Here is a 121,990-nt window from a genome sequence, read left to right on the forward strand (position 1 = left end):
GCAGCTGCAGGTAAGGTTTCACTTCTGCCCCCAGACCCCGAGCCCAGACTCCAGCACCGGCTCCCTTTACAGTTCCACCAGTGAATCGGTCTCCAAGGAGTCGGACATCCTGGCTCCATGTGGGGAATTCCCCCAGGAAGTTGCCTGGAAACTACTTCCAGGACCACGGGAGGGGGTGGGGGAGGTATCTTCATGTCCTTGTCCTCATTGCCAGCCTGTCCCACGTCCCTTGGCTGCCTCCCCACCAGGAGTGGTGCCACAGCCTCGGTGGGGAGTCAGGAGATCTGGGCCCCCAACTCACTGTGACACCTCAGGCAAGTCCTTCCCTGCTGTGGGCCTCAGTGTTTCTATCTGCAAAATGGGAGTGGATGGAAGTGGATCCAACTTTTTAGGTGCCCATGAAACTCCATAGGGCCCCCGAGCTCAGGCCCAGGCTGGCCTTCTGGGATGCCCATGGACTGTCTCCTGGGGCAGGCAAGGGCTAGGGGGCAAGTGGAGTCCCATCCAATCCAGCCATCACTGCACCCGGCAGCTCTCAGCCTGGCAGAGGGGAGGGAGGGGCTGAGGGAGCCCCAGGTGGAGAAGTGGGCAATGACTCCTACACAGAGGGTAGAGGCTTCCCAGGGAGGGATTACTGGAGCTGGGTTTTGAAAGATGAGTGGGAGTTCACTGGACTGAGGTGTCATTCTCCCAAAGTAGAAATGATTCTGGTTCACATGGCATGTCTGTGAGAATTAGGAAAGGCACCTTTACTTCCACTTTATTCCCATCTTTCAGAAAATTGTCCTAACTTCAGAAAATCTGCCATGTCTATGATATGTGCCCCTGGGGTCGTGAGTGCCCATAGGGTCATTCTGCGTACAACCCTGATAACTGTACTGCAGCTCTAGGAGAATCAAGCCAAAAGGGGCAAGGAGCTGCCCATCCCACCAGCCTTGAGAGAGGCTTAAGCAAGACAAGGGGGCCTCCTGCCAGCAGAGGGGTGCAAGGGGACTGCCCCCAGGAGTGACATCAGATGTGCCCCATCCCCAAATGTTTCAGATTCAGAACTTTCAAAGGTACCAAAGTCTCCCCCATTGGACCACAACCCTCAAGGAGTGACTGATGTCACCATGAATCTTCACCTAACCCTGCAACGGGGTCCAGTGGAAGAAACTGACACAGCTGGAGACTGTATCACAGAGGACTCTGTGTCCACACTTGGAGTCAGCCCAGCCTGGGTTCGAATCCCTGCTTGTCCACTCACAACGTGTAAGCTTTGATGTGAGGCAATCCACTCTCCCCATAAGTTCCTGGTAACAGTGGGACAGTCAGTCAACATCCAGCACTTAGCAGTACACCTTGCCCACGGTGAGAGCTCAATAAATGTGGCCATTCTTACTGTTACTATAGCAACTCTCCCCTCTAGACTGCCAGGTCCCTCTGCTCCGGGCTGCATCCCCATCATTTCACCAACACCCACCTTGGCCCAGCCAATAGTAAGGACTTGTTACGTGGCTGAGCCCGGGAGGTGGGTATCATCATCACTGCCATGTCACCTGAGGAGACAGAGCCTCAGAGAAGTTAAGCAACATGCTCAGAGTCACACAGCTCCTGCATGGCAGGACAGGACTTGCAACCAGGTCCCTCTGATGCCAAAATGCAGGCTCAAGCTAATTCCCTAGGTGCCCAAAGGGGGAATCTGTGTTGGATGCACAAAAGGGGTCAGACCTGAAAGAAGGAGCTGCCAGGTGCCGGAGCTAGAAGGTCACCAGGGAGTCAGGAGCAGCCTCCCAACTGCCCCAGACTGGAGGCCATTCAGTAAGGGCTGCAGAGTCCCTGTGCCAGCACCCAGCAGCACTTCCCTCTGCAGCTCCGTGGCAGGGAGGCTGCCCACCCCTCACCCCAGCACCTGGCCTGGGGCATCTGGGAGGCCCTGGACTCTGGGCCTATACTTCCCTAGGCCACAAGGGACCAACTCAGGCCACAGATTGCTGGCAATAATAACAAAACAGTAACAAAATAATAACCATAGATGGTGCCCATCCCCCAGGCCTCTGAATTAACTGAAGGGTCCCTGGCAATACCCCTGAGGTAGGGACCAAGGTTATCCCACTTTACAGGTAAAAAACCTGAGGCCGGAGAGGAGAAGTCACTTGTCCAGGATGATTCCACTAACAGGGGGGGCACAGTTTGCCTGGCCCCTACATCAGTGCCTGCCTGGGAGGGGCTGTTTCCCATGATCTCTCAAGAGCATTTTTCCTTTGGTAGTTACACATTTCATTTCATATGTGTCAGGAAAAAATAGAACCAGCCCTTCAAGCTGAAACCATTCACAGATATTAAAAATGAACATATTTTTTGAAGCAAGAAAAATCCTAAGTCAGTGAGAACAGGTGGAACTGGTCCTGGAACTGGAGGGACAGGGGTGGGTCAGTGCTGAGACCCAGCGTCCATGTCCCTCTTCTGCATCTGCACTCCTGGCTGAGGCCCCAGAGCGATGAGACACAGGCACGAGACCTGAACAGGCTTATCGAGGGTGACTCCATGCCAGGCTACAGGCAGGAACTATGACCACCATGCAGTCACAAAGCCATCGCTGCCTGAGGTGTGTTCATGCCAGCTCTGCAGGGAACTGACCTTTGAACTTGACTTCTCTGTCATGATGGAGGAGAGAACTGGGCTCAGAGGCTCATGCCCAGGGGCTCTGGCTACTAAGTTGAGGCCTGGGATTCCAGGTCCCGCCCGTGTGCTCTCCCAGGGCTGAGAGAGGCTGGACTTGCCTGAGAGAGTTTCCCAGACCTGCAGGCCACCCCAGACACTCTGTATCAGTACTGCACTTACCCAGGATTTGTTTCTTGTTGTTTGTCTTTAATAACTTTTCTTTCTAACTACGAGGTGACTATACAAAGCATTCTGGTACGATATAGTAATGAGTTCAAAGAGCTTCTGAGTGTCGTGGCAAAGCTGTGTGACTTTGGGGCGCGTTACTTAGCGTCTCTGAGCAGCAGCTTCCTCATTTGCAAAGTGGGGATCCTAATATCTCCCTCAGAGGGGCATTTCGAGAGTAAAATTAGATAATATATGTGATTCAGTCAGCATTAGACCGGGAAAACAGTATTTCAACAGGGGGAATTTGATCCAGGGAATTAACTACACAGGTGACATAAGAGCTGAGAAGCCAAACGGGATGAGGCAGAGACCCAGAGATTACTGAAGTAGGTAGCCACTTGCCCCCCTGTGTGGGGAGCACAATAGGAGGAGATGGGATTCACAGGGGCCACGGGGTGGAAGCTGGAACCAAGGAGGGCCCATGGTGGGGAAGAGGGGAGCTGCAGAGGAAGCATGGTCCCTACCAGAGGCTGCCCAGGGCACAGCAACAGGGGGAAAAGATACCCTGGCTTCTCCCTTCTCCTGCTCTCCTGTCTCCCCCAGTGCCTCCCACTGGCCATTTGAGGGACCTGGGCAGAGCGGGAGTAACCAGGCATGGATCTGAGGGCGTTTGCACAGGCCCAGGGACGCACAGCACCAGGTGCCCAGCCCAGTCAGTAAATGGCTGTGATTTCTATTCCTTTCCTTCATATTATTAAAATAATACATGCTTACTATCTGAGGACTATTTTGGTTGTAACAGAAACCCATTCAAGCCAGACTGACAAAAAAGGAGTTTAACAGAACACTACAGTGGAGTCTCCTGAAATCCAAGGACAGGACCAATGGCCTGGAAAGGTTGCTGGGTCTCCCTCAGGGCTCTCCCTCAGGGCTCTCCGGCTCTCTCCGTGAGGGCTGCTCCATACTCTTCACACAGGCTCCTCAGCCCACCCGGCAGAAGACTGCAGCTGACAGCTCCCAGATTCAGACTGAATCGGGATTCCTTCATCCCTTTTCCAAATTCCTGGGGAAGGCATTTTGATTGGCCTAGCTTGAGTACCAGGGTCTGTCCTGATCCAATCAGCTATGGCCAAGGGGGTGGAGTCATACGGCTGCCAGCCGCCCCGCCCCACGTGGGTGGGGAACGCAGAGCCTCCCCCAAACGTGTGTAGAAATTACAGAAAGTCTTAAAATGCACTTTATTGTTTTCTCTTCAGATTCTTCTATTTCCGTTGTCCCTACTGTTAAGTTTAACATGAATAATGCTGGAGCCCTACCCCGATATTTCCTGTGGATGAATTCCTGTGGGTGGCTCAGCTAATACTAAGAGGGCCGTTTGCTGCCCGCCCTAGCATAAATGCTCAGGAGCTGGTGGGATGTTCTTAAATGATTGTTCTTTACGAGGGAAGCCTGAATTGAGGGTTTCAGAAGCCCCACTGCGGGCCATCCCCTCTGTGGTTTTATTTTGCTTTTTTGCATATTTGTTTAATTAATTATTATTCGATTACCTGATTAATTATTATTCCAGACTCCAGTAATCCATAACGCAAAATCATACGGACAAATGCTGGGCTTAATTAAATGGACCTTTTACCTCAATTGGGAGAAAAAGAGGAAAGCTGAAAGAATTGCACAATGAACACTTGTATACCCTCCATCTAGATTCAACACCGATTCGTATTTTGCCCTTTATCTCTTTGTCTCTCTCTCTGCGTCTCTATCTCTGTCTCTTTGTCTCTCACTCTCTCTCTCTTTTTCTCTCGCTCTCTTTCTCTCTATACATGTATCAAATATATATACATATTAAAATATATAACATTTATATATAAATATATATACATATATAATACTTTTTCCTGGGCCATTTGGAAGTGAGTGGCAGGTATCGTGACCCTTCACCCACAAACTTCTTTTCGTCTCTAAGAGTAAGGACATTCTTCGACATAGCTACAATGCCATTATTATCCTAAGAAAATTAACAATGATTCCATAGTTCCATTAAACATTTCAGAGGAATGAATTCAAATTTCAGGGAGACTAATTGCCATTGATGAGCAATTGCAAGGAATAAATAATATATATAAAAGTACCCAGAACAGTGCCTGGCACACAGTAGGAACCTAGTAAATGTCAGCTTTTCGCCCATCACCACCACCAATTTCCATCACCACCACTTTTAAAACCACTAAGTAACTGCAACCGTCATGGCTCGATGTGATGCCACAGAGCTGCACGGTCAGACCACCAGTGCCCCAGATGGGGGTCCCCCAACTCTTCCCCGCAGCCACAAGAAGGCAAGAGGAAAATTGCTGGAAACAAAAGACAGAGTCACAGGGCGCTGAACTTGGCCTCACCAGCCTCCGAATAACGGCGCCAGGGAGGGGATCGGTGCCAGCCAATGCCGCTCAGCCACTACGTGGCAGGCAGAGCTGGGCTCCTGGCCGGGGTCCCTCCATTTACCAGGGCAAGAGCGGGTTTTTTTTTTTTTTTTAATTGTTTTCAAAACAGATTTCATGTGGTCCCAAAATGAGACCATGATTGTAAATTAAAGTGTAATTAGCCTTTACGCTTTTATATTCATTAACTTCTCTGTTAATGATGCTAGGCTGGAGCAGAAACCCTGCATTATGAAACCACATCCAGGAAATAAAATAGTGATTTAGATAATGGCCACAATGTATTGCTACTTACACATAATTAAACAAATGCTCCATTTAAACTTGGAAACATGACTGAATGTTGATTAACCCTCGCCCAGCAATTCTGCTCGGAACTGGGAAAGGGGAGGCACCGTGAGCCCGTCTGCAGCAAAGAGTCTGGACCAGTCCGTCTGCCTTCCCGAAGAGGCATCCAATAATTTTCCATTTGTCATTTTTCTACATGTATCTTCTCCAAATAATGTGTTGCCTTGCTGGGTCTCCCAGAAGCAGACCCTGAGACAGGTGGGTGAAGGTGGGTGATGTGGGAGGTGGTCCCAGGAGAAACAAGAAGGGGAGTGGGGAATAAGACAAGGAAAGGGAAGACTAAAAAGTGCATCACTCTATCAGTTATTTATTGCTGAATAACGAGCTACTCCAAAATCTCGTCTCTTCAAACAACAATCATTATTTGATTATTGATTCCCGTGGGTCAGGAATGCAGACAGCAGGGATGAATTATCTCTGCTCCACAATGTCTGGGGCCTCGGCTGGAAAACTCAAAGCCTGGGGCTGGAGTCACCCGAAAGTTCCCTGCTCACACATCTGACAGTGGATGCTGGCTGTCCTTTGGGGGCCTAGCTGGGGTTGTCAGCTGAAATCCCCACACACAGCCTCTTCAGGTGGTCTAGGTTCCAGAAACATGGTGGCTAGGTTCCAAGAGTAACCGTCTCATGCATGAGACAGAGAAAGAGAGAGAGAGAGAGAGAGAGAGAGAACGCCAAGCAAAAACCATGTTGCCCATTAGGACCAGCCTCAGGAGTCAGGCAGTATCACCTCCACCACCTGTTATGAAGGTCTGCCCAGGTTCAAGGATAGGGGAATGTCAGTGACCCACCGTAACAAGAGCATGTGGGGAAATGCTGTCTGCCACAGTCAGGCAAGTTACGCCTGTGGGCAATTGGAACTCGATTCCAGAAGGGACCTCTGGGAGGTAGCCTGCCACCTGAATATTTACGGAACACTCACTGTGGGTCAAGGGCTCTGCTGAATGCACACATATTATGCCATTTACTGTGCAGTAGCTACTATTATTACCCGCATAATAAAGATAAGGAAACTGAGGCTTAGAGAGTAATGGGGCAGAGGCACCCATCCATCCACAAAAACCTACCTTTCTTGCTTCCCATACACACAGCTAGAGCACATCTCCCAGCCTTCTTGTGGGTAGGTGTGGCCATATGACTAATTTGTCTGCAATGGAGTGCCAGCCAAAGTAAGGGGTGCCCGTCCAGGCCAGGGTCATAAAGCCTCCCTCATGCGCCTGGGCGCTCCTTCTCCCTTCTGGCCGGAGTTAACACATAGCCTGGGAAAAATACCCGTTGAAGATACCAGACGCTTCCTCAGTCTGGGTCCCTGAATCACCTCATGGAAAAGACGTCCCCCCCCATCATTTATTTCATCCCCCCAACCTGGGACTGTTACTTTAGCGGCAAACAAACTTCTGTTCTGTTTGTCCATAACACTTCTGGGTCTGTTTGTCACCACAGCTCAAACTACTCTAATACAAGTGCACAGTATTAGATTGAATCCTCTGAAATTGCCATCACTACTTTGCAAATCAATAATGGCCAAATGTCAGCAATTTCAGATGATTCAGCCTCATACACACGACTCACTCTTTTCATCCCTGCATGGTGTTCCATCTGGGGATGTCCAGAATTTATTTAACCACTCCCCTGCTGATGAACATCTGTGTTGTTTCCAATTTTTTGTCCTTACAAATAATGCTCCAAGAAACATTCTTTTTTTTTTTTTTTTTGCAGAGCACAGCCTCCGGACGCACAGGCTCAGCGGTCATGGCTCACGGGCCCAGCCGCTCCGCGGCATGTGGGATCTTCCCTGACCGGGGCACGAACCCGTGTCCCCTGCATCGGCAGGCGGACTCTCAACCACTGCGCCACCAGGGAAGCCCAAGAAGCATTCTTAAATATCTGTCACTATGGATACCCTGAAGGCGTCCATCAGAGAGGTTCCACAAAGGGGTTGCGGAGTGGCTGCCGCACATTTAAAAACCTTCTATGTGCATGTTTGCTTTGGCAGCACATATATGAAAATTGGAACAAGTTAGAGAAGATCAGCACAAGGATGACATCACATTCGAGAAGAGTTCCATATTTTTATCCTGTAATAAACCGTGATGGAAAAGAATATGAAAAAAATATATATATGTATGTGTGTATGTATATATATGTATACATAGAAAGCTGAATCACTTTGCTGTATACCAGAAACTAATACAACATTGTAAATCAACTATATTTCAATAAAAAATAAATCTTAAAAAAAATTGATATGTGCTGCTCAAATTACTCTCAAACATTTTCTAATAATTGTATATATATGGGGGGTGGGGGTAAACAAATGCTAATACAGGACTTATTACGTGCCAGGCCCTGTTCTATGTTCTTGACAAATATTAATTTATTTAATCCTCACCACAACCCTGTGAGGTAGCTACTATTATTATCCCAATTTTACAGATGGGGAAACTGAGGCCAAGAGAGGTAGCTTGCTCAAGGTCATGAGGCTGGTACGTGGTGGAGCTGGAATTTGAGCCCAGACACCCTGGCTCTGGAGTCCCTCTTCAGAAGCGCCAGGTCCTGCAGCGCATGGGCTTCTCTCCAGTTGTGGCGTGCGGGTTTTCTTCCCTAGTTGTGGCATGTGGGCTCTGTAGTTGTGGTGTGTGGGTTCTGTAGTTTGTGACACTCGGGCTCACTAGTTGTGGCACGTGGGCTTAGTTGCCCTGCGACATGTGAGATCTTAGTTCCCCGACCAGGGATCGAACCCGTGTCCCCTGCATTGGAAGGCGGATTCTTTACCACTAGACCACCAGGGAAGTCCCATCAGGTGGTGATTCTAATCGCAGCTATTGTTCTGATGTCATTTCTTGGCTGGAGCTCATCAGTACATCTGGTACCTCTTCTCTTAGCAGCAGCAGTTTACATCCAGTAGGCAGGGCCAGTAATATACCCTCACCAGCTCTCCGGCCCTCCTGCATAGTCTAGACCACAGGGACCTGGACTCCCTTTCTCTTCCACAGGCCATCACAATAGTCCCCTGAGCCTGCTATATGGCACCACTCTCCAGGGAGACCAGAGCGTCCCCGGTAGCAGACGGATTACAGAGCACACTTCCATCATAGAAGAAGCAGCACTTTGCTCTCCTTGGCATAGATACTTCTTCTGAGTATGGATTTGCTTTCCCAGCCCAAATGCTCTGCCAATACCACCATCCCTGGACTTACAGAATGCCTTATCCACCAACATGGTATTCCACAAAACATTGCTTCAACCAGGGCACACATTGTGCAGCAAATTAAGTCTGGCAATTGGTCCGTGGAATTCGCTGATTCACTGTGGAATTCCCTATCAGTCTAAAGCAGCTGGCTTTTTTGGGGGGGGTGTATGTATAAAATATTTATTTGGAAGGGAAAAAATGGCAGCATTTAGTGTATATTTAGTGTATTAGCATTAAAAAAACTGCAAAGATGAACATTGATACATGTGACTTTTTCTAAAGACACTTTTAATAGTGTATGATTTTTAATTTTTAAAATAAAATTACCAGCAATTTTTCCAAAGTATCATTTTATAGTTACTGAATTTCAAATTGGCTCTTCTTTGTAGATGATGTTTGATTTTGTTTTTTTAAACAAAGTTTTCATTTATTGAGGGGTTTGACTGCTTGGTATCATAGCATACTGTAGTATTTTTACAGATTCAGGATTGCTTCTGGGGAAAAATCCTGCCTGAAATTCAGTGGAAACACATCTATGATCTTGAAATAAATATACAAAATATTGGGACCTTCCATTCAAATGAGGCGGGGATAGAGCCAGTGATAGCTGAGCCATATTGGAGCCCAAAGTGGAAGGTAAAGTTTGTGCCCTTGTATTCATGCTTTTATTACTTTTAAAATAAATTTTATTTTTAAAAATAGTTTTAGAATTACAGGAAAATTTAAAAGATAGTCCAGAGAGTTCCCATGTACCTCCTTACCCAGCTATGCATATATTAGTATGGTACATTTGTTACAATTAATAAACCTATCTTGGTACATTATTACTAACTAAAGTTCATAGCTTATTCAGATCACCCTAGTGCGTTTGTTTTTCTTTGAGAAGAGAGAGGTTTATTGCAGGGCCATGCAAGGAGATGGGTGGCTCATGCTCTAAAAGTCTCCGAGCTTGCCAAAGAGTTTCTTTGGCAAAGCATTTTTAATTTTTTTTTTTTTGAATCTTTGAATTTTATTTTGTTTATTTTTTATACACCAGGTTCTTATTAGTTACCCATTTTATACATATTAGTGTATATATGTCAATCCCAATCTCCCAATTCATCCCACCCTCACTTTCCCTCCTTGGTGTCCATAGGTTTGTTCTCTACATCTGTGCCTCTATTTCTGCCCTGCAAACCGGTTCATCTGTACCATTTTTCTACGTTCCACATATATGCGTTAATGTATGATATTTGTTTTTCTCTTTCTGACTTACTTCACTCTGTATGACAGTCTCCAAATCCATCCACATCTCTACAAATGACCCAAATTTGTTCCTTTTTATGGCTGAGTAATATTCCATTGTATATATGTACCACATCTTCTTTATCCATTCATTTGTCAATGGGCATTTAGGTTGCTTCCATGACCTGGCTATTGTAAATAGTGCTGCAATGAACGTTGTGGTACATGACTCTTTTTGAATTACGGTTTTCTTAGGGTATATGCCCAGTAATGGGATTGCTCAGTCATATGGTAATTCTATTTTTAGTTTTCTAAGGAACCTCCAAACTGTTCTCCATAGTGGCTGTATCAATTTACATTCCCACCAACAATGCAAGAGGGTTCCCTTTTCTCCACACCCTCTCCAGCATTTGTTGTTTGTAGATTTTCTGATGATGCCCATTCTAACTGGTGCGAGGTGATACCTCATTGTAGTTTTGATTTGCATTTCTCTAATAATTAGTGATGAGCAGCTTTTCATGTGCTTCCTGGCCATCTGTATGTCTTCTTTGGAGAAATGTCTATTTAGGTCTTCAGCCCATTTTTGGATTGGGTTGTTTGTTTTTTTACTATTGAGCTGCATGAGCTGTTTACATATTATGGAGATTAATCCTTTGTCCGTTGCAAATATTTTCTCCCATTCTGAGGGTTGTCTTCTCATCTTGTTTGTAGTTTCCTTTGCTTTGCAGAAACTTTTAAGTTTCATTAGGTCCCATTTGTTTATTTTTGTTTTTATTTCCATTTCTCTAGGAGGTGGATCAAAAAGATCTTGCTGTGATTTATGTCAAAGACTGTTCTTCCTATGTTTTCCTCTAAGAGTTTTATAGTGTCCGGTCTTACATTTAGGTCTTGAATCCATTTTGAGTTTATTCTTGTGTATAGTGTTAGGGACTGTTCTAATTTCATTCTTTTACATGTAGCTGTCCAGTTTTCCCAGCACCACTTATTGACGAGACTGTCTTTTATCCACTGTATATCCTTACCTCCTTTGTCATAGATTAATTGACCATAGGTGCGTGGGTTTATCTCTGGGCTTTCTATCCTCTTCCATTGATCTATATTTCTGGTTTTGTGCCAGTACCATATTGTCTTGATTACTGTATGATTTGTAGTATAGTCTGAAGTCAGGGAGTCTGATTCCTCCAGCTCTTTTTTTTCCCCTCAAGACTGCTTTGGCTATTCAGGTCTGTCTCCATAGAAATTTTAAGATTTTTTGTTCTAGTTCCGTAAAAAATGTCACTGGTAATTTGATAGGGATTGCATTGAATCTGTAGATTGCTTTGGGTAGTATAGTCATTTTCACAATGTTGATTCTTCCAGTCAAAGAACATGGTATATCTCGCCATCTGTTTGTGTCACCTTTGATTTATCTCATCAGTATCTTACAGTTTTCTGAGTACAGGTCTTTTACCTCCTTAGGTAGGTTTATTCCTAGGTATTTTATTCTTTTTGTTGCAATGGTGAATGGTATTGTTTCCTTAATTTCTCTTTCTGATCTTTCGTTGTTAGTGTATGGGAATGCAAGAGATTTCTGTGCATTAATTTTGTATCCTGCTACTTTACCAGATTCAATGATTAGCTCTAGTAGTTTTCTGGTGGCATCTTTAGGATTCTCTATGTATAGTATCATGTCATCCGCAGACAGTGACAGTTTTACTTCTTCTTTTCCACTTTGTATTCCTTTTATTTCTTTTTCTCCTCTGATTGCTGTGGCTAGGACTTCCAAAACTATGTTGAATAATAGTGGTGAGAGTGGACATCCTTGTCTTATTCCTGATCTTAGAGGAAATTCTTTCAGTTTTTCACCATTGAGAATGATGCTGGCTGTGGGTTTCTCATATACGGCCTTTATTATGTTGCGGTAGGTTCCCTCTATGCCCACTTTCTGGAGAGTTTTTATCATAAATGGGTGTTGAATTTTGCCAAAAGCTTTTTCTGCATCTATTGAGGTAATCATATTGTTTTTATTCTTCAATTTGTTAATATGGTGTATCACATTGATTGATTTGCCTACATTGAAGAATCCTTGCATCCCTGGAATAAATCCCACTTTGATCATGGTGTATGATCTTTTTAATGTGTTGTTGTATTCCGTTTGCTAGTATTTTGTTGAGGATTTTTGCATCTTTATTCGTCAGTGATATTGGTCTGTAATTTTCTTTTTTTGTAGTATCTTTGTCTGGTTTTGGTATCAAGGTGATGGTGGCCTCATAGAATGCGTTTGGGAGTGTTCCTTCCTCTGCAATTTTTTGGAAGAGTTTGAGAAGGATGGGTGTAAGCTCTTCTCTAAATGTTTGATAGGATTCACCTGTGAAGCCATCTGGTCCTGGACTTTTGTTTGTTGGAAGATTTTTAATCACAGTTACAATTTCATTACTTGTGATTGGTCTGTTCCTATTTTCTATTTCTATTTTCTATTTCTTCCTGGTTCAGTCTTGGCAGGTTGTGCATTTCTAAGAATTTGTCCATTTCTTCCAGGTTGTCCATGTTATTGGCATAGAGTTGCTTGTAGTAGTCTCTTAGGATGCTTTGTATTTCTGTGGTGTCTGTTGTAACTTCTCCTTTTTCATTTCTAATTTTATTGATTTGAGTCCTCTGCCTCTTTTTCTTGATGAGTCTGGCTAAATGTTTGTCAATTTTGTTTATCTTCTCAAAGAACCAGCTTTCAGTTTTATTGATCTTTGCTATTGTTTTCTGTTTCTATTTCATTTATTTCTGCTCTGATCTTTATGATTTCTTTCCTTCTACCAACTTTGGGTTTTGTTTGTTCTTCTTTCTCTAGTTCCTTTAGGTATAAGGTTAGATTGTTTATTTGAGATTTTTCTTGTTTCTTGAGGTAGGCTTGTATAGCTATAAACTTCCCTTTTAGAACGGCTTTTGCTGCATCCCATAGCTTTTGGATTGTCGTGTTTTCATTGTCATTTGTCTCTAGGTATTTTTTGATTTCCTTTTTGATTTCTTCTGTGACCTTTTTGTTATTTAGTAACATATTGTTTAGCCTCTATGTGTTTGTGTTTTTTACATTTTTTTCCATGTAATTGATTTCTAATCTCATAGCATTGTGATCAGAAAATATGCTTGATATGATTTACTGAAGCTTGATTTGTGACCCAAGATATGATCTACCCTGGAGAATGTTCCTTGGGCACTTGAGAAGAAAGTGTAATCTGCTGTTTTTGGATGGAATGTCCTATAAATATCAATTAAATCTATCTGGTCTATTGTGTCATTTAAAGCTTGTGTTTCCTTATTAATTTTCTGTCTGGATGATCTGTCCATTGGTGTAAGTGAGGTGTTAAAGTCCCCCACTATTACTGTGTTACTGTCAATTGCCTCTTTTATAGCTGTTAGCAGTTGCCTTATGTATTGAGGTGCTCCTATGTTGAGTGCATACATATTTATAATTGTTTTATCTTCTTCTTGGATTGATCCCTTGATCATTAAGTAGTGTCCTTCCTTGTCTCTTGTAACATTCTTTATTTTAAAATCTATTTTATGTGATATGAGTATTGCTACTCCAGCTTTGTTTTGATTTCCATTTGTATGGAATATCTTTTTCCATTCCCTCACTTTCAGTCTGTATGTTTCCCTAGGTCTGAAGTGGGTCTCTTGTAGACAGCATATAGATGGGTCTTGTTTTTGTATCCATTCAGCAAGCCTGTGTCTTGTGGTTGGAGCATTTAATCCATTCACGTTTAAGGTAATTATCGATATGTATGTTCCTATGACCATTTTCTTAATTGTTTTGGGTTTGTTTTTGTAGATCCTTTTCTTCTCTTGTGTTTCCCACTTAGAGAAGTTCCTTTAGCATTTGTTGTAAAGCTGGTTTGGTGGTGCTGAATTCTCTTAGCCTTCACTTGTCTGTAAAGCCTTTTATTTCTCCATCGAATCTGAATGAGATCCTTGCCAGGCAGAGTAATCTTGGTTGTAGGTTCTTCCTTTTCATCACTTTAAATATGTTGTGCTGCTCCTTTCTGGCTCGTAGAGTTTCTGCTAAGAAATCAGCTGTTAACCTTATGGCAATTGCCTTGTATGTTATTTGTTGTTTTTCCCTTGTTGCTTTCAATAATTTTTCTTTGTCTTTAATTTTTGTCAGTTTGACTATTATGTGTCTTGGTGTTTTTCTCCTTGGGTTTATCCTTCCTGGGACTCACTGCGCTTCCTGGACTTGAGTAGCTATTTCCTTTCCCATGTTAGGGAAATTTTTGACTATAATCTCTTCAAATATTTTCTCGAGTCCTTTCTCTCTCTCTTCTCCTTCTGGGACCGCTATAATGCGAATGTTGTTGCGTTTAATGTTGTCCCAGAGGTCTCTTAGGCTGTCTTCATTTCTTTTCATTCTTTTTTTCTTTATTCTGTTCCACGGCAGTGAATTCCACCATTCTGTCTTCCAGGTCACTTATCTGTTCTTCCGCCTCAGTTATTCTGCTATTGATTCCTTCTAGTGTATTCTTCAATTCAGTTATTGTATTGTTCATCTCGGTTTGCTTGTTCTTTAATTCTTCTAGGTGTTTGTTCTTTAATTCTTCTAGGTCTTTGTTAAACATTTCTTGCAACTTCTCGATCTTTGCCTCCATTCTTTTTCCGAGGTCCTGGATCATCTTCACTATCATTCTGAATTCTTTTTCTGGAAGGTTGCCTATCTCCACTTCATTGAGTTGTTTTTCTGGGGTTTTATCTTGTTCCTTCATCTGGTACATAGCCCTCTGACTTTTCATCTTGTCTCTCTTTCTGTGAATGTGGATTTTGTTCCACAGGCTGCAGGATTGTAGTTCTTCTTGTTTCTGCTGTCTGCCTTCTGGTGGATGAAGCTCTATCTAAGAGGCTTGTGCAAGTTTCCTGATGGAAGGGACTGGTGGGTAGAGCTGGGTGTTGCTCTGGTGGGCAGAGCTCAGTAAAACTTTAATCCACTTGTCTGCTGATGGGTGGGGCTGGGTTCCCTCCCTGTTGGTTGTTTGGCTTGAGGTGACCTAGCACTGGAGCCTACCCGGCTCTTTGGTGGTGTTAATGGTAGATTCTGGGAGGGCTCACGCCAAGGAGTACTTCCCAGAACTTCTGCTGCCAGCGTCCTTGTCCTCACGGTGAGACACAGCCACCACTCACCTCTGCAGGAGACCCACCAACACTAGCAGGTAGGTCTGGTTCAGTCTCCTATGGGGTCACTGCTCCTTCCCCTGGGTCCCGATGCACACACTACTTTGTACCCTCCAAGAGTGGAGTCTCTGTTTCCCCCAGTCCTGTTGAAGTCCTGCAGTCAAATCCCGCTAGCTTTCAAAGTCTGATTCTCTAGGAATTCCTCCTCCTGTTGCCAGACCCCCATGTTGGGAAGACTGACATGGTGCTCAGAACCTCCACTCCAGTGGGTGGTCTTCTGTGGTATAAATGTTCTCCAGTTTGTGAGTCACCCACCAGCAGTTATGGGATTTGATTTTATTGTGATTGCACCCCTCATACTGTTTCACTGTGGCTTTTCCTTTGTCTTTGGATGTGGGGTATCTTTTTTGGTGAGTTCCAGTGTCTCCCTGTTGATGATTGTTCACAAGAGAGAGTGAGTGCATGTCCTTCTACTCTGCCATCTTGAACCAATCTCGCAGCTGGCTTTATAGAAGGGTGGGATGGCCTTTTGGAGACCCCCTTATGGCACCAGAGAGGGGCAACACCTCGCAAGACTGGGGCAGCATCCTCCAAGGTGCAGACTGTGATCTGCATCAACATTCAGCTTGTGGGGTTGTTTCTCCCACAGCCAGGACTCACGAGTCCAGGAGTCAAAGTTGGATAGAAATGGGAGTAGCTCTTCTCACTGTTATCCCTAGTGGCCCACTAGCAAAATATTTGTTTCCCATCCTTGCAATGCTGAATTCCCAAGGGAGAGACATTCCCACCAGGGGACACAATAATATTTCCACTAAATCAATTGTTCCTCTGGGGAACTAAGATCCCACAGGCCATGCAGTGTGCCCCCAAAATGTATATGTGTGTGTGTGTATATATATATATATATATATACACACATATATATATATATATATCTGGAATGGAAATTACGATAACTTAACATAGGCAGGAACATTGACAGAGACCTTCAGGAGGGAAGGTCTGGCTCCCCCCAGCAGGCATGGAACAACAACCAGCTGGGTGCCTAATGCAGAATGGTGATGGAAGAGGAATTAATTCCAGCTCTAGCCATGTGGCCTGTTGTAGAAACAAGGACTGCAGTAGCCACTAATATTATTTCCTTGTTTACCTATGAGTATACCTATGTATATGATCAATTCTTTTCCTTTTCCTTTTTCTCCCTCTCGCATCCCTCTATTATGTAACACAGAATGCACTAATAGCAGTTAAACTTGCATCACTGCTCTAGTTCTAGTGTATCAAAGGGCAAGTGTGACACAGCTGGGAGAGGAGTAAACATCCCCTGAGATGGATGGAGGGACCCTTGTGTGCCCTGTGTATCCCGTGGCTGCAGAGCCACAGAGGCGGGAGCTACATACTGGCAACACCTCGTAGACCCCGCCCCCGCCCCACCAAGCACCCCCTTCACAGTCAGCAGCTGGATGGCTAGGTGGGCCTTGAGCCCCAGGTTGGCTGGTTGGTGATTCTTCCCCTGATCCCCCAATTTCTCCTCTGGATTGTCACTATCCCAGGTCCTTCCACGACCACATCAGGCCTAACCCTAAACAAACCCCTTATCCCACAGGACCCAGTGGCCCTGGATGGACTGACTGATGCAAGGGACACCTGTGCAAAGGCTTGGAGGCAATAGTGTGTGTGGAGGGGGCGTTCTGTCTGTGTCCTGGAGTGGGGGGGGCAGGAGGGAGCAGCTCTAGGAGAGGCTGTGGAGAGCAGGGTCTTGGTCCCCCCAGGCCTCCAGGCCCACGCCAGCCAGCACTTGCTGCAGGAGGGAACAAGTGAGACACGGCCCAACACCTGTGAGGTCCGCCTGGCACCCACAGTGGGTACAGAGGCCGCCCCCTGCCCGGGTCCCAGGCTGGCCGTTGCCTCTCTGTGCGGCCCTGGGCCAGGCCCTGCCAATCTTTGCGTCTGTTTTCCCACTGTACACAAGCAGGGAAGACTCATCTACAGGAGCTTTTCCAGCTTCCAAACTTGCTGAGTCTCTTATGAAAAGTAGCGGGTTTGGGAGATGAGAGACCCTTACAGGAAAACAACAACAGAACAGGTGTTCCCAGCCAACCACACCTCACTCAAGTCTTGGGGGCAGGCACCTGGCCCTGGGCAGCCCCACAGTGGGCCCCAGGCCCTGGGCCATGTCTGAGGCCTGGAAGGTGGCTGGTGGGCAGCAGACCCAGGCTGAGCAGAAGGGGGGACCCTTCCCCTCCAAACTTCCAGGCACATGGCCCAGTGACTTTGGGGCCCGGCTCCCCAGCCCTTCCCAGTGAAGGCAGTGTGGCTTAGCGGCTCTGTTTCCTAGGGCTTCCGTATCAGCCGTGATCCTTGTAACCAGGTATCACACAGTGGGTGGCTTAAAACCGAAATGTACTGTCTCACAGTTCTGAGGGTCAAAAGCCTGAGATCAAGGTGTCAGGAGGGTTGGCTCCCTTTGAGGGTTTGAGGGAGAATCCGTTCCCAGCTTATGGTGGTTTGGGGACAATCTTTGTGTCCCTTGGCTTGTAGGAGCATCGCCCCAATCTCTGTCTCCTTCTTCACATGCCTTTCTCCTGGTATGCTCTCTGCATCCAAATTTCTCCTTTTTATCGGACACCAGTCCCCACCACTCAGACTGGAATAGGGCCCACACTAATGACTTCCTTATTTGAAGACAAGCTCTTTATAGAGGGAATCAGGTTTTTTAACTTTACAGAGGCAATCAAGTATTTTAACTTGGGATGAGGTACCATCACATTGTGCCTCTGAGGGGAGGCGTCCATGAGCGTTGGGGTTTGCGTGATGGGTGGTGTGAGCCGGACTCCTTATTGATGAGTCAGGGATGAGGGGGTCTCCGGCACCGGGGCACCCAGGTGTTTCCCATCCCTGGACTCCCCTGCTCTGGCCCCTTAGATCATTCGAGATCCCACAAGACCAGGCTTCCTCTGGGAAGAGTGGTCACATTTGCAGAGCCTCAGGCCTGCTTCTGCCCTTCTCTGAGCCACCCCTCGTGCTCAACTCATCCCAGCCCAGCCTCTCCCCACCCCTCCACCAGGACCCCCACTTACTTCTCCCCCCCACACACACACAGAATAAGTGTTTTAACTTGACTACCACTGTAAAGACCTTGTCTCCAAAAAGGTCACATTCTGAGGTCCTGGGAGTCAGGATTTCAACATTTGAATTTCGTACGGGATAGAATTCAACCTATAACAGTGACTGAGGGACCGATTTGCTAACCTGGCCCTGCTCTGCTCCAAATCTTCCCTGGATGGTTCCCCTGTTAAATTCACAGCAGGCTGCTTTCAGTTCCTTCAGGAGGCAGAGGACCAGGCTGCCCTGTCTAGATGAAGTCTGGTGGACAGCCATTGGCACCCCCAGGGGAGGCTGACAGACCAGCACAGCAGCTTCTGGGCAAAGCGGACTCCTCTCCACCCAGCTCTGCCCTTGCTAGGGGCCTGGCCCTGGGGGTACCTCACATATCCCCTCATTTGACCCTCACAACCACCCGCAAGGTAAGTATAAACTATTCCCATTTTACAGGTGAGAAAACTGAGACTCAGAGGAGGGAATTCACCTGCCCACGGTGTCCCAGCTAATAAGTGTCAGGGCCAGGATTCAAAGCCTGGCAACCTCGCCCCTGAGCCTGAACTTTCACACTCAGCTGCACAAAGGGACTACAGGGCCCAGTCTACCTCCTGTGGGGCTGAGAGCACACAGTGGCGGGTAAGGCGGAGGGAAGAGGAGGTCCAGTGACTGCAGCCCCAGTCACCAGCCCCAGGCAGGGCTCAGCTCCCAGCTGCACCTGGCAAGGAGTTGGGCCAAGGCTGGAAGTGCCTCCCCAGCTCTGATGGGCTGGTCCTCTCCTCCAAGCCTCAGGTTTTTTTGGTTTTCTTAAATAAATAAATTTATTTGTTTGTTTATTTATTTAGGCTGCATTGGGTCCTCATTGCTGCGCGTGGGCTTTCTCTAGTTGCGTTGAACATGGGCTACTCTTCGTTGCGGTGCGTGGGCTTCTCATTGTGGTGGCTTCTCTTGTTGTGGAGCACGGGCTCTCGGCGCGCAGACTTCAGTAACTGTGGCACACAGGCTCAGTAGTTGTGGCGCACGGGCTTAGTTGCTGTGTGGCCTGTGGGATCTTCCTGGACCAGGGCTCGAACCCGTGTCCCCTGCATTGGCAGGCGGATTCTTAACCACTGTGCCACCAGGGAAGTCCCAAGCCTCAGGTTTGCTACTGTACAGTAGAGATAGCAATTCCTAATGGCTCAGGCTGCTGGGAGCCTCCAGTGAGATCCACCAGGACAGCTTTGTGTCCCATGAGGGCACCTGCTCTGTGTCGTCTCCTTCTGGGCCCAGGGGAGAGTGGCATGCTGACGTCACTGAAAAAGCACAATACCAGACTTGTGGTTTCCGTAAACCTGAATAATTAGCAAAAATCACAGCCTCCAAGGAGAGATGGGATCCCATGGTACAGACACCATACAAGTTGATAGGATGAATTTAGCTAGAAATTTGGGCAACTTGCTAAAGGCGAAGTGTGAGTTAGTGTGAGGTATAGAATTGCCAGGAGCTGCAGACACGGGAATTCCCACCCACTCGCAGGCTCTTCCCCAAGGATCTCACCCAGTGCACATAAGAAAGACTGAGGGCAGGGCAAGAGGCCCTAGAAGGTCCTAGAAGGCAGTCACTGTAGGAAAGTCATGAAGCCCCGCGCACTATCTCCTTTTTCACTCTCTCCCCTAGAGAGCAGAGCCTTAAGCATCAGAGAGCAGGGCAGGAAAAGCCCTCAGGGTACAGGTGAAGACCCATCGCAGTTGGGGTATTCAAACAAAAACCCTCAAACTCTGGGTGAGGGGTGGAAATACATCCTGGGCTGACACCCTTAGACCGCACCTGCCACTGTGGGAGGGGCAGGATCGCTGAGACCCAGCTCCTGCCTAACACTGAGGCAGAACCAAAGAACGGAGAGAGAATGCCCCTCCCCCAGCCAGGCTGAGGAGCTGCCGCTGGAGGAGGGGCAAGACCACGCAGGGCTGCAGAGCCAAGAGCAGAGGGAAGACCGAAAGCTGAGGGTGGAACAGACACTGAGAAAAATCCTCTGGCAAATCAAACCCAACCCTAAAAACACAAAAACGCTGGAGGAATATAAAGTGACTCAATGAAAAAAATGGACAGGGACTTCCCTTGTGGCACAGTGGTTAAGACTCTGCGCTCCCAATGCAGGGGGCCGGGGTTCTATCCCTGGTCAGGGAACTAGATCCCACATGCATGCCGCAACTAAGAGTTCGCATGCTGCAACTAAGAGTTCGTGTGCCACAACTAAGGAGCCCATGTGCTGCAACTAAGGAGCCCACCTGTCACAGCTAAGACTGGTGCAGCCAAATAAATAAATAAATGTTTTTTAAATGGGCAAAAGATTTGAATAGACATTTCATCAAAGAAGATACGAGTATGGCAAATAAGCACATGCAATGATGCTTAGTGGAGCCAGGTAATGCTCAGGACTGTGAAGCACTGAGGGTAACCATAACAACACGATCCAAACTCAGCTCAGCTCCTGGATAGACTGACTCAAATCCCCAGAGGAAAGGCCTAGCAAAAGAAGTGTGTTCATTTCCAGGTTTAAATACCATTTACCAGATCAACAGTGATAGTGGAAAGTAGGAGACAATGGAATAAACCTCAAAATTATCTGGTGACATGACTTCCCACCTAGAATACCATACCCAGCCAAACTGTCCATCACACATGAGCATGGAATAAAGCCATTTTCAGACTTGCAAGATTTCTATTAGATCACATGGAAAACAGACTTCAGAGGAGTTGGAAAGTTGGGGAAGAATTAACAATTGGGACATTAAAAAAAACGAATCAAATGAAAACATGAGGATCCAAAGAGCTACCCATGGAAGGAAACGTGATCAGAATTTCCTACATGGCTCAGATGTGCACAACACTTACATAGATGCTGAGTACTGGTGTAACAAATATTGTTATATACCTACATTGTGAGCATGGAGAAAAGAAAGTTGAAGGCAGGCTAATAAGAGAACTAAATATTCATGTTCCATTACAGGAAGTGAGTAGATAATGTCTAAAGTTGATGAGCTGTGAAATAGTGGTATAAACATGTTATTGACAAATATGAATTATGTGCCTATAAATTGTTTTAAAGTAATTGGCTTTGGGGAAAGGGACTCAGGAAGGAGGTAGGGACGGGTCAAGGGACAGCTGGCTTTTGTTAGGAGCTGTTAGTACTATTTGACTTTTGTAAACTATGTACTTATGTAATTTGGGAGGGGGTTGAAATAATTAAAGTACAATGAAGAAGATGATAAGGCTGAACTGGTTGGTCTCAGGAAGCCTTTCCAGTTCCACCAATCTGGTTCTACAACTGCCATGGAAAATGGGATAGCGAGGGTCATCAGATCTGGGCCAGACCTTGACCTCGACATCTGAGAACCCGTTCATAAATTCTGCCAATTGTACTAGTATTTACCTAATATTAACATTTTAATTACATGGATATATTTCAGAAGGTGTTATGGGTTGAATTGTGTCCCCTAAAAAGATACAATGAAGTCCTAACCCTCAGTACCTGTGAATGTGGCCTTATCTGGAAATAGAGTCTTTGCAGATGTAATCAAGTTAAGATGAGGTCGTTAGTGTGGAACTTAATCCAGTATGACTTGTGTCGTTATAAGAAAAGGAGAGAGACACACGGAGAGAAGAAGGCCATGTGACAACAGAGGCACAGACGGGAGAGATATAGCTACAAGCCCAGGATTGCCAGCCACCACCAGAAGCTTAGAGGCCGGGAAGGATTCAACCCAGAGTCTCAGAGGGAGCACAGCCTTGCTGACACCTTGATTTCAGACTTGTATCTTCCAGAACTGTGAGAGAATACATTTCTGTTGTTTTAAGCCGCGCAGTTTGTGGTACTTAGTTATGGCAGCCCTAGGAAACTAATGTAGAAGGAAACCGGAATACTAGCACCAGTTTGCCATTAAACCTAAGATCACTGTAGAAAGACTGCATTTTTATTGCGATGTTTATAATGTCTGGCACCACCGAGCTCGTCCCTGTCCAGCAGTCACACCGCTGCTCCCATCTGTGGAAGTGGCTCAGCTTCCTGCCTTCCAGGCCAGGCCTGGCCTCAGGACACCTGAGGAACTGGGCTCTCAGACACGCTGTTTCTCCAGTCTCAGACACTGTGCCACTGGCATCCATCATCCTTCTGGAGGGGCTTGGATGCGCTCTTTCTGCCTCAAGGTAGGGCTCCCACAGGGCTGAGAGCCTGCTCTCCAAGCAGAAAGGCAGGATAAAGTCCAAGAGAGAGGCTCTTCTGTGGCCCAAGTACCCCCGCTCTGGGGATTTCCTGGTGACTGTGCAAAGCTCAATGCTGCTGAGCAGAACAGCCATGGAGGAATGGTTCCAGGACCATTCTCAGGGGACCTCCCTCCCCAAGAGACAGAGGGAGCTGATGTGAAGCAGACGAGCACACTTGAGGGCCAGGAGATGCCCTGGGGTGAGCAGCCCTCACATGGGGTCCTAGGTAGGCTCTCCCTTGAAGAGGCCTCTTCTCCCCCTGTCTCTGTCCCTCCCTCCTCCTCCCCCAGTGTCTTCTGGCCTCGTGCTTCTGACTCTCAAATTAGCTCATCTGTCTGGAAGGCAGGCTCACGGAAAGCTCCAGAGTAAGGGATGGACTGGAAGGGGGTCCAGGCCAGTAGGAAAATGGAACGTGAGGTCAAGAGGCTGGGCTCTTTTGAACTCGGAGTATGGGCCCGTGTGTGTGTGTGTGTGTGTGTGTGTGTGTGTGTGTGTGTGTCCTACGTGCACACGTGTGAGTGGTTATGTGTGTGTGAGTGCATGCACGTATGTCTAAGCACATGTCTGTATGTGCACATGTGTCCGTGTGCATCCATGTGCATGTGTGTGAGTGTGTATTGGACCTGGAGCAGAGGAGCTCTGTCAATCCAACTAGGTCCACCCCAGATGGCTTTTCCACCGCCAAACTTCTGGCCCAGGAACTTCATTTAAACACTATTCTACCTCCTTTCTTTCTCTCAATCACTATAGATCACGATGATCCCAGCCTCCGGTCCTCCATTTGGGAAGTCTTTTTCTGCCTGGTGCTCACCAGCTCGTGACCAACTTCCAGGTAGAGTAAAGGATTAAATGGAAGGCACAATAAGATGTGAAACAATTAGAATTTCTGCCTCATTATCATGGTAATCTTATCAGTCGGATAATGAGGTATTAATGGAGATTTAATGTGCATCTCATAACAGAATCCCTTGGAGAAAACACACAGGGAAATTGCTGTAAATCCACTTAATGATGGAGAAGTCCCAAAACACCATATTCCAAAGGATGAAAAATGCAGGATGCAAATGAGAAAGAATCAAGGTCAATAACACTGCGGGGACAGGCCTAATGGCAGATTTGGAGATATATGTAATAAAAATTTCATGTTGCTTTTAAACCTCACCCTCTGTTGTTTTCAAATGTGCATTCCTTGTAATGAAACACAGAAGTGCAGCCAGAATGATTTGTATGTTTTAGAAACCATAGGGGGGATGGAAACATGTCTTGCAACCCATCAGTACCCCCCGCAGGGAGCCATGGGGTGGGGGGGGGAAACAGGGTGCTTTACAGAGAGGCCACAAGAGAAGGGGGAGGGCAGAGGAAGAGCCCCTTGCTTGGCGGAGGGGGAAGCAGCCTATCTGAGTTCAAGGTCATTTGGGAAACACCAGCGGAGGGAGCCGCATTTACTTCCACTCCTTCATTCAATCAACATTTGTCAGGCGCCTGCTGCGTGGTTGACCACAGGCAACTCAGAAAGATGAACGACGTGACAGATACAGTCTGAAAATAAAAGCTCTAATTCAGAGGGCACCTACTATGTGCCAGGCATTACTGAAGTGCCATACATGGATGATCTTGTGTAATTCCAACAGCAACACTGGGATGTAGGAACTTAGTAAGAGCCCCACTTTTCAGATGAGAAACTGAAGCTCAGAAAAATTAAGTAAGTTGTCTCAAGTTGCATCATGGCCTGAACTTCACCACTACTCTCTTAGGCTGAACCATATGAAAATGCTAATATTTGACTTTTGGGGCTCCACTAAAAGGGTACTTTCATAGGGTTCAGGCTAATATTCTACTTCCTGGCTAGGGATACTTTCTAGATGTGGAAGCCTCTAACGGAGGCAGGAGGGAGGGACAGAAACGTGACCTGAGCTGAGGGTCACAGAATCCAAGAAGCTGCTGGCTCCGCAGCCTCACAGAGGACCAGCGTGCTTCTGCCTCAGCTCCTGAAGTCCTATCTCCCATATCAGCCCTGGGGGCTCAGTCCACAGACACTGAGTAAATGGAAAGGAAGCCCTGAAACTCTCATCCTGTAAATTAAAAGCAGTCTGTGGATTAGAAAACGCTAAGCAAATGTTGGCTGTTTGGTTCTTATAATTTATTGATGATAGTAAATAACTCTTGGGCCTCCCAGACGTTTGCAAGGCTCAAAGGTAAAGTTAGCTCAAGTTTTTGTTTATTTTAGGGAACTTGGAAAAGGAGAGTTTCATGGGGGCTCTGAGAGCAGAGTGACTGACTGTCCCTGTTTTAGTTCAAAAACCCCACATCTCAGGAAAGCCCACAGCCCTGGGCAAACTGAGACGGTCCAGAGGGACACCTGGATGCCCAGGGTCATGGACGGGAGACATCAGGCCAGTCCCATCCAGCGCTGAACAAGCAGTCCCTGGGTGCTGGGCTCTGTGCTGGGTCCCCAGGGTAGCAGCAGACAGATTTTCCTTGTCAAGGGCTGTCTGGGTGACCCTGGGGCCTGCTTCTTAATGACAGCCCAGGAACATAGGGGGCAGAGGAGGAGGGCAGGGAAGGAACCCTCACCATCCAGCTACTGGCTGAGGCCTGGAAGAGCCACTGAACACCCATCCCGACAGCCAGAAGATCACGAACCCACTTTACAGATGAGGAAACTGAGTCATGGGCTCGTGCTGGGACTTGCCCGGAGTCACAAGCAGCCGGTGAGCGTCTGAAGAGCTGAGCAATGATGACAAGGCCCCACCTCAGGGTGGAAATGGCCCCCAGAGAAGGGGTCCGTCTGAACCAGGAAAAAGGTGGATATTAGGCAGCATTTCTGGAGTCTTGCAGCTGTGTTCTGTTTAATCACAGACTGCAAATTGAATGAAGTGAAGACAGTGTTGCCTCTTTGAATTTCCCCCAGGCCCTGTTTAATGAATAAATAGGCATGATTTGTAATTAGCTGATCCATTGTGCGAATGCTTCTAGAGCACCTGAAGTGAGTTAAACATGCCCCCTGCAATCTGGTCGACAATATTAATACACCAGGCAAACCTTTCTTCCTGGTCCAAGGTGCATGAGACCGAATGATCACACATTGCTCTGCAGTGGACAAATTGAGAAAAATTGGGATTTTTCAGCACGGAAAGATGAAGACACAGTGTCCTCATCAGCCCTGCCTCCCAGTGTGGAATTTGGAAGCTACAAGTTCGGTTTGTTTTCATCAGCAAATGCTAGATAACCCACAAAATCATCTCCCCGCTTCACCCTCATCCAGACTTTAAAACCCCAAAGCTGCTCTCAGGAAAGGCTTCTGGTCGTGACGACCGCCTCGTTGAGGGGTCCACGCGGGGGCCATGGTCCTCACCCATGCGGGCTGCCTTTCTTTGTGTAAGGTGTCGTCTGTTTGCAGGGGCTGCCTGACACCCACCTGCAGCCACTGTTTGAGTCCACACACTCCTGCCAAGCTAACGGGCATCCTGTATCATCTAGCCTGTAATTGGGGCTGCTTATCATGAGTTCTGCCGGCTTTCTGTGCTAACCACGTGGCTGGAGCTGAAATTCCAAATCCTAACATTTCCCTGCGCGGAGCTGGTGGGAGGGCCCTTCGGCACAGGTAGCCGTCTTGATTGCCTCCACATTTTCCAGCAAAGGGGTTTCCATTCATCTTCATCATGGGCTCAATCTGTGCGCAGAGAGGAGGCGGCTGCCCCGGTGGGTCCTCTCCACCCAGTCACCTGGAGGCTCTCTCTCATCTGTTCCTCTGCGTTCACAGGCACATTCATATTCCGCCTGCCCTGCTGCTTTCTCCGGGGCCGCGAGGGATCTCCGGCAACAAAGCCCTCTCCCTCTGGGCCCTGCGTGGGAGTCCAGGTGCCAGCCTATTACAACAAAGGAGGAAGACAAGGTCACCCCTTCCTCTGGATGAAGTGAATCAGGAGGTAGAGACTGACTATCCTTGCCTTGGCCTTGAACACTAGGAAGTGGACCTGGGCCATGTAGGGGTGGGTGGGGAAGTGGGCCTTCCCTGCTCCCGAGATTCAAATTCTGTCCAACTGCTGGTGCCCACTGGGTGCCAGGCTCCATGCTGGGTACCGGGATGCCACAGGCGTCCAGCCCTGCCCTCAAGGGGCTCACACACACAAGGGGAAGTGCACACCAGGATCAGGATAGTAATGCACCATCAGGGGCGCCGTTTGCAAAGCTCCGTCCACTCCCGCTTTATATGATTCTCCCATAGTCCTATGAGGATGCTATGTTGCAAAGAAGCACAGTAGCTAACAATAAGGACTCAGGAATCCTCTAGACCTGAATCAGACCCTGACTCTGCCATTTATTTTCTGTGTGGCTTTGGAAGAGCCACTTCACCTCTCTGAGCCTCAGATTCCTCATCGGTAACATGGGGCTCACAGGTGAGGGTTCTGTGAGGAGACGTGTAAATCACACAGCTCTGTGCCTGGCACCTGAAAACGGTCCCCAAACTCAAGGCATTCCTGTGACCAATAATACGTTCCCCCTCAGCAGCACCCACCTGGAGAGTGGGGTGCAAGGACCCCCGCAGTTCTCAGCCCTGTGTCCGGCGAGGCGCTGGAGCCTGACAGAGCTGGGCTCAAGTCCTGCCTTGGTGACTCATTGACTATGTGACTCGGGGCTGGTGTCTCATCTGTAAAATGGGAATGATGACCTTGTCGTTAGGTTGTTATAATAATGGTTATTATTTGCCCCAACAAGGGGTGGGCCAAGACAAACCTGGTATATTTGTGTATCTAGAGCAGGGGACACAGGTGAGTCTTGGGGTCCACCTAGAGCTGTCCTAGTAAAGAGTTCAGTGAAAGGCCCGATTAAGGGGGGCTGGTTGGGGCTTCTGGGTCCAGGAGTCTGACGCCTCGTCCAGAGAGGCCTGAGAGGGGCCTTCACGCCACAGCCTTTGCCACCAATGGTTTGTACCCGTCCTTGTCCACAAGATGTCACCCAAGCAACAGCAAAGCGGGGGCCTCGAAACCGGCCAGTCCAGACGTCAACTCAGGGAACAGCAAGGTCCGGCCACAGCCCTCTCTCACCACCACTGGAACCTCTGGGATGCCCCTGGGGAAGAACCCATGCTGCCCTGGGTTCAAATCCCAGGATTTCCTACTGAACATGGTACTGTTGCCCCCAGAGGACACCAGTTTGTAGACTCCACCTAAAGTAATAAATAAATAGGGATAATAATTAATCCTACTTCTCCACAGAGTAGGATTAACCCCCGCCTGCGGAACAAAGAGGATGGGGAGGCAGTTAAAACAGACAACCGCACGTGGCCTGATTCAGGGCTGCTGCAGCCGGGCTCCACAGGGCACCTGGGATCCTCCATCCCAGCCCCGTGCTTCATAAGGGGCGGGGAGCAGACACCGGACAGGCGACAGTGTGGCATATCCTCGGTCCCCACCTGGCGCCGGGATCTGGACTGCTAAGAGGGGTAGGAAGGGCATGACCCCAGCCCCGGCTCCCCGGGGGCAGCCTGCGGCCCCGAGCGCAACACAGGACGCAGAAGGAGCCGCCGAGGCCCCGCCAAGGGTCCTGCAGTCTCCAGACCTGCGGGCCGGCTGGAGCTGGACAACCCGGGCATCCTGGGCGGCCAGCCTGACCCCACCCCCACCCCCACCCCAAGCTCCCCGCCGCCAGGGACTTGGCGCCGCTGTGCCCGCACTTCGCTGGGTGCCGCGCTCCTTATCCAGCTCGGGTCTGGGCAGGGACCACCTCGGTGACCCGTCCTCTCCCACGGGGGGGTGCGTGGTCCCAGCCGGGCGGCGGCCCGCGGGAGGGAGCCCGGGCTGGACACACGCGCGAGCGGCGGGGAGGGGCTGCCGCGAGGCTGCACCCACCTCCAACTCCCCGGTGGTGATGGAGGCCTTGGGGTGCAGTGTCTTCTTTCCTGAGGACATGAAGAGCTCCCGGCCCCGGACCACATGAAGGTAGGGGAGGGAGAGCCCCTGTCCCAGCAGGGGCCGAATTGGGGAGGAAAAGAGAGCGGAATCCTTGATCCAAGGGCTACTGTCTGGCTTCTCACCCACCCCCGTCTGCAGACATTTGGGGACACCTGCCATTTGGAGTAGGACGTCCCCAAAGAGAGCACAGGCTCCAGAGAGAGCACTACGTTGTAGAGAAGTGTAGAGGGGATGAGCCTACTTGGAGAGAACGGGAAGGATGGCGGAATCTGGGGAGTCTTCCTCCCCAGGGAGCCATTGGAGGCTGGAGGAGAAGGTAGTTAGGGAGAGTGTTGGAACCAGAGGTGTCAGCAAAGCCGGAGGCTCAGAGGCAGGTGTCAACCGGAAAAAAAAAAAAAGCACAACGTGAGAGTTGTGAGTTAAGTTTTATTTGGGGCAAAATGAGGACCATGGCCCGGGAGACAGCATTTCAGATAGCTCTGAGAAACTGCTCCAAAGATGTAGGGAGGAAGGTCAGTATATATGTGATTTTGGTGAAGGGGGAGTGAATGCAGTCAGGCACGTATTTTTTGCAGGTTTCTGCTAGTCTCTAGTGAAGGTTACTACTAGTCACGAGCAGACGTCACCAGGAAGGATTTTAGTGCTTTTCTAGATACGAGGAGATACAAGAATTGGGCTCATAAAATCATCTCCTGAAAATATCTAACTATCTGAAGACCTGTTCTGCCAGTTTTTTCCCAGAGCGCAGAGTGCCTCATTTCTGACCTCCACCCTGAACTCCTTTCAGGTGGTGTTGAAGGTCAGCAGCGGCAGCGGCTCGTAATCTGATCCTTGTAGAGGCAGACAGCAAGTGCCAATTTGTAGCTGATGCAGGCAAAGCATGATTTACTTTGGGGTAAAGATGAGAGGTTTGAGGGGTAAGAGTGGAGCTGGAGGGGAAGAAGGGACAGAGGCATAAGGATGAAAATCCAGATTGGAAACAAAATAGGAAAGAAAAGCTTTTGGGCAGAAGAGGAATCTGATCAGACTTGACTAACTCTAGGAGGAAGGGGTAAGGGGTGGGGGAAGGGAGGCATGGAAACCAGTCAGGGGGGTCATTGTGATAATGGAGGTGAGAAAAAGCTGTGGTAGTGAGCACACTGGAGATGCTTCCTCAGTAGGCTCTCCAGGGGGCGTGAGCGATCCAGGGATTGGGGGCAGTGAGGAACAGGAGAAGCGGGATGGGGTAGGGCACTTAAGGATTGAAATATCCAAATCCAGAAGGGTACTGACAACTAAAAAGTCACTCGCCATCTGTTTCTATAATTAGGTCACTAGCCACTGCAGTCGCTGACCTTCAACACAGCCCTGAAAGGATTTCAGGGTGGAGATCAGGAATGAGGCACTCTGTGCTCTAGGAAAACTGGCAGAACAGGCCTTCAGGTAGTTTCAGGAGAAAAGTTTATGAACCCAATTTCTTGCACCTTCTCATACCTAGAAAAGCACTAAAATCATTGATGGACACATTCGCTTTTCCTGACTAGCGGCAACCTTCTACCGAGATGTGTGCTTGGTCCACCAAAATCATACATATACTGACCTTGCCCTTACTCTTCAGAGCAGTTCCTCAGAGCTATTTGAGAGCTGTCTCCTTAGTAAGTCCCCAAACAAAACTGGACTCACAGCTCTCATGCTGTGGTTTTTGTTTTTCAGTCAATATAAAGGGAAGTTTCAGAAACTGTGTCACTGTTTTTATTATTCATGATCACAGCAGCACAGACTTAAGCGCACAAGGGAACCTTTTAGTTAAAAACAGGTGGAGTGGTTTCTGTGCTCACAGGTGTTTCGTGTGTTCCTGGGATATCTTGAGGCAGAGCCAGTGCTGCCCCTGTGCTCCACTGGCTGCTGTCGGGGAGGAGTGCTACTCCAGGGTTACCCAGCCTGTGTCTTGTCACCAGTAATACATCAGTCCTTTTTCTTTTTCTTAAATTCTATATGTATGTGTTAGCATATGGTATTTGTCTTTCTCTTTCTGACTTACTTCACTCTGTATGACAGACTCTAGGTCTATCCACCTCACTACAAATAGCTCAATTTCGTTTCTTTTTATGGTTGAGTAATATTCCATTGTATATATGTGCCGCATCTTCTTTATCCATTCATCCGATGATGGACACTTAGGTTGTTTCCATCTCCGGGCCATTGTAAATAGAGCTGCAATGAACATTTTGGTACATGACTCTTTTTGAATTATGGCTTTCTCAGGGTATAATGTCATGAAGAACCTAGGAGTAAGACAGGAATAAAGACACAGACCTACTAGAGAATGGACTTGAGGATATGGGGAGGGGGAAGGGTAAGCTGTGACAAAGCAAGAGAGAGGTATGGACATATATACACTACCAAATGTAAGGTAGATAGCTAGTGGGAAGCAGCCGCATAGCACAGGGAGATCAGTTCGGTGCTTTGTGACCGCCTGGAGGGGTGGGATAGGGAGGGTGGGAGGGAGGGAGACGGAAGAGGGAAGAAATATGGGAACATATGTATATGTATAACTGATTCACTTTGTTATGAAGTAGAAACTAACACACCATTGTAAAGCAATTATACTCTAATAAAGATGTAAAAAAAAAATACATCAGTCCTGATTCAAGTTCATTAAACCAGATTAGAAAGAAGCTTGGTGCCTAAATTTGTGTTCACTGGCTGGAGTCTCAAGTCCCTCCCTGAGTCAGCTCACTGGGCAGCCTCTCCCATCAGGGCTTCCAAACACCCATGGTCCTTCTGGCAACTTGTGCAGTGTCACTGCAGTTTACTACATCCCTCAGTTAAATGCTCAGTTAAATGATAGCATGGGAGAAATATTTCAAAACCATATATGTGTGTGTGTGTATATATATACACACACACATATACACGTGTGTGTATATACACACAGGTATACACGTACATATATGCATATATATACATATTCATACATCCATATGTATATGTACATATATACATATATATTCACCAAGACTGGATGTCCAGGATCACTAAGGTAATAAAGCCCAACTCAGAAAAAGCCCTTCAAAGAGGTTTTCACTTGCCTTAGACCTGGTTAGTGGCAGATCTAAGATTAGAACCGTCTTCAGGCCCCTGGACCTGGTATTACAACCACACACCACTTGAAACCTGTGGCTTTCCAGTAAGTGGCAAGAGTGATCCAGAAAGGGAAAACATTTCTCTAGTCTCATTGGTGTGGCCCAGTTTTGCTGTGGAGGAGGTGTTTCTGGGCATCACTGTGACACTGTGCTAGGAGGATGGCCTTAGCACCTCCCCTTCCTATCGCCTGTTATTTTCTTATGCACGCACCTCCTTCCAGTTTTCCTCCTCACTCCCAGCTTGCTACCCCTAAGCTGCAGCAGACTCAGCCTCAACTGTCACCATCACAGCCACAACACGGAAAACAGGGATTGTTACTGATCAAAAAGTGAGCAGGCAAGAGGGAGGAGTTGGAACCCACATAGCGACTGAGGGGACCAGAAATAGGAGGGGAAGCTCGCTGCTTACAGGTTCTCTCACTTTCAGCAGGGGGCAGGCCAGGCTGCCCTTTGGGGGCAAAAGTCCACTTGGAGGCCAGAGGCTGCTGGAACCAATGCTGTTATTTTACATGGGACACCACTTATGAATGGAAACTAAACACAACAGAAATGAAACAGCCACGTTAAAAGCTAAAACAATGAGGAAGATTAGACAAATAAGTTTTCATACAGAAATTTGAACACCAAGATCATCAGATGTTTAGCAGTTTGAGGTTTGGGAAAGAAAGTTTTTACATAACCAGACAGATTATCAATACAGATAATACTTAGATTTAAGCAAATTAAAAAAAAAACTGTCATTAAAGGATATGGACTGGATGCCAGGTCCTTTATCCTTTAAAAGGGACTTCCTCCCTCAGACCCCTTAGGGACGTGGAGCTAACTAAGTCTTTAGCAATTGAACACCTTTTTCACAGATCACAAATTTTAGTGAGCATCAGAGTCGGAAGGGGAGTTTGCTAGGCCTGCAGATTTTTTTCCCAGGCTTTTCTCCCAAAATTGATTCAATGGGCCTGGGGTGGGATAATGAGTTGGCAGTTTATCATCCCCAGGTGGACGGTGCAGGTGGCCCACTGGTCCATACTTCGTGAAATGCTGACTCACGGTGCTCCTTAAACTTCCGTGAGAATAAGTCACCTGGAGTACTTGTTGAAAGATTCCTGTCCCATCCCCTATGGGTTCTGATTTACCAAGAGTACCAGATGATTCTCAACAGTGAAGTCTGGAAAACACTGGTTTCTAGAACTCCCTAGGGCACTTAATAATGGACCTGTTTCGGGTGCCACCCCCAAAGGTTATAATCCATTTGGTCAGAGTGAGTCAGATCAGATAGATCCCTTGACTGAATTCACCAGGAATTATTGATATGAAACATCAGCAGTTATGTATATTAACCAACAGCCTTGGTAACAAAAGTTTTGTCAAAACTACAAACTAGGAGGGCTAAGGAGAGCTGAAATGAAATGTTCTATTTTAAAAAATCACACTGGATACTTTTTTTCACAGGAGCATAAAATTTAATGTTTTTGGCCAGCAATATGCTGAATTCCTAGTTAACAGAGATAAGATTACCATGGTTTTCATGTGCACTGTCTACAGCAGGTTCGGTGACTGGGAACTGAGAGCTTTTTCCATTTTAGCACAAAATGTGAAAGATGTTTGCTGGATCCCCACAACCAGAGATTTTCCAGCCTCTTCGATCAATTTTTTTAAAAGTCTATGTACTGCATTTTGATACCCTAAGAAGATGGAGTAGGATTCTTCTGGAATGAAACGACTGAAGCAAAAGCTTTTCAATGAATACTTAAATCTCTAGGTAGAGGACACATTACAGCCAGGAGGAGCTTCCGTCCTGATTTCACGTATTCCAGGCAGCACTGCAGGGAGGCCTAGCTAAACACCATCACTAGCTCTGCATCCTCTGGGAAAAGCTGCAGAGACAGTTACTTAGAGTGTTGAGTGGGCACAAATATAACAAGAGTCCAGGTGACATAGGTAATTCCAAGTTGGCAAGAAACGTTGAATTCTATTTTCAGTTCTAGGCAAGTCACAGTATTAATTTTAATACTGAACAGACTGAATGAAAACTGAGCCCTAATCCAATTTTTAAGTGTTCCCTTCCAAATGAAGTGCAATCAATATGGGGAAAGCGCCTTTCCACCAGCGAGTGGAGTGAGCTTGCCTCCGATACAAGGGCTCCTTGGCTAACAGAAACTTCCCTCAGCTGAGATTAATATGGGCTTCGGTGACCACCGTGATTTAAACTTCTGCGCTCAGAACTAGGGCTGATGAACAGCTACCAGATACAGGGGTCAGACGGGAACCGGGTTAAAAGAGTAAACGTTCACCATCTCTTTAGGAACTGCTGGATGATTCTAATTCCTTCCTGTACTGCACTTCACAAATACCCTTAGATGTTCAGATGAAAAAGACAGGTGTGAATTCATGGAGAACATCAGTAATATCTGAGAAGTCAAAGAAATTTTCAGAAACGCTTCTGAATACAAAATAGATGATGGAAACATAAAAACCCAATGAATTCAACTGCTCTCCCTTTTTTAATCAATTTTACACAATGATATCATACATGAGTAATCACATTAGGAGACATGATGGGTTTCCTGTACATATACAAGATGGTGCAAGCTCGTTAACTGAGGCTCATATAAGGTTTTATCAGTTTCGAGAGGAGGCAGTACAGAGCTATTGAATACAGGTGAAGCACAAGAATACAGTAGACAAGACAGGATATCAACTCAGCAGAGGTGAATTCTTAAGGCGTGTGGCCCCTGCCCACACTGTCTGCCATTAACCAAGTGTAGGGGACTTCCTCTCTCGTGAAGTTAACCTGCGCTGAGCACAGGCCTGTAGGACACGCGGCTCCGTGGTGACCCCACAGCTCAACTGCACCCACCTTGATGCTGAAGCAAACTGCATCTTCCTTTCTCCAAGTATTCTCAAGAGTAGTAAAGCTATTCCCGGTCACCCTTACCCCTTGGGTAACCTACACTATAAAATATATTAAATGACTATTAATCTGGCAACACTCTCAAGCATTCTGGCACTCAAAGGATCTCACATAGCTCATCACTATTCTACTCACAGAAAATTCTTTGAGCTTCAAGACTGTTTCTGATTCCCACCCTCCCGCCCCCCAAAGTATGGCCATTACACATGGGATAAACTTACTAGAGTCAAAAGAACTAAAAAGAGGGCAGACTTTTCCTTAAGAAATAAAGCAGGAATGGGGAGGGAAGAGAAAGTCTAGGACACACATAAATGGAGGAAGCTGAGTCCACTAACGTTTCTATCACTGCTATGCAATCCATTAACAATTTTGAGCAAGTGTTTCCTACTTTCCTTTTTCACACTCAATCTCATCAGAGAGAGGAAGTGTTACAACTTCACAACATCGACCTTCACTTGGCCCATGGAATTCCCATGGTAGGCAATGGGGAAACGGTGCCGACTGGCACGCAGTCAGCTACAGCTTCTCGTGGCCAGAACGTGGCCTCCTCACGGTCTGGCGCGGGTTTTTGTTCTCTCACTTATGCATCTCAGGAACATGTATGTTGAAAGTCTACATTAAAGGCTTCCAGGACACAACAGGGAAAGAAAAACCATGCATCACATCCACATCTATTTTCGACCCTTCACAAAGCCTAATCCTCTTACAGCAATTTCATATCTGTATAAAAAAGGCTTTCCTAAGCAGGTTTTTAAAAAGAAAAAGCAGGAGAAATCAGTAACTGTGGCTGAGATTTGACCTAAAGTAGAGAAAGAAAACAAAATGTTTACTAGATTTAAAAAATAATAATTTTACAAGGACAATCTTCAATCTGTATTTCTATTACTTGTCTCCAGAAGCAGAGTATTAATACAAAATATAAACTGATTTTTCATTACATAATTCCACAAGATTTCAGTGAACATTTAACATTTATTACCTTTGTAAATTCCATGTAATAATCGGTGGCTACCGAATGTTTCCTATATGTGATTTTATACTTTTGCACAATCCTTCATATAAACTATGTACCGGGAGGAAGTGTGATAAGAAACATCTAAAGAACAACTATTCCTCTTTCCTGAAAGAGCAAAATCAAATTACTCCCTATCTCACACCCCACCACTGCCATGCAGAAAGTTACCAATTCCTAAACTCAGAAATCAACACTATAATAAACGCTGTCATGAAATTAAACCAGTGATGGTCTATGCTGAAGTGGTCCTCACTCCTGACAGGTTTCCAGAGGAAAACAGCTTAGACAGCTGGGCTGTGCTTCTCTGCCGCCACATGCCTCAGGTGTAACTCTGATGCCAAAGCCCTGGGGTCCTACCCTCAACACTGTCTCAAGCCCAATCTCCAGCCCACTGCAGAGTCCAATCTCCTGCCTCCACAAAATACAAACCCACCACCCCAAACTCACCACCTTCTCTGCCACAGGAAAGAGCCCTGTGCAATGTCTACATCTTCATATTTATTTCCACAGTGACAACATGGACTAGATTTAGTAACCATCATGGGGGAGAGAAATCTCTCATTGACCTATGAGTTAAATCCCAAAACAGTGAATTTCAACTATTCCAAGTCTTCTGTTGACTTAACATTTATTGAGTCAAATGCTAAACTCCCCCTAGGCCTTAGAAATAGTGGTAGACAGTTTGTCTTGTCAAGTATTTATGATGGGATTTGACTTCTAAGACCTAGACAAGCTTGACAGTTACAGCCCATGAAGTACATGACTCAACACAGGTTTTTTGATCCAACATTCACAGGACATTTTTTTAGTACTACTTTAATTTTGATCTCCCCCTAAAAGGCAGAAACCACATCCCACACTCCTATGCAACTTGTTATCTCGGCATTTTAGAATAAAGGAACAAGAAGAGGTCGAGGCATAAAGAAAACCCAGCTTCTCTAGGAACAATGGAGCACATGGTTCCTGGAGAGAGGGAGGAGACAGCCTCTGTACCCATCTGCTCAAGGCTGTTGGCCACAGTTCCCTTAAAAATGCCTGGAAATGCTGCCAGCAACAAGAGACTCAAAGTAGGGGACCAAGTTTTATAAAAGAAGCTAAACATGTTTAGGAAACATAAAAAGTGTAACCAGTCAGTGATGACCTATGTATAAGACTTGTGCTTGAAGCTTTGGTGGGCTTCCTTGGCCAGTTTCTCAGACACCAAAACCCATTCCTGATTAATTATCAACATAACATCAAACCAAAATACAGAAACACATACTTTTGTTCAGAAGAGGGAAACAAAGGCACAGAAACCTGCCAAAATAGATTTTTTTCCCCATAAGAATAGTATGGTTGATTAAAATAGTTTATCACTAGTAAAACTTGTATCACTAGAGCGGACAATACAAATTAGTTTTTAATAAAATGACATTCACTGAATTCCTGGTATGTGCATTCAATGTGAATCATCATCAAAAATATATTACAGTTAAAGGTTTGTAAGGAGTTCTGTTTGGGGTTTCTACACTATATTTAGCATTTCAGATGAGAAGTACCACAAGAACGTATTAGATATCTACTGTTCCTTTGTATGTAATGTATGGCAATTAAAGAGTCTATCTCCTACTGCGGGCTCAAAGACATCCATGGTGAGAAATGTCTAAGCGATGTACTCAGTGATTTCTACACCCTTCATCAAAGGCAGCCCTGTGCATCAAATTCCACACCTAGAAAGTTCAATAAACTGTATTACACTTTAATAAATACTTCTGTGTATTTGTTCGCCTTTTGCTTTTAAGCTCAGCTTAAATTTTGTCAAGGAAACCATTTCACAAGAGGGTACATGACAACCTACTATCAGCAATATTCCTTGTTTATTAGAATCTGAAGATGTCCATATTACATCAAATATAAATATATATTATATTTACATTTACTTCTTAGCTTTTCAATTTAGGTGAGTATATTTATAGATAATGCCACTAATGTCACCACTATTATAATCCTCAGTGCAACTGGTATTTTCCTTCCATTAGATGCATATAAGATTAGACAGCACCTTAAAAGAGGTGTACTATTCTCTCTCTCTCTTTTTTTTTTAAATGAAAAGAAACAATGGGTATCCATAAACGGAAATCTAGGAATTTTCTAGGAGATTCTGTTTTGTTTTTCAGTATTTCAAAATACCTGAAAAATGTGGTCCCTTTTTGCAGTACTAGTCTCTACTTGGGGACAAGAAATTAATGAAATATGCAACTCAGAAAGGAAAAGAGCCCAAAGAAAAGAGAACCTGCTTGTTAGCTCATTAATCTGTTTAGTAAAGATCTGTTTTAAAAGGTCTCAACACTGTACAATATTATACAAAAACAATCTTCAGCCTTCAAAGCAGCTGGTACATTTTCTAAGAGATCCGTGTGCCCCCCTAACAGTCTGCTGCCTTGGTGGGCCTTGGTCTTGGTTACTTTCGGTCATCGATAGTCTTAATGAATTCAACTGCTGCTGTGAACTGCATCCACCAATAAGACTCCTCTCCAGACAGACAGCTGGCATAAAAGCTACTGATGTACTGAACAGTGGACAGCAAACAGGGTGGATTTGCCTAGAGAAGTGAAAAATAAAAGAGTCAGTTACTCAGCTGTATAGCTCTGCAAATATAGTTTACAGTAACATCTTCAAATGTTTTTCTGTGGAGAGAGATACTAGTCTTTTTTCCATGTTTCCACTGCAGAGGGCACATGTTCGATCCCTGGGTAGGGAACTAAGATCCCACATCCCACATGCTGCACAGCGCAGCCAAAAAAAAAAGAAAAAGAGAGGGAGATACCAGTCTTTTTGAAAATAATCCCCCCAATCCTTTCTGGAACTAATCTGTAAACCTAGCTACTATGAGTAGCAACAGTACTGGAAAGGCTACTCAGGTTCTAATCCTAGCTGAACTATCTAGAGCTTTCTATCCTAACAAAGCACTTGACCTCCTTGGTCCTTAAAGAGGCTGAACTAATCCCAGTGGATTTACTCAACATCCCAGGATTTCAGAATGTTAGATAAGGAAAGAAATGCTGTAGGCAAATTGAGTTATATCTGGTTCGTTAAGTCCAGCTAGAATCAGCTGCGGGGGGGGGGGGGACTAAAAAAGAGAGTATGTCCTCTGCTGCAAGAGGTAACACAGAACATTTCCTGCTTTTTCACCTTCATGTGGAGAGAAAGGACACAGGTGTATTAAGTTAGGAGGACAGGCTAAGCCCTGCTCCTTCAAAGGAGCTTAAACTGGCTCTGCCTAGAGACTAAACACATCACCTGTGGAAGACAGAGGAGCAATGGGCAACAGGAAAAGTTATGAAGGCTGATCACACATTGATCCTACAGGTTCTGGCTCTGAGATAAGAGTTCAGGTTGCAGAAATACTGCAAACATTAAGAATTAGTAAGCTATATGTCAAATATACTTTAGACATCAACAGAGGGCTGAGCTGACTGGAGCACATGGGTGATGCAGTTATTTGGTGGTTGTGTGCACCCAAACCGTATGGTTCCCCACCCCCCGACCAAAATGTTCAAAATAAACCGTTTAAATGATGCAACTTTAAAGTCAAAAAAAGAAAAGAAATGTCAGTACTTTTAAAAATAATATGGTAGGGCTTCCCTGGTGGCACAGTGGTTGAGAGTCCGCCTGCCGATGCAGGGGACACGGGTTCGTGCCCCGGTCCGGGAAGATCCCACATGCCGCAGAGTGGCTGGGCCCGTGAGCCATGGCCGCTGAGCCTGTGCGTCTGGAGCCTGTGCTCCGCAACAGGAGAGGCCACAACAGTGAGAGGCCCGCGTACCGCAAAAAAAAAAAAAAAAAAAAAAAAAAAAGGTACAATTACAAAATATGAGGCTAAAAGAGGAGAAAGATGATTGGTAAATGTAGTAGTTTATGTGATAAGTACTATGAAGAATTCAATGAGAAAGAAGATGGTAAAAACATGATAAGGGCTTCCCTGGTGGCGCAGTGGTTAAGAATCTGCTTGCCAGCAGGGGACACGGGCTCAAGCCCTGGTCCGGGAAGATCCCATATGCCTTGGAGCAACTAAGCCTGCACGCCTATAGCCCGTGCTCCGCAACAAGAGAAGCCACCGCAATGAGAAGCCCACGCACCGCAACGAAGAGTAGTCCCCACTCGACACAACTAGAGAAAGCCCACGTGCAGCAACGAAAACCCAACGCAGCCAAAAACAAATAAATAAATTTACTTAAAAAAACAAACATGATAAAAAGAACTTGCCCTCATTCATCCTTTCATTCAGTAATTATCTGAGTTCCAACCAAGGCCTTCAGGTACTGCTTTAAAAGCTGAAAATGTTCTAGCAATCTAGTCCTCCCATCCTTTCTTCTGAAAATCCTAACTTCTGGACAGAACAAAACTTGACATTAGATACTTCCTTTCTGGGTAACACAGAGCTTGAAACTTGTAAAAGAGCCAAAGTCTCTAACATCTGGTGACATCTGCACCACCCGACTCAGGACACCCAATAAACTATTCTCACTAACGGTAGTGAGGGACCCACCTTTATCAACACAAAAACCAAAACAGGGACGAAGTCATCTGCTCCTGGGACGGAGTCCTCGTTGGCCAGGCTCAGGAGGTTCATGATCGTGGAGCACATTCTCAGGATGCACTGCACTTTGTCCCGGGGCGTCTTGTAAGCACTTATTGTCCTGATTTCTGACTGTGCAGATGGCCACGGTGCCTCCCGAAGATAAACCTAAGTGAGACAACACAGAGACAGTTAGACATATCTTGGATCAAGCGGCAACTACGTGCAGCGAACAGAGCGACCTCCACATCAGGAGGCCGAAGGGTAAGGCTGTTGCCTTTCCCTTTTTCCAGTAAAACCAAATCGCGATTCCTCCCCGTCCTCCCGCTTAGGATCGAAGCTTAACTTTTAAACTTTTAAATTATTTGCTTTGCATTTTAAGATAAAACCACCCAAGGGAATTCCCTGGCAGTCCATTGGTTAGGACTCTGTGCTCTCACTGCCACGGGCCTGGGCTTGATCCCTGGTTGGGGAACTAAGATCCCGCAAGCCCCGGGCATGGCCCCCCACAAAAAAACCACCCAGATATATATTAATAGAGGCATATGATAACACAGAACCTAGAACTCATAAAATTTCAAACGTTTATCTTTCTTAAAGAGCTAGAATGGAACTTATCTCTGTATTGTAGCTGATTCCAAAAGCACAAACAAGCTACTTTTAAGATACTTTAAAAATTAATATGTACCTTTGTTGCAGTAGTTCTAGAAATCGAAGACAATTAAAAATTTTATGCCAATTTATGTTTGGATTTTATTATTATTATTTTTTGGCCACGCCATGCGGCATGCAGGATTTTAGTTTCCTGATCAGGGATGAACCCGTGCCCCCTGCACTGGGAGCACAGAGTCTTAACCACTGGACTGCCAGGGAAGTCCCCTTCATGTTTGGATTTTAATAAAACCACCAGAAAACTCGTATACCTAAAACATTCCTATTTTCAGAGTTTGTAAGAGTTGTATGACAGATAAAAATGCTAATATAAATAACTAAAAGGTAATTTTGAGGTCACATTCAGATTCAATTCCCTCTCCTGGACAGTAGTTTTCACACTCTTTGAAGTACCACTGGATCCCTTCTTCATATGGGACTTTCCTGCAGAAACGTGACTATAAAAGCATCAGTGCAGAGCACTGCTGCCCCAGGAGGAGCAGAGCTATGGACAGGAAGACCCGTCTGCAGGGGCTGGCGTCAGGGCAGGGCCTCCTCCATGCTGGCCCTCCCTCCTCTCCACTACTAAGGTCCCTTCCCATGCCAGGGAATTTTAATCCGTGGAAGGACCTTTGAGAACTTTACAGTTAGACCAAATTGCATCTAGTGCAAGTGGTGTTGTACAACTTATTACATTCTGCTTCCTTGAAAAACTGGTAACATGCACATGGTATACCAAGCAATTTTTAATTAAATAATACCACCCACACTATATAAACCTGTATTACCTCTGGTATCTGAAGAGCTCTGTGATTTGCAGTCACTACTTTAGACAATCTCTGAATATGTTCATGAAGAACTCTGAAAACCCCAAAAAATACATAAGTAAATATATATTTCAGAAAATAAGGTACACCGATAGTCATAATTGATGTTTTTCAAAACATTTAAAACGTTTTAAACTTACTTCTAGATACAGATTACAAATACAGTTGAGACTATCTCTTAGCTGTAAGTACTCTGTCTTGTCAAAAAAAAAATCTCCTATTTAGGATCTGCTTAGAAATGCTGAGTAAGCCAGGGGGATGCAGGGAGAAGAGTAAAGAAGCCCTCCTTTCCTGGACTAGGACAGCATTCCAAGGGAGCAAGCAGAGGAGCCCTTAGTCTAGAAGCTAATTGGACAACTAATTGGTAAATAGGCCAAGAGGAAGTAGAGGGATCAGGGGCCAGAAACCAAAGATCAGAGATGCTTAGACAAGGGACTCTGAGGACACTCCACCTCTCATTTCAGAGATGACAATAACTAGGCTTAAAAAGGAGAAGGGGGCTTCCCTGGTGGCGCAGTGGTTGGGAGTCCGCCTGCTGATGCGGCGGATGCGGGTTCGTGCCCCGGTCCGGGAGGATCCCACGTGCCGCGGGGTGGCTGGGCCCGTGAGCCATGGCCGCTGAGCCTGTGTGACCAGAGCCTGTGCTCCGCGGTGGGAGAGGCCCGCGTACCGCAAAAAAAAAAAAAAGGAGAAGGATTTGCCTAAGGCCACACAGTGGTTAGGAGCAGAGACTAAACCCAGCTTTCCTGACTTCGAGTGTTCTTTCCAGAACAGGATTAACTCTCCACTCTACAAACCCACAGAAACACCACGCAAGAGAGGGTAGGAAGAACCTGCTTCAAAGGTGCTGTTTGCAGTAAGTACAGTTTGAATGTCCCCATTCCTCATCCCACTGTGGAAGCCAAAAACTGGTGCTCTGGAAAGAAAACAGGGCCCATTTGGCAAATTCCACACAGAAACTTGGGGAGGGGTAAAAAGCCTCTGAGACTATGAACAAGCGAGAGAGGCAGGTTGGAATAAGCCTAACCCACCCACAGGAAAGTGAACTTTCTCAAATGTACATACAATATTGTAAAATTTCCATGAAAAAAAAAATCTTATGGAAACAACCAATGCCCCACCCTATTACATGGGCCCTTGAGAGTCGCCCACAGAGAGAGCCCATGTCACTGCTGGGGGGCACGGTGGCCATCTCAACATGCTTGGGGCAGAAACAGCATCGTAAAGCGGTGGTCAAGAAAATGCAGAAGAGGAAAAAAAAAAAGCTAAGTCATCCATAGCCTCATTACCCCAAAATAACCACTGTTATCATTCCAGATTTTTTTTTCAAGATTAATTTTTTTAGCTTTACTTTTAAGAATAGGCTTTATTGAGATATAATTCATATACCATACAATTCCAGATATTCTGATTTTCAAATATATAACTTTTCATTCCAAACAAATAATAAGCATATAGTATAATAGAAGTCACGCACTGTGCTGGATGCCCTGATGGAGTGATGAATAAAAGCACTATGCTGCTGCTCTCACAAAGGGAACAATCCAGTGGGGGATACAGGCATTCATCAATCGATCACACAAACCAGTGGCCAGGAACAGGGGCGATTCTGCCCCCAAGGGACATCTGGCAATGTCTGGAGACACCCTTGGTTCTCACACCTGGCAGGGTACTACTGGCCTGTAGCATGTAGAGGCCAGAGATGCTGATAAATGTCCTACAATGCACAGGACAGCCTCCCACTCCAAAGAATTATCTGGCCCCAAATGTCAGTAGTGCCAGCTTGAGAAACCATGCCTCCAACAGATGTAAAACCGCAACTGTGGCAGGTGCTAAAGGAAGGTATCCAGGCCTGAGGGAGGGCTGACAGGGCGTTTAACCTAGTCAGAAAGGCCAGGAAACGTTTCCCCGAGGAAGTGATGTCTGAGTGAAGATCTGAAGGATAAGAGTAGGGAGAAGAAAGAAGGGAAGAACAGCTGAGACAGAGTAAACAGCAGTGCCTTCCACAAAGGCCGTACCAATTTATACACCCTCCAGCCTGATTCCCCACATCTCTGAAAACAGAGTATTTTCATTCTTTCTGGTAACTCTGATAGGTGAAAAAAGGTAACATGTATTTTTTCCTTCACTACTCAGACACTAAGTCTCATGTATAGCTTGTCTAAAATAATGGGGTTGGCTGGTATATTGCTACTTAGTCCAACACAGGCCGTTACACTTAGAAGCACTCACTGGTCACGGAGTATGTCCCCGTCCTGATTAGGGTAGAAGGCAAGTTTGAAGATCCGATTCATCACACTTCGCTCAATGGCGAGCTGGGCATCCTGAAGCTGCTCCTCACTCGCATTCTGCCATATGACATCCTGGGCCATGGCGCCATACAGGAACTGCAGAAAATCTTCCACCTGAGCAGTTTTATCATCAGCTGCTGTGAGTTTCTGAAAGTCTCCAATGCAAAATAATAATTTTTAAAATACAGTATTTGAATAATTTCAAATACGAAATTATTAGAATTCTTTTTTTTTTTTGCGGTACGCGGGCCTCTCACTGTTGTGGCCTCTCCCGTTGTGGAGCACAGCCTCTGGACGCGCAGGCTCAGTGGCCGTGGCTCACGGGCCCAGCCGCTCTGCGGCATGTGGGATCTTCCCGGACCGGGGCACGAGCCCGTGTCCCCTGCATCGGCAGGCAGACTCTCAACCACTGCGCCACCAGGGAAGCCCTCTCCCAACTTTTTAATAAACTATAGATATTCAATCCAGGATAAACATGGAATTTATTGGTTTGACATCAAGGTTTAATAACTAAGAAATAATTGCAAATTTAAGGAACTTCTCTTAGACAGGTAGGTACTCAAAAAAAGCAGCAAAAGAAAAATTCCCAAATCTTCCCAATAACATACAGCTTAACCTAAAGGTCTCTAGTTACCTTGAATGAATTCCCTGATCTTCTTTTCTTTGCTCTCAAGCAGCAACCTCACACAGACAGTGGTGAAGTATCGATTGGCCACCTCTTTGTCCCGCAAAACCCTTTGCAGTAGCCTTTCCAAGTGAGCCTGCGTGGTCTGCAGTCCTTGTCGACAACGAGTGAGGTAAGCAATATAGGGGGCCCTTTTCCTAAAAGGAAATATGCTCTGCAGGACATCAGACATACACGGTGCACACTTTCTTCGGAGACTAAGAGTCCTGATTTTTCCTTAAATGAAAAAACTACTCCAAAGACTTTGGTTTTACAAATTAGCATGTCAGGCTGCAGACAACCATCCTGAGGACTAATTATGCTCCAGATCAAGAAACAGAACCAGATGCAAGGATGTAATGTACAGCACAGGGAATAGAACCAATGTTTTATAACAACTTTAAATGGAGTATAATCTGTAAAAAAAAGCGAATCACTATGTTGTACACCTGAAACTAATATAACATTGTAAATCAACTACAATTAAAAAAAGAAAGAAACAGAACTCTTCTGCATGTGTGTCAAGAACATCATCTACTGGGCTGAACACTTAGCCCCTTAATTCCCTAAACATCGCTAAGTCCCTCTGCATCGTTGGTCTGCTATTTTGGAGCAGTCTCCATGCTGGTAGAACCTCATACTTAACAGGAAGTTGACTGCTACAATGACTAAAATGACAACAAAATACAGGTTAATATACTGCTAGATCATTAAACATACCACTAATTATTTGCTTATAGTCTAAACGTAGCAATCATTAGAGCACCCATTCCCTAAGTCTCTTTACTTCCTAAGCTTCTCAACTACATTTTAATGTCAGCAAGGGACTGGCAACAGACAAAGGGCAGTGATTCCAAGACCTACACCTGCTTCCCTGGTCCAAGGAAGCAGTCTTTTCTATCCCTCTAAAACAGGGAAATGATATCCTAGTTATCCTGGTGTCCCCTCCGCTAAAGGCGGGGCAAAGCTGAAGTAAACTGCACTCTGTGTTAGGAAGAGCTGCTCATTTGTAACTACATTTCCAGACTAAATATCCAAATGTAGTCCTTGGAGATCTACATCCAGGTAAACATAGCCAAGCACTTTGTGCTGAGCCTAGATTCATTTCCGAAATAAGGACCGAGAAGAAAATACCTGCAGCTGAAAAGAGGTGTATAAGTGAAACATGTGGGGTATAATTACCTATAGTCCTCGGCGATAGAAGCCAGTAGTTTCCTACAAGTCCTGTTATCAAAGCGGCACACACAACGCATTGTTTCTTGAAGTTGAGCCATTAAGTTTTTATCTTGTAAATTAATTGCTTCTGCTATTTGAACTTTTAGGAAGCAGACAATTTCATTGTCTAAATAAAAAAATAAAAATTCTGTTATTGTTGAGAATTTCCACAGGCTTTTCATAAGCTGAAGGTCATCCCTCAGCCTTTGGGATGTCAATTACGCTTGTATCAGTAGAACTAAGCAGTATCAATCAGAGAACATTTTAATGAGCCATCAATAATCAAAGTGCCCTTAACTGATAGCTAATATAAATGTATTACATTGAACTGTACAGAACTGCTGTAGAGTTTATTTTTTTATTTTTATTTTTTTAATAAATTTATTATTTTATTTATTTATTTTTGACTGTTGGGTCTTCGTTGCTGCGTGCGGGCTCTATCTAGTTGTGGTGAGCGGGGGTTACTCTTCATTGCGGTGCTAGGGCTTCTCATTGTGGTGGCTTCTCTTGTTGCGGAGCATGGGCTCTAGGTGTGTGGGCTTCAGTAGTTGTGGTTCACGGACTCAGTAGTTGTGGCTCGGGGGCTCTAGAGCGCAGGCTCAGTAGTTGTGGCACACGGGCTTAGTTGCTCCGCGGCATGAGGGATCTTCCCGGACCAGGGCTTGAACCCGTGTCCCCTGCATTGGCAGGCAGATTCCTAACCACTGCGCCACCAGGGAAGCCCTGCTGTATAGTTTAAATACAGTTGAATACTGGCAATTCATATGGTTCAACGTATAAATATAGGAAAAAATAAGCTATCAGGCAGCAACTTACCTTCTGGGTCTGTATGGTCTGGTAAACCATTCCTTGTTGAATGGGTTAGCACTGGGAAAGCAACAGAATCCGCAGAACAAAGAGCGAGCCTCAGTTTCTTTTTTGCATCTCTGAAGAATGAGTTGAAGATACATTAATTTCTTTGTTCACATATGGTCATATTTTATGAACTATTATCATATTTAATATACAAATCAATAGGCTACCACGTCAGGACTCAAATGTTTCAAGTGGTCATAAATAAAAGATAATTTTCAACTTACTGACACCTCACTTAAGGAGTGGGCTTTCTAGTTACCTGAGAAGCAAGGCTGCAAAAGTGCTCTGGGCAAGGACCATTCGGTAAAGTCACCAGAATCAAACAAATCCTTTTTGACCTTCTAACATACGCTGAGTTCTATGCTAAGCACTACAAGGAGAGTCAAGGCTGGATTACGCCCAGGCTGGGAGGGAGTCAGCAGACGTCATCAGATCCATCTCACCACCCACATTTAGGAAGCCTTCTACCACATCTCTTGAGGAATCTTGATCCTGCCACAAGACAAGCTGACCCCCGACAAGAAGCCCTATCTGTTGCCTTGCTGCTTGAAACTTTGTGTTGAGCCAAAACCTGCTTCTTTTCAGCTTCCGCCACTGAACCACCTGCCACCACCAGGCAGAGCACCCTTCAGTAAGGCGTCACCCTCCACAGCAGGGCAGCCCTTCATACTGGGAGGGGAATGTAGGGCGTGGACCAGAGCTTCTTCAAAGCGTCCAAGGCTGCCATCCAAAAAAAGGAGTCGAAACACCTCCGAGAACAAGCCAGAGTTTGCTCCTCCTGCGGGATTATCACTTGTCCACCTCATCTGACTAGTTCTGAGTCCTTCCTTATTGGTTTGCTTCCTCTAAAACGAGTAACTTACAAATCAACCCAAACAAATGTAATATTTGCCTACTTTTCAGAGACTCCGAATCTATATAACAGTAAAGTCATGGCTGGAAAATAAAAATTTAAATCTTTAAAAATTGTGAATCACTGTGTTGTACCCCTGAAACTTATATAATATTATATATCAACTATATCTCAATAAAAGTAAATAAATAAAATAAAATGATATGCTGCTTAGAGTCTGCTTTAAATTAATTGGGGGAGGAGGTAAACATGAAACAATATGGGCCACGTATTAGTAACTGTTATATCTGGGTAACAGGCACATCACTGTACTCTTCCATTTTTGTACATACTTGAATATTTCTAAAATAAAAAGTTTAAAAACAGAGAAAGAAAGACAGAGGCAAAGTCATAGATAAAAACAAAGAGATGGACGGATGATTAGTGCTTTAAAAGTGATAATCCGTGTCTGGAAAAACACAGGTTCCCTGTGAAACGAAAGCAAATTTTTCAGGTTCCTAAAGTTATTTTCTTTCTCAAGCCCTGTTAGAAATGGAGAGACCTGCACAGGTAATGAGGAGAATGACAAACTGGGAGGCTTACTGGGGACAGTGGGTCATTCAACAACTCTGCAGCGGACCCTCCTTCTACTTCAGTCCTGCCCTAGCACCTCTCACACACAGAGCTGGGAATTCTGCACAGGCACAGGCACTGCCACTGTTCCATTTAAATTACTCATGTGGGGCTTCCCTGGTGGCACAGCGGTTAAGAATCCACCTGCCAATGCAGGAGACACGGGTTCAAGCCCTGGTCCGGGAAGATCCCACATGCTGTGGAGCAACTAAGCCCACGTGCCACAACTACTGAGCCTGCACTCTAGAGCCCTCGAGCCACAACTACTGAAGCCCACATGCCACAACTACTTGAAGCCCGTGTGCCTAGAGCCCGTGCTCCGCAACAAGAGAAGCCACCGCAATGAGAAGCCCATGCATCGCAACGAAGAGTAGCCCCCGCTCGCCGTAACTAGAGAAAGCACACGCGCAGCAACAAAGACCCAACGCAGCCATAAATAAATAAATAAATAAATAAAATTACTTATGTGGCCCCTGTGAGCATATGAGGTTTTCTTGTTTTTGTTTTCAATCCCTGAATTAAAGCCTTTGATGTATGACATCCACAAGGGAAGCAAAGTCTTCTCAGTGAATAGTATTTCATTCTTATCTCTCTGCTTTACACACTTATTAAGTGACTCAATGAAACACCTGACTTGAAGTGACTGCAATGGTGATGAAAAGTTCAAACCCAAAGGTCCTAAATCCTATAAAAGAAATACCTGTAAGAGAAAGCTGAATCCTGAGGGTGGGCGGCTTGGCTCGCGGAATCTGGGAGATCGTCAGCTGAGATGTTTTGCAGGGTTTCGTCACGAGGCGAATCGTGCGCACTTTCACCGTCACCCATAACTTCTAAACAAAACCCAGCCCCCCAAAAGGATAAGCAGGTTAATCTGGAACATTCTGGCACTGGTAGATATTCAGAACAACTCAACAATAAATTAACTTGTGCCTTCCAACAAGAGTTCTTTGAAAGAAAAAAGAAAAAAGGAACTTCAAACACTTAACTAAATTATTGATAGCAATGGTAATATATCAAGAGAGCAGTTGTTGAAAATAGTTTTACTTCTTATCTGAATCCTAATCTAAAACAATGAAAGTCTTTATTAACTTAATACGGATAATACTCTGTAATCACGATCACTGAACCACAGAACTAAAAGGGGCCTCAAAAATCATTTCAGGGCTTCCCTGGTGGCGCAGTGGTTGAGAGTCTGCCTGCCGATGCGGGGGACACAGGTTCATGCCCCGGTCCGGGAGGATCCCACATGTTGCGGAGCGGCTGGGCCCATGAGCCGTGGCCGCTAAGCCTGCACGTCCGGAGGCTGTGCTCCGCAACAGGAGAGGCCACAACAGTGAGAGGCCCGCGTACCACAAAAAAAAAAAAAAAAAAATCATTTCACATAACACCCTCATTTTACAGACATGGAATCCTGCCCAGTCAGAAAACAGCTGGCTGTGAACCCCTTGGCCAGGCTGCACTGAGGTCTCCGGTCCTCATTACCAGGGCTGCTCCCACTGCCTGAGAATGAGCTGGGTACGAACTCACAAATGCAGCCAGGACAGACCTGTGGTTCCCACAGTTGTTTTTATGTTTTTAATGAATCAATTTAGTTAATACATGCATGTATAAAATCAAAAGAAATAAAAGTTCCTTAGTGTAATAAAGATACTGTGTCTACATAGAAAAAATATCTTTATTCTTAGGAGATAGTTTCAAATGCCTCAGGAAAAAATATATATAGAAAATGTGGCAAAATGTCAACAATTGATAAGTCTAGGTAGATGGAATATAGACCTTCACTGTACTATTCCTTCAACTTCTTTGTTATTTTAAAACTTTTCAAAAACAAACAAAAAAAGGTGTAGGATGGGACTTCCCTGGTCGTCCGGTGGGTAAGACTCCGGGAGGCCAGATTCGATCCCTGGTTGGGGAACTAGATCCCGCATGCTGCAACTAAGAGGCCGTATGCCGCATCTAAGAAGTCCACCTGCTGCAACAAAGATCCCTTGTGCCGTGACTAAGATCCGGCACAAACAAAATAAATATAAATTAAAAAAAAAATGTAGGAAGTTCTCCTCTCAGGCTCCCTATGAGTCCCCCCCCCCAGTCAACTCACGTTATCAGTTTATCAGAGATTCTTCCAGAGATACTCTAATTTATCTTGGGAATTGTACCATATTTTTCTGATAACTGTTCAAAAGTAGTTATTACAAGGTTACTTTTAATTCGGACCACCTTTATCACTGTGATACGAAGGTTACTATTCCATTCTTTATCATGATTATCACCTGCACTTTCGTAGTTTGCCAGTGCTCCTTCACTGGGACTGGTTCGTTTAATGGCATTCCTGTATTTGTCCAGAATATCCTCAGCAACCTGAGTTTGTGCACTGAGTCTAGGGCTCGGGTCATCTGAAGGGGAAAGGAGAGGGAGAGAATTAGCTCCCCTTGGTTTTCACCCACTCTGATGTTAGTACGACACCAGTAGCATAATCCCAAAGGCGGATTAGGAGGTAAGACTTAAAAAGAGCACATATCTCAATGTTATAAGAGGCACCATGCAGCTGCCTACTCATCCCATTTCTAGGTCTGAGAGCCTTGCCAAAGCACGAAATTGGGAGGATTACTCCACTTTCTCATCATTGTCAGAATTCTGCATGACAGTGTCAAAAAGTTCAGTGCAGACTGAATGGATGATGGGTTTCTAAAGTGTTTACACTCAAATCACTGTTATTATCAATTCATGCTACCAGAACTTCCAACACTGCACTTTTATATGTAGACTTCATTTATTCAGACATCTCTATGCTGAAGGAGGAAAAAAAGTACTCCAAATTCAAATTAAAGCCTTTTAAATAATACTTTTAAAATGTCTTCCTCCACTCTTCCTTCTCTCACTACACCACATTTGGAAACTTCAGATATTCACATTCTATCTTACTAAATCTCACTATGACAGTACAGCTGCTGGATTTAGAGCACTTCTGTGCGTGCAATGGTGTCAGAGGCACTCCTAGAGAATCTAGACACTGTTGGGGAGTGCTGGAATTGTACCTGGGGTGCACAGAGAAAAAGCTTATCACAATCACAGGTGCAGCACTGGTTACCGACTGGCCCACTATCCGGTCAGCAAAATCAGCACATCAAAATGTTTTCTTGGAGTCAGATGGCAGAGTCACTAATTAACAGTTAACAAAGCAAAGAAGTGCTACAGATCTATGGGACAAAATATAGTTCCATAGTGAAATGCAAACTCCTGAGACAGATCTAGGCCAAGCAGGTAATGTCTACATTCTGGTAGAATCCCATTTGTTAAAAAGTCTTAAAACAGATAAAAATCACTAGAATTTATATACGTGTACGTGTTAATAGCAGCTAATATTAACAGCAGCTAACATTTATTGAGCATGTACCACGTGCCAGGAACTGTGCTAAACACCTTATATGAATGATCTCAATTAATCATCGCAACAACCCTACATGGAGGTACTACTATCACCCCCATTTTTAAGAAGAAGAAATCAAGGTAGAAAGAGGTTAAGTAGTATGCTCATAGGCTCTTCTTTTGTTTCCATGAAAAAAATATTTAGTGTTCATGTCTCCGTAAAATTGTGGTAACTGTAGGGAGAAACGATTTCCAAAATAATATAATCTTTCTGCTACAATGATGTTTGAATGCATGATAATAGAGTCCTAATAAAATCTGATCTTCTTCAAAATGTAAACTGATAAAACCTTTATCATTACAAAATCTTTTTTTTGCTATTGGTTTTGAGTGCTGTTGAGGGCTCTAAAAACTGGTTAAACATAGTGAAAGCAATAACGTTGCTTATAACTTTTATTTCTGTAACACCGTTCTTAAAATTTTTATCTGAGGACAATTAAAATAGACAAAAAATGCTATATATACAAAGCTGTGAGCAGTATTTTCATAGTAAAAAAAAAATGGATACAATTTAAATATCGAAAAAGCAAGAGAATGTTCACACCGCAATAAAATAATGACAGATGATCTCAGAGCCAATAAAAATTATTAAAAAACCAACTATGTCAAGCAGAAATTGGGACAGGGTTTATGAAATAACATGTGGTAAAAGAATACAAAGTTACATACACACTCTGATTTCATCATGAAAAGCCATGTATAGATAAGGAAAGATTGGGAGAGAACATGGAAAAAAGAAAATTAAGGCGGCGAGATTATGGACAGACTGTTAAGAAATTCCCTCTCATAACATTTAAAAAAATTGACTTAATGATACTTTTCTTTGGGTCATTAATTAGGAGTGGGTAGAAATTTCTGCACCAGTAGGGAAGCTAAACTGCTTGAATCAAACACAAACAAAACGAAATATTTTATGGAAAAAAACTTACTCTACCTAGCTTACAGTTTAGGCACCAAGGACTAAGAAAAATGTATTGCCTAAAGACACGAGTAAAAAAATAATTTATAACTTCTCCAAAGTTATTAATTCAACATTTTGAAAACCTGAGATTTTATTAAGAGCATTCTACTCTGTGAATGGTGGTGGTGTTCTAAAGCCAGGAGCATGGTAAGAAAACATAAAAATCTTGCCGAAAGGATGCCTTTCCACTGCTTCTCAATAAGGCTGTAAGTCCCTAAAGAACAAGAGTCATGTGTGATTTGACTGAACACCTACCACACTTAGCACAGTGCCTGGCATGAGTCAGATGTTCAACAAGCATTTGTTGACTGATTGAGATAGGTTTGACTGCTTTCAGCAGGGAACCTGGCCTCAAAGCACAGCTCCTGCTGCTTAAAACCCTTTATTCCAGGCAAGTCACCTCATCCAATAAACAGGGATGTACACTAGGACATGGAAACGTCTACATTTATTTTAGAACTTGACATGACAATAACTATGCACTGAAATGGGATTCTACCTGTACTACACTGAGCTCTTTGAGGAGGATGTTCTTTTGAAACCTATCCCATTTTTAAATAAAAGTCTTCATTTTACCTTAGTAGGATAACATAATTTAAAATCAAGACAAGAAAAAGAGAGGTGAGAAATTAATTTCCCTCTAGACGTTCTTCAGTCACTGGAGACAGTATACAGCTATCAAACTCAAGGTTGGGTCATCAACACTGCCTCTCATACTTTTTCCTTTTAGGGTGTTCATTCATAATATGCCAAAAAGAAGCTGCAAAAATACAAATGCTGAATGAGGTAAGAACCCAACCCCTAGTTGTATTTTCCTTGGGTCAGATAGCAATGTTAAAATGATTCAAGCTGTAAAAAATTGGTAAAGTTTATAAATTTACGATATTGTTTGAACACTTATCACGAAAAAAGGAAATGATTAGGTAAAATAGAATTTCACAATGATCCTGAATAATCAAGAACTATAGATGGAAATAAATTTAGAATTCTACGATCAACGTTAAAGAAAACTATTCAGTCAATGATCCAAAGATATGGCATGCATAGCACTAAAACCATCACCACACTTTCCTAAAAGGCACTGTGTGTCATCATCCCACTAAAATGTCGGGTTCTAGGGTAGGCCTAGAGGCTCAGGATCAGGGGCCTCATCATACACGGAAGTTATGGTAATGAGGATGATGATGGTGGTGGCGGTCTGCAGGAAGAGCGCACTGAGATTCACTGTGGCCGCCAACTGGAAACCACAGAGCTATGAAGAACATACTCCCCACTGTACACACACAGACACACTCTTCTAAGAAGGCAACGCTTATGGCACCCAAGAAAAAGTGTTATGAAATATGTGCTCTGGGAATGAAGGAGCCAGGAAGTCCATGGGTCTACAAACCTGTGAGTGTTGAGAATCTGTCAGGCCCCAGATCATCTTTGTCTTTTTCTTGTTTTTCTTTCTTTCTAAATGGTATAGGAGCTGGAAATTAAATAAAGTCAGTAGTGTGACATATAACATACTGCACTACTCGGAAGACAGCAGTCATTCTGGAGTTAACTGGTGTGCCAACATTTCTAAGTGGAAGGAAGGTGAAAAGTTTAAAAGCTAAGAAATCCCGAGTGTCAACTGATAATCATTCTTAAAATAGCATTGAAGGTGCTTAAAGAAGCTTCCAGAATCTGCTTTGGGGTCATCTGCCACAGGAAGAATGATTTAACAGGAATCTCTTGGGACTGAATCAAAACCACTGCCTCTTAACCTCTGCTCAAAACACGACACATTCAAAGCTCTGAGCCTCAGTCTCTCCTCCTAAAGTGGGCTGAGTCTGGCGTGAAAGCGGTGCTCCGCGGCTCCTGAGCATCACAGAGCCAAGAACAGGCCTTTGGAAGAAGCCCTTCCCTCTAATCCTGCATGATCTCTCCTTCCTGGAAGAGATGCTTTTGCCAACTCAAATTTCAATACCTACTGGTATGATGTCAGGCTATTCACAAGAAAAGCAAACAATTCTACACAACTGCATTCCAGAATAAACACTAATATTCAGGGTATTATCATTCTCAATGAACATAAACATAAGAAGCTTAAGTTTATTCCAGGAATGTAAAGGATAAATTTTCAATGTTTGTTTACTAAAAGCATCCCTTTTTCCTGAAATAATTATTAGCAATACGTATGTCAAAAGTCCTGTATATTTAACTTCAATGGTATATGATATTTAAACAACCGTGACCTGCCTGCCTTTCATTTATGAAACCGCTGCCACTTCCTGCAAAGAACAGGAACTGTCACTTCCAAAGCTGTACCTTGGCATTCATCTGAGTGAGATCATTTTCCATACCCTCAAAACAGCAAGAAACTGAGGCCCCACAGGCCTCACGGAGGAGGTCAGATTTTGGCTCTCTGAAAGAGATTTTGGGGCTTTACTTCTCGTTGCTGATATCACATTCTGATATTTTATAAAATTACCTTTGGGCATGGCAGAAACAAAACGCTTTCTCCACCAAGGTCTGTTCCTGTCTGATTTCTCATCATCGCTATCTTTGCGTTCTTCAGTCTGTAGAAAAAGTTTGATGCTTTATTTGGAGTTGGACAGCAGGATAAATTACTATCAAAAGGATTTTAGTTAGTCTGTGAAATACAAAAACCACTAGTTTTTCTTCAAAGCAAAACTGTTCTTATTGTTGTACAGGCAACTTCTGGAACAGGGATGTATACCTTTCAAGCATCAGACTATGATGGATCACTTGAGGGTAGGCACTATCTCATTACTGTCAGTAAACCAAAAGCTTAATACAGAGTCTAGCATAGAGTAGGCACTCAATAAATACTCATATGGCATGAATAAATGCAATGCACATAAAATCTAGAGGGGTAGTAGAGATGGTAGCAGTAATATTAATAATAAAACTATGTATGTACTGTGTGCCAAACACTGAATGTAAGGACATATATTATCTCATTTAAACTTCACAGTAGCCTTAAGAGATAAATACTGTTATTAAGCCCTTTTTATAGATGAGAAATATGAGGCTAAAGAAGGTTATCTCCTCATCTTCCCAAAGTTATACAGACCATATGGGGCACAGCCAGGACTCAAACCTAGATCTGACCAACTTCAAAGTTCATGTTTTGATCACCAATTATAATGAGTTATTATTAAGACACATGTCAAAAGGCAGAACCGTAATTCCTGTACTAACCTATCATGTGACTTTAGATAAATCATTTTATTTCTGTTTTTTCATCTACAAAACTGGAACTAAAAATACCTTCTCTAAGGGCATCCATGTGAATGGGATATCAGAACCTAAGCAGAGGAACGGCATCCAGGGAGGGTTTAGTGGTGGGGATGGGATATTGATTACATACAGGGGGACTGATCAAATGAGTACATACATGAAGAATAATGAAAGCAGTTTTCTCACTGCTGGACAAGGGAACTGCAAATATGGAATGGAAGGAAGATGAAATGAATTCTATTGTTTTTAGACTGGAAATGGTTCTATACATATAAAAAGAAAGATATAGAAATAAATACACATGTTAATGTGCATGTACACACACACACACACTCTCTCCCTAGCTCTGTCAACTGAGAGGTCCTGGGAGCAGCTACACCCCTACAACAAAGAGCACACCTAATAGCCAGATCCTGATTTCTAAAAACCATTTTCTACTAAAAGGAACAAGGGCTCCTTGGAGAAATGGCTGATTCCAGGACTAAAGCAGACACAATACAATACAAGCTTATAACGTTTTGTTCCAGAAAGCAGAGAGATACTCAAAGAAAGATACCCAAATGTCAAAAGAACACAGGAGCCAGCTTGAAGGGGTGACCATTGGCCAAATCAGGGACAACTGGGCTTCAAAATAAATGGCTGTAACAAACGCATTGACTAAAAATAGAAAATCATGAGACCATAGATATGATTAATAAGTGGATAAATTTAAAATTTGAGAAAGAACAGGATATTTACATATTTTCAACGGCCTCTCTCCTCCCAGAAATACTTATTAATTACAAAGGGGAAAAGAGTAACTTACAGTAGTGAAGCCTGGCAGACAACACCTTCATCAAATGATCCAAGTGAACACCAGAGTAGTGGGACAAATTTAAATTGTGTGCTACCTGGTAGCATGCAGTGAAATGAACACAGTGTCACTTTAGTGATATTCCTGCCTAAGATGAATAACCTGAATCTAATCATGAGAAAATATCAAGCAGATCCAAATTGAGGGACATTCTAGAAAATAACGCCTGTAACTTTCAAGAGCATAGGGACTTCCCTGGTGGCGCAGTGGTTAAAAATCCGCCTACCAATGCAGGGGACACAGGTTCGAGCCCTGGTCCGGGAAGATCCCACATGCCACAGAGCAACTAAGCCCGTGCACCACAACGACTGAGCCTGCATGCTGCAACTACTGAAGGCTGCGCGCCTAGACCCGTGCTCTGCGACAAGAGAAGCCACCACAACGAGAAGCCTGTGCACCACAATGAAGAGTAGCCCCCACTCACTACAACTAGAGAAAGCCCGCGCACAGCAACGAAGACCCAATGCAGCCAAAAATAAATTAATTAATTTTTTAAAAAGAGTATAAAGGTCGTGAAAGTCAAGGAGAAACTGAGGAAATGTCCTAGACTGAAAGAGACTAAAGGGACTTCCCTGGTGGTGCAGTGGTTAAGAATCCGCCTGCCAATGCAGGAGACATGGGTTCGAGCCCTGGTCCAAGAAGATCCCACATGTCACGGAGCAACTAAACCCATGCGCCACAACTACCGAGCCTGCGCTCTAGGGCCCGCGAGCCACAACTACTGAGGCCGCATGCCACAACTACTGAAGCCTGTGCGCCTAGAGCCCGTGCTCCACAACAAAGAGAAGCCCCCACTCGCTGCAACTAGAGAAAGCCTGCGCGCGACAACGAAGACCCAACGCAGCCAAAAAGAAAGAAAAAAAGCCTAAAAAGACATAACAACTAAATACAAGATGTGATTTTGAATGTGATCCTTTCATTATAAAGAATGTTACTGGGACAACAGGAGACACATGAATGGGGTATGAAAATTATCATTAATATATTGATACTTTTTTTTTTTAATTTAATTTAATTTTTTTTTGCGGTACGCAGGCCTCTCACTGCTGCGGCCCCTCCTGCTGCGGAGCACAGGCTCCGGACACGCAGGCTCAGCGGCCATGGCTCACAGCCCCAGCCGCTCCACAGCATGTGGAATCCTCCTGGACCGGGGCACAAACCCGTGTCCCCTGCAGCGGCAGGCGGACTCTCAACCACTGTGCCACCAGGGAAGTGCTGATACATTATTATTAATGTATGCATTTTAATTTCCTGATGTTGATGGTTGTACTATGATGTGTAGGGGAAGGTGCTTGCTTGTAGGAAACTTACACTAAAGTATTCATAGGTGATGGAGCATTGGAGCATTAGGTTGGCAACTTACTCTCACATGGCTGCGGGGGAGGTTCTTTGTATCTACTTCCAACTTTTTAGTAACTCTGTGATTGTTTCAAAATTAAAAATAATAACGCACTGGAAAAAAAAGAAAAAAAGTACTTCCTCTAACCATTTCTGAAGGAAACTGTGAGGTTTAAATGAGATACAAAATTGCTTGGAGGAAAGTTAAAAGTATTATAAAAATGCAAGATACATTATTACAAAACCAGAGTAAAGGCTTCTTATGGGTTACGGTCGTGGACATATAGGATTGACAAATCACCTTTAATCATGACTATGTCCGCCCTTCGTCGTAGATTTATCTATTCCACACTAATTTCAGGTATCAAGAGAACTAGGCAGATGGAACACTAAAGCTGACCATAATTAGCAAGTGCTTCTACAAGGCCTGCGTCCCATACCTCTCCTCTTGAGGAGTCCTTACTCGGGGATGAAGATGATGAATGAGGTGCAGCCACCAAAGAAGTAGCACCAATGGCTGCGGCTTGGGGGAGTTCTCGCTCTTCATTCCCTGGACGTCGGTTCCAGCTGGGGTCACTCATAGGTCGCCGGACAGAAGACACTATATCAGAGCTCCTGCTGCGAACTAATCTCTCAGGGTAAGAATGCCTTTGCTTAAATGCCTCCATCTCAGCTGGAGTTAAGACATGGGAACTGAAGTTTGGCAACCTGGCCTCGTTTCCTCCTGCAGCTCCTTCCAGGATTGGGGGATCTGGTGGTGGATGCGATGGCCTGGCATAGTGAACCTTTGGCCTTACTACAGCAGAAGCCCCTGGAACACAGAAGAAAAGTCTGCAGCTGAGACACAACAAAGTCCAACAAAGGCATGAACAAAGGGTTTTGGTTTTGTTCTTCTGTCCATGATAAAACAAGAGTCAAAAAGTTCATTTGACTACTTTACCTTCATGTGAAGACAGTGGATCAAACATGGCAAGGAGAGACTCTGACTGAGAAGGAGGAGAGGTCAGCTGGTGGGCACCTAAAAGAGATGGGCAAACTGTGTTACCAAGTCAGAACTCATGACTCAGTAGGAGTTACAACACTGTGAAAAAGGTTCTCTTCCACAGTCTTCCTTTTTGACCAATTACAACTTGAGGGGCATATCAGAAAAAACATGATCTAATAAATAGCATATTCTGCTTACCTCAAATTCATTTTATGTTTTTGTCTACAAATTTACATGGATTTTAATTACATTTAAGTAGTCTAGCATCCACTGCCTATTACTTCTAATGGCCAAACTGTACTATGGTTAATGCAAAGAGCAGAGCCAGAAGATGTAAATCATCAAAATTTTCAGAATGTCACAAGTTCCCTGAATCTCACCTTCCCTCCACCTATAAAACTAGGGGCAATACTACCTACAGAAGGAGTATAAATAAAAAGTTGTAAAATTTGAAATTCTAATATTGCTCTCAGCAAAAGACAATTTATAAGATAACTCATAACAAAAATGAGTAATACGGGACTTCCCTGGTGGTGCAGTGGTTAAGCATCCCCCTACGAATGCAGGGGACAAGGGTTCGAGCCCTGGTCCGGGAAGATCCCACACGCTGTGGAGCAACTAAGCCCATGCACCACAACTACTGAGCCCGCGTGCCACAAGTACTGAAGCCTGCGCGCCTAGAGCCTGTGTTCCGCAACAAGAGAAGCTACCGTAACGAGAAGCCCGCACACCGCATCGAAGAGTAGCCCCTGCTCGCCGCAACTAGAGAAAGCCCTTGCGCAGCAACGAAGACCCAACGCAGCCAATAAATAAATTAATTAATAAATAAATTTATTTTAAAAATGAGTAATACTACATTATACTACAAAACAAACTTGAACTTCTAAAGTACAATATTTTAAAACTACAGAGTAAAAGATGACTCCTCTAAGCATATGTCTATAAACAACCAAAATCAGAGATATTAAAATATGCAGAGACTAAAACTTACAAATATATAAAAGAAACCGTTCCTCTAAACTTTTTGAGTCTGAGCTCTTTTTTGATAATGAATAATAGTACTATTTTGCCATTTGATTTTCCTTTTGTTCTGTGTCTTATAATTACCTTCATTTAAAAAAATTAGAAATAGTGTATCATTATGAAAGATAGCTTAGAATATCAGTTCTCAAAATTTTGGTCTTAGGACACTTTTACATTCTTAAAATTTGTTGACCCTAAAAGCTTACTTATGTTGGTTATATCTAATGATAATTACCATATTAGAAATTAAAACTGAAAAGAATATATAAATAAAAATTTTAAACTTTTAATAAATTTTATATTAAAATTTTATGTTAATTCATTTAAATATACTTATTAAATGGTAACACAAATAACCCTTTTAAATGAAAAATAATTATATTTTCCAAAATAATAAACCAGAAGAGTGATACTTCTACATTTTTGCAAGTTCCTTCAATGTATAACTTTATAGAACACAGCTAGATTCTCATACCTGCTTCTGCTTTCAATCTGTTGCACATGTTGTTTTGGTTAAAGTATATATAAAGAAAAGCTGATCTCACAAAGATATGCAGGTAGAAAAGAGACAATATTTTAACAGCCTTTTGAGAAAACTGTGGATATTATTCTTTCATACTCTACCAAATCTTGCTAAGTTTTTTAAAGATTAGCTACCATTTGGAATCTGAAACCAAATCACTCTAATGTACTCTGTTACATTAAAATTTAATTGGTCTGTCTTGCACTTTGAATGGATCTTTTACCCAAGCGTGATTCTGTAACATCATACATTGATCATCTGGAAAATACTGGCTCCATTAGATATGCAGATCTTCCAAATGTTGACACATTTCATCATATAACATCAAAAAAAATGACATTCTTGATATCACCACCCATCTCACCAGAAAAGTTTTTAACTAGCAGGAAGTTGTCAAGCTCGTGGAGGTAGACACGAGTTTTCCAAAATTCTAATTTTTATCTGTAAGCTTGGATTTTATCATTGGCATCAAACTCTGTCCTGTCAGTTGTTTTCCTTGAAATGACAGGCTCATTTTGTTAATTTTCAAGAAATGCCTGACAAATATCCAAGTATGAATAACTACAGTTTGTCATTCTTTCAAGTAAAAATGGTATTTCATGAAAAACAAACAAGAAAAAAAGGCAGCTACTTAGTTAGCTCTCAACTCAATCAGGTAAGTGCTTTTCCTTGAGACACTTCATCGTATTTCAGAATGTAGCAGAAATGCGTTAGGGGTACTTCCTATTCCTTCACAATATTAGATAGATGTGTACTCAAGGGTTGAGATATAGCATTGAATAATTTTTACCGCTTCATCAAAGACATTCATAAGTAAAGTTTGTTTTTTTTTTTTAAACTGTGAGAGAAGAATACAGTGACTGCTAGTCTGGTCTGGTGCCATTGCCTTGCTTCATGCTACGGTCTCAGCAAATTTACCCACCTCTGCAACGTCAATATGGTAGAAGGGACAATAACCTTTTATTACCGTGAAAACAGTTTTGACCTCATACCTCCCCAGCCCCCAGAAATGTCTTAAGGGCCCTCAGTGGTCCATGGACACTACACTTGAAAACGGCTGGTTTAGAACAGTGGTTCTCAGCTGGGGCTATTTTGCCCCCTAAGGGATCATTTGGCAATGTCTGGGGACATTTTTAGTTTTCATCACTGCACGAGAGGGAGGGTGATGGTGTGCTTCTGACAGAGACCAGAGAGGCTGCTAAACATCCTACAATGCACAGGACAGGCCCCACAACAAAGAATTACCTGGTCCAAAATGTCCATAGTGTGGAGGATAAAAAACTTTGGTTTAGAATACACAAAAATGTAAAAAATGAAACAAAACAAAAAAAGTACTTCAAACCCAGTGCCCAATATATAAAACCACTACTTACTAGCACTCTGGTATTTCTTCCCAGTGCTTTCTTTAGGATAGGTTTTTTAACATTTTATTATCTTATATATAAAATTCTTTAAAAATAAAATTTCCAAGTGGTATTATGTTCTAGGTATTTCTCCAAATTATTTCATATTCTTTAAAGCATTTTAAAAATAGCTGTATAAGTTCAAATAAGTGGTTACATCAAAATTCACTTAGCCATTCTATTTTTCAGTTCTTAGGTTGGTTCTAATTTTCTGCCAATATAAATATTATGAAGAACATCTTTGTGCATAAGACTTTCTCCATACATGAACTGTTTCCTTATGACTGATTCCTGAAGTGGGCTAACTGAACCAAATTTAGCATGTGAACCTTATTTTAAGGCCTTACACACATATTGCCAAACTACACCCTGAAGTGCTGCAACAGTTGATACTATCACCAGCAATGTGTCAAAGGCTGCCAGTTTCAGCCATGGATGTGATCATTTCTAAAAGTCATTCTCATTTCCCCTTCTTACCATGAGTTACTTCATCCATGTCTGGACTAGTGACAGAATCTTTACCCCCAAAATCAGAGCTGCACTCAGATCTCAGGTCTTCAATCTTATTGGGAATATCCTCAGAGGTTGCACTTATGCCTTTAAAAAAAAATGGTAAAAAATAAACAGCAAGAACAAAATAACCACACAAAAAGTATATGAAGTTTGGAGAAATGTATACATTCTCACATTTTTTGTATCTCAGTTCTTTACATGTGAGTTGTTTGGTATTATATCCTTTATTGTACAATTGCTTAAATATATTTACCTTGATTTGTACAACATAATCAGAATTATCATGTGATGTCTAAATACAGTAGCAGAGGTTACCAAGAACAGATAGAGTTATAGAGGGAACACACACAGACCATTTGTCAACTACTTTGACAGGCTCTATAACGGCACACATTAACTTCTCATAGATGTCAGGTCCCACAGTAATAAGTTTACTGGAAATTACTCAGATCTTAAATAAAATACATCTCTTTGCTATCAACTTTATAAATGGGGAGGTGGGAACACACCTTCAAATCCTTATTCCTTAAAACAAGCCAGACATACCCGACACAACACTGAGGCCTGGTGTGCTGGGGCGGGAACTGACCTCCCTGACATCCGTATCATCAGATGTGCTACCCAGTCCTGAACAGCTCTCCAGTTCTTGCAGTCGCTCCTCCTGCTTTAGATCTGGGGCCTCTAAACAGAAAAAGTGAGGTATCACATTAGTGATTCTACTAGCACATCACAGTTTCAACTTTTGCAACCCAGATGAAGAAAGCTACCAAGGGCATGAATGAAATCAGTGTAAACAGACTTTTAAGTCTGGGCCAGTTAGCAAAGTTAGTTAGATCAAGTGTTAAAGAGGTCTAGGTTGTGATTTTCATCCTAATACAGGCCAGTTCACTGTGCGCAGATGAAAACTCTGCTTCCAGATCACTAATCTCATACAGTATTCTATTGGTTAACAAGTAAACTAAACAAGAGAATACAGAACAGCTTAGCATTAAATCAACCACTTTCTAAAAAATAACTCCTATGGATGTTCAATACTGAGCTAATCCTACTGTCTCCTTATGTAAAGGTTAGCATGTCTGAATGTGGTAACATTAAAAAACACATATCAAGGTTGCTTCATTATTCTTGAGCCAAGCGATCAAAAAGAAGGTAGTTCAGATATATAGTTACTTATATTTGCATTCTGGTAGTTGACATTTAGTTGAAGACAAGGATTTATATTCATAATCAGAAAAAAAGCAGAAATGCAATACATAAGAGAAAGTACAAAATACTTTATATATGTTTATAATAATCTTGCACAAAATAATTCTCAGGATTCCAGAGCCTCAATGTCAATGCATTTCAAAAATACATTAGAGGGCTTCCCTGGTGGCGCAGTGGTTGAGAGTCCGCCTGCCGATGCAGGGGACATGGGTTTGTGCCCCGGTCCGGGAGGATCCCACATGCCGCCGAGCGGCTGGGTCCATGAGCCATGGCCGCTGAGCCTGCGCGTCCGGAGCCTGTGCTCCGCAGCGGCAGAGGCCACAACAGTGAGAGGCCCGCGTACGGCAAAAAAAAAATACATTAGGTATCTTTGGGTCAAGTTCTCCAAATCTAAACATGCTTACCAGGCATCCAACCACTCAGAGTGGTTGTGATAAGTTAGTGGGAGATACTGAACTCAATGTCCCACATAGAATCCTGATGAGTTACTAACGATTGCTTCCAAGATAACTGAACAGAGTCAGAAAGCACCTGCCATCTTAGCCTATGCCATCCAACACTGCATTTTTTCTTGATGGACAGAAAATACCCTAAACTAATTTTCCATTTGAAATTCTTAGCAATGTGATGGCCTCATACTTGTCAAATGTATATCTGACAAAATGTACATAATATAGAAGTTAGGATACCTTATATTTAAAACTTCTGTGCAAATCAAAAAGCAAACAACGACAGCATACTAACCTGAGTCACTTGGCAATACCTCTACACTCCAAGCTTCGCTTGTTGTCTCTGATATGGTAGAACCAGTGCAGGGGTCAAGAAGCACTGACCCTGAACCTGGCAGGCACAGTAAACTGCCTAACATGTTCTCTGCTGCTGCACCTGTATAACCAGTGGGGAGTAAAGGGTTAACAAACGTCCTCAGGGAAAGAGCAGTGATGATGGAAAAAAGCCAAACACTAAGCTAACAAAATCTCTCTACTCACAAGAAAGAAGCCAAGGAAAGAGTAATTTCAATCAATAATACCACTAAAAACATAAATTTCCCACTTTGGTCACAATAACAAAAGCTCCTTTTCATCAGTTTCCTACTGTTCACCTTAGTCTCCATCGAGAAAACACAGATCGTTAGGACAAGTCATTTCAACTAGTTTTCACCTTGATTTTTTAGCAAATTTTACGTGTCCCTAACATCTCTCTAATATTTTAGTCCTTCAGGGATTAAAAACACTCAAACAGAGACTTTTAACCATAGAAAGTTATACTGGCCAAATATGTTTTCTTCTGGCACATTAGCCACATATTCAGAGCAATAAAGTATATTTGCAGGAAAACACACATCTCCTCTGTAGCACTCATTCAACTGCAAATACAGCTTATTGCCCAAATACAGCTCACTGCCAGGAAAAATACTATTGTACTTTGACACCTGGAACAAAATAATGCAAAACCAATTGAGAAATCTATTTATACTGCTTAAAAATACAAATAGAAAGATTAAACATTATTGTAAACCTGTGTTAAAAATACTCAAGTTCAGAATGCTCCACTACTTCTGATTAAACCTAATAAAAGAACAATCTCATTTCAGTAGATGAAGAACCTTTGGAAAAACTGGTAAAAGGTACCTTTTAAAGATACGTCATGGTTACCAAGGGGGAAAGATGGGGGGAGGGATAAATTAGGAGTTTGGGATTGGCATATGCACACTGCCATATATGGAATAGATGGTCAACAGGGACCTACTGTACAGCAGAGGAAACTCTGCTCAATGCTCTGTAATAACCTATATGGGGAACGAATCTGAAAAAGAATGGATATATATATAACTGAATCGCTTTGCTATACCCCTGAAACTAAGACAACACTGTATTGATAAATCAACTATACTCCAATATAAAATAAAAGTTAAATTTAAAAATGTAGAAAATAAAGATGCATCATGAAATAATTACAAATAAAATAATGTCTGGAACCTGCCTGATTAACCTGTGATTACATAATCGGGGGAGGGGATAACAAGGTGGGAGAAGAGATGAAACAAAACTGGCCATGTATGTATGTGTAATTGGTGAAGCTGAGTGATGGGTACATGGTGTTCATTATACTGCTCTCTCTTGTATTTGTTTGAAATGTTCCATGATTTAAAAAGAAAATAAAGATGGTGATTACAAGACTGTATGAATCTTTCAGAACAGACAGAACAATATCCTAAAAAGGGTAACTTTTAACGTATGTAAATTGTACCTCGATAAACTTGATATAAAAAAAAGAAAAAAAGAAAACACTGGTCATTCTTTGGAACTGAATTAAACCTTCCAGAAGTAAATCCGGTTTTTAGAGAACAGTATCATATTATTCTGAAAGATTTTATGGCTATAACCTGTAAGAATTTTCATGTTAGGGCAAGGTGTTTAGTCTCAAAAGAAGAATATATTAATCATAGACTAAGAACATATACTATGCCCTGCAAACAAGAATTGACAAGAAGTTGATTCAAAAGACTGTTTTTTCTTTTTTTGCAGGGGGAGGGGCACTTAAATGTAGACAGGGGAAAATACTACCTATATTTAAGTAAAGAAAAAAGAAATACACAAATGCCTTGTCACATACAATTACCTCAGTTTCCCAGTTACTGCTAACATACACACCCTGTTTGTCAGAGCACTGAAGTTCCCTCCCATGAGGGGTGGGTGGATATGAATAAACAGCAATCTTCCAGAGACATTAAATAGCAGTTACCTGCGATTTCTTGCAAGCGATCTTCATCAATGTTAGGGTCAAAATCACTTCCCAAGACATCTGTACTCCACGTCTCACTCACTGTTTCTGATATATCCCTATCATCTGTCAGTCCCATCATGTCACGAATTTCAAACTTCCTTAGCTTATCATCGAGATTATCCTGGGTTGTAGCTATCAAAAACAAAATTAAGCACTTAAAAAATGGTAGCACAGCTATCATTTTTTATATCAACTTTAAAGACCTTTTTGTCTTTGAACTTCAAGTTACATATTTTAACATTAACACTCAGCACATAGTACTAAAACACTGAATTATTCCCTCACGGATGTACTCTTTCCCTCTCTGAATTGAGTTCTGCATATGTCCTCCCCCTTCCAGTAAATTAACTGGGGCCATCCATGCAATCAGTTGTCTCCCTGTCCTCTAGAGTGTGACTTTGGTCAAGAATTGGGATATATTCCCCTTTCTCTGAATTTGCACAGGCCTGGTTCCTTGCTTTGTCCAAAAGGTAAGGAGGAAGTGTGCCAGTTGTGAGTTTAGGCCTCAAGAGAGAACTTAGAAACCTCTGCTCTTTCTCATCCTTGTTCTCTCATGAGGACAAGCTGAAACCAGTCTGCTGGAGGATGAGGAACCACATGGAACAAAGCAAAGGTCATCCTAGATGAGCCAGCTCCCCAGTGACCAACGGACCCCCAGCTAAGATTAGCAGAGCTCCCTACTCAACCATGATGACGAGAGATGCATGAATGAGCCCGGTCCAAATCAGAACCACCACCTGGCTGACCCACAGACTTGAGAGCAAAAATAAATGTTTATTGTGTTAAGGCACCAAGTTTTGGGGTGCTTTGTTATGCAGCATTATTGTGGCAATAATTAACAGATAAACCCACACCAAAACAAAAAAAACAAAAAAAAACGTGAAGCCTTAACCACTGGACCACCAGGGAAGTTCCCACTCACTTCTTAACCTAGTATTCACGAGTGTAAACTGCCAACCACCCATATCAGAATCACCTAGACGGCTTGTTAAAGAGGTGATATTCTCTCTATCTTAAGCTAATATTATTTTAGGTTTCTGTTATCTGCAGAAATTTTAATCCTAAATAATACAGTGACAAACTGATCCAGCAAAAACATAGCATTACTTTTATTCACCCCACACATAACCCAGTTGGCAATACTCTTTTCCTTTCCAAAAATAGACTGATCCAGGATTTCTAGAAATGAGACATGGGAAATGCCTTTTTTTTCCCCCTAACTCCCCAGGTGATTTTTACACACACTAAAGTCACTGCCTCAAATCCAGTTGAGGGCATCTGCCCTCAACATTCCTCTGAAAGCCACCACTGATCTGTAAATGGACAAATCCAAAGGACTTTTTCATGTTAATCTTGCTAGAGCACAAAAGGGATCCATCTACTTTTCAGCCTTACCTCACCCTATTACCCTACTTGACAGTTCCTGAGTAAGTACTATGGCTTCCCACCTCCCTGACTTGCTTATACTACTATTCCTTCACCTAGAATATCTCTAGTTTCAGCCAATGCAATGCCAGCCAGGCTTTGAGGTTTTTATTTTCTCCCAATAAGCTTTTCCCTACACTTTCAACCACATGTATTTCTCACTCAGAACTGCCAAAGCACTTTTATGATAATTTTAATCATTTGTGTACCATTCTCTCCCTATTCTAAGTTCCTTGAGCTCTGCGTATTTATCTTAGTATCCCTTAAAAATTTAATATTACAGAATTGAAACACCATATATTACAGAATTCAAGCAATTCATTTTAACTATTCTATGTAATTTTAGCCTGAATAATCCACTTAGCAACTAAACACACTTTTTTTTTTTTTTTGGCCAAGCCGCGAGGCTTGCAGGACCTTAGTTCCCCAACCAGGGACTGATGCTGGGCCACCGCAGTGAAACTGCTGAGTCCTAACCACTGGACCGCCAGGGAATTGCCAACTAAACACATTTTTAAGACCTGAAGGAACTATGAGTAAATGCAAGTTTAATGGTCATTATATAATCAACTGAACACAGCCAACTTACATGGAAACAGATTGTTTATTCTGCAACCAGGTAAATTCTTTTGCTGCTTGAACAGCTGAATTCAACCTCACTTTACCTTGCTCATGCTCTAATAGCTGTAGAGCTTCAACTCCATTACTCCCAGAAGGTCCTGCTCCAAGTTCTGATACAGATTCCCCTTCCAGGTCTAGTGAGGATACTGAATTAGAACGATTTGAAGGACCTAGAGAAACGTTTATACTGTGAGTGAGCTTTTTTTGACAGTCATGAGCCACCATGTAATTTTTCATGCCTTGATAAGAGACTAAAAAGACTGATTAAAGTGCTTTTAATACTGTTAAGCCCTATAAATAAACACGCCCTTTAAGCCAGAATTTCTGCTTTTAGAAATTTATCCTAAGGAACTAATCAAAAATTCACCTAAGGTCCCTTGTTGCAGTGCTTCTTACAATGTCTGAAAAGTGAAAGCAATCTACATGTGTAATCACAGAAGAATGTTTAAATTATGATAAATGCCAAACTGAAGTTAAAGAAAATAGACATTAAAAACCATGTTATTTAAGAATGCTAAATTACAAAGGGAAATGTTACTGTTATATTGTTAAACAAAAAAAGGTTACAAAACAGCCTAAGCCTAATTTTGCTATAAATAAACCAAAATGTTAACTGTTATTAACAGAATGGTAGGGTCACAGATGGTTCAATTTTTCCTTCATTTTCTAGAATGAATGTACACTACTTATGTTTTCAAAAGTGAGAAAAAAAGGAAAAGTTATTACCATCTATGTTTATTTTAAAATGTTAGTCAAACTGAAACTTTTTCATTAAAAAAGCTTGTTCTAGCGCATGGAGTGACATATTCTCACTTTACAATCTTGCCTTTTAATTTTTTTTATTCCTATCCTACTTCCATTGTATCTTTCTGCTTCATTAAAACATTAGCAGTATACACAACACCCTGAAATACTAGTGAGTCAATTTTTTTCCATTTAGACATGCATTATATCCCTCTAAAGGAGCTCTACAAGCTTTGGTATATGTTAATACTAGTGAAATAAAACTTGGTATTATTCAAGTCTCAAAGCAGACTTAGATCGTCTCCATTTTATATGACCAAAGGTCTCTTGCAATGTCAATTTTATTCAAAGAAACAATCTTTACAGCCAACTGTTCAAGATCATTAGAGGAAAACTTCATTACGCTCCTCAGTGAGAGGCACAGGTGGCATAATTGTAATTTTTAAGGCTCCTTTAAAGAACACAAAACAAAATATTACTTGAATCACACAACTCCTTGAATGAAGTAACCCTTCACCTTCAGATATTCCTTCCAGATTATCACTGCAGAGGGAAAAGCGCAAGGTTTTATCAGGTTTACCGTGGAGTTTGTTTTCATCGACAGGGACATCTCCTTGTCCTCCATCCGAAAGCTGCATGTTTAGGACCTGAAAAATAAAATGCCATTAGTTTATCACAACTGAGAGATTCTTGATAAGAAAACAAACCATGGCAAATGCATATTTAAGTTCGTCTTAATATTAAATTATCATTTTTAACTGAAAACCCATTTATAGGGCTCCAATCAAGTTTTTAAGTACCCCTGGGATAAAAGTGTACCAGTTAGAAGAACTGAGCCTATGTCTTTCCATCACCCTACCAGTTTCAGCAACTGAACAGGCAACTGGACATCGATGAGCAGTGATTAGGTTTGCAGGTGTCAGAGGCTTCAGACTCAGCAGTCCGGTCCTCCCAGTTCTGCCATGGGCCAACTATGTAAACTTGGATAAGTATTTTAAGCTCTCTGAGCCTCATCTTCTTCATCTATAAAATGGTGATAGTAACAGTATATATGCCATGGAGTTGTTGAGGATTAAACAAAAAGATGCACATAAAGCATTTGGCACAGTAAAGTGACATATTAATTTTGTGTGCATTTTTCTAAAAGTTAATAAACTAATTAATAGGAAAAAAACATGTAAACAAATTATTTTGTACCAGAATTAATCAGTCTAGTTAGAACCTCCACTTGATCACCATACACACGGCCACAAAGTCCATACCAGAAGCCGAAGTATGACTTCTATGCCACATCTAGCTTAGAGCTGATTGCCTTTTTACAGAGCTTTCTATCTGTTAGATGATTTCCAAATAACAATTACTTCTCACTCCCCACAAACCTCATAACTCAGCTCTGTATGTGTATCTCCAACTTAATGAAGAACTGTGTGCTTTGCTGGATGTCACAGCATGTATTAAGCACACCTGGAACTTGAACTCACAACCACTGGGTTCCTAGGCTGCTGCTGGAATGTGAAGAAGAGTGTCCTCAATTAAAAAGAAAAAACAACACAAAGCCAAAAAAAAAGAAAGAAAACCCTTAAGTCGCTGTTTTGACCCTGCATTTAAATAAGTAAATTAAAGGTTTTCTAATGGCTCCATCTATTTATTCATGTGATGCTTTTAAAAGGTCATTTAAAAATAGAATCTTTTCCCTGTTTGCTTGAAATTAAATGCAGACATAAAGATTTTACATTTTGTATTTGTAAGATAACTTGAGCCTTCCCACTCATCAGAGTGAGCAATGTGCAATGAATCTTCAGGAAAAATCCATCTAAAGGCCTTGAGAGTGGTATGAATTAACGAAAAACAAAAGGATCATAGCACAATCTAGATATTTCCCTGCGCAGGAATGCTGGCGGCTGTCTTCAAGGCTGCCATTGGGGTGGGGGGGTCGGGGGACGGTAACAGGGGGAGTAAAATGCCACAGACTCTCTTACTGAAACGCAGCAGTTCTTTTCTTCATTAAGCATTTCCCCTGGTTGCCACAAGTTTATTACATTCTAGAGTTCCCAAAAAGTTGATTCTGACAGTTTTTGCCAGCTTATTCACTTTGAATGTGTGTGGGGGGACAGGGTTGTGGATTTTGATGGTCCTCTTTCCTACAAGTCACGCCACTTAATCAACCACCATCATCACTGTATCAACCACTATAACGGGTCCCTTCTTCCCAGGCCAGGAATAGGCTTTGTTGAATAATAAGCAGGCACTGCTGAAGGTAAGAAAATGCTTCTTTCTCAAGAGGTCACAATCTATGACAAGAGGATCCTATGTTTAGAGAGTCAAAACTTCTTTCCTCTTGCTTCTGTCCCAAGTTCTTCTGTTTACAAATATCTTAAAACTGATTCTCATATCCCCAACCCCATTTCCTTAAAATATTTTACTTAGTTTTCCTTTCAATTATCTCTTCCATTTCTTCCCAACCAGCCAAAGAACAGAAATTATTTCTAAATACTGTTTGGCTCTTTAAAGCAGGAATACCACTACTATATCATTAAAAAGAAAAGAAACATAAAATATTTCCTACAAGTCACTGGAAAAGCCTCTTCAATTTCCATAACACAATTTCCTGGCTTCCTGCCTCTTCTACTACTATTAGGAAAATTCCTTTTGGTATGGATCTGGTTATCAACTACAGTGCCACAGGTTTATTAATGTGAAGGACCTCCAGAACTGTTCACAGGGAGTTGAGCATTTGATGGGATATCATGGCAGACCCACTGAAGATAATGAAAAATATTTGTTAAATGTATACTGATTTATAGAAGCAAGTGACCTTTACTGAGAAGAAAAGAATCTGAAGTTCTTAACATTAATAGCTACAAGTTAAGGGTAACAATACAGTCATACCTCATTTTCTGACATCATCCCTGGAGTAAGCTGGGGACCTGTTCCTAAGGAAATGACCAACACCTCTTCTGGCTGCACTTCCTGGATGGTTTCTTGAGCTGATCCTTCATGGTCCATATGTAAGTCCATCAGAACATTGGTGCGGCTTCTGCTCCGAGTTGCTAATAAAACAATTTCAAGTAAGATAATTTAGAGAAAAAGACAAAATGAAGAAAATGGCACATTAATACAATAATATATTTTCTATTAATGTAGAACATTTGCACATGCACAAAGAGTGGTGAGAACATGAATTAAAAAAAAACAAACAAACAAACCCAAATCTTCCCAGCTACTCTACTAATGACTAATACAAATTCTCCTTCAAAACTGATCAACAGAAACAATGATCCATGTTCACCTGACAGGGAGTGACACAGTTTACACGTGCAGAACAGCAAACACGTCCCAATCAATTTAAGACTCGGGAGTGACAAGAAAAGCATTACTTTATTCCTTATCTTTTCAAGGTATAATAACTTCAACTATTTCTCCAACAAAATGATTTAGCTGCCACAGGTCTCCCTTACTAATAACTAAACTTAAAAGCATTAGAAAATTTCATATAGAAATCTGATAGCCATAAAAAGTTATACACGTCGGCAACTGCTGACAAAACCAGAATCAGTTTTTGAAAACACAGTTTTTCCTGAAATGTATTAACCTCTTCCTAACGATGCAGAAGAGTTCTCTTTGTTTGAATATAAGTTTCCTTTCTGCTTTATGGGAACATTCTAAATTAATGAAGGATCTAATTACTTTGGGGTGTTTTTCCCCTACTTATAAGTAAAGAAGTAATACCTTTTTCTAAAGTAATCCATCCTATAGATCGTACAAGAACTTTTGCTTTTGGTGGGTTTTTGTGTGTATTTGTTTTGTTTTCTGGCTGCACTGAGCGGCCTGTGGGATCTTAGTTTCCCAACCAAGGATCGAACCCGGGCCCTCGGTAGTGAAAGCACGGAGTCCCAACCACTAGACTGCCAGGGAATTCCCTTACAAGAACTTTTGGAAACTGAAAGATTTAGATAGTTTGTGACAATTTCTCTATGAACTTTAGTCTTCTGTGATAAGTGTCAGGTTGTTTTCAGAGGACAATAAGATTCAGTACAACCAGAATACTAAATAGATACTCCTTCAGGGCAAATAAAAGTGCAGACATCAAGCACAAACACTCAATTATAATAAAACTCTTTCAACTTCAGTTTCGGTGAAAGCTGACCTACTTGAAGACAGAACTATAAACAATCATGTTCTCTCCACAATGCTGTAGATCAGTTCATCAATCACTCTTACTTTCAAAACTCAAAGCACACATCAACTTCCAAAAGTCTAAAATAGGTTCACTTACACCTTTCTTTGCTGACCCTCACTGTCTTCTCTTGAATTGTAAACTTAACTTCAACTTTATGAACAACTACGTGAATCTTAAGGAACAAACTTCATAATTTATAAAAATGCAAGTAATCAAAATTTATGTACCAATTTACATAAAGCAAAAGCAACATGCACATGGAGCAAAAGTTCATAAACTATTTCTTAAATAAAAGTTACATAAGAAAAGGAACAGCCTATTACCCACCAAAAGGGGTTACTAGAGTAATAATATGAGCAGTAAGATTGGTGGCTAAGGAATCCCAGACAGTTATGGCTGCGAACTGTTGTCCTGGGTTGTGAAAGCATTAAACAGAAAGAAAAGCCTGGGCTTCCCTGGTGGCACAGTGGTTAAGAATCCACCTGCCAACGCAGGGGACACAGGTTCGATCCCTGGTCTGGGAAGCTCCCACATGCCGTGGAGCAACTAAGCCCATGCGCCACAACTACTGAGCCTGCACTCTAGAGCCCGCGAGCCACAACTACTGAAGCCCACGTGCCTAGAGCCTGTGCTCCGCAACGAGAAGCCACCACAATTAGAAGCCCGCGCACCGCAACGAAGAATAGCCCCCACTCGCTGCAAATAGAGAAAGCCTGCGTGCAGCAACGGAGACCCAACTCAGCCAAAAATCAATCAATTTATTTAAAAAAAAAAAAAAGCTTAAGCCTACGGATGAACCTTAACTAATCTGGTGCAATTTTTTTTTTTTTTTAATTTTAAAAGTTGAATTAGGGCTTCCAGGGTAGCACAGTGGTTAAGAATCCACCTGCCAATAGAGGGGACACGGGTTCAAGCCCTAGTCCGGGAAGATCCCACATGCCGCAGAGCAACTAAGCCTGTGCGCCACAACTACTGAGCCTGCGCTCTAGGGCCTGCGAGCCACAACTACTGAGCCTGCATACCACACTACTGAAGCCCACGCACCTAGAGCCCATGCCCCGCAACAAAAGAAGCCACCCCATTGAAGAGTGGCCCCCGCTCACCGCAACTAGAGAAAGCCCTCACGCAGCAACAAAGACCCAAGGCAGCCAAAAAAAAATTGAAATACCACCAGTAAAAATGAAGAGAAGAACTTCTCCAAATTATTTAAAACTATATTCCCAAATGCTAAGCAATAACAAAGGCTAAGAAAGAAATATTAAATTTAAAGGAAAGCCTCAATATGAGAAATTCTCTTTACCTATAGGCAATCGATTCTTTTTATTTGCTGGAGTGGTTGCTGGAGACAGCTGAGGAGTACTGTAGGGAGTCATTTCCAAACTGCTGCTTTTTCCTGGCTTTGCCTGGGGCAGGTTTGCCAATAAATTGTCAAGAGCCATTCTATCTTCTCTCAGTTGATCTCCAGACATCACACTCTTCATAAAATTCACCTGGCAAAAGTAAAAGGGCATTTAGCTTATGAAATCAATTTTTCAAACACAATATGTATTTCTCACACAATGTACTCATCTAGGACTCTGCCCATGTTCAGATAAATGACTTTTGAGAAAGTCCTATTAAAGAATAAAGCCATTACCAGAGTAATAAGCTGACTGTAGGTTATATAAACTACAGTTCTGCTCAACCCTTCCAGAAGATTAACAGAGGACATTGGCGGAGTCTCCACTGCACGGCCTCCAATCACCACATCAAGGAAAGCAGCAACACAGCTCTGTCCAAACAGGAGAAAAAAATCACAGTGAAATACTTCCTCTTTAAAGTAAGGGAACAGGGACTTCCCTGGTGGCACAGTGGTTAAGAATCCACCTGCCAATGCAGGGGACACGGGTTTGAGCCCTGGTCTGGGAAGGTCCCACATGCCATGGAGCAACTAAGCCCGTGCACCACAACTACTGAGCCTGCGCCCTAGAGCCTGCAGGCCACAACTACTGAGCCCACGTGTCACAACTACTGAAGCCCGTGTGCCTAGAGCCCATGCTCCGCAACAAGAGAAGCCACCACAATGAGAAGCCCACGCACCGCAATGAAGAGTAGCCCCTGCTCGCCGCAACTAGAGAAAGCCTGTGTGCAGCAATGAAGACCCAATACAGCCAAAAATAAATAAATAAATAAATTTATTAAACATAAATAAATAAAGGGAATAAAATTTCTGATTGAGGTGGACAAGCATGTAGAAAGTTTGTCTTCTTGAAAATTATATTAAACCCAACATTTAAAAAAATTAGACTCTCTATGAACTGATGTAAAATAATCTCCAAGATATTCTGGTATATGAAACAAACACGAGGCAGACAGTGCACACAGTCCTACCATTCGTAATTAGGAAAATATATTAGGAATTTGCTTGTATACATACAGACTTCTTGAAGGATAGACAAAAGCTTGATAACATGAAGAACAGTTAGGGAGGAAATGAAGGTTAGAGATCAGAGGTGGAAGGGAAACTTCACTATCTAACCTTTGAATTTTAGGTTGAATGTACAGCCTACTCAAAGTGTGATAAATTAAATTCTTTTATTTTTTAAAATATTTATTTATTTGGCTGCGCCAGGTCTTTAGTTGCGGCATGCAGAATCTTCACTGTGGCGTGTGGGATCTTTTAGTTGCAGCATGTGAGATCTTTAGTTGTGGCATGCATGCAGGATCTAGTTCCCCCACCAGGGATCAAACCCAGGCCCCCTGCATTGGGAGCGTGGAGTCTTAACCACCGGACCACCAGGGAAGTCCCTTAAATTTTTATTCAGTTATACCAACTGAACAATGCTATGTTAACTTATGAAATACACTTAAAATTATACATTTATTGCTGATTCATATATTCACAGACTTGATGTAGTGACAATTTTTTTAAGTCAAACTTTTTTTTTTAATTTTATTTATTTTTTGGCTACGTTGGGTCTTTGTTGCTGCGCGCAGGCTTTCTCTAGTTGCGGTGAGCGGGGGCTACTCTTCATTGCAGTGTGCGGGCTTCTCATTGCAGTGGCTTCCCCTGCTGTGGAGCATGGGCTCCAGGTGCGCGGGCTTCAGTAGGTGTGGCGCACGGGCTTAGTTGCTCCGCAGCATGTGGGATCTTCCCGGACCAGGGCTCGAACCCATGTCCCCTGCATTGGCAGGTGGATTCTTAACCACTGCAACACCAGGGAAGGCCCTAAATCAAACTTTTAAAAATAATCTTAATAGCTCTTTGGCTCTCATTACAACGGCATCTCCTCAACATTTCTATAAGTGAGAATTAGTAATCTTTTTTTTTAATTGAAGTATAATTGGTATTTATATATATATTTTTTGAGAATTAGTAATCTTTGATGACATCTTCCTTTATTTTCTTAATTAATTTTTATTGGAGTATAGTTGCTTTACAATGCTTTGTTAGTTTCTGCTGTACAGCAAAGTGAATCTGCTATACAGACGACATCTTCCTTTAAATGCTGCTGATCCAACACTGTATCCTCTATAGCCAAACCAAGGGTAATTGAAAAGAATATTTAGTTTACACATCACCTAGGGACAAGATTTAATAAGGAGAATAGTTAGGTTGACTAATACTTCAGCAGAACCTTCTATAAACAGTACTTCACACGACATAGTATTCACTCTTACTTTGTCAAATTTTCCAAGGCTGCTCTTTGTCCGGGGATCTCCCTCTTCAGAGCCAGTCATTGCTAATTGCTGCAAAAGGCGGCCAACCTGCAACCCAGAGCAGAGGTGGGAAGACGTAGGCTGTAGACACTTACACAGTCCTCACTGTGAAAGCACTTCCATTCCATTCTACAAATCTATTTCATAAGAATATTAACACACTAAATGGGTAACTAATAAGAACCTGCTGTATAAAAAAAAAAATTAAATTAAATTTTAAAAAAAAAAAGAATATTCACACCACCTGACCAGGCATACAAAATAGGATCCCAAATAAAATGTGCATCTTGTCTATGTCAGCTTTTACTATATTTTATTACATTTAGACTGAGTTATAAAGAATAAGTAGAAAATTTTGCTTTGTCTTTAATTCATATTATTACAACATTAGGAAATGAAGGTACACACCTTTGTTTCTGCTGCTGTACTTTTCATGTGTTTAGAAATTTAATTAATTTGTAAAAGCTGACTCAAACTATCTCAAGTTATTAAGTACTTTTCCCTATAGTTCATAAAGTACTCAAGGTAAATTTTTTTTCTAGACTTAAAAGCAAAGAATTCCTTCAGAACATAAGCTGTTTTGAAAGTAAATATCAATTCACAGAGCCAGTTCCTTACTGCCAAAAGTGAACTGTTAATCCACTCTCTCTAAAGACACTTTGCTGAAAGTTATTATCATACAGCATCATCTTCATACCTAGGACAATCCCCCTTTCACTCATTTTGAAAAGATGTGATTCAACCTCCAATGGAATGACAAAAATAAAACTATAACAACATTATCATAAGAATAAATTTAGTGTTTCAGAGATGATAAAAAAATTTTATTTCAGGGATGTCTATATAGTTAATTTCTAAACACCCCAATATGATAGAACTGATCATGAAAAAAAGCTTATCATTAAAAAAAAGTCATCCAAAGACAAGACATATTCTATTCCAAATAAACTGTCTCTTCCTCACAGTATTTCTAGGGATAAGATATAATTAAAAGAATCCCTTAAGAAATAATAACATGATTTCAGTAGTTCAGATGATTAGGGAAAAAAGCACTAACACAGATCCAAAAATCCTCTTTCTGAAACTTTTAGTTCCAGAGGAGTTTCAGATTTCAAAATTTGGAGATTTTAGAAAGGTTGGTTACTGCATACATGTAACATGTCTAGTACTTAGGCTGGCTTCCTATAATCAGATATATTAACATTCCTTCAGCAAAACACGAATATTCATGAACATGAAATGGAATAACTAACAATTATAAATAGCCTCATATTAGTTCAGGTTAGGTTTTGTTACCAAGTGAAGTATAAAAGACACTCAATTTTCAATCATTCTGGAGTTTGAAATCATGCGAAAGGGGTAAGGGCTTTTTCTAGATAATCAAATTCAACTATGCATTCAAGTGTATGAGGACTCCATTTAAAAACCAACACAATGTAAGAAGCAAATATTTAGGACAGTTTGGGGAAAAGGAATGGTAAGAATATATGAATAATGTCATCATATTTTCTGTTCCCACTCCCACTGCCCAATCGACTGACTTTAAACTGAATGCCTAGCAAAAGCATACCTGCATCAGATTAAATCTTGCCACCTCATTAATTGGAGCATCAGAAATTATTCCATACTGTTCTGGATTGACAACCGCAGGACAAATGAAGCAGGCCAACAGGAGGTCAGTACACATTGCTCTGACCTCCCCAACTTCCAGTCTATCTACACAGGAGAGAGTTTTGTACATCTGTGACACAATCCATCTCAAACTATGTGGAAAGCAGTATGTGTTCTGTTTGAGATAACCAATAAATTTGTTCACCAAAGCCACTAGTTTGGCCTCGTTCGAATCCACCATCTCTTGAACCTTTTGCCTGAATCTATCTGAGCCTTTCTCTCCAAAGAGTTTTTCCTGTTGAGACGGGGAGAACCTCTCAATTAGCTTGTTTGGGTCTGTTTCCAGGTGATCCTCATCTTCAACAAGCAGCTGCATGATTGGCTCATGTAAAGTTGCTGTGAGGAAAAGTTTGGCAGAAAACAGTCCTTCAGAAAAAAGTTTAAATAAGATGCTGAAGGCACAAGTTCCTCTCCTCAAAAGTCGCCTGGGGTTGTCACTTTCTTTAAGTTCAAATTCAATCAAGTATCTCAACACCTGAAGGAGGTAGCTTTCATCTTCTTGCATAATGCAGTTGCCATAGAGAGAGGTAAAAACTGTGTAAATAACACTTTGTGTGTTCTCCTGATTAAGTTTCTCTCCAGCAACCAAAGAGGAGGCAATAAGACGAGGATTTTCCCTTAATCTACTTAAGAATTCTCCATAAGCAGTCTCCTGAAATCCCAACTGCTTATACCCATCAACAAACTGTGTATCTTCCAAAATCTTGGCATGTTGGCAACATTCAGCAGGGGAAGCTTCAGCACTAAAAAACAAGCAAAGAAGCAAAATAATAAAGTCAACAACAATAATAATATATTATACTAAAACATGGAAATGTGAGTTGATGATAGTCATGGCAATGAGATCACTCAGAATTGCTAAAATCTTTTAGACCACCAGCATCTAAATGTGTAAAGAAAGTCATAACCAAAAAGTAGGACAAATTCTTCATATTAAGTCAGGTTCAATGAAAAGTGTTGAGAAATAACCATTATTCTGACTTGTATCATTGAAGATCAGTCCTGCCTCTTTTTGAACTTCATATACATGGACTCATACAGTATGTACTCTTCTATGTCTGACTTCTTTTCTTGACAGTATACCACAGCACCACTATTTCTAGACTTAAAAACTGCTTCTTGGAACAACAGAACAATCAGGTATTAACACAGTGAAAAATGAGGTTTCTAAAACTGAAAAGTAGATATACGATAGCAAAACATGCAAATGTATATATTAAATAATATTAGGAGAAAAGCAGACACAAGATAATTTACTCTCTACAATAATAAAATTTTATATAATGCCAAGATACAAAATTAACTGGTAGGGTATAAAATATTAATGCTTAAGTTATAATTCTCTACAACTGTGCTTAGGTTAATAGGTTAATTAAGCAAAATAAGCAAAGACTCACCATTGAGATGCTGATTTAAAATATCTTAAACCATGCACTTTGTTGGAAATAGATTTGTTTATTTGCAGTTAGCAATTATTAAATGCTATAAGCAGAATTATGGTGGTTTGTAACAATTAAGACCTCAAAATCTTTTCTTTACCTGGTTATAATAAGCCGATCCAAATTAATTCTCTGCTGCTTAGCGATCCATGCTGTGCGATACAACTTTTCAGCTGTCTTAAGTACATCTGCATTGAGCCTCTGAATGAGCTGTTTCTCAGAGTTTACATATAAGCGTTCCTGCTTGAGGTGATGGGCCAGAGTATGAATATCTAGCTTCACCATCTTCAAATGTGGAGAAGGTACAAAGGCTGATCACTAAGAGTAAAAAGAAAAAATTTTTATGTCACTTAAATTGTTTTCCAAAAACCAAACAGGGTAGGAGAACACATTAAATATTAGGCTACATTTAGTATCATGGTTAGCTCTAGTTTTAAAATAATCTATCTCTCTATATATTTTACAACAGAATCATTATAGGTTCAGTACAGAAAAACTGGTAAATACAGATAAGCAAAAAAAAAAAAGGAAGAAAAAGAGAAAAGCTCTTAATAAGGCCAGTGCTCAGAGGCAGCCACTGTAAATACCTTGCATGTATCCTTCAAGTCCCGTGTCTACAAAAACAGAAACATAGATCAATGGAACAAGATAGAAAGCCCAGAGATGAACCCACGCACCTATGGTCAACTAATCTATGACAAAGGAGGCAAAGATATACAATGGAGAAAAGACAGTCTCTTCGATAAGTGGTGCTGGGAAAACTGGACAGCTACATGTAAAAGAATGAAATTAGAACACTCCCTAATACCATACAGAAAAATAAACTCAAAATGGATTCGAGACCTAAATGTAAGACTGGATACTATAAAACTCTTAGAGGAAAACACAGGAAGAACACTCTTTGACATAAATCACAGCAAGATCTTTTTTGATCCACCTGCTAGAGTAATGGAAATAAAAACAAAAATAAACAAATGGGACCTAATGAAATTTCAAAGCTTTTGCACAGCAAAGGAAACCGTAAACAAGACAAAAAGACAGCCCTCAGAATGGGAGAAAATATTTGCAAACGAATCAATGGACAAAGGATTAATCTCCAAAATATACAACAGCTCCATATATATATATCTCCAAAATATATACAGCTCAGGCAGCTGTATATATACAGCTCAGGCAGCTCAATATTAAAGAAACAAACAACCCAATCCAAAAATGGGCATAAGACCTAAATAGACATTTCTCCAAAGAAGACATACAGATGGCCAAGAAGCAATGAAAAGCTGCTCAACATCACTAATTATTAGAGAAATGCAAATCAAAACTACAATGAGGTATCACCTCGCACCAGTTAGAATGGGCATCATCAGAAAATCTACAAACAACAAATGCTGGAGAGGGTGTGGAGAAAAGGGAACCCTCTTGCACTGTTGGTGGGAATGTAAATTGATACAGCCACTATGGAGACCAGTATGGACATTCCTTAAAAAACTAAAAATAGAATTACCATATGATCCAGCAATCCCACTACTGTGCATATACCCAGAGAAAACCATAATTCAAAAAGACACATGCACCACAATGTTCACTGCAGCACTATTTACAACAGCCAGGTCATGGAAGCAACCTAAATGCCCATTGACAGACGAACGGATAAAGAAGTTGTGGTACATATATACAATGGAATATTACTCAGCCATAAAAAGGAACGAAATTGCGTCATTTGTTGAGACATGGATGGATCTAAAGACTGTCATACAGAGTGAAGTAAGTCAGAAAGAGAAAAACAAATATCGTATATTAACGCATGTATGTGGAACCTAGAAAAATGGTACAGATGAATGTTTGCAGGGCAGAAGTTGAGACACAGATGTAGAGAACAAACGTGTGGATGCCAAGGGGGTAAAACCGCGGTGGGGTGGGGATGGTGGTGTGCTGAATTGGGCGATTGGGATTGACAGGTATACACTGATGTGTATGAAATTGATGACTAATAAGAACCTGCAGTATAAAAAAAAATCAAACAAAAACTAATACTAACCCTTCTTTGGGTTATTTGTATGGAAATATGTTAATATAAATGTTTCAGACATTACATGAAATTTCTAAAAATCTTATATGTTCTGGTATAATGTTATAAGTCATAATTCTAGTTATTACTTTAAAATGTATATCTCAGAAATAACTAAATTTCCTTGTCAATTGCAAAAAAAAAAAAAAAAGAAAAAAAAGTCCCGTGTCTATTTATCAACACTGGACTTTCCTTGCCTGCTCTCTTTCACACTGCAATCAATCAACATAGCCTGTTGACTCTTTCTTCAAAACACATCTCACCACCTCCATCATCATCTCTCACCCAAAGGTCTCTAACCACCACTTCCTAACTGAACTCCTGCTTCATTTCTTGTACTACTGGAGTATCTACATAGCATAGAACATCCTTTAAATTTAAGTCAGACCACTTCATTCCCCCACTAGAAGCTGTCCAAAGGCTTATTTTACACTTAGAATGAAATCTGAAAGTCCCACATGATCTAACACTGCTATTCCTCCAACCTCATCTCCTGCCATTCTAACTCCTGCTCACACAGCTCCAGACACGCTGGCCTCCTCTTGAACAGATCAAGCATGCCCCTTCCTCAAAGCCTCTGCATTTGCTGAACCCTCTCCCTGGAAGGCTATTCCTCCAGATGGCTTTGCAAGGCTGGTGCCTTTAATTCATTCAGGTCTCTGCTCAAATGTCTATTTAGAAAGGCCTTCTGAGACAAATCATTCTAAAACAGAAAATATCACTTCCTATTCTCTCTTCTGGCCTTTTTTTTTTAAAAAAGCACTTGCCCCAACCCAGCATGGGTTGTTGTTACATGCATGTTCATCATGCTTAGAGTATGGCTGCCCCACTGAAAGGCAAGGGCCGCCAAGGCCAAGATTTGTCTGTTTTGTCGACTTACTGCTGTAATTTCAGGGCTGAGGAGAGGGCTTGGTTCACAGCAGGAGTTGAATAAGTATTTGCTAAATGAATGAATGAAATCACACAATTCTTGTTTATCTAGTAGCTAAACAAACTGATAAAAATAGCACACATATTTTAAAGCATTATTATTTAAGCTACACCCTTGAAGCTAGAATGCCTGCCAGACCACAAACATTTTATCTCAGCAACAGAAGTGCTTGTGGGCCAAATAGCAGAATACAACATTGTGTCGAGGCAGCAGTCACTAAGTTAGAAAAATGCTTCTCATTAAGAATTAAACATTAGGGGTGGGGAAGGAAAGGACTGGGAGTTTGGGATTAGCAGATGCAAACTATTACATATAGGATGGATAAACAGGTCCTACTGTATAGCACAGGGAACTATATTCAATATCCTGTGATAAACCATAATGGAAAAGAATATGAAAAGGGATATATATATGTATAACTGAGTCACTTTGCTGTACAGCAGAAATTAAACACAACATTGTAAATCAACTATACTTCAATAAAATTTTTTAAAAAGAATTAAACATGATTATATACTTTAAAACTGCTATGAGAGTAAAGCTTTAAGTGTTCTCACCATAGTAACAAGAAAATGGTAATTACATGAGGTGAAGGATGTGTTAACAAACCTTATTGTGGTAAACATTTTGCAATATATGTGTACCAAATCATTATTATATGACTTAAATTTACAATGTTATATGTCAATTATAGTTCAATAAAGTTAGAAAAAAATAAGTTGTCCCAGCCAATCGGATTCATAGTGGATTTATTTGGAATTGATAAAATACAATTTGTAGTGAATTCAGATTCTGAAAGAGGTGACAACCTAGCTCAGAGAACTCTCAATATGTTTACAGATCCAATGAAAATATGTTCATATATATGAAATAAATTTTTTTGGTGCTAAGACTAAAAGAAAGAGTTAAGCATATGGTAGCAGATGGAAATATATTTAAAGCCACCTTATTTAAAGAAATAGATTCAACAATTTTTAATTAAGTTTGATTACAGAAATTATTTTAATGAACTACTGATGACTAGAAAAGTTTCAGATATTATCATCTAACTTGAATTTAACTGCTTTAAAAACTTTCTTGTACCTTATCAATTCCCTAGCAAACTATACAAAGCTATTATTCCAAGTCTCCTGTATTAAAACCCTCAGAGTGCTTTCCTCTCAAAAGGTTTAAATATGTCTACTTCACCAAGATGGTTCACTATTAACTCACAAAAGCATCCGAGTACATTCAAACAAATTGGTGCCATACATACATATATAATCTTACTAACTCAGCCGAAAGAAAACACATGACTTTGCAGACTTTCATGAGGGAATTCTAACATCATCTAGGGGGCTCTAAATCCACAGACTAAGAACAGAATCGCTGAACAAATGGTTGTAACTATGAGAAATATTATAGTTAATGAAAATAGTACTGAAATGGGCTCTTAAAGATCTGTATGCTTTGGGGACTTCCCTGGTGGTCCAGTGAAGGGCGTGCAGGTTCGATCCCTGGTCAGGGAGCTAAGATCTCATGCCTCACAGCCAAAACCCCAAAACATAAAACAGAAGCAATACTGTTAACAAATTCAATAAAGACTTTAAAAATGGTCCACATCAAAAAATCTTTTAAAAAAAGATCTGGGGGCTTCCCTGGTGGCGCAGTAGTTGAGAGTCCGCCTGCCAATGCAGGGGACACGGGTTCGTGCCCCGGTCTGGGAGGATCCCACATGCCGCGGAGCGGCTGGGCCCGTGAGCCATGGCCGCTGAGCCTGTGCGTCCGGAGCCTGTGCTCCGCAACGGGAGAGGCCACAACAGTGAGAGGCCCGTGTACCGGAAAAAAAAAAAAAAAAAGATCTGTATGCTTAATTAATTAGTTCTGTTACCTTGGGTATATAATGCATATTCTGTGAACCTCAGGGGTTTTTTCATCCATATAATGTGGACACAGTATCTACATTTATTTTGTGCCTGGCATGAGCAACATATTAGGCACTAGGGATACAAAAAAAGGATAAAATCTAGTATGTGTTCTCAAGCACTTCCTAATCTAATAAAACGAGTTAGACACACAAGCAAATGGCTTCCCCAAAATGTTATTGGTATAATGCTATGGCTGAATGAAGGCTGTACAACGTAGAGTACAGACAAAAGAGAAGGAATGACTGAGGAGTTAGGTACCTGTGCCTAGTCTTAAAAGACAAGTATGGGGGTGGGGGATAAGTATTTGCCAGACATAAAGAGGATAATTGGTAGCGGTAGACTTCTAGATACAGGCAGCCAATCAAGCAAAGGCACAGAAGTGTGTGACTCAGTACATTCAGAGAACTACACATGGCTTGCTACAGTTTGGGGGCATGTGTTGTGTGTGTTAAGAGTGAGGCAGGGGGTAGGGGAGGAAATGTATAATGAGATAAGGCTACAGAGACCAAACGTACACAGAAGCCAGTGTTAAGAAACTGGGACTGGACTTCCCTGATGGCACAGCAGTTAAGAATCCGCCTGCCAATGCAGGGGACACAGGTTCGATCCCTGGTCCGGGAAGATCCCACACGCCATGGAGCAACTAAGCCCGTGCTCCACAATTACTGAGCCTGCACTCTAGAGCCCGCCCACGAGCCACAACTACTGAAGCCCACACGCCTAGAGCCCATGCTCTGCAACAAGCTACCGCATTGAGAAACCCGCGCACCACAACGAAGAGTAGCCCCCACTCGCTGCAACCAGAGGAAGCCCGCGCAGAGCAACGAAGACCCAACGCAGCCAAAAATTAATTAATTAATTTAAAAAAAACCAAACTGGGACTTTGCACTGTGGGAGATGGGAAAAGAGTTTAAACTGATTAACATGATTAAATTTACATTTGAGAACATAAACTTTGGCAGTAAAGAAAAAGATGAGGTGGTTTGGATGGAACTAGATGAAGAAAGACTAAGAAATTGTTGATAGGCAAAAACCACTGGCATTTTTCACAGAACTAGAACAAAAAAATTCACAATTTGTATGGAAACACAAAAGACCCTGAATAGCCAAAGCAATCTGGAGAAAGAAAAACGGAGCTGGAGGCATCAGGCTCCCTGACTTCAGACTATTCTACAAAGCTACAGTAATCAAGACAGTATGGTACTGGCACAAAAACAGAAATATAGATCAATGGAACAGGATAGAAAGCCCAGAGATAAACCCATACACATATGGTCACTTTACCTTTGATAAAGGAGGCAAGAATATACAATGGAGAAAAGGCAGCCTTTTCAATAAGTGATGCTGTGAACACTGGACAGCTACATGTAAAAAAATGAAATTAGAACACTCCCTAATACCACACACAAAAATAAACTCAAAAGGGATTAAAGACCTAAATGGGGCTTCCCTGGTGGCGCAGTGGTTGAGGGTCCGCCTGCCGATGCAGGGGACACAGGTTCGTGCCCCGGACCGGGAAGATCCCACATGCCGCGGAGTGGCTGGGCCCGTGAGCCATGGCCGCTGAGCCTGCGTGTCCGGAGCCTGTGCTCCGCAACGGGAGAGGCCACAACAGTGAGAGGCCCACGTACCACACACACAAAAAAAAGACGTAAATGTAAGGCCACTATGAGTCTGTCATACAGAGTGAAGTAAGTCAGAAAGAGAAAAACAAATACCGTATGCTAACACATATATATGGAATCTAAAAAGAAAAAAAGAAGGTCATGAAGAACCTAGGGGCAAGATGGGAATAAAGACGCAGATCTACTAGAGAATGGACTTGAGGACACAGGGAGGGGGAAGGGTAAGCTGGGACAAAGTGAGAGAGTGGCATGGACATATATACACTACCAAATGTAAAACAGATAGCTAGTGGGAAGCAGCCGCATAGCACAGGGAGATCAGCTCGGGTGCTTTGTGACCGCCTGGAGGGGTGGGATAGGGAGGGTGGGAGGGAGGGAGACGCAAGAGGGAAGAAATATGGGGATATATGTATATGTATAACTGATTCACTTTGTTATAAAGCAGAAACTAACACACCATTGTAAAGCAATTATACTCCAATAAAGGTGTTAAAAACAAACAAACAAACAAAAAAAGAAATGTTGCAGTGGCAATGGAAAGAACAGGACAAATCTGAGAGATACTGGAGATAGAAAATAGACTTGCTGACACCTACACTAGGGGAAGGCGAGGTAGAAGTTTCCAACTCTGGTGACAAGGGTTGGGGGTGGTGTTATTCACCACAATTTCGTATCATATGAGAAAACACTTTATAAACTGAAAATTGTGCCTGGTATGGTTCTAAGAACTTTACACACTTAATCTTCATAACATCCCTCTGAGACAGGTACTTTGCCACAAAAGAAACTGAGGCTCAGGGATATTACGTAACTTACATAAGGCCACAGGGGTGAGAGGTGGTAGAGCCAGTACACTATTATTATAGTCCTGATCTCTACAAGAATGACTCAGAAATCGTGTGGTTACACAGGTGAATTATTTTTGAGAGATGCACATTCAAGTACATAGAAGTAAATTGTTAAGATGTCTGGAACTCACTTGTACATGGCTCAAAAAAACTAAAAGATTTTTTAAATGCAGCAAAATGTAAACCACTGTTGAATCTGGTTGGTGGGTATATGGTGATCATGGTGCCACCCTTCAACAGTTTCTGTAGGTTAGAATTTTTTCATTATAAAATGATAGAGGAAAATCCTTTAGAAATTCTCAAGCCGTATCCTTCTTGCTACCTTAATACAATTTAATTCAACAAATACGTTATTGACTTGTTGGAACCTAGCCAGGTCCCCTAATCTCAAGGAGTTCACAGTCTAATTACAACCAAAATGCTGTTCAAGATAGGATGCATAAAATGTTTCCAATGACATAGCAAAATATGAATCAATTTATGCAATTCAGAAATTAAAACCTTCAAATATAGCTTCACTTAAAAAAATTAACACACGAAAGCAACGCTCCACCTGATCTACATAAGAACTCACCTTCTAAACCCTTCAGTGGTCCCAAATGTCTTCAAAGACATTTTCATAAAGATATTTTACATAAGGGGACTTCCCTAGTAGTCCAGTGGGTAAGACTCTGCACTCTCATTGCAGGGGGCCTGGGTTTGATCCCTGGTGGGGGAACTAGATCCCGCATGCATGCCACAACTAAGAAGTCCAAATGCCGCAATGAAGATCCCATGTGCTACAACTGAGGCCCGGCACAGCTAAAATAAATAAATATTTTTTTAAAAGATATTTTAAATAAACCCAGAACACTAGATAACTTGCTAAATTTTCTTTCTTTAATCAAGTTCATCAGACTATATGACCTACTACCCACCCCTGTTGCCATCATATACTATAGTTTCTCTCCTTCCTTCAACACCCCCAAACTCCAATGATCATTTGACCCTACCAAGACTTTCAAGCCATTAATCCTACCACCTTTTTTGCTAACCTTCACTCTCCTCCTGTCTCTGCTCCCTCCTTACCCAGATAGCATAAACCCCATGGTCAATCATTATGATCACTGGCTGAACGTACTCTCAATTTGCCCCCTCACTCGTCTAAACCTCAATCCCAGTTAAATCCAACACGGGACTTCCCTGGCGATCCACTGGTTAAGACTTTGTCTTCCAATGCAGGGGGTGTGGGTTCGATCCCTGGTCAGGGAACCTAAATCCCACAGGCGTCAGGGCCAAAGAACCAAAACATAAAACAGAAGCAATATTGTAACAAATTCAATAAAGACTTAAAAAAAAATGGTCCATATCCAAAAATCTTAAAGAAAAAAGAAAATGTTCTGCCTACTCCTAATTTATACCTGCGTATGAGAAAACCAACACACACAACTATGCTAAATATCACTTTAAACTCATGATCACAAACCCTATACGAGCCCTTACTGATGCATGATACGCACACTATTACTTCCCCCGTCCATCAATCACTCCCCCACTCTCCCAGGCAACTAATTCATACCACCATCTCTCCTCAAATCTCCAGCCTCTTCCCCTCTCCTTATTCTCAGCTCCTTGCTTCCTACTTTACTGAGGAAATTGAAGCATCAGAAGAGATTTTCCTCAGGCTCCCTGCTTCAGTCTTTGCTCTCAGCCTACTCTCAACACAGCAGCCAGAGTGAGCCTGTGAAATCCTAAGTCAAATCACATCACTCCTGTGCTCAAAATCCTCCAAAATCTTCTTTCCTTGGCTTTCCATGGTCTGCCTCCATCCCCCCTACCTCTCTGACCTCACCTCCTATTACCAGAAGACCATACAACTTACCATCCAAACTAGGACACTACTGGGAGTGAAAGCGGACACTATTAATAATTTCATTGAGACAAGAGACATTAACAAGGACATACGACCACTCTCTTACCAGATCCCTCATTCACTCTGCTCCAGCCATATTCTCCAACATGCCAGGTATACTTGCACCCTAGTACCCTTGTACTTGCTCACCACCCAGGTCTCTCACTTCCTTTGGGTCTTATCAAGAGTCATCTTCTTCAGTGAGGTCTTTCTTGGTTACCCTACCTAAAATTCCAACCCCTGCCCTGCCACACACACATACTACCTCTCCTTGCTTTAGTTTTTCTTGTTAGCACTAGTCGTATTATACATTTCACTTATTTATCTTATGTACTGTCCATTTCCCCAAGAAAATGTAAACTCCCTAAGAAGAGGGATATTTGCCTAATTTCTTCCCTGCTCTATTCACACTGACTAGAATAGAACCCGTCACATCATTAGCGTTCAGTAGTACACATTTGCTGAATAAATATATGAATGAAAAAGAGGTATTTCAATAACCTATTCACGTTAGAAACATCATAAGCAGAGGTAGAAATAACACAGGAGGAACAGAGGTGTAGTCTTTGATGGACAGGAAAAGAAGAGGTAAACACTATGAAATTATCAATAGCTGCTAAATAAAATAAGCACACCATACTGAAAACATTAAATATACTATGTGGAAGTTTCATGAAAGACTTACAGGAAAAACAAAAGTGCTCAAAATTTACATTTATTCCTTACTTCTTAGCGGATAATTTCCAAACTCCTTAACCTAATGTTTAAGGGCCAACCTTGCCTTAACCCACACCTCCAGTCCTATCTCACACTATTTCCCTATATGAACCCTCCTGTCCCAGCAAATCTGCCTTTTCCTTTTTATTTTTAATTGACCTTCATGTTTACATTTACATCACCTTATTTGCTCCTTCTAATTTCCAAGGCCTGGCTCAATAAAACCTTTCTTCCCAACCATATAGTCTGCCCCTGTGATAAATCCCAACTCTGAACTCTTAAAGCAGTGCTTATCCACACCATTAAATTGGAACTGTTAATTTTTATTTTCATCTTTTTTTTTTTTTTTGGCCAAGGTGTTCGGCTTGCAGGATCTTAGTTCCCCAACCAGAGACTGAACCCAGGCCCTCAGCAGTGAAAGCACCGAGTCCTAACCACTGGACCGCCAGGGAATTCCCTATTTTCATCTTTAGTGTCTATATCTTGTCCTTCCAGCAAGAATGAAGGGTCCCGTCAAAGGATGAGAACATCTCTTAGACCTATGCATCCCCAACCCCCAATACCACGGCCAAACACAAGAAGTTCTCACATATCTTTGCTAACTGCATTGTCACAAGGTGCTCTGAGAAAAAGAACATAAGTAAAATCAAAGGATTTTTAAATTAACATTAGGCACATTTCACAATAATAGAATTTTTTTTTCCCTGAAATTTGCCAGCATTTTCCAAGTTAGATAATTTCTTTTTGGAGTGGTCAAAAATTGGACTTTGAAATTCTATAAAATTCTATAAAAGCTCACTTGCACTTGCCACATTTTCTACAAAAATAAAAGCAATTATACCCATACATGTCAAGTCAGATTTTAAGCTTTTCAACTCATGAAGACTTATCACTGAGAGCCCAGCAGGGAGATTTTAGTTGAAGTAGTGAAGCGCATGGAGTTTTTGTATCCTTCCAACACCAGTATAGAGGCTGGAAAACTACAGCCTGTGGGCCAAACTTGACCAGTTGCCTACGTGTATAAATAAAGTTTTACTGGAACACAGTCATGCCCCTTTGTTTATGTATTATCTGTGGCTGTTCTCATGCTGCATGGCTAGATAGTCGCCATAGTCCTCCAGAGTCCATATGGCCCACAAAGCCTAACATATTTACTAGCTGGCCTTTTACAGAAAAAGCCTGTCAAGTGCTGATAAGCAAGTATACCTACGGTAATACAGAGCATGGAGAGGAGGCACAACCTGATAAGGTGAAATGCGTGAATTAGAAAGTACATTAAAAGTTCCAAGGAGGATACACATATTATAAATGTTAGCAACTATGCCTGAACAAACCCCTGTGACTCAAAAGAAGGACTCTAAAGTAGGGGGAAATTATTTCAAATGTTTTATGGAATGAGAATCATGTTTCGTATTTTCTTTGATGAAAATTTCTAATTAAAAGCATCCCAAGGGACTTCCCTGGGCAGTGGTTAAGAATCCGCCTGCCAATGCTGGGGACATGGGTTTGATCCCTGGTCCGGGAAGATCCCACATGCTGTGGAGCAACTAACCCCATGCGCCACAACTACTGAGCCTGCGCTCTACAGCCTGCAAGCCACAACTACTGAAGCCCTCGTGCCCAGAGCCCGAGCTCCACAACAAAAGAAGCCACCGCAATGAGAAGCCCGTGCACTACAACGAAGAGTAGACCCTGCTCGCTGCAACTAGAGAAAGCCCACACGCAGCAATGAAGACCCAAGGCAGCCAAAAATTAATTAATTAATTAATTTTTAAAAAAAGATCTCACGTGCCGCAACTAAGACCCGACGCAGCCAAAGATAAAATAAAAATAAATAATTTTTTTTTTTAAAAGAAGTAAGGTAGGGAATTCCCTGGCAGTCCAGTGGTTAGGACTCGGTTCTTTCACTGCAGAGGGCCGAGCTCCAATCCCTGATCGGGGAACTAAGATCCCACAAGCCGTGCGGCGCAGGCACCACCCACCCAAAAAAAGAGGTGGGGTAATTTTTATCATTTCACTAGGACACAATGAGACATACTCCACGTCCATCACATGACAGAAGTGACCGAAACGAACTTTCCCATGAAAATAAGTGGTAAATATCAGAGTCATAACTAAAGAGGTGAGACAGACAACTTGCTAACATGATGAAACCTACACTTGTAAAAGGCTTATTAGAAGTGAAATTAAAGGCCAACTATCTTCAATCGAAGAGCGTTTTTAGTAACATCATATGCCACACACAGGTATGGCTTTGAAATGTGAGAATAAAGCATGCTTTGCAAATAAATTAATGTGTGTAAGATGATCCAGTTAAAAATTACACAGATGATGACAACTAAATGTAACGTGGTATCCTGAATGAGGTCCTGGAACAGAAAAAGGACATCAGGTAAAAACTAAGGAAATCTGAGGGCTTCCCTGGTGGCGCAGTAGTTAAGAATCCACCTGCCAATGCAGGGGACACGGGTTCAAGCCCTGGGCTGGGAAAATCCCACATGCCGCAGAGCAACTAGGCCTGTGAGCCAAAACTACTGAGCCTGCGCGCCACAACTACTGAAGCCCACGCTCCTAAAGCCCATGCTCCACAACAAGAGAAGCTACCGCAATGAGAAGCCCACGCACCGCAATGAAGAGCAGCCCCCACTCGCCGTAACTAGAAGAAAGCCCGCACACAGCACCAAAGACCCAACGCAGACAAAAATAAATTTAAAAATAAAATAAAAACATTAAAAAAAACCCTAAGGAAACCTGAATAAAGCATGAACTTTAGTTAATAATAATTATCAATACTGGCTCACTAATTGTAGCAAATGCACCATTAATATGAGATGTTAATAATAACAGGAACTTGATTCTGGGTATATGGTAACTCCCTGTTCTATCATCTCAGTTCTTCTGTAATTTAAACTGTTCTAAAAAGTAAAGTCTATTTAAATTTTTTAAATTACATAAACAGGGGCTTCCCTGGTGGCACAGTGGTTGAGAATCTGCCTGCTAATGCAGGGGACATGGGTTCGAGCCCTGCTCTGGGGGATACCACATGCCGCCGAGTAACCAGCCCCGTGAGCCACAACTACTGAGCCTGCGCGTCTGGAGCCTGTGCTCCACAACAAGAGAGGCCACGATAGTGAGAGGCCCGCCCGCCGCGATGAAGAGTGGCCCCCTCTCGTCGCAACTGGAGAAAGCCCTCGCACAGAAACGAAGACCCAACACAGCCAAAAATAAATAAATAAATAAATGATTTTTTAAAAAAATTACATAAACAGGGACTTCCCTGGTGGCGCAGTGGTTAAGAATCTGCCTGCCAATGCGGGGGACACAGGTTTGATCCCTAGTCCAGGAAGATCCCACATGCCGCAGAGCAACTAAGCTCGTGCACCACAACTCTAGAGCCCATGAGCCACAAATACTGAGCCCATGTGCCACAACTACTGAAGCCTGCACGTCTAGAGCCTCTGCTCCACAAGAGAAGCCACTGCAATGAAAAGCTCATACACCGCAACAAAGAGTAGCCCCCGCTCGCACAGCAATGAAGACCCAACACAGCCAAAAAATAAATAAATAAATTACATAAATAACATAATTCTAAAACCAAGCACCCAATTTAGCAACTTTTTTCAGTATGAAAAAAATACACAAATTTGAGAAATGCATGTGAACACTGTAATTTAGCAGTCTCCAACAACCACCATCTAGAAGGATTAGCAGGTATCCCATGATGTCCCAGAACCCATTTACATCTGGTAACACATTGCGATGTTTAAACTATCACACTAAGAATATTTTATCTTTCAGTTCACTGTGATCAGAAACGAAATACAGAAACTTCCTAACACAAAATTTCCACAGCTATGTTACATTTTGCACTAAATCCTTGTCAACTGAAGCAAGGCAAATATATTTCCTAGCCAGAAGTGTTTAAGAAAAGCCAGTTTTTATATTAATTTCCATTTAATATCAAACTTTTAAAAAAGCCATTATAAGCAGTAATGGTTGAGCCTGAAGACGAGAGTTTTGACTGGTGGTAGTAAAGCATATAGGTGCTTAGGAAATAAAAACAATAATAACTACCATGAATTTCAGGCTCGTCATGTACTAGGCACCAACCAGGTGCTTTACATGGACGTTCTCATTTAACCTGTGTAACACTCGTGAAAGGTAAGTATTCTTAGCCACTTTTTACAGATGAGGAAACTGAGGAAATTAAATTATTTTCCCAAGGTCAAGTTAATAACTAGCAAAGCTGCGACTAGAATCCAGGTGTATCTGGTTCACCCAGCTTTTACCCACCAAGCCATTTGCCTCCCAAGAGTGAGTGCTTTAATTTACAGTCAAGGTTACTTCTTCTAATCACCCCACTCTTTCAACAACTATTAATATGTCAGTCAGTAGCTGAACAACTCCCCCTTTCTTGGAAAGTTTCAAACTGCCTGGCAAAGTCAGGTTTAGTTGGACTTCAGGACTAAATAACCTAAATTCTACTAAAGAAATGGTATATGAAAGTTTAGAAAAAGTTACTAGGGACTAATCTAGATTATTACCCTGATAATTAAAGACACACACACATAGCAGGTGCTATCTAAAGTATCTTTTTTTAAAAAATTTTTTTTAGTATTTATTTATTTATTTAGGCTGCACTGGGTCTTTGTTGTGGCACGCGTGCGGAATCTAGTTCCCCGACCAGGAGGGAAGTTCCTATCTAAAGTATCTTTTAAGACTTAAATGTGGGATTTCCCTGGTGGTGCAGTGGTTAAGAATCTGCCTGACAATGCAGGGGACACGGGTTCCAGCCCTGGTCCAGGAAGATCCCACATGCCACATAGCAACTAAGCCCGTGCGCCACAACTACTGAGCCTGTGCTCTAGAGCCTGCGAGCCACAGCTACTGAAGCCTGTGCTCTAGAGCCTGTGAGCCACAGCTACTGAAGCCTGTGCACCTAGAGCCCGTGCTCCACAACAACACAGAAGCCACTGCAACGAGAAGCCTGCGCACCGCGACGAAGAGGAGCCCCTGCTCGCCACAACTAGAGAAAGCCCGCACACAGCAACGAAGACCCAACGCAACGCAGCCAAAAAAAAATACATATATATATATATAAATAAATAAACATTTAAAAAATATGTAAATGTACTAACAGTTCTGGGTATAGCACTCTGAAGTAAAATACAATGAGCTCAAAACTAGCTATATAATCTCTAGTGATTAATATAATCTTTCTGGAATTCAGTTTTTCAATGGAAAAACAAGGAATTATGGGTACCATTCCTTTCCCATAATTTACACTCTACGAATCTCCAAATAGATCCAAGTTCCCTAAATGGTTCCAGAACTTCTTGGTCACCTCACTCTCTTTCTATATGAGCTAACAGGGATTTTCTGTGAGCAGGTAACCTCAGATAGTAACCAATATTGTCAAAGTGATCTATACTCTTAGCATATCATCTGCCTTCTTCCAATGTGGGAGCGCATAAGATCAAAATGGCCCTTTATTGGAAAAGGTTCGGAAAATTCAAGATTATCATCTTCCTCCCAATCCTTCAAACTATTTAGAGTCTCATCATCTCAATAGTTTCCTTCCTGGTCTCTCCTTCCTACTGTTGAAGCAATCTTCCTAAAGCACAAACCTTGTCATGCTACTCTCCACTGCTTACAGGATAATGTCTACAATATGCTACAGGGTATCAAGCTCTCAACCATAAATCCCTCTTTTTATAACTCCTATCTCATCTCCCACCATCTCTCCACTTCCCCAAAATCGGATTTTGCTGCCATACTATATCTTAAAGTCTCCAACATTTGCAGATGCTATTATCTAGGCTTAAGGGGCTCAAATCTTCCTTATCTTCAAGTGAACTCAGATTTCTCCTTTAAGGCCCAGCCCCCAAATCTCTTCCCTCTGTGAAGCTCTAGGAGAACTGCTCCTGACAACAAACAGGGTGCATCCTTCCTCCCTTATGACACTGAGTGGGAAAGTTACCCCATTTTAAAGTTTCTTTCAGTTTTTCTGTTTACATCATGCAGAAAATCTAAGCAAGGTGCCAATTTGTCTTCAACACTTCCCTAACACTTGCTAAACTCTTCTTTTAATTAAAGACAGAGGTCTCAAACTCAGCACCTTCTGCAAACAGTAGCAAGCTAGGTTTTATAACATTGCTTTGTTTTTATTATATTCAAGTTGCTTTCTATTTAGGGCAAGAGATGGTAGCCTTTCATTATGGTAATAACATAAAGCTTTAAAAAAATTTTTAAAGGTGTCCAAATTAAAAAAAAAAGACATTTTAAATAAACAATAGTATAAGTAGTTTGCAGATTTGGGAAAAATTATGATGTTACTCAAGGATTAAGCATGGTTAACATTGTTATATACTGATGCCTACACCTTGACAGAACTGTCAGTTACTTTTTTTGTTCATTAAACAGGTACATTTCATCATAGTATTTATGTACTATTTATACTAACGTGACAGGGCAAAAAAGGACCTAACTGCCATTTTTTAATGACCTACTACAATGTTAGCTGTATTTTATCAATCAAATAATTTGAAGATTTATTTTAATTACCCACCACTTTTAAGGGACCTAACCAATTCATACCAGAGATGGGTGTCCTTTGCAAATATTTTTTTATAAATATAATCATGTTGAATTACAATGGTTTGTCTAAATGTGTTTCCCCTTACAAGACTTACCTCCTCCAATGCAGGAACAGTTTCTTATTCATTTTATGTTTTGCTAAATTACAAACTCTAAAAATCATTAGGTATTAAAAATAATGAACCCATCTTTTCCCAAAAAATGGGCAGACAAGCACAGTAAGCTTTATTTAACATACATCCTTCACTCATGCATTCAAAAAATGTTTATTAAACACCTACAAAGTGCTAGGCACTGATGAACGGGACAGTTTAAGGTCTGCTCTTGAGGGACCCACATTCTCATAGGGATACATGACATTCTAATGACACTTTTGAGTCGTTGTCACAGACTGGATTTCTGCATACCCTCTATTTAGAATCCTTTGCCTACTCCTTTTAGTGGTCAGTTGAGTCCCAGGTAGGCAGCAGGGTCCAGCTCAAACTGAGGAGCCTTTACCAATCTCTTGACTCAGATACTTTCTCATAGACTATTTGCAACAAAATGTTGTTTTCTCAACAAAACTCCAAGTTCCCTAAAGTAGGGACATAGTCACCTTGGTATCCCCATTACTTGGCAGAGGAACTGGCATTTAGCAGGTGCTGAATCAATGTCTGAATTTATTAAAAAATTAATAAGTGACTGAATGATGAAGAGCAATACTCCAGTTAGGAATCAGCCAAGCTGCTGCTAACTCAGCTGCAAAATGACTGAAGAACAGTAACTAAATTTAAGTTGAAAACATCTACTAACTTCCCAATGAGCATGTTTGAAATAATTATTAATGTACCAAAAAGATATTTCCTCACAATCAAGAAACGTGTATCATGAGAGGGGGAAAAAATGGAAACAAGTGATACTTTAATATCTTTAGTTGGTATTTTTGAAACAAAAGTAAAACATTGTAGAAAAAAGAATGGACTTAGTATCAACTATTCCTGGCACAAGTACAGGGAACTGAAAGGCACACTACTTTGAAGATATAAGTATATAATATAAAGCTAGATAGTATCCAAAATTCAAATTAACTGTATAAGACTTCTTGTTATTACAGAAAACTCCAGACCCTACCAAAAGTGAATAAAACACAGATATCAATTTTACCCCCAATACATTAATTAATTTTCCAGAACTAAAAAAGACAAACCACAAAAATAATGAAATTCATGCATAATAAATGGCTTGTGGATTAAGCTCAGATTTTATTAGACCACACAACCGACAGAATATCAAAACACTTGGACAGCTAATATGCATTACTTAGTAAATACTAATGTACCCTCACTATTCCATTATAAAACCTTGGCTTTTTAAAATATTACTTGAAATCATTACTAATGGGACTCTTAAACAAGATTAAGTTTGAAAGACATTAAGTAAGTTATGGTACACCCCTACCATGGAATACTACATAATTATTAAGGAGGTAGAGGTACATGGAAAGGTATCTACCACGTACCACTAAGTGAAGAAAGCAAACTGCAGAACGATATGCATGGTAAGATCCCAGAGGCAGTACAGGTGTTAAAACACAAAACCCCTCCCCCCCAAAAAAAACCCACAAACCCCACAGTAAGACTACTGGAGCTCAAATCTCGGTTTTGCTGCTCACTAGCTAAGCAACCTTTGGCTAATTACTTCTCCTTGCCTCGGTTTCTTCATCTGCAAATGGATGTAAAATTGAAGCTTACTTCGTAGGGTATGTTCATAAGTTTGTGAGGGTTTAACAGGTTAACATATGTAAAACACTTAGCAAGAACAAGTGTTAACTATAATTTGGGGGGGAAAAAAGAAAAAATCCAAATCATATAGCATATGCATATACATGCAGGGGAAAAAAGCTTTCATTTTTGCATTGCTTTTAGTTGTTGTTTTTTTTAACAAAGAACATTTATTACTGTAGTAATTTAAATTTTTTAAAAAAGGAAAACATAATAAAAATGTGGCACTAAGAGCTCCCCTGCTGAAAGATCTGCTAGTACAATTACTTAAACACTCAAGACCAGACAAATTCTGTGAATAATAAAAAATGTGAAATTTTCAAGTCCAACAAAAAGGACACAATACTTAATCTCTCGGTATAATTCAACAATAACATGCTACACACCAAGAAGGAGAACTGCAATGGTATTAAAATTATATCCCTTTTTTTTCCCCAAAGGCAATAAGTAACACAAAAATATCCACCTAATCTGGAATGCATATCAGGAACTTTCACAATTATTTAAACCTTCATTAATTTTATTAGTCTGAAGTTTTATACCACCAAATCTAATTCCCTCTTATTCAACAATCTCTAATGACATCTCACTAAGACATATATAAATCTGGAGATCAAGATAAACCAAATAGTTAAAAAAAAAAAACCTAAAACCCTTAGAACTCTTGAGAGGAAGATTTCACCACCCACATGCTTTGAGGAAGCTTTGGTCCCCAGCATAAACTTAGCTTCTTCCATAAATACAGTGGGTGTACAAAACTACCAAACATAAGAGCAGAAAGAGGACTTTGAGCTTCAGCTGCATTTTTGCTGAGCTGTAATACTGGTAAAGCCTGTTTCAAGATCCAAGGGTACACCCTCAAATTTAAGGAAAGCATGTAAACAGCAGACTGACATGTCTATGTCATCACATTTACCAGAATGGTACTTCATAAAATTACAACTATTTATTATCAAACTTCAAATAGCATTATTATCACTGTGTTCTACCTACAAGGAACCTTCCAGAACAAAAAAAAAAGGAAGAAAATCTTGTTAGTTAAATACGTTTTCAAAAATAAATAGAAGTCTGGGCTTCCCTGGTGGCGCAGTGGTTGGGAGTCCGCCTGCTGATGCAGGGGACGCAGGTTCGTGACCCGGTCTGGGAAGATCCCACATGCCGCGGAGCGGCTGGGCCTGTGAGCCATGGCCACTGAGCTTGTGCGTCCGGAGCCTGTGCTCCGCAACGGGAGAGGCCACAGCAGTGAGAGGCCCGCGTACCGCAAAAAAAATAAAAATAAATAAAAAGTAAATAAATAGAAGTCAATAAATGTTAGCAATTACTGTCATTACTGTTATTATGATGTTTTGGAATGATGGAATAGAAACTTACTCAGAGGGAGACTTACTTAATAAGTTACGTTCCATCAGAATCCAAGTTGGCCCACCACACCCCTGAATAATTAGATATTAAAAGGCACTTTATTTTAGAGAAATCGAAGTTAGATTCCTTGGTTCTAAAGGAGGTAAAGATGAAATAAAGTCTGCGAAAAGAATTAATCTATTGTTTCCTAAGCTTTTCTGACATAGAAATCCATATTTGTAAACATTTTGCATTTCTGCCTTAAGTGCTATGACGTTTAGACCTAATGTATTTTTGTCAGGTAGTCAGGATTTATAAACAGTGAAAGTAAAATCAAGAAATGGGTCAGAGTTCTGCATTCGAAAATGAAAGGAGACAGTTCAGAGTGGGTTGAAAATAGATGACTTTAGCCTAAGTCCTAAAAACTTTTAAAATAGATGTATTTGGATAAAATTTAGATTGCTTGGGAAGATAATTTGGTTCTGATCCTGAAAAAAAGGAAATAGGCTAATATCCCAACTAAATTTCTGTCTTTTAAATTTTCCAATATTAATCCTTTCAAAAATTCACAGAAAATAAACTAAAAACATAAATTAGGTAAGGGAAAAAAAAAGAAGAACTGAACATGTTTGATGGCACGCTTCCCACTAGTCTCCAGCGTGGGTGTACAGGCATTACATGGGTGCAAGCCCAAGCAAGCATCTTTTCAGACAGACATCTTAGATTAATGAACAGACATCTTGCCTGTTTTTACAGTTAAAGTATGGTTAAAGCCTTATATTTTTTTCTTTTCTTTTTATTGAAGTATAGTTGATTTACAATATTGTGTTAGTTTCAGGTGTACAGCAAAGTGATTTAGATATATAAATCTTTTTTTCAGATTATTTTCCCTTATAGGTTATTATAAGATATTGACTATAATTCCCTGTGCTATACAGTAAATCCTTGTTGCTTATCTATTTTATGTATAGTAGTTTGTATCTGTTAATCCCATACTCCTAATTTATCCCCCCACCCCCTTCCCCCTTTGGTCAGCATAGGTTTGTTTTCTATATTTGTAAGTCTGCTTCTGTTTTGAAAATAGAGTCATTTGCATTATTTTTAGATTCCACATATAAGTGATATATTTGTCTTTCTCTGACTTACTTCACTAAGTACAATATTCTCTATGTCCACTCATGTTGCTGCAAATGGCAATATTTCATTTGTTTTATGTAGAGCCTTATCTTTTTAAAATGGCTGACAAAAAAGGTGAATATGAAGATAATTTTGGCTTAATATACATAATTTAATTACAGCGTTAGTATTAAGTTATATTTTCCTTTCCGGTATAAATACTTATCAATTATCTGGTTCATCTTCAAACTTAAAAAAAAAATACAGACTTCAGAAGTCTGTATTTTTTTTAAAAACATTTGCTCAACTGTTCATTTATATATATTAAATATGAGAACTTGAAGTATCAACAGATGTTCACCACTTCTTCTGATCTTTGCATTGCAGAGTTCAAAACTGGGTTTCAGCTTAGAAGCAATGAAGAACTTCCCTTCTGAAAATGTTTTTACAAAATCGTAATACAGGGCTTCCCTGGTGGCGCAGTGGTTGAGAGTCCGCCTGCCGATGCAGGGGACACGGGTTCATGCCCCGGTCTGGGAAGATCCCACATGCCGCGGAGCGGCTGAGCCCGTGAGCCATGGCCGCGGAGCCTGCGCGTCCGGAGCCTGTGCTCCGCAATGGGAGAGGCCACAACAGTGAGAGGCCTGCGTACCGAAAAAAAAAAAAAAAATCATAATACATATTGAAACATACTTAAAAAAATAAGGAAATATAGGTAAACATAAAGAAGGAAACGTTAATTATCTATAGTTCTAAAAACCAGAAATCAAACAATTTAGTGTCTAAAGCTTCATCTAAAATGTGTATACAATACAGAAAGTATTGATCCTAGTTCCTTTACAAATGAAAATATCTTGATTAGGATTAAAGAGTTTAGGCCACAAATAATTCTATACAAACACAAGTTTAGGTAGTTCAAATGTAAAAAAACACATAACTGAAATCCTTCTTACCTAAGAGAAAATTAACTCCAGAGAAGGAAATGTGTGGGTGAAAAAACCATAAAGTTGAAGGGGAAAATTTAATCATTTAAGAAAAAATTTTTTTCAATTTTTTTTGGTCTTTCCAAAGCAAGTAAGAAGAATTCCACTTACATCAGACTTTTACCCGCCACCCCCCCAAAAAAAATCATACTTTATCTTGGAGAATTGTAATGTATAACCAACTCCCCAATACTCTCACTCCTAAAAAAAAATAATAATAAGTAAAAGTGAAACATCTTACAATTGGGAATATATCCACTTCCCTGCTTCAGTTTTCTGCAAATATCAGGGGTACTTTTCCCAAATAAACCAATTTAAACTAAAGCGCATCATGTTTAAAGAGTGGCAAATTTTGTATTGTTAGTTTCACCAAATAAGAGTTAATACATATTGTTGCTGTTTCCAGAATGCCATTATCAGGCAGCATCACCTGGTAAATTGCTAAGTGCCATCACTGGAAAGCTGCTCACAAACTCACAGTGGAGCCAACTGGGTGAAGTGGGAAGTGACAACGCTGTGACAGTGGCCAGGAAGGCACCAGAAGAGTAGCACTTGTTTTAAAGTCAGGGATGTGGTATGAAGGTAGAAAAGGACGAAACCAGGTTGAAAGCTGGAACACCAAAAGGTAACTACCAATTACTGAGTGAAAGCCATGTTCCTGAGGTTTTACATATATTATTATTTTTGAAGTTAATCCTGTGTGATAGCTATTTATCAACCTCCATTTTACAGCTGAGGAAACAGGATTAGAAAAGTCAAATAACTTACTGCATAATCATTCACCTATCATGAAGCAAACAAGGAATTCAAAACTAGATTTATCTGACTCCAGAGCCCAGACTCTTTTCATTTCCCCAGGCTGCCTCTCTGGTTCTTCAGTATATAGAATTCAGGTTCCCTGTGAGCAATTTCACTGTTGTGGGCTCTAGGAGGGAGAGATCCACCTGGAGGCAAACGGTCACATGCTATCATCTGGGGAGCCTAGAGTTTTCAGCCTTTGTTCGTCCCAAGCCACCTTTATACATAATCTTTTCTCCCGTTTTCCCTTTTACAGCCCTAACACACTGGATGGATGGATGGAAGGAGAGAGGAAGGGAGGGATGGAGGGAGGGAGGCAAGCTGACTTAAGATGTTTATTTGATTTACAAACTCCTCTATCCTTGTCTTTGTTCAAGTTGTTCCCTGCACCTGAAGCCCTTCTCCAATATCCCTATAGCTAATCACATCTATGACTGAAGGTCCAGTTCAAATGCCATCTCCACACAGCACTCCCCAGTCTCCCACTCTCTCATTCAGTAGTAGTATCCCCAATCTAAATTTTCCTGACCCTTTATGTATAAAATAAATATACAAATAATATGATGCCAGATAGATATATGCTATAAATAAAATAAAGGGGCAGGGGAGAAAGAATGGCCAAGGGGGCAGTGTAAAGACCCAGAAGGTTTATCAGGCAAGACCTCTCCAAGGCAGTGATTTGTAATACGGTGTGTTTAATTCAACACAAACTATTTCGGCACCAATATTTGTTTCACAAAATACTCTTCTTCAATTCTCCATACCCTCCCCTTAATCTTTTCCACAAATAGTCTGCCGTAGTGGTTTTTCATTACTGCTATTCTTTTAGAGGAAAAAAAAAGCTCACACAAGATGTTGACAGGTGCTTTACAAACAGGTGCAAATTTCAAATCACGAATATTCTGAAAAAATGTTAAAAGTGATTTGTCAGTGAGAAGTCTGATGCCAAAATGAAGCTGAACTACAAGAATTTAAAATGGAATTTCAAGAAAATGACGTATCAACTCTTCAACTCTATAATCTGCAAGTTTACTTTCTATCATATATGGAAAGAAGAATGGCAATAGGAAAATATACTTGAAGAGAGATCCTGCAGTTTTTCACTTAAGGATAGATGGGGATTTCCCTGACAGTCCAGAGCTTTCACTGCCAAGGCCAGGGGTTCGATCCCTAGTTGGGGAACTAAGATCCCACAATCCACACACGGCACAGCCAAAAAAAAAAAAAAGACAGAAAAATTAGAATATCCTCACCCCTTTAAAAGCCACACTATCTACATGACTTAAAGAAAACCAGCACATGCTAAAATTTTCTTTCACAGGCTTATACAAGAGCTTGGAGGGCTCAACCCCTTCAATCACTTGGAACTAGGAGATGCCTTAACACAAAAGTCTAAGGGCCAAAGTACTCACTTCCCTTTCTTCCACAGATTATTTTGCTGATTCCCCAGTACCCTGAAAGAAATATCTGTGGTCTATTCTGTCTTTGAAAACTATTACTCTGATCCCAGTCAAATCTTTTCTCTTACTTCCCTGATTACAAAATTCCCTCTTTCATCGACACTATCGTCCTATCTGCCTTGACTTTTTTCTTATCTAATGAGAAACATATTCTTCCAGGCAGGCTTATAGATCCCCAAAACTTATTTCTACTTCAGGAATTCTTAATCTTTTTGTGCCATGGGTTTCTTTGGTGGTCTGGTAAAGCCTATGGACCCCTTCTCAGATTGCTTTTAAATGCATAATTAAATATATGCGATTACAAAAACAACTAATTATACTGAATATTAGCAAAACAATGAAAAAACCCTGATATTGCAATATATGTACACCTTTATTATCACATTAAGTAACAAGATCTAACAGTGGATTCAGTAATACCATAATTCAAAAAAATTATAAGCATAAATGATATTTTTAAAATGTTTATTGGAGTATATCACAAATGATATTTTAAGATATCTGCAACAACTGTAAACATGACACAAAAATATCTGTAATTTTTATTGGTGACAAAGTCACAGGCATTGCTAATTCTACTGTGGTTTGTTGCTTACATTCATTATTGAAGGAAATGATAATACAGTTATCAGATAATAAAAATAAAAACATGATTTTATCCCCATTCTAGTTCAAGGAGCCCCTGATTTCTATCCACCAACTGGTGAATCCCAGGTTAAAAATCCTTTCTAGTTCAAAACCTTGCTCAAACTGATTTTTGCCACAAATTTTAAAATAAAAACACTGATTTCTCCTTTGATCTAGCTCTCATCTGAACATACCACCATGCCTCCCTGTTTTCACGCAGATGTATACACAGAACCCTGTTTATTTCTATGACTTGCCTATCCAGCACCCATTTAAATTTTGCCAGTCAATAAAAGGCGAAATTGAAGGAAAGGAGATGGAAGCAACCAACAGCTCCTCACTTACAGACCTCCAACAGGAAGTATAAAGATGCCAAGTATGGTGTGTACGTTTTTGGTAGGTGGGCTGCCCGACCCGTGAGTCCAGCTTGTCAAGAGTCTCCGAAGCAAGACATCTTCACCAGCGGCACTCAGAAGACATTCCACCTCCTCCTCGCCTCCCATACTCAGTTCCCTGGCTGCCAGGTCGCTCGCCTCTGGCTCTCACCCGAAGCCACCCCGCGGTCCTCCTGTCCCTTCCCATCCCATCCCCCACGCGTCCCTCCCTCCAGTCCGCCCCAGGCTGCCCTGGCCCCTGAGCGCCGCCACATCTCTCCCTGGACCTAACCGTGTGCCCCCACCCCCACTTCTCCCCTCACTGCAGAGAAGGGCCCAGGGGTCAGCTGGACCCGGCGGCCCACCGTCAGCGCAGGCTGCGGCCCTAGGCCGAAGCAACACGGTCGCCAGGCAAGGAGCCGCGCACTCCGCGCAGCTGGATCGGGGACATGCACTCACCAAGATCATGCGGAGGAGGGCACCGATGTCTGCGCAGGACCGCCACTCGGCCTCGGAGCCGTTGCCCTCGCGGCGAACTGCCACCGCCACCGCCACCGCCACCGCCGCCGCCGCCACCGCCGCCACTCGCTAGTTGGCTTCCCTGCGTCCTGCGGCGCCGCTGCCGCCACGCCATGGCGCGTGCGCGGCGCCGCGGGGGCCCCTGGGACTAGTAGTTCAGGCCGGCAGCCAGCGGTGCCTCTTCCGCTTTTACCACCCAAGTCCGCTGCAAGGCTGGAGCCGTCTTGAGCTACTGGGGTACCGCGAAACGGCTTCCGGAAAATTGTTCACCAAACACTCGCCGTTGCTTCCGCGTACGGTACTGCTGGATGTGAATAATCCGGCTGAGCAAGTATGTGTAAAGTAAAACAATTTAGAGCATTTATGTTTTAGATAACAAGTGTCACTTGGCCAGAACACATCATTTGAAACACACACACCCATACACCACTCTTCTTCCTTTCTGTCAAAAGGGTCATTAATTGCCTTTGTGTTATCTGGATTTTCAGTCTTAAATCTGATTTCCCACTCCTTTTATCAAATTTTACTTGACCATACAGTTTTTTAGGGCGATTGACAATTTATCTAATACAAAATTTTTTATAAAAACAATTCATATATATTCAAATATAAAGTTAACTGAGTTGAACAGTCCTAGAAACCTTAGAATTGGAAGACAGCTTAAAGGTCATTAGTCCACCTCCGGCCCAGGCAGGAACTCCAGCCAGATAGTCATCCAACTTCTCTTTCAAACAGTTCAAATTTCAGGGTGCTCACTTCCTTAAATAAGGAGGCCTGGTCAACTGTTGGGCAGCATTAAATGTTAGAAAGTTCTTCTGCTGAACAAAATCTACTTCCCTTTTACTTTCTTCCATTGCTAGTTGTTATGCTGCCTGGAGCAATATAGAATGTTTTGCACTTGATAGTCTTTCAAAAAATTGAACACAATGATTATATCGTCCAACACTAGGAGTCTCCAGACCAAAAAAAAAAAAAAAAGGCGTCAGTTTTGCAACAAGTTCAGATTTGATTCAGCTCCCAGACTGCTTTCCATTCAGTCATCCTCCTTGATGTATTATCTTTAAAAATTGTCAAAATTTGCCTCAGATTTATAGCCTTGTTTTATTACCACAAGAGCATTCTATGGTAAACTGGTCAGGTATTATTGCTATCATATTGCCATTCAACTGAATCAAGAATTCCACCAGATCAAAGATTATTCCTCAGCTCTGTTATAAAACATTGTCCAAAGCAACAAGGGAATGAAAAAAGCAACAGGATATGGTTTACAATTTAGGGTAAAAGGATAATTAACACAGATTAAGGATCATAATAATAAGCTAAGGTGCAAAGTACTCCAGATTCCTGGCGAAAGTCTTCATCAAATTGAGTGGCCAAGACTTTAAGAAGGAAGTTAACACTTGGGAGTTACTGAATGGTTGGATTTGAAGAAAGAAATGGCATGTGACGATTGCTAAGGAAGAACCCAGCCTGAGCAGTTTGCTCTCACTTAACACTGAGTACAGTACTATAAATGGGCTGGACCACACAGGCCAGGTTAAGGGGAAAGGAAAGGGCCCCCAAAGTTGCAAAAAGCTCTTGAGGGTTGTGAAAAAACCGCACTGTATGTAGTAAGTAAAAAGGGCACTGGGATGGTCAATTAGTTGTTCTGAGCCCTTCTCTGTCAACCTACAAATGAAGAGCTTGAACTAGGTAAATTGTTCTCAATCTTTTTTTCCAGCCAGCGCATCCAAGGAACACAACCTGCACATTAGAACAATGATCACAACAACAGTAAATCTTGTGGAATATGAAGTATTTTTCTCAACGCCTTTTACACAGGGGAAAGTGAACTCAAGAGGTGAAAAGACACTCAATAAATAGTACTCCTTGAGGGCAGGGAACCCCGTCTTATTCACCACTGTCTCTCTGGAACCTGCCATACTACCTAGGATGTAATATATATCTTCTTTAAAAAAAAATGAATGGGATGAATAAACAGTAAACCATGGCCAAAGCCTTTTTCCTTCCACTATATCATTCAGCCTTCCTTGACATACAGGGATATGAAATTGCTTGTCCATAGTCACAGAATTCGTACCAGATCTTGATCAGAGCTCAGTTCTTCACACGCTCAACCTCATACTCTGCAGACCACTCTGCCACAGAAGCAGAGAGCAGTGACATACTCAGAATTTTTTTTAATGTTCTTTCCTTCATTTGTGCACAGCCAGTCTTGGAGGTAAGAAAAGAAAGCAGGTGCTATGCCAAGTGATTTCGGGGTCTTTGGCAAGTATTTCTGGACAAAAATATTTTTTCCTCACATCCATGAAAGCCCCCTGAAATGTCATCCTTAGTGTTAGAAACATTGAATCCTGGATGTTAGAGCTGAGTATCAGAGATCATCTAGTCCAATACCTGCATTCGTTTGAATTTGGAGCCTGTCCTCAAGAGATCCTAATTAAAAAGCACATGCGCCTGGGAAAAGTAACATTTAAGTTATTATGCATCTATACTTAGGAAAGAAATACGACAGTTAATTGAGAGCAAACCATACCAGAAAGAAAAGCAGGGCCATATCCAGAAAAAAATAAAGATTAGGAAGAGGGAGAGCAAGATGAAAGGGAGAAAAACAAGGACTTCATCTATGTGCAATTTTTTTAATCTATTTGGCACACAGTTTGGGAAATGAATTAATTTGAACCAGTACATACTTAGGTGTAGATAGCTACAGCTTGTGCAAAGATTAATCTTAGTGTCTAATCTGAGTCAATTAAATTATAAACTAGGTGATATGTAAATATAGCAATAACATGGATAGAAACCAATACAGCAGATAATGAACTCTGAGACTGTATTTTCTTTTTTAATTTATTTTTTAAAATTTAAAAAATAATTATTTGTTTGTTTTGGCTGCGCCGGGTCTTAGCTGCGGCACATGGTACATCTGGCTCTTTAGTTGCGGCATGCATGCAGGATCTAGTTCCCCAACCAGGGATGGAACCTGGGCCCCCTGCACTGGGAGCTCGGAGTCTTACCTACTGGACCACCAGGGAAGTCCCTGAGACTATATTTTCAACTGTAAAACAGAAACGTCACCAACCCTATCTATCTCGTAGGTCAAAGCTTTTTACCATAAAGCAAAACACAAATGTTATGCTTTGACATAGTTCAAACTCAAACAGCAGGCAAACATTCAATGCTAAAGGCTAACTTAGTCGTTTTTTGTTTCTTAATTTCTTTTATAAAATTTATTTTCAATCTGACAAGTAATATATTAATTCTTGTTCTTGAAAATGTATACAATACACAACATGGATGGACCTAGAGATGTCATACAAAGTGAAGTAAGTCATACAGAGAAAGACAAATATCATGATACCACTTAATGTGGAATCTAAAAAATGATACAAATGAACTTATTTACAAAACAGAAACAGACTCACAGACTTAGAAAACATACAGTTACCAAAGGGGAAAGGTGGGGGGGAGGGATAAACTAGGAGGTGGGGATTAACATATACACAGTGTTATATATAAAACAGATAATCAACAAGGACCTACTGTATAGCACAGGGAACTCTACTCAATACTCTGTAATAACCTATATGGGAAAAGAATCTGAAAAAAAATAGATGTATGTATACATATAACGAAATCACTTTGCTGTACATCTGAGTCTAACACAATATTGTAAATCAACTATACTCCAATACAAAAATTTTAAGAAAAAATAAATAAATAATAAAGTTTAAAAAATGTATACAATACAAATAAGTCAAAAGTTCCTCTTGATTCCCCCCCAATTCCATCCAGTAGCTACTCTTGTCAATTTGATAGGTATCTGCCCAGATTTGGTGGTGGGTTGTTTAACCCAAATAGAATCACACTGTACATACTGTTCCATGTTCTATAACGCTTTTTTCATGTAAGAGTAAATCCTGGCATCTTTCCATATAGATACATAAAAATCTACCTCCTTGTTTTGAACCTTGCACAATATTTCCATAGTACAATCTACCCTAGTTAATTTAGCGTCCCCTGTTGATGGACATTTAGGTTGACTCATCACATTTTGAATAACAAAAAATACATGTGAATTAACTATATGTTATTTCTTAATGGGAAAATTTTTCTAAATCTCTGGAAAATCCAGAGAGACAGACATGAAAGCTGTCCTATACACAGGTGGCACAAAATATCCTTCATAAAGTCCTTTTTGCGCTTAAACTATCCAATTGAAAGTAAAGGACAAGATTCCAGTCACAGCCCTACTCCATGCTCTGGGCCCTTGGTTGTCCTGCACTGGCCCCCACTGGCAGGTTCAGAAATAGTGATACTCAGAGGCCGATTTACTATGAAGCTGATGGAGCTTATGATTTAAGGCAGTGTATTCACATAGTCGTATGGTTTTGTAACACTTGCCAAGGAATTTTAAATTATTGGCTAAATCGAGGACAACAGATAAAAGCCTAAAACTTGAGAATACTGGAAATGAGGATCATTTCCTGTAGAACAGGATCATAAATCATGCTACTCACACTTCAGCCCAATGAAATCTACTATAAAACTTATTTTTCTACCAGTGCAAGGGATGTCCAGACTGATAGGAGCTGTAATGTTAATGGATCATAAAGCTTTTGTGTATTATCTGTATTTGAATTTAACCCATGACTAATTATAATATATGAAATATCTTTAACGTAATCACATTTTACATCTTTCACTGACAACTTTTTTCATTGTCTTGTATTACTTAGTTAAGTTCTCAAAGTTTCTCAAGCTTGTTAAGCTCCTGATAGATAAACAGAGATTTTTTTTAATAACAAAAAGTATAGACAAAAAAAGTAACATGCTTACAATTTATATACTCTTTGAAAATCAGATATCAACAATTTTAATGGCTACATATTTCATCATACTGACAAATCATAAATTGTCATTTCAAAATGGAAATTGTTTACTCCTGATAACAAATTTTTAAATGCCAAATTCATGCAAATTAAAGAAATTCTAGAATACAGAAATAAGTTAAATAGAAACTTAATACTTTGTAAAGCTTATTTTAAAAGTAAATGGTGTAATACTCTCATACGATTGAGTAACCTGCTTTTTTTACTTAATAAAATTTGTTTTGCTAACTTTATAAGCTAATTCTAAAATTTATATGGAAATACAAAGCAACAAGATTAGCCAACAACACTCCTGAAGAAGAGTAATGTGGAAGGAAGGACTTGTCCTACCAGGTATCAAAATTTATTACAGTTGACCCTTGACCAGCGTGTGGGGTTAGGGGCACCAACCCTCTGCATAGCAGAAAATCTGAATGTAACTTACAGTTGTTCCTCTGTATCCACAGTTCTGCATCCACTGATTCAACCAACCTCAGATTGTGTAATACTGTAGTATTTCCTATTGAAAACGTGTGGACCCATGCAGTTCAAACCTGTGCTGTTCAAGGACCAGCTCTCTATAGCTATAGAAATTAAGACAGAGGCTAACAAAATACTATGAAAAATGGTGCTGGGACATTTGCGTATCCATGTGGAAAAAAATTAATTGTACTCACGATATATACAACTCACACATTTAAAAAAATAAATTCCAGGGCTTCCCTGGTGGCGCAGTGGTTGAGAGTCTGCCTGCCGATGCAGGGGACACGGGTTCGTGCCCTGGTCCGGGAAGATCCTACATGCCGCGGAGCGGCTGGGCCCGTGAGCCATGGCCGCTGATCCTGCGCGTCTGGAGCCTGTGCTCCGCAACGGGAGAGGCCACAGCAGTGAGAGGCCCGCATACCGCAAAATAAATAAATAAATCCAATTGAATTATATAGATATAAAAGAGACAGGTTTTAAAAAATAAATTTTTAGCAGATAATTAAGAACAATGTCTTCTTGGACTTCCCTGGTGGTGCGGTGGTTAAGAATCCACCTGCCAATGCAGGGGACCACGGGTTCGAGCCCTGGTCCGGGAAGATCCCACATGCCGCGGAGCAACTAAGCCCGTGTGCCACAACTACTGAGCCTGTGCCCTAGAGCCCGCAAGCCACAGCTACTGAAGACCCCGGGCCTAGAGTCCGTGCTCTGCAACAAGAGAAGCCACCGCAATGAGAAGCCCACACACGGCAATGAAGAGTAGCTCCCGCTCACCTCAACTAGAGAAAGCCCGCACAGCGACAAAGACCCAACACAGCCAAAAATATATTAATTAATTAATTAATTAATTAATTTAAAAAAATAAGCAGGGAGGCTATAAAAAAATTAAAAAATAAAACAGCGATACACACATACACATTGCATATGAAGAAAACATCTCTAGAAGCAACATAGTGACAGTGGTAACCTTCATTAGTGTAGGGTAATAGGGCTGGGGACTGGGTGGCAGGCCAACTTATTTTCACTGTATATTGTATATTGCACCCATTGAATTTTACACCATGTATATATATTTCCTATTTTAAAAATTTAGAAATTTAAGACATATATCAAATATTATCACTCAGAAGCTATAGAGGTAGCTCTTTATCCTCAGTAGCTTATTTTACTTCAAAGGAAAACTTTAGAAGAAAATTAAAACTAACATTTTATGTATAAAATTAAAATGCTTTACAATTAATCAAGTACCTTAATCATAAATAGTTTTGTGAGGAGGCAGAATTATATCCATTTTACATACTAGTAAACAGAGCCTCAGAGAGATTCAGTGACTTGCCCTAAGTCACACAGCTAGTTAGTGCCAGAACTGGAACTCAGTTTTTAATGCTTGCAAACCCCATGATCTTTCCCATCACACTGACACAACATGCCCTCCTAAATACCTTTCTCCAAAAAAACACGTGAATAACAGAAAATGCTTTGTTACTTTTAAAAATTTATTTATTTTTGGCTGCATTGGATCTTTGTTGCTGCGCGCAGGCTTTCTCTAGTTGCAGCGAGCGGGGCTTACTCCTCGTTGCGGTGCGCAGGCTTCTCATTGTGGTGGCCTCTCTTGTTGTGGAGCACGGGCTCTAGGTGTGCGGGCTTCAGCAGTTGCAGCACGTGGGCTCAGTAGTTGTGGCTCGCGGGCTCTAGAGCTCAGGCTCAGTAGTTGTGGCGCATGGGCTTACTTGCTGTGCGGCATGTGGGATCTTCCCGGACTAGGGCTCGAACCCGTGTCCCCTGCATTGGCAGGCGGATTCTTAACCATTGCGCCACCACGGAAGCCCTGTTTGTTACTTTTGTGTGTGGGTAAGGGCGGGAAAGTTTCTCTATTAATGATTAAATTCATTTTCTAAAAGTAAAGACAAAACTTATTGAATAGCACATTGCACCTTCAGAAGTACTAAAAAGTCTTACATGATTCATACCTCCTATTACTCCCAGCTCAGGTATTAGGGAGATACTTTTTTCACTCCCCTGTTTAATGAAGGCTAAGGAATTATTCCCAGTCTCTTAATAAAAAAGACATCTTTGGGGCCAATATAAGAGAGTTTTTTTTTTTTTTTTTTAATTTTGGCTGCACTGGGTCTTAGCTGCGGCATTCAGGATCTACACCGTGGGATATTCGCCGTGGGATCTTTAGTTGAGACATGCATGTGGGATCTAGTTCTCTGACCAGGGATGGAACCCAGGCCCCTTGCATTGGGAGCGCAAAGTCTCACCCACTGGACCACCAGGGAAGTCCCCAAGAGAGTAATTAGATGTAGCACTTTTCAAAGCATTTCCAAAAATCTTTGTCAAATTCAGTGTAATCACCAAACTTATTCTTTCCCATTGAAAGTAATCTTGAAAATTCACTCTCAAGAGGTGGTTTTCTTGAAGAGCTTCTAAAATTTATTCTCATAGTATATTTACATGATAAATAATAGCATTACCACTATTCTACAACTTTCCTATATAGTATCTCATTTGATCCTTGAAACAAGCCACTAAGACAGGCAGGGACAGAAATCCCTGACATTCAATAGATGAAGAAACTGAGGCTCTGGGAAGTTGTTTTTTCCTACGGTCATGTGTCCTATCTCTTAGTTGAATATTTTCTCCAACAAAGCATGTGAAAAATTCTTAATTATCAGAACTTCAACTTGTCAGTCAACATTCAACTTGTCAATTACATAGGACTTTTCCTTTTCCTTCTTGCTCTATGCCTTTAATGCCCTTTCAGAAAGGAAGATTTGGGGACTAAATAACATTCAATCCTAATCAGTCCTGACTCTGCTTAGTTTTCTGAGATCAGATGGGAAATAGAAATCTATTTTCTTACCCATAAGAGCACAAGTGAAATGAGCTGGTTTAAATTACTGGATAAACTCTACATTTGTCTATCGCCCACTATCAAAATACTTGTAAACTATGTAACTACTCTATATCCTAAAAACGATATGTAAGTGTTCTAAACCTGAAGCTCAGGATGACAACCTAGACTATAGAAATTAAAAATTAAACTGCCAAAGCTCAAATCCTGGCTCCCTATCTTCTCAGCTGTGTGATCTCCTGGGCAAGTTTCTTTGCCTCTTGGAGCTTCGGATTCCTTAGCCCTAAAATTAGGGGTTTAAAAAAATGTTTTCATAAGGATTAAAAGAGATAATGCACTTAAAACATTTAGCATAGTGTCTAGCACTTATTTAAATATTGATAACTTGGCACTGACACTATTATTGGCATTTATGATTCAGCAAACTAGATTTATCTATGCACTTTCCTATTCAATCCATAAATGACTGCACTTTGCAATATATTGTAATATATAACATACCTAATATACTTGATGTTTAAAAGATACTACAACCACCAATATACTCAATTCCCTTTAGCAGTTAGCCAGACATCACTTTTCTAAATCTCAGAAAAAGTAGAGTTGCAAAGGTTACTCCATCAATCAAGGGTGAGGCTGAAGCTAAGATCTCTGTTTTTAATGGATATGGACAATGGTATATACAGAAAATTTGCTTGAAATTATACATAGCTGTAATGTGGTGGAATGGTGATTTCTATCTTTATAATGGACTAAGGTAACCTAAAGAAGGGTCAGTGTTACAGCAGGATACAAATCCTTGTATACTGTATACAATACAATCCTTGTATACAATCCGTTGAAAGAGATGGATGATGCAACTTCTGTAGTAAGAATGAAGTCAACTCTGAGTCACCAGTATAACCTTGAGGAGCACTAAAGGAGACAGGAAAATTCTTGAGTACTGACTCCTAGGCTCAGCATCTTAGTCAACTGTGTGTAAGATGTTTCAGTGCTATTTGGACACAGTATTGTTCATACAAGTGAATCTCAAGAAAACATTTAGTGCAAAAAATACTAGAGTCATTAGCTCCTGACTATGATAAGTCCCATGAATTTTCTGTAATCATCTCAAAAATATTTTGTGTTAGGCCTCTGGCCCGTCTCTAGTAGGTCCCCCCAAAAGATTTGTTGAATAAATGAACTTCATTTTTAAAAATTGTTAAGAGCATTGGCTACAGAGTCAAGCTGACTTGGATATCCTAACTCCATCACTTATCAGCCCTATGACTTCAAGCTAGTTAACTAATCTCTTTTGGTTTCAATTTTCTCATCTGTAAAATGTGAAATGCCAAGTATTGAACTGTAAGGACCAAAAGGCACAGGAGACAGACTAATGCTTGGCACATAGTAAGCCTGAAGTAAATAGCAGCCTTTATACTTTTTGCTACAAGAGTAAGGCTTTATCAAGACGTCTTTGTCTATCAAATGCGTTTAAGCACAGATCAGACCTTTTCCAGGAGTGAAGATAAAAACATATCCAAAAAGGATGAGGAAGGCCTTGTAAATGATAATCTGATCCACAATGGGAAATGATGGGCAGGAAGAGGAAAGACAGGGGGTGACAAGCTAGGAAAATGATACATCCCAGGGTGGGAGTGGCATTAGTAAGCTCTTCAGGGGAGAGCTGCCACATGGGGAGGGGACTGCGGAGTCAATTACTTTGGCCAGGCCTGCCCTGGAACTTACCGTGGGGCAAGGCAATGTGGAGAGGCCTGGTATAGACAAAGATAGCGGGGCAGGGGGTGCCGGGGAAAAATAACTGGCTAGTAGGAGCCATGACTCGCGACCGGGCAGTGCCCAGACCAGGCCCCAGTCGAGGGCTGCAGCCCGGTGAGCAACAGAAGGCCCTGGGGCTTGTACACTCTAGTACCTGTAGTAGCTATGAAGGGCAGAGAAATTTGTTCTGAAGTGATCACAGCATCTACGCTGATACCTGCCTGCCTGGGACGGGATGGAGGCGAGGAGGAAGAAGAGCCGCTTCCATCGGGAGGGATGGAGGAAGGGCAGGCGGGCGGGCAGTGGAGAAGCAAGGGACCCAGGTCCCACTGCCTCGGGGGAATCAGGCACGCTGGACTGGCTCCGGCATCCTTAGGGCCCAGCGTGGAGGCGGGACCTCAGCGGTTACCGACGGAAACCGCCTCGGAGTGGGAGGTCGCGTCACGGACAGGCAGGTGCTAAACCAATGGAGCCGGAGCATGGGGCGGATGTTGCCTCCCATTGGTGGCTGTTGGGCGCGCCCAGCAGCCAATGAGTCAGCCCAGGAGGCGTCGCGGTGACGTTAGCTGCGGAGGAGGCCGCTTCGAATCCGCAGCGGCCAGCTTGGTGGCCCGGACCAATCAGCGGCCTCCAACGAGCAGGGCCTTCGCCAATCGGCAGCCTCCACGACGGGGCTGGAGGGAGGTTATATAAGCGGAGTAGGCAACGGCGCGGTCGACGCTGACTGAGCTCTCACAGGCGCGTCGAATTGGGGTTTTCGTGCGTGTGAGAGGTAGGTGCCGCGGCCTGCAGTTCCGTACCTGCCCTTCGCCTTGTACGCTGCTCCTCCTGACCCCGGGCTGTGTCGTCCTCAGCTCGGGCACCTCGGTGCGCTCTTGTGTTGCGGCCTGTGGCTGGTTTGCCTGCGAAGCCCTGCCTGCCTGCTGAGTGAGTGGACGGCGGTGCCGGCAAGATGAAGCCCTCCGTGGTGGCTGCGGTGCTGCTGCTGATGCTCGGCGCGGCGCGGCCGGAGGAGGAGGACAAGAAGGAGGACGTGGGCACGGTGGTCGGTATCGACCTGGGCACCACGTACTCCTGGTAAGTGGGGTTTGTGGAAAAGGGGAGAATGGGGAGTGGCTTCCTGGGCTGTCGTGAGCGTCGCTGATTTCTTCTGTTCGGTTTTTCCGTCAGCGTCGGGGTGTTCAAAAACGGCCGCGTGGAGATCATCGCCAACGATCAGGGCAACCGCATCACGCCGTCTTATGTGGCCTTCACTCCTGAAGGGGAGCGTCTGATCGGCGATGCAGCCAAGAACCAGCTCACCTCCAATCCTGAGAACACGGTCTTCGACGCCAAGCGGCTCATCGGCCGTACATGGAACGACCCGTCTGTGCAGCAGGACATCAAGTTCTTGCCTTTCAAGGTTCGACCTGGTTTTTCACTTCTAAATAGAAAGTGAGAGGAAAAAAAAGAAAGTGGGGGTGGTGGTGGGAGTATTTAGGATTAAGAAGTTCCTGAAAAACAGTGCAGAGACGAGCAAAAAAGATACAGACATGGTGTATCTATAATTTTTATTTAATAGTTTCAGTGTGTTACAGAACTTAAGAAAGTTAGGTTGGCAAAGAAATTTCATGCGTAACTACTCTGTCCGCAATAGTTTAGCATTAAGAGACTGGTTAAAACTGAAGAGGCTTGTAATTAGCAGGCACCTCTACTCCTTAAAGTATTTCTGTTCAATATTCAGCTCCAAAGGACCAAAGTAAACCAAACTGGGGGGGAAGAAGTGGGTCTCAGACATTCCTCTTTTTAAAGTTTAAAATGTCATCGCTTCTACGTCTGAAAATAATTATTCTTTAAAATAGGTGGTTGAAAAGAAAACTAAACCGTACATTCAAGTTGATGTTGGAGGTGGGCAAACAAAGACATTTGCTCCTGAAGAAATTTCTGCCATGGTTCTCACTAAAATGAAGGAAACTGCCGAGGCTTATTTGGGAAAGAAGGTATTTCTAGAACAATGTTGAGCAGTTTTATTATTACTATTCTTAATTGATTGTGTTGTGTTGATGCTTTCATCGTTTTAAAAATCTGAATGACATCCATGCATCAGTTTTAATTACTTGCGTGCTTTACTGTAGGCCAAACAAAATACTAGCGCCTTTCATGTGTTATCACTTAATGCTTGCAAATCCATGGGTATAAAATTATATATTATACCCATCTTAATAAAGCGATGGTTTGGCTGTAACTTAAATAAAGGTTAAGCCGTGTGATAAAATATGTTTAATTATCTTTTGTTATCATTTTAGGTTACTCATGCAGTTGTTACTGTACCAGCCTATTTCAATGATGCCCAACGCCAGGCAACCAAAGATGCTGGAACTATTGCTGGGTTGAATGTTATGAGGATCATCAATGAGCCGTAAGTGTTAAATTAAAAAATATGGCATATTTGCCAAATGGGGAAAGGTAGACTTAACTAAGTCATTTATTTTTTTTCTTTCTCATTCTCCTAACAGTACAGCAGCTGCTATTGCTTACGGCCTGGATAAGAGGGAAGGGGAGAAGAACATCCTGGTGTTTGACTTGGGTGGTGGAACCTTTGATGTGTCTCTTCTCACCATTGATAATGGTGTCTTTGAAGTTGTGGCCACTAATGGAGATACTCATTTGGGTGGAGAAGACTTTGACCAGCGTGTCATGGAACACTTCATCAAGCTGTACAAAAAGAAAACTGGCAAAGATGTTCGGAAAGACAACAGAGCTGTGCAGAAACTCCGGCGTGAGGTTGAAAAGGCCAAACGGGCCCTGTCTTCTCAACATCAAGCAAGAATTGAAATTGAGTCCTTCTATGAAGGAGAAGACTTCTCTGAGACCCTGACTCGGGCCAAATTTGAAGAGCTAAACATGGTATGTTCCTCTTTTTTTCTTTGCTAATGAGATCTAGTTAGACTGTCTGAGTTTGGGACAATGCATTTAGGTATTTTGACTATACCTGGGTATGACAGACATCATCACAGTAATTTGTCACTTATTCTAGGATCTGTTCCGTTCTACCATGAAGCCTGTCCAGAAAGTGCTGGAAGATTCTGATTTAAAGAAGTCTGATATTGATGAAATTGTTCTTGTTGGTGGCTCTACTAGAATCCCAAAGATTCAACAACTGGTTAAAGAGTTTTTCAATGGCAAGGAGCCATCCCGTGGCATAAACCCAGATGAGGCTGTAGCGTATGGTGCTGCTGTCCAGGCTGGTGTACTCTCTGGTGATCAAGATACAGGTAAGCGAGTGTCACAGCATCTTCCATAGTGCTTCAGAGTATAATTAGCTGTTGCTTTAGAAAGCAATAGATTATGAGCAGCAAGCTCACACAGCTAGTAAAGGGTACAGTGAGGTCAAGACCTGGCACAGTCTCAAGATCCTTAGCAACTATATTTAATTCATTGCTTCTGAAATGATTTTGCATAGAACCTAATCAAGTGGCAAGATGGAGAAGATGAAGTTGTATTGTTTGTGGGGTCTGCTTGGAATTGCTCCTGTGACTCCTGAATTAGAACTTAGCTTGATTAACTTACCTTTTTAGGTGATCTGGTATTGCTTGATGTATGTCCCCTTACACTTGGTATTGAAACCGTGGGAGGTGTCATGACCAAACTGATTCCAAGGAACACTGTGGTGCCCACCAAGAAGTCTCAGATCTTTTCTACAGCCTCTGATAATCAGCCAACTGTTACCATCAAGGTCTATGAAGGTAATTGCTTACATTTGTTAATACCATGGTATGTTTTTGAAGAGCTTGACTTCTTTTAACATACTCTATTGAAATGTCTAGGGAAAGAAATATCTGCTATTTTCAGGTGGGAGGGCCCTAATTTAACTAGCGTTGAGTTTGGTAGAGCCAGTACTAAAATCTATTTCTTATCTAGCTATCTAGCACTCTTTCTTTCCCATTAAAAATACCTTCTGGGGGAATTCCCTGGCTGTCCAATGGTTAGGACTCCACGCTTCTACTGCAGGGGGCACAGATTCGATCCCTGGTCGGGGAACTAAGATCCCACATGCTGCGCGGTATGGCCAAAATAAGTAAATTCAAAAATACAAGAAGAAGGACTTCCCTGGTTGTCCAGTGGCTAAGACTCTGCACTCCCAATGCAGGGGTCCTGGTTTCAATCCCTGGTCGGGGAACTAGATCCCTCATGCTGAAACTAAGAGTTCTCATGCCACAACTAAAAGATCCCTCATGCCACAGCTAAGAGCTGGTACAGCCAAATAAATTAAAAAGATAAATATTAAAATACAAGAACAGGGCTTCCCTGGTGGTGCAGTGGTTGAGAGTCTGCCTCCCGATACAGGGGACACGGGTTCGTGCCCCGGTCTGGGAGGATCCCACATGCCACGGAGCTGCTGGGCCCGTGGGCCATGGCCGCTGAGCCTGCGCGTCCGGAGCCTGTGCTCCGCAACGGAAAAGGCCACAACAGTAAGAGGCCCGCATACCGCAAAAAAAAAAAAAAAATACAAGAACAAGTAAAGGGTTCATACTGCTATAAAGTAGATGAAATTCAATTAAGAGTTACTAGTAACTTAACTCACTGTTCCTTTCCCAACACTGACCCACTTCTAGGCTGATAGAGTGCCCTTGACACTACAGGCTCTAACAGAATGAAACGTAGGGATCCAGATGTACTAATGTTTGTCAGTAACAGCTAACAAAGTTTTTTGTGTGTGACTTCTAGGTGAACGACCCCTGACGAAAGACAATCACCTTCTGGGAACTTTTGATCTGACTGGAATTCCTCCTGCTCCCCGTGGGGTTCCACAGATTGAAGTCACCTTTGAGATAGATGTGAATGGCATTCTTCGAGTGACAGCTGAAGACAAAGGTACAGGCAACAAAAATAAAATCACAATTACAAATGACCAAAATCGCCTGACACCTGAAGAAATTGAAAGGATGGTCAATGATGCTGAGAAGTTCGCTGAGGAAGACAAAAAGCTCAAGGAGCGCATTGACACCAGAAATGAGTTGGAAAGCTATGCCTACTCTCTAAAGAATCAGATTGGAGATAAAGAAAAGCTGGGAGGTAAACTTTCCTCTGAAGATAAGGAGACCATGGAAAAAGCTGTAGAAGAAAAGATTGAGTGGCTAGAAAGTCACCAAGATGCTGACATTGAAGATTTCAAAGCTAAAAAGAAGGAGCTGGAAGAAATTGTTCAGCCAATTATCAGCAAACTCTATGGAAGTGCAGGCCCTCCCCCAACTGGTGATGAGGAACCAGCAGACAAAGACGAGTTGTAGACACTGCTCTGCTAGTGCTGTAATATTGTAAATAACTGGACTCAGGAACTTTCGTTAGGAGAAAATTGAGAGAACTTAAGTCTCGAATGTAATTGGAATCTTCACCTTGGAGTGGAGTTGAAAATGCTATATAGCCCAAGTGGCTGTTTACTGCTTTTCATTAGCAGTTGCTCACATGTCTCGGGGTGGGGGGCAAGGAAGAATTGGCTATCATCAAAAGTGGGTAAAAAAGCTGGGTTAAGGATGTGTGTTCACCTTGAAAATGTTCTATTTAACAATTGGGTCATGTGCATCTGGTGTAGGAACTTTTTTCTACCATAAGTGACACCAATAAATGTTTGTTATTTACACTGGTCTAATTTTTGTGATAAGCTAATTAGGTTAGTCATTTATTTTAAGGTTAGAGTCTCTGGTTGAGGGGAGTGTTTGGTGTTTTGAGGTAAGGAAAACACTTTTTTTTATTCAGTCATTTCTGGAAATCTGCCTAACCTAATCTAAGAAAAGGGGTGGGAGGTTCATCCATGTCCTTAACTAGGCAAGGGCCACTTTACAGGGCCCAAGAATGGAGTTTCCTGAGCATAATTGAAATTTCCTATTTCCCCTTACCTTTCAAAACCTTCTGGTGGCTTTTTAGTACTAATGATGCTTTATACCTGCTTGGATTCCTTTGAGATTTGATACAGTGATGGATCACTAATGATAACGTTACACACCTGGATTCAATTCATAATTTTAGAATGTGAAGGTATATTTTTGAACCTCAGCTATGTCGATCTCCGTCTCAGTGGTACAGGAGTGGGATCTAGAATGGTGACCTACATTTAGCCCTACTAAAGTTTAATAAGTATGGTCAATAAAGGGCAGGCTATCATGCTAACATGAAATCCAATTCAGCCCAAGGATAGGTATTTTATAGATGGGCAACCTGCTGGAAGGTTAACTTGCAGAACTAGGACCTGACAGTGTGATAGTTTTACTCTGAGGCCTGGACCTCTGCTGCGTTGCCCAAAAGCATTTGGACAGAGGGTCTTCAGGCCAACGTACATACAAATGTTAAAAATGACCTGCAGGGCTTCCCTGGTGGCGCAGTGGTTGGGAGTCCGCCAGCCGATGCAGGGGACACGGGTTCACGCCCTAGTCCTGGTCCGGGAGGATCCCACGCCTCGGAGTGGCTGGGCCCGTGGGCCA

The 121,990-nt window shown here is 42.0% G+C and overlaps 2 protein-coding genes across 6 annotated transcripts; one reads left to right on the forward strand and one right to left on the reverse strand.

Annotated features, from left to right (window-relative positions):
- Positions 1-33,083: 33,083 nt before the first annotated feature.
- Positions 33,084-105,634, reverse strand: GAPVD1 (GTPase activating protein and VPS9 domains 1). 4 transcript variants are annotated; one of them, XM_082657608.1, is made up of 26 exons: positions 105,504-105,634; positions 80,102-80,319; positions 78,462-79,305; positions 76,853-76,939; positions 74,829-74,963; positions 74,493-74,682; positions 71,902-72,062; positions 69,593-69,659; positions 68,313-68,438; positions 66,181-66,354; positions 64,180-64,320; positions 62,776-62,910; positions 62,194-62,313; positions 58,723-58,800; positions 58,223-58,593; positions 54,819-54,906; positions 53,751-53,831; positions 50,244-50,366; positions 48,674-48,803; positions 46,470-46,579; positions 45,621-45,780; positions 44,409-44,596; positions 43,716-43,929; positions 41,445-41,517; positions 39,976-40,173; positions 33,084-38,028 (listed from the first exon to the last, which is right to left on the reverse strand). In XM_082657608.1, the coding sequence occupies exons 2-26, from the start codon at positions 80,284-80,286 to the stop codon at positions 37,888-37,890; spliced, it is 4,320 nt and encodes a 1,439-aa protein (XP_082513734.1). In that variant the 5' UTR covers positions 80,287-80,319; positions 105,504-105,634; the 3' UTR covers positions 33,084-37,887. The 4 variants fall into 4 exon arrangements, with proteins under 4 accessions (XP_082513734.1, XP_082513733.1, XP_082513736.1 ...); XM_082657607.1 differs by having other exon boundaries at positions 69,530-69,659; XM_082657610.1 differs by lacking the exon at positions 53,751-53,831.
- Positions 105,635-116,231: 10,597 nt separating this feature from the next.
- HSPA5 (heat shock protein family A (Hsp70) member 5) lies at positions 116,232-121,150 on the forward strand. 2 transcript variants are annotated; one of them, XM_082656023.1, is made up of 9 exons: positions 116,232-116,304; positions 116,387-116,609; positions 116,703-116,934; positions 117,374-117,511; positions 117,818-117,930; positions 118,028-118,418; positions 118,549-118,786; positions 119,090-119,257; positions 120,240-121,150. In XM_082656023.1, the coding sequence occupies exons 2-9, from the start codon at positions 116,485-116,487 to the stop codon at positions 120,800-120,802; spliced, it is 1,968 nt and encodes a 655-aa protein (XP_082512149.1). In that variant the 5' UTR covers positions 116,232-116,304; positions 116,387-116,484; the 3' UTR covers positions 120,803-121,150. The 2 variants fall into 2 exon arrangements, with proteins under 2 accessions (XP_082512149.1, XP_082512150.1); XM_082656024.1 differs by having other exon boundaries at positions 116,252-116,609.
- Positions 121,151-121,990: the final 840 nt, after the last annotated feature.

Source organism: Grampus griseus, assembly GCF_964374135.1.
Source record: "Grampus griseus genome assembly, chromosome: 6".
NCBI classification, from domain to species: domain Eukaryota; kingdom Metazoa; phylum Chordata; class Mammalia; order Artiodactyla; family Delphinidae; genus Grampus; species Grampus griseus.

Bases quoted from the DNA above. Each gene is read 5' to 3' on its own strand.
- HSPA5 (XM_082656023.1), top strand. From the start codon at position 116,485: ATGAAGCCCTCCGTGGTGGCTGCGGTGCTGCTGCTGATGCTCGGCGCG. The intron at 116,935-117,373 runs GTTCGACCTGGT...TCTTTAAAATAG, and splicing joins TCAAGTTCTTGCCTTTCAAG to GTGGTTGAAAAGAAAACTAA. The intron at 119,258-120,239 runs GTAATTGCTTAC...TGTGACTTCTAG, and splicing joins TACCATCAAGGTCTATGAAG to GTGAACGACCCCTGACGAAA.
- GAPVD1 (XM_082657607.1), bottom strand. From the start codon at position 80,286: ATGGTGAAGCTAGATATTCATACTCTGGCCCATCACCTCAAGCAGGAA. The intron at 48,804-50,243 runs GTGATAATCATG...GGTTTTGTTTAG, and splicing joins GGCAAACTACGAAAGTGCAG to AAGTTATGGGTGACGGTGAA. The intron at 43,930-44,408 runs GTAACTAGAGAC...TTTGCATTGGAG, and splicing joins GATCAGGGAATTCATTCAAG to ACTTTCAGAAACTCACAGCA.